Genomic DNA, 144,179 nt, shown 5'->3' with positions numbered 1-144,179 from the left:
CATGCAATCCTCTGTAATTACAAGTATTTCAGCATCAATGCCAAGCCGCTGAATTTGCCCCCAAGTAATTACCTATTTCTATTAATTTTGACACCACTGATACAAGAGCTAACTCTAAAGTTGCCACATATATCTTCACCTAATTTTGTAACACCCCAAGGGAGACCCAAATCACATCTGGACCTATCCTCCAAAAGCACTAGTCAATGGTGCAATTAGAATCCATTAGAATTATTATAAAGAAAAGAGCTTCTCCCTCCCAAGTAATGTTCTCATACACCACCTGCACTCATCACTCGGTATGGGATATTATAATCTCCTCTCCTTAAATTTCTGACGTCCTCGTTGGACCATTCCATCATAGTTGGTATGACTCAAGTCCCACACTACTTGATGGGATAAGCTGTAATCACGTTGCATATGAATTTTGTTCATGTGTAATATATTTAAGTACATAATATTAACTATAAAAAATCAAGTGCATAAAAGTAATATGGAATGGTTATGGCTCAGTATGGGGTATTTAATCTCCTTCCCTTAAATTTCCGACATCCTCTTCGGACCATTACATCATAGGTGGCATGACCCAAGTCCCACACTACTATATGGGATAGGATCTAATCATGTTGCATATGAATCTGTTCATGTGTAATATATTTAAGTACATAATGTTAAATAAATAAATAAGTGCATAATAGTAATATGAAATGATTATGGCTTTGTAGCTCTCATATATTAGAATTAAGAACAAAAAAGCATATTTCTTGTATGGATTTGATGAAATTATGCATGGTTTTAAAAGCTTCTTTTATAGATTGGTATATGATATCAGTTACTGATATTTTTATGTTGTGTATTTTGGTGGTTAATGTAACAGGTGGCACTATTCTATTGTTTGACCGTAAGGTGCTTAGGAACTTCCGGAAGGATGGTCATAATTGGAAGAAGAAAAAGGACGGGAAAACTGTCAAAGAAGCCCATGAACACTTAAAAGTGAGGTTCCCCAATTTCTGCTAGCTCAGTGGCATCAACTAATATACATGTAACTCATTGTACCTTAGTGAGTGCTTATGTTTTCACAATGTATACATATTGATACAAACAGACAAATACATAGATATTTAGAGATGTAAATAGAAAGAGATATGGCAGATATATCTCCTATCTAAATCTATTTACATATCCATCTATTATGAATTTATATACCCCCAGAAGTCCAGTTAATGTTTCTCCTTTCTGTGCTTTGCTTAATACCTGTTGTACTAGAGGATGTTTCTTGCTACATATCTTGGGCATATTATTTTCACTTGAGTATGAATATAATGATATTTTTACTTAATTTATTTTAGCACGCTCTACCAATATTTCAAGTGTCAATTTGGTTTCCAGAGTCTGATTTTGATGTGTATAATGTAGATTCATAGATACTTGGTTTGAGGAGAGGCAGCACCATCAAAAGAGACTAAAGTTTACTTTGCTCTCAACAGTCCTATCTAGTTTTCTTACCTGCCTTATTTCTTCATTCACTGTTGCTTATTCAATTGTAGATCAACTTTATAAGATTTTATAGAGATTTTTTTTTTTTTTTTTTTTTTGGGGGGGTGGGGTATTGATCATTATTTTAACGCTCATCTTGTAAATTAGAAGACAGTGCTCTCCATGTCAAGTTGGTTTGGGTCTTAGGAGTTTGTGCATATTTAAATAAGCTCCTTTAGGTAAATGGTTCTCACGGACACAAAGAGGAGAGGGGGTTGTTTTTGTTCACCAGAGTCAAGTTAATGCTTTTTGGTGATACATTTCATTTTGTTCAGTTTTGTTTTCTGTTCTTTTTTTTCTCTTTATTATCGTGGCATGGGATTTTTTCGTCAATTATATGTAGAACATAAAGTTTTTGAGTTATTGGCATGGGTGGGGGTTTCGGTAGTTCGAATTACCAAGAGGAGCAAGGGTGTTTCTTGTTCAGTTTCTCTTGGCGGACAAAGTGTTGGTTGGTTGTGGAACATTGTTGAGGGCCTGAAACAAGCAGAAGGGCTGAAGGAATATTTTATTTCGAGGGCAGGGAGCAGAGTTTTCATTGCTCAGCGGGTTCCAATTTCCATGGTTGATTGTGTCAGTGGAAGAATATGGTGGCGACATACAAAATGGATATATTGTGATTCTAGAAGGTGGTAGAGGCAATGGCTGGGCAGGTTTCACATGGGTGCTATGTAAGGTGGCAGATTCTTTTCCATACTTCCGTTGGCTGTGATAGCAGTGTCCTCCCATAAAATGTAAGACCCACAGTCAAAAGGAAAATGGGTTGACTCACTGTTAGAAGAGTATAGCACATCGTTGAAAAGCAGTTGTATGTGGAGGTTGTTGCGGTACGAAACAAACTCCAACAACCATTACCTCAACTAGGGGAAGTTTGGGTAAAATCATGAACAAAAAATGTGACATGCTAGTTAGAGAACTGTTGATGTAGTCCTATAGATTCTCAGCAGGAAGGATGTGTTTGGTGAGGATATCGCGTTGGAGAGAGTTGCAAAGAAAAAGTTTGTTGCGTGATTTAAGAGGACAACTGGAGAAGATTAGAGAAGTGAGACGGGTGTTCAATATTTTTTCACTGTGGCAAACTCTTTTGGAAGGACCAATTCTATTGAGTCATTGGATGTGAATGGTGCTGTTTTTTCTAATCCCTTTGAGATTGGCGATCATATCGTACAACATTATAATATGTTTTATATGAGCAGTATAGTTGCTGGCCTCGGGTGGATGGTCTCTCTTTTGAGTCTCTTGATGAGGAAGTGGCATCTTGGATGGTGAGAGCTTGAAAAAAAGTACGGTCATAAGGTGGTGAAAGCATTGAATAGTGATAAGGCCCCAAGCCCTGATGGTTTGTGAGAAGTCATGCAACTTTGCTTACTCTTATCCCCAAAACAATATGGACGGTGGAAATTATGGACTTTCAGCCAATTAATTTGGTCAGTGGAACTCATGAGATTATAGCCAAGGCTCTTGCAAATAGATTGAAGTTGATGTTGGAGAAGTTTATCTACAAGTCCTAGAATGCATTCATCAGGGGGACACAAATTTTGGATTTAGTATTAATTGCAAATGAATATCTGAATTCCAGAATTGTCACAGGAAAGCTGCAGGTGCTATGTAAGATGAATATATAAAAGGAACATGAGAATTTCCCTAATAACCATCATTCCAACATGCAAAACAAAATATTAACAAGGTCCATTATAGCTGTTTTTGGCTGAGTACTTAGTTATAACAAACAGAAACACCTATAATAAATATATATTTATATATATATATATATTTTTTTTTTTTATTGTTGTGTATCTTGTAAGATGTGGTTCAGGGGAAAATTGGTGCTGTTGAATTGAGCTTTGTATCTCCACGGTGCACTTTTTTATGCTGCTGAATGGCACCCAACGGTTTTGTTAGTACTACCAGAGGTCTTTGCTAGAGGGATCCTCTTTCTACTTTGGTATTTATATAGTTATGGAGGCTTTGAATAAAATGTTATCTACTTTAGTGGCTGAGGATTTTTATCAAGATTTTTTCTGCGGGGGTCAGAAGCGTCGATGGCATTTCCACATCTCACTTGTATGTGGATGGTACACTGATTTTTGTTAGGCAGTTCCTAACCACTTATGATACCTTTGTTGCTTTCTTTATTCTGTCCCTGTTCCCTCTTCCTATTTTGATTGCTAATCGGTTGGAGAAGTTGCAATGAAAGTTTTTGGCACAAGTTGGACAAGAAGTCTAATTTTCACTTAGTTAAGTGGACTAAGGTATGTTCTCTTGTTTTTGAATGAGAGCTTGGGGGGCCAACTTAAATATGTTCAATCAAGCCCTTTTTGGGAAAGGGTTCTGGAGGTATACCATTGAGAATGGGGAGTCTTTGGAGCATGAAATATGGTTGTCCATGGGTGGATGGTGTACTCATGAAGTTAATGGAACTTTTGGTGTGAGACTTCAAAAAAATATCCTAAGAGGTTGGGGGAAGTTCTCTTGTTTTATTAGATATGTGGTGAGTGGTGGTTCAAGGATAAAGTTTAGACTTGATGTATGGTGTCTTGATCAGATCCTTAAGGAAGTTTATCTGGAATTTTTTCGATTTGAATTTTTTCGATTTGCTCATTTACAGGTTCAAATGACTCTTATTAGTTGAATGTTGATTTTATCAGAGGAATGTAGGATCATAAGGCAGGTTCTCTTATTTCTTTGACATGCTGTAATTTACTTAATTGAGAAGGGGTGGGGAGGATAGAATTTTTCGGTCTTTTCGCAAGGTGTGTTTGAAGTCAAATCATATTATAAAGTTTTGGCATCATGTTAAATCATTATTCCCATGGAAGAAAATATGGCGTGACAAGGCTACTTCAGTGCTGCTTTTTTTGTTTGGACAACAATGTTAAGGAAGATTCTTGCTTTGGAGAATCTAAGAAAGCATCATGTTTTAGTGATTGATCGTCTTTTACTTCATTGTGAGATAGCTAGTGCTTTATGGGACTCTATTTTCGGTGTGTTTGGTTACAGTGGCCTCAATGGGAAAAGGCCCAATTGGTAATTTGCATAGTTCGACCTTATGGAAAATGATTCCATCATGTATGATGTGGTGCAGTTGGAGGAAAACAAATTATCGAAGTTTCGAGGATTGTGAGAGTACCATGGAGGATCTTTGGGTTTTCCTTAATTCTCTTTATTTTGGGTGAATTCTCACGTTTCTTTTGTTTCTAGTTTTTAGGATTTTCTTGCTCTGTTTCCTCTTTCTGTTTAAATGCGTCTCCTGTATACTCCCATGTACTTGGTTATCATCCATAGCTTTTTTAAGTAAATTATTAACTAATCAAAAAAGTGGTTTGAAATATATGAACAAAGGTTCTTTCTATTTGGAAAAGTATATTTTAGTGAGATTTGCTTTGCCTGTTGTTTCATCTTTCAGGTTGGTAATGAAGAAAGGATCCATGTATACTATGCGCATGGGCAAGATAACCCAACCTTTGTTCGCAGGTGTTACTGGCTTCTTGACAAGTATGTAATGGTTTCGGTTTATGTGCATCTTTAAACCCACCAATTTATTGGCTATATTTTTAAATAATACAGAAGAAAAGCCTTCTCTGTAAGTAATTTTGTGTATGATTTGGCTATTGTTTTCAGGAGCCTAGAACACATAGTCCTTGTTCATTACCGTGAAACTCAGGAAGTCAGTATTGTCATGCTTATCCCATTAAACCTTTTTCTTTTTTCCATTGACTTCGGTACCTAAAAATAACTAGGTATTCTAACCTTGTATTGACCTGTGGCTGACTTATGATACAGTTGCAAGGATCTCCAGCAACACCTGTCAATTCAAATTCTAGTGGTGTCTCTGAGCCATCTGCACCTTGGCTTTCATCAGAGGAGCATGAGACTGGTTCTAATCATGGATATAATGCTGGCAAGAAAGAAATTTTAGGTGGTATTGATTGAACTTTATGTATTTTGAATCCTATGATCTTTTCACAGTGAAGTGGCTTGTTTGGTTTTTTATCAATACATACTTGTTTTTTTGTGTTTTGGAGAAGGTTAGAACGGGATTGGTTCTTCATTGAGCATTATAGTTATTCTCATTGTGTTAGACGATTAGTACCTGGATTTACAAATATATTTCATCAACTGATGTCTTGATTGAATCTTATTGTCAGTAGAATTAAATCTGCCCTTTTGCAGTAAATGGATATACAATATTCTTACCTTGTTTTTCAAAGAATCGATAGGGCCTGGTGACAATTTGACTGTCCAGAATCATGAACTGACGATTCATGAGATTAATACTCTCGAGTGGGATGAGCTCCTACTGACAAATGATTCTAACATCTCAACTGCACCTACAGGAGGTAAATGATTAGATCCATCTGCAGCAGAGCTAGTGGCTACGCAGAAAACCATTCACACTTTTCCCCCCTTTTCTTTTTGGCAGATAAATTTTCAAGCTTTGATCAATCAAATCAAATTGCAGTAAATGGCTCTTTACATGATGTAAGTAGACCATTTACGGTTTACTATGGGTTCATATATTTTTTTTGTCGTTTTGAACTTAAAAAGAAAGTCGCATCCTCATCTTGAGTTATTGTTTTCATTTCCCGGCTACAGCTTATATGATGAATGCTATGCCTAGAGTCACGTCCTCCAGTGTAGAAAAAAGTTATTTTGTTGTTTTATCTGCTAGAATTTGGGATCATAAGAGTTTATGATGATTTTATGCTCATCGGGGAGCATGGTTATTTAATCAACCAACTTTGTTTCTCGTGCCATTACTATTTACTGCTAACATGTGATATGAGGAGTTTTAAACCATTTATTTTGCTCAACATAGTTGTTTAGACTATAGACGTTCACAGGGACAAGTTGTTGGCCATTGGGCTTCATGTCTTATGTTCCTTTCTTTTTGGTTTTTGCAGCCTATTGCGCAGCAGGGTTGTAGAGTGGCTTGAATTTTCATGTGCAAGTGCGAGTTTCTAATAGTTTTTGCCTGGATGCTTTCTTGTGTCATTCTTATGTTACTTTTCACTTAGCATCCATACATGTTCTGTAGTTTCTTATGCGTTCAGATTGACTTGACATGTACATCTATACTTCAGTGAGCAAACTAAGCTTTTGTGCTGTTATATTAGTTTTGGTTAAACTATGTAATCTACTTCTATTTTACTTTGTTACAGATAGCATTAGCACAAGATATAAATCTTGCTGTTTTTCATTTCAGGGAGCAAAGTTTTCAGCTGAAGTTTCTTCTTTCAGTAATTTGACAGAACTGGTTGCTAGGAATGATAACATTCACTTGAGTTTACGGGACAACATTCATATCCAGACACTGGAGAGTCAAGTGAACACAAACGGGGATTCTATTACCATGGGAAGCACTAATTCCTCAGACATTTTGGTCCATGATGGATTGCAAGGACAGGACAGTTTTGGAAGGTGGATGAACCACATCCTGGCTGACTCGCCAGGTTCATCAGAGAACACGGTGCTAGAATCCTCCATTTCTCCAGGTCATGAATCATTTGTCTCTTCTGTGATGGATCATCAGAAATCTTCAGCTCCAGAGCAAATATTTACCATAACAGACATCTCACCTGCATGGGCATTTTCTACTGAGAGAACAAAGGTTTTTATTTTGCCAGTACCTGCATTTCTATTTCGTGGTGTTCTTTTATCACCGAGGCTTTCTTGTTCACTTTTTATGCTTCAAATGCCTTCAACTGGTTTTTTATGAGTAAGTTCTTGAGACATCAAAGGTAAATAAAAATTGGAATGAAGACATGTCTAATCTTAGTTTATTAAACACAGTAACTGTTGAAACTTCTTGAAAGTGAAAATTCAAATTTTTGACCGAGTATGCATTCTCATTTGCTCTAACAGCATCATTCTCTGCCCCGTACATACGAGCAAAACAAATGGGAGAAGATACTGTGATGCTAGATTTATCATGTTAAGATTGGGATGTTATATTATTTTGCTTGAATAGAACTCTGAATGGCAAATTCAATTTTAGATTTTCTTAGAGCAACCATTTTAGTTTCCATCATCTAAACTGCTATGAACTCCTTGCATATATGTTTTGTACCAATTAAACTGTGATTCATTCCTTTTTTTTTTTTTTTTTTTTGGGGAGCAACAGTCAATATAAACTTTCCAAAAATCATCTTCGTTGCCACTGGTGCTGAAATGGATATAAGCTTGAAATATTGATACTGCCCAGATAGTTAGTTTTTCCACGTAATCGAGTTGATCAATGATCATGAATCGACTACGAATGGATCAGTCTGTATACGGTTTGCTTAACGTAGGAAAGTTAGGTTTAAAGAGAAATATTTTAGCCACAAATTAATTACACAAAAATAATCCCACAAACTGATATGCCTTAATGTGGTTCGTCAGATTGTAAAGTTATTTTTATTGTAAAGTAGATCTAACGGGTCACATAAATCCACGTTAGTTTGTATGATTACTTTTGTGTAATCTCTTTGTAGCTATAGCAGTTCTCTGGTTTAAATAGCTGTAAACTTTTTACCTATGTTTAAAATGTTGCAGATCCTAGTAACTGGGTTCTTTCATGAGGAGTGCCAACATCTTTGGAAGTCTAGTCTCTTTTGTGTCTGTGGTGATGCCTGTGTTCCTGCAGAAGCTGTACAGGGTGGGGTGTATCGATGCTTGGTATTACCACATTCTCCTGGATTAGTAAACCTTTTCATGAGTTTTGATGGTCACAAACCGATCAGCCAAGTCTTGAATTTTGAGTATCGTACTTCTTTATTAAGTGACCCAGTAGTTTCCTCAGAAGAGAATTACAAGTGGGAAGAGTTTCAAGTTCAGCTTCGTCTTGCTTCTCTGCTCTTCTCTACATCCAAGAGCCTTAATATTATGTCTAATAAAGTATCACCAAAATCCCTGAAGGAGGCTAAGAAGTTTGCTAACAAAAGCTCTATCATTTTGAATGGTTGGGCAGATTTTAGCAAGTCAATTGAAGACAACAAACCTCTCTTTCCACAAGCCAAAGATGGTCTGTTTGAACTCACTTTGAAAAACAAGGTAAGGGAGTGGCTGCTGGAAAGAGTTGTTGAAGGCTCCAAAACCAAAGAATATGATGCCCAAGGTCAAGGAGTAATACATTTATGTGCTATTCTGGAATATACCTGGGCCGTTTATTTATTTGCATGTTCAGGCTTATCATTGGATTTTCGTGATAAATGTGGATGGACAGCTCTTCATTGGGCAGCATATCATGGAAGGTAATTGTTTCATTTATCATAGATATTGTACAAGTTTATGGAGGGAAACTATTCTTCCTTCTTTCATTCATTGATGTACAATAACATATATACTACATACACTTGACAATTATACCCTCACAGATTACACTTATTACAACCATGTCATCTAACACTCCCCCTCAAGCTAGAGTATATATATCATATAAACCCAGTTTGAAAGAAATAAGTTTCAACTGACTCCAACACAAAGACTTAGTAAACATATATGCGAATTGATCGACAAACTTCACAAAAGGTGTAGAAATGTCACCACTTAGTATCTTATATCGAATGAAGTGACAATCAATCTCTATATGTTTAGTCCTCTCATGGTACACAGGATCAAAGGCAATATGCACTGCGGCTTGATTATCACAAAATAACTGGAGAGCGATAGGAGCTGGAAACTCAATCTCTTTAAGGAAGTGTTGCAACCATGTCAGCTCACTAGTAGTGTGAGCCATTGCCCTGTATTCAGCTTCTACGCTAGACCCAGCTACAACTGTTTGTTTCTTACTCTTCCATGTAACCAAGTTACCTCCCACAAAGGTACAATATCCAGTAGTAGATCTTCTATCTGAAGGAGATCCTGCCTAATCAGCATCTGAAAAGGCTTCAACCCTAAGATGTTCATTTGATCGATACAGTTATTCAAGGTCAGGGGCTCGCTTAAGATGACGAAGAATATGAATTACAACATCCCAATGTGAGACCATAGGCATTTGTAAAAATTGACTCAGTACACTCACTGCATAAGAGATGTCCGGTCTAGTGATAGTAAGATAATTTAATTTCCCAACAAGTCTTTGATACCTACCTGGGTCTCCAAACAACTCCCTTACTCTTTCAAGAATTTGATTTGGGTCCATAAGGGTGTGAATCAATGTTTTGAATACCGTACCGGACGTCGTACCGGTCAAGACACTGGAATGAAATATTTCGATACCGGTACAATTTTGTGTACCATTTCGTGATAACGTTTCGGAATAGTCGATATATAAATAAATTATATATATAAATATATATATATATAAATTATATTCCAAAATAATAGTTTATATAAAAATAAATTATATATAAATACATATATATAAATTATAAATAGTCTAGTCTGAATTGGGGGTTAAAAAATAAGCTTGTAGTTTGAAAAAAAAACAAAAAACAAAAAAAAAACAAAGGCCGAAATTGCAGCCGGTACCGGTCGGTATGAAACGGGTATGGTACCTATACCGGCCAAACGACCGGTACGAAAAATATCAGCCGTACCGGCTGGTACGGTACGGAATCCACAACAGTGGTGTGAATAGGTCGTGCACCCAACATGTAGGTTTCTTCCAGAAGGTCAAGTACATATTTCCTCTGAGATAGGTTGATACCCTCTTTAGATCGATTGACTTCAATTCCAAGGAAATATCTAAACTTGCCCAAGTCTTTTGTCTGAAATTGATCATGTAAACACTGTTTCAACCTAGAAATTCCAGCAGAGTCACTCCCAGTAATTAAAATGTCATCCACATATACAACCAACAAAATGTGACCTGCATCACTGTGTAGGTGAAATACCGAATGGTCTGTTTGGCATCTATGAAGACTAAATGCCAATACAACATTAGAAAACTTCCCAAACCATGCTCGAGGAGATTGTTTCAAACCATATAATGTCTTTTTTAACTTGCGTACAGTACCTCGATACTCCCCCTGAGCAACAAGCTCAGGTGGTTGCTCTATATAAACTTTTTCATGCAAGTCACCATGTAGAAATGTATTCTTAACATCCAGTTGAAATAAGGGCCAATCTAGATTAGCAGCAAGAGAGATCAACACTCGAACAAAAGAGATTTTGGCAACGGGGGAGAAAGTCACCTCGTAATCAATGCCATATGTTTGAGTGTAACACTTAGCAACCAAGCGGGCTTTCAAATGTTCCACTGAACCATCAAGATGAAATTCGATTGTATATACCCATTTACAGCCAACAGGTTGCTTACTAGGTGGTAGTGGAACAAAATCTCATGTCCCATTATGGTGAAGGGCATCCATTTCATTTTTTATAGTTGTCATTCATCCCGAATCAGATAAAGCATCCTGAACTATCTTAAGAACATAAAATTTTGAAAGCTGAGAAGTAAAACATGAGAATGAAGGAGATAAGGCATGATATGAGACAAATTGACTAATCGGATGTTGAGTAACACAAGATCGAGTACTTTTGCGGAGAGCAATAGGTGGAGAGTCTGAAATATTGAGTAACTCAGGATCTGAAGATGGAGACACGATTGGTGAAGGCATGGAAGTCAGTGGCCGCAAGCGACGCGAGTAAACCTGCAAAAGAACTAGGGGAGGCATGGAGGAGGGTTGGGTAAGGTTGGGTGAGTGTGAAGGATAAAGTGTAAGAATAGGTAATGGTAGAGGATCTAATTCATTACTCGAAGCTGCGTCCGAGAAATAGGATATGGACTCAAAGAATGTAACATCAGTACTCGTGAAGTAGCGTCTAAGAACATGACTATAACAACAATATCATTTTTGAGTCCGAGAATAACCAACAAAAAAACACTTGGTAGAACGTGAGTCAAGCTTATCAAAACTTGGGCCAAGGTTATGAACATAACAAACACACCCAAAGATTTTTGGAGGAAGAGTAAATGGTGGTAATGAAGGAAACAAGATTGAAAAAGGAGATGAACCATTGAGAACTGATGAAGGCATACGATTAATAAGGTGACAAGCAGTAAGAACACCATCACTCCAAAATCATTTAGGAACATGCATGTGCAGTAAAAGTGCTCTGGTTACATCTAACAAATGACGATTTTTGCATTCAGCCACCCCATTCTGTTGTAGTGTGTAAGAACATGAAATTTGATAAACAATTCCTTTGTTACTTAAGTAAGTAGCAAAATCACTAGATTGATATTCTCTAGCATTATCAGAACGCAAAACTTGAACCCTTTTGTTAAATTGGGTTTTAGTTTCTTTTCAAAACACTTTGAATATGGAAAGAAGTTTAGATCTTGCCTTCATAAAAAACACCCATGTCACACGAGAGTAGTCATCTATAAATGTGACAAAATACTGAAACCTATTTCATTTAATGTTGATTGGTCTCCATATATCGGAGTAAACTAATTCAAAATGACTCGATGCTCGTTTATCAACCCGAGGTGCAAAAGACACACGATGATGTTTACTAATTTGACATGCTTCACAAGGAAAGGGAGACATTTCCTAGATTCCTAACCTGACACTTTAAAAGGGAAAGAGAGGGGTGACCAAGACGACAGTGCCATTCATAAGCAGATGATGAAGAGGATGTAAGAGCTTGAGTGGGTGATTGTTTAACATCAAGATAATACAGACCACCAGCTTCATACCCTGTACCAATCTTGTTTCCCGTCTTGAGATCTTGAAAGACACATGAAGAGGGATAAAAGGTCACTGAACATTGAAGACTTTGAGTAATCTTACTAATAGATAGCAAACTAAAGGGACAACTAGGAATATATAGAACATATGACAAGGATATAGAGTCAGTGAACTTAGTGGATCTAATGTCTGTAACTTTAGGAAGAGAACCATTAGCAAGAGTAACACTTTTTGAAGATGTCACAGTATCCAACTCAGATAAGACAGAGGACAAACCAGTCAGATATTCATTAGCTCCTGAATCAATGATCCTTGGAACTTGAGTGGATGAGACAAGACATGCGGACGTTGTACTTGATTGGGCAAGAGTAGTTGTGAAAGATGAAACCCGTGTGCGACCCAAAAGCTTATCATACTCATCTTTTGATATACTAATTATATCTTGGCAAATGACTTATTAGCGGATCCAGATGGTCTACCATTTAGATCCCAACAATAGCTCACCGAGTGGTTAATGCGATCACAATGGGTGCACTTACGAGATTCTTGACCTCGAGTGCGATAACCTTTGGCATCACGTCCCCCCACGTGAGCCTCTACCACCTCGGCCTCCACTCCCACCAGGAGCAACATTTGAGGCAACTGCATCATGTAACTGTAACTCAAATTTAGTTGTCATTGATGCAGGAATAATATCACAACTGAACTTGGAGATTGAAACTCCACACAATATATGAGAAAAACCACAATTCAACTTGAGAATCCAAGAAACACACTCTAAAAATGTAGAAACTTAGCTCAAGTACCCGATAAAAACCCGAATAACAATATTTCGGTCATGTTTCGGTCAGAAATACACTGTATCGGCCTATATCGGTTTTGAATTGGACTATTTTGGCCGGAATCGGACCGTATCGGCTAGGAACCGGTTAATATCGATTATGTTTCGGCATGTATCAGACAAAACCGGGCCTATATCGGCCGGTATCGGTTTGTATCGAGTATCGGCCAAAACCGATTTCAACTTAAATCCAAAACTGGATTAGGTTATCCTAAACGAGAATAAGTGGTATGGGAATTACCTTATCCTCGTTACCAAACAGGCTTTATCCGCACTTGAGGATGGGATTGGTTATCCCTGCAACCAAACACTACTTTTCTTCGATGCTTGCCAGCGACAGGCGGCACTTCCGGCGGCCGTTGACGACGGGAAACACACCGATATGCACAGACAAAGACGAGACACCCACCCCTGGTGTCCAATACCGAAGAAGATACCAGAAACACTTCAAACACCTATGGGGCAACCGACGACGGAGGAGAAGCCACTTCAAACTAGTGTTTTTAATTTCGTACCATACCATACCGGCCAGTACGGCCGAAATTTTTTTTACCGGCCCAGTGGTCAATGCAGGTATCCTAAGTGTTTCGTACCGGCCCAAATACCGGCCGTACTGGCCTATATTTTGGCCTTTAATTTTTTTTCTTTCAAACTACAAGCTTATTTTTTGAACTCCAATTCAGATTAAACTATTTATAATTTATATATATGTATTTATATATAATTTATTCGTATATAGACAATTATTTTGGAATATAATTTATATATATAATTTATTCATATATCGACTATCCCGAAACGGTACCGGTACTGAAATATTTCGTTCCAGTACCTTGACTGGTATGCCATCCGGTACGGTATTCAAAACATTGCTTCAAACACCTATGGGGACAACATCGGCAAACTCGAATCCGGCAACTGCAAACACTGGTGCTTAGATCCGGCGACAAAAGTTAGATACGACACCGAAAAACACTCCAACAAGTTCAAATGACAATGAGCTCAATTTCGGCATGAACCGCTGTCCACCACTTACCACCATCCGACAACCGTGAGCTTTGATACCATGTACAAGTTTATGGAGGGAAAATATTCTTCCTTCTTTCATTCATTGTTGTACACACTTATTACAACCATGTGATCTAACAACTAATTAGATTTGCTATGTCCTATTTGACTCGGAGTTTTCGCGTTAAAACTTTCTACCACTATCTCATTTCCATCACCCAAGAGAGCTTGAGCTTGCTCTATTACTTTTATGTCTGGACTTTTCTATATTTGCTTATATTGACTTTTTGCATGCTATGTGACATAAATAACTCTCAAGTGCAAGTATAACATGGTTTGTGCATGAGATATCACAGATTTGTGAGCACATCTTATACTTTAGTAGTGATTTGAAAAAGAACTCTCAATCTTGGATTTTGCATTTCTGACATTTGCATTGTGCAGAGAGAAAATGGTTGCAGCCCTTTTATCTGCTGGTGCAAAGCCAAATTTGGTCACTGACCCAACCCCTGGAAACCCTGGTGGATGCACTTCTGCTGATCTTGCATCTTCAAAGGGGTATGATGGCTTAGCAGCTTATCTTTCAGAAAAGGCTTTGGTAGAACAGTTCAACGAAATGAGCATAGCTGGGAATGCCAGTGGTTCCCTTGATACTAGCTCAACCGATAATTTAAACACTGAGAACCTCAGTGAGGATCAGCTGTACTTAAAAGATACGTTGGCAGCTTATCAGACAACTGCCGAAGCTGCTGCACGTATACAGGCTGCATTCAGGGAGCGCTCTCTAAAACGACGGACCCAAGAAATTCAGTTTTCCATTTCGGAGGCTGAAGCACACAGTATAGTCGCAGCAATGAAGATTCAACATGCCTTTCGCAAGTATGAGTCACGAAAAAGGATAGCAGCTGCTGCACGTATCCAACATAGGTTCCGCACATGGAAAATCCGGAAAGAATTCCTTAATCTCCGTCGTCAGGCTATCAAAATTCAAGTAAGTCCTCTTTCCCTGTCTTCTTTGTCGCATGACTGACACTTGGATAGGACAAAACTTAACCACATGGTGAATGACAGAGGCCTCAAATGCTTGGCTTGATCAGTTCAAATTGTATTTTTTTAGTCAAAGTGTTGTTCATCAGCTGACCTAGAAACAATCTGACTCAGTTTCACGCAATTAACATGATTGACCAGATGTAACCTGTACCTACAGCCATGTAGCATATAATGTAGCATTGGCAAGTGAACCTCAATTACCCTCTTCTTTTTTCTATTAGCAAATTGCATACAATCAATTCACAAAGATACACGATTAAAGGGATGAGGGGCTGTATCCTTTGCACTATGGAACTGGGATGAATGGAGAATAGGAAAAAAAAAATTGATTCATAAGAGTAGAAAAAAAAAAAAGGGAATGCTTCTTGTCATAGGGGAGGATGCGGCCCCTTTTGTCCAATCGTGTGCATTAAAGTTTGCAGTGTGTGGAACAACCAAGATGCTCCAATTAGAGTTCTCTTTAAATCAAAGGGTGGATTTGGTGGATTATGGGGTATGTTCTCTAACTGAAAAGGAATTTCCAAGAGCTTTGTAAAATGACTTGGGAGTACCTTTCTGACAACCATGATTATAACTTAAATGTTAAAAATGTTTTTGGATTTATGTCACCCATCCAGACCTGTAAGTACAAGCATAAACAACACTAAATTTAGTGACATCAGAGATTCATGAGAAGTTGTTTGACTGCACCCAATGCAGGCTGTTTTTCGGGGTTACCAAATGCGGAAGCAGTACCATAAAATTCTTTGGTCAGTCGGTGTGCTTGAGAAAGCAGTTCTGCGCTGGCGTTTGAAGAGAAAAGGTTTTCGTGGTCTCAATGTTGATCCTATTGAAGCAGATCCGTCCCTGAAGCAGGAAGGTGATGCAGAGGAGGATTTCTATCGAACTAGCCGAAAGCAAGCTGAAGATCGTGTTGAGAGATCTGTTATACGGGTTCAGTCTATGTTTCGTTCAAAGAAAGCACAAGAAGAATATAGGAGAATGAAAATGTCCCATAATCAAGCAAGGGTAGGTGAATCGCATTATCATTCTTACAATTCAATTCCTGGAACACTAACCAATTTCGTATTGTTTTCCGCAGCTGGAATATGAAGGGCTTCTTCACCCCGATATTTACATGACATAGGTGAGAGACGGAGAAGTTCAGATACTGGGAGTCTAGCCCTTCATGGACAAGTGAAGGAAAAAAGATGGATTCCAGAAGAGTGTTCTATGCTCTTGTAGTTTGTACATGTAGTAAATGCCTAAATTAAGATCGCCTGCACTTTGGACCCTCTGCCAGTGTTTTTTAAGATTTGAGAGGGTCATGGGTTCAGTCGTCTTGTTGTGGGTTCTTTTTATTATTATTATTATCCCTCCTGGTAGTAATCTTGTACACAAGATCTAGGAATCACTTGTGTTTGTGAGCTTAATTTAGTTAAATATGGGTAGCAATAGCTTTACCATGGCCATTGGCATCAGGTTAACTTTCAAATCTACTAGCTACTTGCTTTTTCTTCTTTTTCTTCTTCTTCTTCTTGTTTTTCGTTTCTATTACTTGGAATGAATTATGTTGGTAAATGAACACTTACACTGCTTCTAAATTTGAAATTTGTGAATGAAATTTCACAAATTACAAAGGATCTAGTGCGTATACAAACTCCGCTCCTTCGGTTTTAACATCGATGAGCCCAAAATATTTTTAGGCCTCGTTTGTTTTCGCAGATAAGATAAGATGGGATGAAAGTTAAAAATTAAATAAAATATTGTTAGAATATATTTTTTAATATTATTTTTGTTTTAAGATTTGAAAAAGTTGAATTGTTTATTTTATTGTGTAGAAATTTAAGAAAGCTGTAATGATTAGATGAGATAATTTTAGAAGTTTTGGAAAAATAAACGAGACCAGTTCACAAGTGTTGAATAAAATACAGATTGAGAATGAGAAGTTTTTTATTCAGATGGATCCTGAAGATCAACGGCTTGGGGTTGGTGAAAAGAAGAAAGTGACACAAATGTTGCGTTTTAGTCGTTGCACTGAATTTCCCACCAAAGTTGTTTCTAGAAGTAGACTATACAACAATGGAAAAAAAGTGCTGGTCAAAGATATTGAAAAATGACAACCCATTCTTACTAGTTCAGTTTGCTGTTTCATAAAGGTTGCCAATGCCCTACAGCTATAACCAACCAGAGAGAGCGAGAGAGAGAGAGAGAGAGAGAGAGAGAGAGAGAGAGAGCATGGAAAGCAATTCAATTAACCAAACCACAGAATATTGATCCTATCTGAGAATGAAAACAGGGAAAACATCCCAAATGAATTGCATTGTGGAGTTTCAAGTTCGCCTTCGGTAAACAAATAAATTTCTCAACTGAACCTCAATCCGTTTATTAGTTATGCAATTTAGACACCGATCTATCCAGACCAAGAAAAGGTAGAAAATACAATCCAGCTAAAGATAGAGGCAACAACCATAGACAATATATATATTCTCTTTACACCAACGCCCATGCTTAATATTCCCAAGACCAACTTGAATGAAGGGGCTGCAGCAGTGGTAGAAAAATTGCCATCTGATTGTTTGCCTACTTGATGTACTGAGAGAGCCACTTGAAGCCTTCACCATATCCCATCTTGCGGACAATGCTGCACATGAACACCTCTAGGGGACGGACATTGGAGTCGATCAAATTAACCTTTCCCTTACCCGTGGTGAAGTTGGTCAGGCCCATATGGTACCGCAACTCATCCTCTGAGGCGGCATAAGGTATGTCTATCTTGTTTCCCAGAATAAGAAACGGGACATTTGCCAGCGACTCGTCAGAGAGTAGCGCATCAAGCTCTGTTTTTGACTCTGCAAACCTCTCTTTGTCGTAAGCATCAACCAGGTACACCACGGCATCAACCTACAGAATAAAAGGATCACAAATGATCAGTGAGGAATCAATCCCATCACAGAAGTATTTGTCTGGCCTTTTCACGTATCACCCCTATCAACAAGAATAATAATTGAAGAAATTATTGGAGTTTTGTGCCTTCTAAACCCAGAGTTCGTCAACAAGAATAATAATTGAAGAATACTCGGTTTGCCGTATAAAATATACACAAGGTACCCCAAAAAAAAAACTTAGTAGTGCAGCATGTTAGAAACCATAAGTAAATCCCCCGTTTATTTACTTCTCTGTAGTTTCCGTGCAGAATCAAAACAACCATGAAAATCTAAAGAAGAGATTTAAGTCTAATTAAAGTTGCGAGGCTCATGTAAGCGCACAACAGGTCTTTTCTAGAACCGTATACCTTGTCTCATAATCAGTAAACCTCTTGCTGAGATAGTATATGGCTCTTTTCTTCCTACTCGTTTCATTGTATCAAACAATTAATGCAAGTATCAACACAATAAAGAAACCTATTCACATGCCAATTTCAACATAATAAACTCCTCTATCCTTTTCCTTTCTATTGTAACCTCTAGCTAGGCTTTTTCATGTATAATTCCTGTGTACCTGGGCCTTGCCTAGTTCTATGAATACAATATCTTTGATTACTTATCAAAAAAAAAAAATAAACTCCTCTATCCTTTCAGCCATCTACCCAAGTAGCTGAACCACAAGTATGGAAGAATAATAGAAAATGAAAAGTTCTATTTAAGCTCGCATTAAAAATCAAATTTCTCAAAAAAACTGGTAGCCAGGCACCCATATCAATAAGGGTTTCTACAACCTAACAGCCACACCGTTCTCTTTATTACTCCTTTGCCAATGATAGCAATATCATTATGACCCAATAACCAACTTTCAAATCGACATATGTATATAAAACTATCGCTTCAAATCGATGTCTTGTATGTATGTGTACAGGGTGAGCTGCTGCTAAGATTGATCAACAATGCATATATAAATGAGGAATCGGAAGAAAAGTAAATATGCTGAGAAAAGACAACTGCACAAGAAATGCCCAGAAAATGAACCAAAAAAATATGTAAATAGATATCGAACTACAGTAGTCCCTGCTTGGTTGCCGAGAAAATGCAAAAAAAGAATACAAAAATGACGGAATTAAAATCAAAACCTTGGCGTAGTAGTCCTTCCAGACTCTGCGAGCGATCTGATGCCCACCCAAATCAAAAGCCTTGAACTTTATTTTCCCAATACTCAGCTCCTCGGACGTCGGATGCTGCGTCGGCTGATGCTGAACTAATCTCTGCAAAAAGACTCCAAACAAACCAACAGAAAACAAAGATCTCTTATTTGTTTCGTAAATGAAATTACCGTTCAGGCTCTGTTTGACGTTGAGAAAATGTGTAAAGAAAAAAAATTCGATTCAAAGAGGGAGAACCTCATCTTTGAGCATGTGAAGCAAGGTGGTCTTTCCAGCGTTATCGAGCCCGAGGAACAAGATCTTGGCCTCCTTTTGCCAGAGACCCAGCGACGCAAGAACTCCATAGAACCAATCAACAAGGAACATGTTTTCTCGAGGAGGTTTAACTCACCAGTTCACACTGAATCTCAAATCCCACGGGAAATAGGGGACGTAGAGAGAGAGCCGAGAGAAATCGAGCTGCGCTCGCTCGGTTAGATGAAAAATTGGATGTGAAAGGGAGAAAACTTAACGCCCCACGCCGCCACCTCAGCCTGTAATCGGGCCTGAATGCGAATAATTTATTATTTTATTATTATTTTTACCTAATCGTAATTTTTTTAAAAAAAATAATTAAATATAAAATTTTTATAAAAAATTAATTTTTTAATAATAAATATCACTCTTTTATAAATTAATTAAATAATATTTACCCACTTCATAATTTATATATAGAAATCTCCATCTATCTCTAATTAAAATATTAATAAGAGTTTTGTATTATTACGTGTAAATATTTGATTGACTGATATGTAGATTAGCCAATCAAAAATTAAAATGTGGATTCAATATTTCCAATATTAATGTAGCGAAAGCTTTTAAAATTGTGGTTTCTTTTTGTAAAAACTTGAAAATCTAGTTACTGATTTTGTATTTAACCTCACAAACAAACAAACAAACAAAATTCAATGATGGGATGCCAACTATTCCTTTACACCCTTTAATAAAAATATCAGACAGATTATTTCTTGACTTTTAAAGCTGAACACTTTCATCCTTGTACTTAGTCTCTGTTTGGGTATTAAAATATTTTGAGAATAGTTTACTATTATTTTTTATTTTTTTTATTATTATTTATTATTATTTAATATTTTATCAATATTTTTTTACTAATATTTATAAAATATCTTAAATCACTTCACTACCTATTTTGATAATTTCGTTACATATTCCATTAGATCCAATAACTAAATCTCATCACGTGGTTTGCAAGTCATTCAATAACAAATAGAAATATGCCACGTGTCACAAAAATAAAATTATAAAATAAAATAAAAATTATAAAATTATCCGACCACTTATGAGAATACCAAGTGGTTGTAATTTAATAATATTGAATAATTACTTTTTATTGGATGATCAGAAGGAAGTGGATGATGGATTTGGGGTGAGGTACTATGATCTAATAATGTCTTGTATTTTTCAAATTCTTTGACTTATATTATGCCAACTTGTTTATCAGGACTTAGCTTGTGACTTATAGCACCTTAAGTAATTAAATTATCAAAAATTTTATATGCAGTCATTTTACGTACTTCTAATGTACTTCACTAATGTGATTGGCTACGTCATTTTTTTTAAAATATAAATAATTGATTTGGTCAATCATATCAATGAAGTGTACAAAAAATACATAAAAGTAACTGTATATAACAAAACTCTTAAATTATAAGGTCATTCTTTTTAGAGAAATGATACTTGCAATCGTAAGTGTGCAAGCGTCATGCAGTCACTTTAAAAAAAGTGAATAAATATGGGATCCACTTGAAAAAAAATTAATTTTTTAATAGTAAATTCTACTCTTTTTAAAAGCGACTGTATGAAATTTGTGCATTTCACGATTATATGTAGCATTACTCTTCTTTTTAATGTATGCCAAATATTGGGCAATTCCAAATTTTTTTTTTTTAGACCAATTGGGTCACTGTATCTGGTCCACTAATATGGGCTCAGCTATCTCCTCCTATTGGGCTTATCAATGTTGGAGCAGGCCCAAAACCACAACACCAGAGATGGTATTTCCGTCATTTGATATACCTCGCCACCTAAGAATTAGGGTTTCAGAATCTCAGATAAAGCGCCCCAAATCTTCTCATTTGCTCCGTAGAAGGAACCCCCAGCAGAAGCACACATACGCATCCTCTTCCAGGTCTGTCTCTGTCTCTGTCTCTGTCCGTTGTGTGTGACTGCTTGTTTATTTGTATGTAACTGTGTGTATTGGGTTTTAGAGATGGCGAAGTCGAAGAACCACACAGCTCACAACCAATCTTACAAGGCTCACAAGAACGGCATCAAGAAGCCCCGCAAGCACCGCCATACCTCCACCAAAGGGGTACTATTTATTTTTTGTGTATTATTATGCCACATATTTCAATCATGTAATTGATTCTTTAAAAAATGTTTTTTTTATTATTATTATTATGGGTACAGATGGATCCAAAGTTCTTGAGGAACCAGAGGTACGCTAGAAAGCATAACAAGAAGGGTGCTGAGTCGGCCACCGAGGAAGAGTAGAAGAGTGGACAGGCAAACTTTTTGTTTGATATCTATGGTTTCGTTACTGTTTACTTTAATGTTCAGTAGTAGAGTGTTTTGGTGCTACTGTAATGGGTTTTGTTTCAATTCCTAGTAGGGGATAACACTTTGACAACACTTTCAAGCCTCTTTACCGATGTTTGTTAAGGACACATAAGTTCTGAATTATTTTTATTCTCATTATCTAATATTTGTTTGGAGCCTATGGTCTCTTGTGCTTCATTTGGTGTTTGTGCTCTCATTTATGTTGCTTTAGGTCTTCTTTTAAATAATGTTTAGGATTGCTAGTTGAGGAGTTCACTTATGTTGCGTTTGGATGAATAGATTTAGGTGGATGATTTGGATTTGGGGTTTCAAAATCCAAATTCCTTGTTTGGACCATATATTAAAATCTGGATTTGCATAAAAACAAACAAGTTTTTTTAGCTTTGCAAAATCTTGGATTTGAAATCATGGTTGATGTGAAATTCAAATCTAAATCCAAGTTCTTCTATCGCAACATTGTGGGATTTTTGTCTGAGAGGTCAAGGTCATGTTAAAATAGTTTCATTTTGGACAGTGGATTTTCTCAATGATGAGTGTTCTACGTAATTCGGCGGGTATCTTTGATTGGTTTGTGGTTGGTCTCGATTTTGGTTCCTGCATTTTTTAATTGACTGTGGTTAAGCTTGTTTCTGGTAATGGAGGCTGGATCAGAGTGTTGGTTGATGATATGTGACGAAATAGATTTCTTGTTGCCGTTGGTAGTAGTTAATTGCTAGCTACTCAGGAGGATTAGAGGGTGTTCCACTTTCTCTTTGCTAGGTAGATTTCACTTTCCTTTATCATGAAAGCCTAAGTTTTAGATCTTTAGGTGATGGAAAAAATTAAAAACAAAAATAGGACGGGAAACTTTGGATTCTAGGCACAATAGCTGTTCTCCGGACTGTGGGCTGATTGAACTGCTTAAATAGAAGTTCTTTGTGTTTCGGTTGGCCTTGAATCTGCTATTAGTTCTAGAGGCAAGAGGAACAAGAATTTGAGACTTGTACAGCCTTTTGAGATCCTTCCTAGTGCTATAATTTTTTACCGGATGCTAAGTGGATCTTTTAATATCCTCCCAAATGCAATCACCATGTACTTGGTTTCTTCTGCATAATTTACTACCAGGTTTGATGCGGGTCCATATGTGAACATGGATAGGGATCTGCAATTTGGGCAGTAAATTGGGCGAAAAAATAAGGCATGGAATTGAGATAGGGTCCTTTTGGCCTCGGCCCCCTTCTCTGGCATGCTGGTACATGTGATGTGGGTCCTGCCTGCTCTCAAATCCCCTGAATTCCCAATCCAGATCCTTCGATCACTACCCATCCACTTTTGTTAAATGACACCCCTGCACTCTGTAATTCCTGTCTGGCAACAATCATTTTTTCTTGCCATGTATGTTACTCCAACTCTAATTTGAACTTGTCCTCATTTCCTTGCATCTGTATACAAGAGTTCTTCTAGTCCCGACTCACCATATCTTATTATCTCAACTGCATGGCTGAAGCAACTCAGATTTCACCTTGAAAATGTCTCCACTCTCCAGTAGTGATATGGTGGTTTACCTGGTTTGGGATAGTTTTGTAGTGGTTACAGCATCTGAAAATAGGTGGTATGATAATTGGAAATCTCTAAAAGTCTCGACAATTGAATTTGATTGTCAGGATTGGTAGATTATTCTAAGAACTTTAGAGATTCTTGATTATTAATCAGGTTGACTCAACTTGAGAAGGCTAATTTAGCTTTATTATTATTTTGAAGGCTAATCTGGACTTGCTCCCATTTTTGTCTTTTTGATAAGTCGACTTCTCACATAGTCCGTATGGCTTCCCATTTGGAAAAGAAAATCTGATCGTTGGGAAAAAAAGTTATCGGATTAAATATGAATTTATGTTTTAGCAAGTCTGCTCATGCATGATTTAGTGTTTAATTGTTGATCAATATAATAATAGTTTGGGAAATGAGAAATGATAGTTGCTGTCATGAGTGCGAAAGTACTATGTAATCACTTTAAAAAATAAATAAATAAATACATGATTAACAAGAAAAAATAATAATTTTTTAATAGTAGACTTTATTATTTTTCAAAATAACTATATAGTATTTGTGCATTTCACAATTGTATGTAGCATTATTCTTGGAGAATATACAATTTATATTCGGGAGTTGACACGCATGTTTTATAATGCGCACTATAAACTACTAAAATAAACACTTTCCAGTTTCCAGGTGCATTATTTAGGCCTAATTTGGATATTTAGATATTTTGAGAATACATCACTATTATTTATCTATTATTTAATATTTTATTATTATTATTCACAAAATACTTAAAAATACATAACTAAAATAATAGCATACTTTTTTGTCATCTTGACAGTCTGATTTGATGTGTTTGAAGCTGCTATTGTACTTTTCCCGAAAAGCATTTTAGTATAGGAAGAAGAAAGTTGGTCTAAACGCCCCCACCAAAGCTTTTTAAACGGGCCTCGAGGGTTTTTGCATGAAAACTCGGAAAGACAATGCGAAATTGTTTGGAAATCAGCCAAAAACCCTCACTATCGGAAGGCCTCTTATAATGTTATTCAAATATGGAAAGAAAATAAGTTCCCAAATCGAAGCATATGGATACAAGTAATGTAACAATATATTGAATACTAGGGATTTTTATGGCTGCTAGTCATTTTCAACTGAATTGTGCTGAGTGCATATGTTTAGATCACACTTCTTGTGCTTTCCACTCATTAAAGTTATATGACGTGCATTTTATTTCAGTAAAGCTTTTCAGCCACTACATATATACCAATTACCAAGTGAGAAAAGCCTTTTACAAGTCGTGTTGAAGACACACACCTTCCATGCCATTAACATGACATAATTTGAGTTAAAATTTAAATTTTGTCAATCAAATCTTGTCATATATGCGGTGTGGATGGGATTCATCAAGCGACTGATATCCTACGGTCTTATCTCTCGGGATGGAAAAGAAAAATACTTGTGCAGTATGCTCAGCATGATGTTTAGAGCGCCGAGTATAGGTGCGACTCACTTCTGCTGATTTAAACTGTTCATCGTACACTTTGGACACGGTTGGATGTTACATGATCCGCAGATCTGATGCCCTTCATGGTACGAACAAAAAGTGCTAAACATCATCCATGAAATTGTTTCACTCTCAGCTATAGGATGAGTGAAGAATGATTAGAGTTGCTTACTAAAGGAGCAGAAGACTCATCACCAAGGTCACAGTAAAAGCAGTAGTCAGGTGCGTGCATAAACGTTGTAGTTGTGGCACAGAAAACTTACCTGTATTCGTCTCCCCAATCAATAGGGCAATAGCACAGATGTATAACCTTAGCAAGTCCCTCCCCTTCATTTTCTACGAGGCCTTTGCATTAGCCTTTAAACTTGTCTTGTGATGCTTATTTCAAATCCCTCTTTTTCAACTTTCTCCCTTGCTTGAGGCAGCAAATTGTAGATATTTAGGCAAAATCTCAGATATCGAAAGGGCGCATTGATAAGAGCTCTTATTTTTACGACGAAAATAAACTAGGTAAAGTGCAACATATCATATATGTGTGCATGCATTATATTTAGGAATGTTTTCATATAACTGAATGTGCTTAGAATATTCAACTTCATCTCTGTTAATCCAACCATAACGGTTTCAGGATGGGTGAAAGAAAATGTTTTAGACCCAAAGTAGTAGACAATTAATCAGATAGTAAACTAGTGACCTAAAACAATTCTGATACAAGTACCCGCCGTTGGGTACCTTTTGGGGAATCGGCTGACGTGAGTCACGTCAGACGATATTATTATAAAAAAAAAAAAAACCAAACCAAAATCGATTTCAGAAGCAGAAATCAAACCCACTCAGCTAGTGCCAAAATCGATTGTGTGACAATAACCCATCCCAGAAGAATATGCGTTGTCATGCCATCGAACCCCCATCGCAGAAGATCGTTGAGGACCATTCCTCATATTTTACATCTACCCAGCGTTGGGTGCCGTCGAAGAAATAAGCCCCATCGTGCCGTCAAACCTCCATCTGCGCCGGTGGTCAATTTTTGAAAGAGAGAGTGTCGTCGTGGGCATGAGCATTCTTTGTTCCTCTGTTTTATGCAGTTTTTGTTTCTATTTTTCTATATCTTTGGCTTCTTGTAATGACATGATATTCCTTTTTGTAAGTAAAAAGGAAGGAATCCAAGCTTTTGGCCACCACTTATGCATAGGAAAGGAAAAGAAGAGATAGAGAGAAGGAGAGTTCATGCGCATTGTAATATAAATTAGGGTATTTTAGTTTTTATGATGAATAAAGGGTACACCAAGGCTGAGAGTAGTGACTTGCACTGACAATAATGATCATTTTTCATGGCAAAGAAGAATTTGATAAGTATACCATAAAAATTTGGGTATTCAAATTTTTTTAATGGGATTCAAATTTGTCTGTATTTTTCTCGTTGTGCATTATATATGGAATAAGTTCTTTCATTCAATGTTGTTTGGAATCATGGTATTTCAAAGCTAGAGTTAGAGGAATAAATGTGCTTCTTTAAGCTAATTGCAACGAGATCCTGAGTTACTATATACAATAGCTAAAAACTATGTGGAAAATAACAATGAACCAGAGCTGTGTTCACCTGACAATGTTTCTAGGTGTACAAGATTTCAAAATCAAGCACAATTTCGATTCGATGATTTTGGAAATTTCGAAATCATGGGTTGAATAAACACTACCAATGGAAGATTTTGAATCGATTTAAAAATGCGAAGAAGAAGTTGAAAAGAACCTGTACCTCCCTTCGTGTTTCATCTTCTTGGTCGTCGGTGGGGCAACTTGTTTGAGTAGAACAAGATGAGAAGCACTTGTACCTCCCTTCGTGTTTCGTCTTCGTAGTTGTCGGTGGGGCGGCTTGCTTGGGAAGCTTGCTGTGTTTCATGCTCTATTTCATCTTCATGGTCGTTGGGGGTGTTCTGTGGGGTTCCATCGAATTTCAGAAATCAAAAATCAAATGCACCGTTTCACTATTGTACACGTGGACGCTCGGGTACGCGGGGGTTCCCCAACCCCGGGTGCAAATAGACTTTTTGGACATAAAATTCCTTGTGCACTGGTTGTAGGGCTGTAAAAATAAATTAGAGAATCTGAAAACCAGACCGAACAGGCCCGGACATGTTGGTTCGGTCTGGTTTTGGGCCGGTTCGGTCCCGGACCCGTTCCTCCATTATAAAAATCGGTCATAACTGGTCGGGTCTCAATTTTATATTTTCTAGAACTGGACCATATTGGACCAATTCGCATATTTATATATTTTTAATTAATTTTTTTTATATTATATATAATTATATAAATTATAATTATATATAAAATAATGTTATATTATAATTTATAACATAAAATTTTAATCTTAAACATGAACATTTATTTGATCATATGTTTTAAATATAAAATATATATTAATTACATTTTATGGCTTAATAAATTCTCAACATATTCTTTTTTATAAATATTTTAGTAATACTAATAAATATTAGTATATTAATTACTATATTATCGCTAACATATATTAATAGTACTATACCAATAGTATTACTATATACTATATACTAATAGTATTAGTGTATTACTAATATTTATATATATTAATATATATATATATATAAATATAAGAGATTAGAGATTTAACATATATTAAAAATTGAAAAATCGAACCGAACTGGACTGGAACCAGTAAAATTGAAAGTACCGGTTTAGGAGTGTAACCAGTACGGTATTGGTTATTGAAAGTGTAAAACCGGTGCATACCAGTTCGGTTCTAAAATTTGTCAAAAAATGGACCAAACTGGACCGGTTACACTCCTAATTGGCTGCATGTGCAAGCATTAGCTTCCAATTAGCATCTCTAATGCAATACAAGTGAGCAGGGGTATAACCAGTCCGATTTTGAACAAAATTTAGGACTGAATCAGTATGTATCGGTTTTGCATTTCTGAAAAACTGATTACGCACCGGTTATATTCCGAAACCGATACCTCCGATTTTACCGGTTCGGTCTCGTTTTATGGTTTTAATAGTATTAGTATTAAGGCATAAAATGTAATTAATATACTAATATACATTAATATACTAATTAATTAAAACGAAATATAATTAATATACTAATGTATATTAGTATTACTAATATATTATGTATTTATTAAAAGGAATATGTTGAGAATTTATTAAGCCAGAAAATGTTATTAATATATATATATTATGTTTAAAACATATGATCAAATAAATTTTCATGTTTAAAATTAAAGTTTTATGTTATAAATTATAATAATATTATCTTATATATAATTATAATTTCTTATGTCTATGTTGGCAGATCTTTCTCTACTCGTCTAAACAACGGTCTAAATAAATGTTTCACATGTTGATAAAAATATGAAATATAGTTGAGACTTCCTAAGAGTTCTGCAATTGATTTTTATCTTTTATTTCAGTTTAGAATTTTTTAGCAAATCGAATTGCATTTTCTATAGGTGTTATTACTCATTCAAAAATATTATATTTTCTAACTATTGGTATCAGAGCCAGTCTTATTATGTCCATGGCTGCAATCTTTTTGTGTTGAGTGGAGGGATTTTTTTTTTTCCTTATTTTGATTCATTTCTTTCACCATTTGTAACGAACGGGTCCAATATTATAAGGATAATTTTATTGGATCTAAATTTTGTTGATGGGTTATGTTGAAAAGTCCAATTGCAAATTATTAGATAATTACCAACCTAAAATTTATTTTTGACGATTAATAATTTTGTGAAATTCAATAATTATTTAACCAGCTCAAAAATATTATTGTATGAGCTAGGCTCAGTTTCAAATTTAGTATATCGGATCACTAAGGTTACTAAGGCTACTCAACCCATTAAATTGGAAGTCCATGCTTATATGCATAAAGAGCAAGACTCAAGGCCATAGAAAAATCCCAAGCCGATTACCCAACATCCAGACGCCTATTTTAAGCCCATTCACGTATTCTCTTCCTCCTTTCTATAGTATATATTTATATATTTATATAGATCTATTTTTATTGTGATTTTATTCGCTAATGTTCAGATTCAGAAATTTATAGTAATTTATATCAGTATGTATATCATGCATCTCACGTCGCATAAGACATGTAAGCTATCTTAAGTTCAAGTGCAATATAAGATAATATCAGTTAATCAGTAAATAAGATGGTCATTCAGATGCATAGTACTAATGTAGTTCAGATAAGGGTGGGCGTGCAAGTCATGGACTCGAGCGTGGTCCACCGTAGTATGCCAGAGTACTACACAGTCGGCTGTCTTTGTTGTAGTAGGAAAAGTTAGTGCACAACCTTACACACATAGTTAAGTGTGTTAGCTAGCCAAATAAGTCAGATCAGTAAGATAAATTAGATCAGTAAGTTAATTCAAATAAATCAAGACAAGTCATGCATAGCATAAGTATCAGTATGATCAGTCATGATTTTAAACTCTCAATATGAAAACTCTTTATAAAAATCCTTATGTTTATTATGTTTACATTGTGATGGATTTTTTATTGAGTTTTTGACTCATTTTAATTTTATTTCATTTTTTTAAACTACCCTGGTCAGGATGATAATCAGTGCGAGCAAGCAAACCAAGTTTAGAATGAGCAGACTATGAACTTAGTGACTTTATTGTATGATTTCCATTTTAGTCAGTTTGAGAATTTTGGTTATGATTGGTTAAGACATGATTTAGTTTATCAACTATTTTATATGATAAAAAATGTTTTATTAAATAATGAAATATCTTGTCTGACTATATGTACGTAAGCACATGACATCTCTAACTCTAGGGAAGGGGGTTGAGATGAGTTGGTACATAAACTCATCTCAACTCATCTTTATAATTTTTTTAAATTTCAACACAAAATATAATAAACAATTCAACTTTTTCAAATTTTAAAATAATAATAATATTAAAAAATAATATTCTAACAATATTTTATCATTTCAACTCAACTCAACTCAATTCAATTTAGTTCAACATCCAAACATAACCTTAGAAATTGCGATTTCGGATGCATGACAAGATGGAGGTAATTTGCATTAGCGGAAAATTTAAGTAGGACAAACTCATGGAGCTAAATAAAAACACCCATAATAATATACTATCGCCTAAAATTTTAGGTAATAAAAACTTAATCAAATTTTGAGCCAAATGATTATATTATTAGTCACTGTTACAGTTGAAAGGGCGAATCATTAGAGTCATTTTATAAAGGGCTTGAATTTCTCCCTTTTAGAATTAAAGTGACAAGATTCGAGACATTACATGAACACACGTATGGAGTTGCAAGATTACTATGTGACTTAAAACAATTTCATGAAACCTGTTGATGAAAAGACTCAAAACTCAAATGTAATGTAGATATTGAGTATCATATTGCATAAGTAGTGAAAACCCATTTGACCCGTGTGAATAAGATTTTTCAGGCAACTAAATTTTTTTAATTTTGACAAGAAACCAAATAGAATAGAGTTAATATCATGGTAATTAATTCTCTTAATTGAAATGCTAATCTAATCTACCTTTCCATGAAATGTTAATTTTTTTATTAAATAAATTTTAAATTTATCATTTAAAGACGTCGATCGAATGCTAGATGAAAGAAAAAAAAAAGAAGAAGATACCAATTGATGATATGATTGATAAATTTATAAGTCTAATTGAGTGTTGAATAACATGCAATCATTATGTTTTGATTTATAACAACTTATTTATTAGAAAGTAAAAAATTTGAGCAATTCAATTTTTTATTTTTTATTTTGCAGCGGGATTCTATTCAAATGTGAGAGATATCAACTTATTTTATTTTTAAGCCAGTGTGTAGAATATTCTATTTATGAAATATATAATAATATAATAAAAATTACAATTAAATTAAAATTAAAACAAAGTCAGTTTAGACTAAGACATGAAAATATCGCTCTTTTAAATTAACCGATGCAGCAAAACTTTTCTTGACTTAGCTCCTCTAGAATACAACAGCCTAACTTATCATCATATAGCCCGAATCAACTCTGTAAAAGTAGTTGAATTCAAAACTCTACTCAGACAACACATTTCTTTTATCTAGAAATACTCTCAAAAAATATCTATGTACACTTTAACTAATTTTTTCCCTAACGTTGTATAGAGAAAAACAACACCACATTGGAATGAAAAGGTCGACCCTTAACGGACGCCAACCTCCATCAATATTTAAACAAATCAAAATACATCTGGTAACTATTGTGCAATGAATAAAAGAACACATGCATGAAAGTTGACTCTTTTATTTTCAGGAAACGGCACAATGAACAAACAACCACTATCAAATTAAAAAGAAAAAATCAACGGTAGAAACTTATGGACCATTAACTAAGAGCCAGTAAGAAATTAATTGATAAAATTAAAGTTCAAATGGCCGATAATGAGCAATTAAAAAACAATTGAGCAACTGAAACATTAAATTCAACCAATTTAAAGAGATAAAGGTTAGAGTCCTGCTTCTAAGCGGATGGGTTGCTTTTCTCAGTATAACAGCCTTCCACACATCTGCTGCCACGTCACAAATTATACCTAACTTACAATATACTCACGCACATGGTAAAACATTGAAATCAAAAGAGGAATAAACCCAGGCTGAGAGGAGATTTTCTACTTTCTTAGCAATTCTGCTTAGAAACCAGAGTTTCACCGCCACCAGTCCGACACAGATGGTTTTGGGCGTGAAAAAAGAAAGGAAAGAATAAAATATCACAGACCCAAACATGCATTAAATATCACAAATCCAATCCAGATCACAAAACCAGAGCATCAAAAAATTCTGTATTCCTGATTTATAAATTCAATTCATAAGAAATAACATCACCATTTGCTTAGAAAAAAAAAAATTACCATTGGCCTTCATGACTAGTGGCCGTTCAGTAGATGAGAGCCCATTCAAAACACAAAGAACACCAGTCCGTCGAGTAAGAGAAAATTGACTCTTTAATAAAAAATACAGAACTTGAGAGAGAGAGAGCGGAAAAAATTGTTGAGTCAAGGGAGAAAGAGAGATTTGAGATGGTGTGGGTATGGTTGGAAGCAGCGTTACCTCTGGGAATCATAGTCGGAATGCTCTGTTCTATTCTATGGGTAATGCTTAGTATTACATTCACAAAGCCGTTTATGGCAAGCCGAAGCACATCGACAATGACATGGGGGATGTGGCTATGGAACGTCAGGACAAGAAGTTCATCGAGAAGGTCTCTGCCGCTGCTCATAATTAAGAGGTGGGTGAGGTGCGAGATGGTGGGGGGAGGGCTCAATGCCAATGCGAGGTGGTTGCGAAAGAGGGGAGGGTGGAGATAAAGGATTTCTAGTGGATGGGTTCGCCTCAGGGGGAGGGGGGGTCAACATGGTGGAGTTGAGTTTGTCGATGGAGCTCTAGGTTTGCTTAGGGTCCTTTGGTTGAAGGCGAAGAGGGCACGACAGAAGATTGGAGAGTTTTTTATTTTTTTATTAGCTGTAGGCAGGCGCACGAGATGTAAATTAAACGACTTATGCGGCTTGTAGGTATAAGGTTATTGATTAATATTTATTAAAAAATATCGACACATACTATTCATATAACTTAAATTTAATTTATAAGATTTAAATTTTATTTTTTATTTTTTAGATCAAATTATGCTGCTATATAAGCCCTTTAATAGATGTATTATCCACATCAATTTATGAATAAATTTTTTTGATAGAATATATCCGAATTTGTCTCTAAATGAGATTGGTTATCACAAGAATTCTGAGTTGACATGTAAACATATTATTTATTGCAATATTTATAAAAATAACAAATATTTTAATATTAATTGATGTCATAACTTTTATCATAATAACATATTTAGATTATATAGTAAGGTGATATAAGATAATTTTAAATGAAATTTAAAAGTTGAATAAAATATTATTTTTTAATATTATTATTATTTTAAAATTTAAAAAAATTTAATTATTTATTATATTTTATGTAAAAATTTTAAAAAATTATAATAATAAAATAAAATAAGATGATATAAAATCGTTTATATATTCACCATATTATGTTAATAAACAAAATTATAAACATATTTTTTCATATCTTATTTAATTGCTGTACAATACACATTTGTTCTTGGCAGCAGGTCGGAGTAAGTCTGTAACCTGTGCATCGATCTGATTTGTCCAGTGTACCTTATTCTCTTGTACTTAAATTGATTTCTATATTTAAAGTGGCAGAGAATCTTCAAAGGATTCCTTTTACAAGTCAATGAAAACCGTTGCTGAAAGTACCAAAAAAACTTCATCCCAAGTATTATTTATATATCTTATCATGCTTATTATAAGAATATAATTTCTTAACTCCTAGATATGTCATATGGTTTAGATTTGTTTGTATAGTGAGTTGAGATAAGATGAGTTAATATTAAAATTAATTATAATATTATTTTTTAATATTATTATTACTTTAAAATTTAAGAAAATTAAATTATTTATTATATTTTATGTGTAAATTTGATAAAGTTATAATAATTAGATGAGATGAGATGAAATAAGTTGAAAGTATTTTTCAATCAAAACTAAGCGTCTTTGACTATTTTGGTAACAACATATTCTTCGTAACAATCATATACAAAAACATAAGGTGTCATATTATTTCAGACCACCCATATCCTCATTTGTTCATAAAATTGTCAACATTTTGTAAATCACCGTATGCAAATTTGTTTGCCAGATTTTTATATCATTACTATTTATTTTTAATCATATTGATTGATGTGTTATATTTAAAGAATTATTATTCATATTCTTTAACGTGGTATTGAACGATTGGTATATGAATTAATGAAAGATAAAGTGTTAGGACTACACGCAAATCTTATACAATAAAATTTAAACACTGATATGATTTATTGTAATATATTAGATCTATTTTATAATAAAAGAGTTTAAAAATTTATGGATCACATTAAACTATGCCAGTATATAGATTTTCTAAAGTAAAATTTATGTATAGACAAAACATTTCTCAATAATAAATAATATTATTAAGTTTCAAATGAATTAGTAAATCGATTATTTAAATAAAAATAAAGATAACAATATTAATTCGAAAAAACAATATTTTCTAACCACTTTATTAAATTACTATCAACAGCATCTATGTGTTAAGGTCTCTAAATAAATAAAATACTATTCGAGATCGATTTGGTGAAATTTGAGTTCGGTCTAATTCTATTATTAAATGAGATGTTCGTGAACACGAAATTATGATTGATTATTAAACAATATAACTCGGTACAAAACTTGGTTCGACTCATAAGTTCATATAAATTCAAATAATTTTGTAGTTACTATTTTTAATAGTATTATCTCTATATTTAAAATGATAATATTTCAAATATTCAAGGAGATTAGAGCAAATCCAAATTTTGTAAAAATGTTAGTGGAACTAGAAAGTCCAAACTTGCTTGTCAAAAATACATTACAAATAATCTATTTTATTTAAATGAAATAACTCACGAATAAACATGAACTTGCTCAAATATTATACGAGCTGTTCATAATCATAAAATCGAATAAAATGAAAAGTTTGAGCTCAACTTATATTCAAATAAAAATTAAGGCCTCGTTTGTTTTCAGAAAACATCTCGTCTCATCATTACAATTTTCTTAAATCTCCACACAAAATAAAATAAACAATTTAACTTTTTCAAATCATAAAATAAATATAATATTAAAAAATATATTCTAACAATATTTTATTCAATTTTTTAATTTTAATCACAACTTTTTAACATATACTAGACCTGACCACCAACTACTATGAATCTACACCCTACATTCGTCACTTCCATCACATCCAAGTCACGACTACACAAAGATTGCATTGGAAAATGAACTTCTATATTGAAAGGAACTAAAGACATAAGGAAAAATTTAATTGTGAACGATTATACACATTAATATGCATATTTGTTCAATATATTTAATCAAAAATTATATTTTATTAAAAATAGTATTAATTTAAATTTAGAATATGAATGCGATAACATTAATACGCAGATTGGTATATAAACTTGTTTATACATAACAAAACTCCATATTTGGACACTTTCAAGTATCTTAAGAATTTTTGGAATAGTTGTTAAATTATTGAGTGAATATGTTTTACTAAGTTTTATAAAAAGAGAATAAAAAAGTTAAATAAAAATATTATGAAGTTAACAAATTGTTTGAATATAATTTTTTAATATAATTTTTGTTCTGAAGTTTGTAAAAATTGTATTTTTTATTTTGAAATTTATAAAAGTTATATTAATTTTTATTTTTGAATAATAATTTAGTTAATGATTAAATAAAAAAATTTATCTTACTAGGCGCTTTTGGGCGTTTTACACCCTCAATGAGAGGGTGACACATCATCAATCCATTGTACTTACTGTGAGTATGCTTATACGTTACAATTGCTCTTTTGCCTTCTTGTGAGCTCGTTCCTCCCTCTCTATGCCTTCGAGTTCACTCTTTCAATTAGCCCCTTGCCCCTTCTGCTCCTCCGTTTTGTCCTCACCTTTAGTTGCCTCTCAAGTTGTGTCGCTTTACTTGATTGCTCGGAAAGTTATTTTTATTTTTTTATTTTTTACTTAACGAGTGAAGAGGTGATTTTAAATGTATTAAAATATATATTTTTATTTTTAAAAATATTAAAAAAATATGAATAAAAAAATAAAAAAACTATAAAAATAACTAACAATCAAAAAGAATGAGCTACTCTGAGCTGAACATGTGTTACCCTTCTATTAGAGGGTGTAAATTCTATAATAACACCGCGTTTGATTTGGAGGGCTTTCTAGATAAAAAAAATTTGAAAAGTTAAAAATTATTTAAATTTAAAAATTCTGTAACATATAAACATTTATTTTTGGCGTGGTGTAAAATGACAAGCAAATTTTTTCTTAAATATTCCATGCTATCTGCAGCCATATCACCAATGACAGGTTGCCACGTTTCACCTCGGTATCCTGACGACAACCCGTTGTTATTCTACTTGCTAACGTCACGAGATCGGTTGTACTACTTTTGGTGCTACGCCGTGTTAGTAGGATGCCTGTGGCCCTGATTGGACGGTTTTTCTTGGTCCCGTCACGGGCCGGTGTCTAAAAGATATACACGTGTTGATATTGTTCAAGGGCCAATGAGTGGAATCCGCGTGCGTCTTTCGGGCACAATCGGGTTGAGGGGGACCACCTTCGGACCCCGCGCACTTACTTCCTCGTGATTGGATCGCGAAAAACCGAGGTCAATGGCACATCTCCTACTGTAATTCTCCACGAAAAGCTAGGGCATTACCGATATTACACGGTCACTAACATGCGTGCAATTGTTTTCTCTACTTCTCTATTATCGAAGGTCCTGGGCACAGGCACTTGGAACAGAAAAGAATAAAAAGGAGAGAGAGAGACAGAGAGACAGAGAGAGAGGTTCACACTGCTACTTTAATGGCGGTTAGGGTTTTTCATTGATCCCCCCTCCAAAAGTTAGAATAAACTTTAATCTCCTTCCTACGCTTTCCGTCTCTTCTCTCCTCAAAAGCCCTAATTTGTCCTTTTTGAAGCCTTTCCGTCCCGGTTTCGATTCGGACGATTCAATCCCTCTAATTTTATCTTCAAATTTGAATCGCTGATATAGGAGCTGGTATGGGCGCGCCGGAGAAGTCACAGGTCAATGCCAATTCGATGCAGGTGAGTCTTGCTTTAGTGTAATCGAAAGCTCATTACTTTGCCCTAGAATTGAACTCAGCACAGATGTAATTTCTCATTCCAGTTGTTTTTTTTTTTTTTAAAATTTTGATTGCATATTTTGGTCTTTCGTAGTCTGTAAATTATAAATTTTGGTATGATTATTGTTTAATTTTATGGTGATGAGGTCAGAGGAAGTCATAGATTGAGTGCAAATATATATAATTGGATTGGATTGGATTAGTTTTTATGCTATTAGTTCCGGTCATTGTGCCAAGTATTATTATTTGTGTCTCGAGAGGTTTTTGTGCTGGTCCGTTAAGGCGTATTAACCATTTGTAGTCCATTAGCTTCTATAAAGTTGCGGTGCAGTCTGTCTAGTCCATTAGCTTCTATGTATTTAGGTGTTCTTTTATATACTCCTTGTATACACTGGCTATGCCTATTTCATTTGTATCAATGAAATTTATCTCTTATAAAAAAAAAATAAAGCTGCAGTGCAGTCTGTCTGAAAATGCCAAAATGCATGGCCTGGGGGCGGGGGGAATGTTTCAAAGTAATTTCTTATTGAAGTGTCTGACAAAGTTACAACAGTTGGTTGCTGGGCTTGGGATCAGACATCAACTCGTTTTGTAGTTGAAAAGGATTGGTAGTCATCGTCTTGAGATTAAATGTATTTTTTTTCATTACTTGGTTGGAGGGCGTTTTTTTTTCATAAGTACAGTCTGGTGGCAAGTTTGATCCACAAGATGCTCTCAATGAAACTGAAAGAAAAACAAAAACCCAATGCGTTTTTGTATATGTAAAGTGGTAAATGAGTGAATTCTCTAGTCTGGTAGCCTTGTGTTGGACTATTTGAGCTCAAAGTTGGGAAGTATATGGTGGTTATTCTTTATAGAAATTTCTAATTCATTTGATACCTGCTGTTTAAGCTTAATTAAAATTTCTAAAGCCATTTCTGGTTAATTTGTTATAAATGAGGATTTTGAAACAAATCTGATTTGATTTGGGAGTTTTTTTAGCTTTTCTATAGTGTTTGTCGCTATCTAGGCAAGTAAGGGATTTACAAGATTGCTGTTGTGATTTTGTTCGTGCAAAATTTATTGATCCTATCTAGGCAAGGGATTTACAGCCTTTTTTTTTTTATATTGCCTTTAATTTATTTTCTTTACTCTGTCAATTTTTGCAATGCCCAGCTCATCATGCTACATGACTAGCTGCTTTATTCGTTGACTTTGACAGTTTTATGAAATGGCCACATTTAAGTAGACATGATTTTTTCAACACCGCATTAAAGCAGTGGCATATATCTATATCATCCCAACCCTATCTATTGATTTTGTCATTGTTAGTGAAGACTTTTAGTTAAGATGCAATATCTATACTTTTTAAAACTGAACTATGTTAATTATTTTAATTTATCTTCTTTCTCTAGTTCTACCTTATATGCACTTTTAGTCATGTATGTGTCAGTTTTATAATGCTAGGTATACCCTAGTAAAATAACCTTGACATTTATGGTTCTTCCCTGTTTAGGATATTCTTAGAATCTTACTCATCAAAAGATAAAGAGGTTAACATGTGTGCTTGTTTATGCATGACCAAGATTTACAATTTTTGTTCTATCCTAACATTCCCTTTTATATTACTGCTTTTAATGGTTCCCTATTGGATAATCGACATCTTGAGGTTAGATGGTTGTTTATGCCCTACCCACCTGGGGACGACATTTTTTTTATACGTAAAAGAAGACTTATTAAAAAAAATGTAAATAGGCGTAGCCCAAGTACATAGGATATATACAAGAGAAAAGACCTCGCAGAAATAGATACAAGAAAATCATGGAGCCTGAGTTTGTTGAAATCTATAGCAGGTGCCCATGACATTAGTGTATCAAAGAAGAAATGTCTAAGTTCATCCGAGCGTTTCTTATCTTCAAAGTTTCAATCGTTCATTTCCTTCCAAATGCACCATAGTAGACATATGGGGGTCAATTTCTATAGTGCAACAATTTGTAGGAGGCTGTATAGACCTTTATAGCTGGCAAGGAGATCAACCACCCTACCAGACATAACCCATGCTACATTCTACTAAATATATCATCCCATAGGGCCCTAGCCACCTCACAATGAAGAAGCAAATGATCCAATGTCTCTCCACTTCTTCTAAACAGACAATACTAGTCAATTACTATGATGCATCTTTTTCTTAAGTTAGCCATGGTTAGAATCTTCCCTAAAGAAGTTGTCGAGACGAAGAAACTGGCCTTAATAAGTGCCTTACTTCTCCAAATACTCGAAGGAAAAGGATTATGGTGCTAACTAGTAGTGTTAACCTCATAGAAAGAGTAGACATAGAGTTTCCCTTTTCGAGATGGGATCCAAAACATCTTATCGCTTCCTCCATCCTTAACTTCCATAGAATATTATTAATTAAAAAAAAGTCATAGAACATACAAATTTCCCAATTTTGGGCTGTCTTGCGAAAATTGGCCTTCCACTGCATAGAGGCTCTCAAAACTCCAAACAATTCAGCCACCGAGGCTTCCTGCTCTTGTGGTAACCTATACACTGCTGGAAAGGGTCCTATCTCTACACCATATATAGTGATAAAAAAAATCTCCACACCATATATATTGTCAAAATCTAGTCCTAGAGCCATCACCCACCATGAATTTGATATGTCGATAGATGACCTCCATCCCCTCTGATACTCTTCCACAACCTGAGGCCATACGCCCCATTTACCATATTAGAGCACCACCACCCCCATGCTCCACATGCTGGAATCAATCATTACTCTCCACATTGCATCCCTCTTTTGATGGTAACACCACAACCATTTCCGATGAAGTGCTCGGTCGAACATCTTCAAATAACGAACCCCCAACCTGCCACCAAATATTGGAGAGCATACCTTCTGCCAATTGATTGGGTGGAATTTGAATTCCTTGCCTAGTCCACTCTGTAGAAAATCATTGTAAACTTTCTCAATATGCTTCGCCACACTTGCCGGTGAAGGAAAAAGAGAAAGGAAATAAGTGAGCAAATTGGAGAGAGTGCTCTTGATAAGAGTGATCAAACCACCTTTCGATAGGTACATTCTCTTCCACTCTGCCAACCTACACTTTTAAGCTTCTGAATCACTTCATCCCATATAATTTTTGGATTTGAAATGTGCTTCTAGGGGCAAATTAAGGTACTTCATAGGTAGAGAAGATACCTTGCATCCCAATACACTAGCTAGGCTCCTTATATTGTGGACATTGCCACTCAAAACCAGCTCTGACTTTGCATAGTTTACTTTCAAGCCAAAGACAGCCTAAAAACGTAGAGGTGCCCTTAAATCAGCTCCCATGAATCTAGGGACAACTCGCAGTGGAAATCGTAGGGATTTAGCTTCATGGTTGTAAGTCATTAACACCATCAAAAGATCTTCACTAGAATAGAGAAGTTTGTGGGGTGCCATTTGTAGCGAGGGCCCGCATTTCTTATTGGAACTACCTTTATTCAGAAGAAGCATATGGTTGTGTGAGCTCTTTATAGTCTTAGGTTTTAAACAAGGGGTTGGGGTAGTTACAGTTGCTTTGCTGTGGGGAGGAGCGTTTTGTCCCAATTGGGCTTGGTGTATATTGGATGGACTTACTAGTCATTCGGGGTACTCTATTATGGGCTAGGTGTTCTCTCTTGTGTACACCCAGTGTAATTGGTTACGCCTATTGATATTAATAAATTTTTACTTATAAAAAAAAGGGTTTTAAACTTCAGTACATATGATGAAATTTTCTTTCCTAGTCTTGGGGTTTCAATTTGAATATTGATTTTGAGATTCCTTAACACATTTTCCTTAAAAGCACTAGGGGTGTAATTCAAGTACCTTGGGGGTATACAAAGGACCTCCTATCTTAAGTAATGGTTGGGTAGCATGAATTAGTAAAATCTACAAAAGATGCAAAGCATGTAATGTTGTCGCCCGTAGTACATTCATATAAGGAGAGAAAATTAAGAAATTCTTGGAAACTAACTCTAGAAAGACATAAGTGGGTTGCCATCCATGGTATAGGGAATAGAAAAAAGCTCGAGTTCTTTCTTTACACTTACGTTATCTTCAAAGTTTTTGTCATTGCTTTCCCTCCATATGCACCATAGCAAGAAAATTATTATCATTTTCAATAGGGTCTTGTTATGATAACTTGCAAACTGCCTTTTCCTGTTCCTAATTGATCCATCATTAGTCTAAGCACCACCAGAGTAGCCCTAATAGTCGAAGCACCACTTGCCACAAGGAGCTAGCTCCCTAGTGAAGTAAGAGATGGTCCACCGATTTCCCATTATGCTTGCACATACAACACCATTCTACCATTAGTACGTGTCTCTTACTCAAATTATCTATGGAGAAATCTTAACTAATGCAACTTTCCAAACAAATAAAGCCACTCTTGAGGGGTGAATTACTCCAATTGGTCTTTCATGGAGAGGAAATGTTGTTGTATGTGAGTAATTTGACTTAATCTTGAACACCCCTCCCATGGATATGCTCCAACAAAACTTGTTTGCTCCACCATGTCTCAGTTTGAAAACATGCAACCGACATAAAAGGATTAAATAATCCGACTTCTAATTTTATGTTGTGCATCTAAACTTCACTTCCCATTGAGGTGGAGATTGTCTGCCACTGATGCTTCATGGCCCTAGAAAGGTTGAATAAATCCAAGAATACTGTGTTGAGGGGTTGATCTCCTCATTTTACATCATACCATAACGTTATCTTGGGCCCCATCACTTACCTCAAATATGATATATCGAGAAAACGCCATCCAATACCCATAAGATGTTCTTCCATTATCACCCCATATTTCTAAATCACATCATTAGATCTCCATACACTCCACGTACTGTCATAATTCATGTCTATCACCGTTCTTAAGAGGCTATCTCTTTTATTGGCATAGCACCAAAGCCATTTTCCCAATAGGGCCCTATAAAAAGTATTCATTCTTCTAATATCTAGACCACCTTTCGATATCAGGGAACACACGTCAATCCACTATACTATGTTAAATTTCAGCTCATCTCCCTTACCTCCCCATTAGAAGCTACCAACTTTTCAATTTGATTAGCGACACTAATAGGGAGTGGAATGGACACAAAATGAGTTGACAAGTTTGATGGAGTGCTCCTGATCAAGATTATTGGGCCTCCCTTAGACAAATTCGACCTCTTTCATTGAGCCAATCATTGCTCCAACTTTTCCAAAAGTACCCTCCCAAATCGGTTTGGATTTAAAATGAACTCACAATGAAAGGCCTAGGTATGTCAAAGGTAATGAAGACACTACATCACAAGTTATGAACCAAGTTTCCTACGTTGTCCACCCTACCAATCGGTACTATCTTAGGCTTAGGTAAATTGATTTTCAAGCTTAATATCGTTTCAAAAGAAAGGAACATGCAGCAAAAGAATGCTAGTGTTTAGGGTGTGTCTCACCATAAATTAGTGTAAAATTTTCTTTTACCTATAGATAAAAAAAACAAATTAGCGTCATATGCAAACAAGTGTGAGACAATAAGTCCTTTCTCACTTTGGGTCCCCTCTAAGGAGTTTGCTAGGAGACTCCTATCCACCAAGATTGAGATCATCTTACTAAGAGTTTCCATGACACTAACTTTTATTTTACAGGTAATAAGGGTCCCCATGACAATAAAAAACATCAAAGGAGACAAAGGATCCCTTTGTTGCAATCCATGAGAGCTATAAGAAAAGCCCGTGGGGACACCATTCACCAATAATGAAAAAATGCACTATGTGAATGCATTGAGCGAGCTAGCGCACCACTTCTCCCCAAAACTGTACCTCCTCAACTTGTACAACTGGAACTCCTAGTTCATGTGATTGTATGCCAACTGGAATTTCCTATTGTGAATCTGAAAATGTGGATTTGAGGGGACTTGGAGCAAGTGAATTGCTAATTGTATTCTTTAGTGTGCTTCTTGGTATGGGTGAATGATGCTCCTTTAGGATTTTTACTAGCTCTGGACTCCCATGACCCAAGAGGCCACAAGGAGATCCTTGATCCGTACTACCTTTTTCAATACTCATGGAGGCTCTAATGTAAAATGATTTTTGCTACAATGAGTTTGCGCTTCTTGTTAGGTTTTTTTTGAGGTCCAGGCTTGGAGGACTTACCATTTTTCACCTTTTGTTTGAGGATGATACTATGTTATTTGTGATGTTGACTCAGCTCACCTTCATTGCTTATGTTTCAAAGCCATCTTAGGTTTTAGAATTAATGTGACAAATTATTATTATTATTTTCTATAATAGGTAGTGATTCAAAAAAGTCTAAACTGATCCATATGGGTACTATTGAGGATGTTGATATATGGTGCACATTTTGTGTGTATTTTTTCCTCCTTGCCTGTACATGTCTCGATCTTCCTCTAGGAGCTTCCTTCAACCTTGATTCTATTTAGGATGGAATACTTTTTTTTTTATAATAAATAAAAATGTATTCATATCAATAGGTGTAACCAAATACACTGGGTGTATACAAGAGAAAACACCTAGCCCATAATAGAGAGCCCCTAATGAACATCGCCCAAGAGGGAGAAATTAGAAATCTATCCAATATACATCAAGCCCGATTGGGACAAAATGCGCCTCCCCAAAGCAAAGCAAATCACTGTAACTACCCCAACCCCTTGTTTCCCACAAGACTAATACTCCACCCGAATGATCCTACGAGAGGACGGAGGAATGCTTCATACTCCAGCCCTCCCTCTAGTCCTCCCTTGACTTGTACTACCTTCCTTTGCATCGTAGTTGATCACCCAAGTGAGGGGCTTTAACTCCCTGCTCTTCTTAAATCTTGATTTTATTTCAAGCGAGTGACCCGCCTCTATTGTAGTGAGTAGTGCTGTGAATTAGTCCTCCACATGTAATCCCCACACACGACTGTATCTTGTTAATCTTTTGCAAAATCCAATTCGATGATGAACCGGCTATATTGTTTATTAGAAGAAGAAATACCCCGGGGGGGGGGGGGGGGGGGGGGGGGGGGGGGGGGGACATCTTCCCCAGACATAGCTCCCAACTGTACACCAGCCCCTAAACATTCCTCCTCGCAAGGCACCAACGACAAACCCATATTTTCCCCCCACCATCTCCTGCATTTAAATCCCATACCTCCTCAACAGCTCCATTGTTGTTGTCACAAGATGTCTAAATAGATATTGACAAATTGGTATCTTGAGGTATTGGAGGTTGTGGGTTGGCGGCAAGTCTCGACAGTACGTCAAGTTCCTTCACCTCCAGCATGGGTGACGTTGTTTCGTCAGCAAGAACATTGACTGGAGGCGTGCCACCCCTCGATGTTCCTTTCTATACAACTTCGACGGACCCTACATCTCCCTCAGACCTTAGCGTTACACCATTTTCCTTCAACTCCGGTGTGGGTGCCATAGTTTCTTCAGGTAGAACACTAACCAAGAGTGTAACACTGACTATCGGCCTTTTCTATGCCTCCTGCGGTGGAGGGCATTCCATTTCGGTCGTCTCTATGCCGATACTCGGCATAGAACCCACTTCGAATGACCTGGTTTTTGTTTTGGCCCGCCACACTTTCTTGGATCTGGTTATAGGGACTGAGTCAAAACCGATTTTCTGTTTTCCTTTATTTAATTTTAAAGGATTCGGGCCTATCTTGGGCTCGTTTCTTATATCACTGTTGCCTCTAGCTGAAAGCAAGTCTATTTTCATAGACAAAAAAGGGATCATTGCCTTCACTCGACAAACTGGGTTTCCATCTCCTTTAGTGTATTGTGTATTTCTTTTTTGGCCATACTGCTGTACTCATCTTTTTCAAAGGAGTTAGACTCCTACTGGTTCTGAGCTTGCATGATTTGCAGACCACTTTCACAATTCTCCTTCTTGCCCTTGGCGTCAAGCTAAGTCACCGCAACATGACCCGTCTTCAGAGCTGTCGCATATCATCGCCTTGCCACCGTGGTTGTGCTTGGGTCTTTTTGTTTCAACTCCAAGTTGATGTTCTCTTTTGGCTTTCCTTCCTTGACCCATCAACATGGATGGAGAAAAACAGAGCAGTGGCTTTGCATAATTTGACAACAAATTTCTCCCAACTCAGACCTTCATACCCTTTTGGAATGACTACATCACTCCGTCAGCCTCCTCCACCATATTCGGTAACAGTTAGATATCTACCATGCACGTTGGTGCATCGTTGAGCCACAAAGGCTCTATACCATGCACAAGTGTTTTGTGAATTCCAAATTTCTCTCCGCTTGTAACACTGCTTCCACTGTAGCCACCAGCCACCCTATACCACTACAACCCATAGCTACAGACCTCCAAACCCTTTTGCTCTTCTCCACAATTTTTATTGAGGACCTCCATGCTTCTGGTGATATCTCAAAAGCCTTCAATTCCACCTAAAAGTGCATCAACTGACCCTTATTAATCTCAATCAAACCGCCGATTTCAGATGTAGAGGCTTCCCAAGCTCCATTCCTCTTGAATGTTTATGCAAAATATACGAGCACAAGCCTTTGATGTAGATCTAAGGCAGATCTAATAGATAGTTGTGAAAAACCGAGAGGTACACGGCTGAAGAAGAAGAATGATACAACGTTGGGCGATGTCACTTTGAACCTAGAGTGGTTTATCGGCAAAAACGGAGCCCAACTGCAACTTGGTGGCTTAAGAGTGGCTGATTGGCAATTCTTGTGTGAGATGGCGACGGAGCTGGATTGATTTTTTGGCGACACGTAGAGATGAGAACCTTCTCTCTTCCATCAATGGAGAAGATCTTGCCAGAGTACGCTCAGAAGAGTCGCCGGCCACTGTCGACTTTATTTGTGTTGACAACATGGCCAAAGGAGCCGTTGGTTGTTTGGGCTGCGCCACCACACACTTAGGGCTCACGAGATAGACACTCTCTCTCTCTCAAAAAAAGAAAACTACCTTGCTTGTTTGTCATTTTGGGATGGAATACTTGAAAAGAATGTGTCCCTTGGCGGGTTGGAAGCACTTATATTTGTTGAGATGATTAAACCACCCTAATCAGAAGTTCATTTTCAAACTTTCCTACATATTTCGTGCCTCTTTTCTCCCTCCTTGTTGGTGTAGGCAATCGCCTAAAGATGTCATAATGGGAATTTTTGTGGAGTGGGATGGGTGAAGAGGCCAATTTTCATTTAATAAATTGGTCTTAAGGTTTTTTCTTCGATTTCTGAGGGCATTGTGGGGCTTCAGAATATAATTTTTGGATTTAGCTCTCCTAGGAAGTGATCATGGAATTATGCTTACAAGAGACTTTGGAGGTGGGTAGTGGACTTTTTAAGTATGATATCTTGTGGGTGGGTAGCATTCAAATGAGGTTAATGGGTCATTTGGTGTTAATCTCTAGAAAAATATCAAGAGGAGTTGGGGGAATTTCTCTTTCTAGACTAGATGCGGTGGGTGATGGCTTGAGGGTTAGATTTGGCATGATGTGTGGTGTAAGGATCAATCTCTTTTGATCGGTAATGTAAGGATCAATCTCTTAAGGTAGCCTTCTTGGAATTATTTAAAATGTTTTTCAAAGGTAGCCTTTTTGGAATTATTTACAAAAGTCATGTAATTTTTTCAGGGTTAGCTTGTGATTAGGTGTCTCACTATGTACACTTCCTGTGTATTAGGGCTCTATTAATAAATTTCTTACTTATAAAAAAAAAATTATTTAGTATGTCATGTTCTAAGGATGCATCAGTGCCGGAATATCTACAAATCTTCAACGCAGTGTTGGTGAAAGCGTTAGGCACATTTGAACGCAAATGTTGTCTAGAGCTGAGGCGCAAAGCATAAGTGCGCACCTGATTGAACTAAAACAAACCAGATGATGCATATTAACAAAAACTCCTTACAATATAATAACAAAAGGTTTAAAAAGCAAGTTGGCACCTATTGAAAAAAAAACAAGTTGGTAATATATTAGCCTGTTAACTCAATTTATAAGAGTATTATGCAACACGAAAATCAAGTAATCTACTAATTATGTATAAATTTTATATAACTAACTCTTATAAAATTTGTTTTTATATAACTAACTACACAGGTGCACATTAAGTTAGGCATTCAATCACTTGGGGTAACTGTGGAAGTAGGATGCACAAAGGACAATAATTCACAACACAGGTGCACATTAACCACTATGAACTCATTCTAATAACTTTTCAGTTAAAACACTCAAAAGTGCATGCTTATGGAAGGAAAGGTGATTAATGTGACTGCTTAACACTGGAAGCATTGATGACTGATAGAAGTGGCTTTTCATTATTTTTTTTTTGTTTCAGCGTGTTAAGGTCTACCGTTTGAATGGTGATGGTAAATGGGATGACCAAGGAACCGGGCATGTCACTGTTGACTATTTGGAGGTACGTTTACATTTTAATCTCTTTGATGTTTGGCTGACATTGACGAGATTTTGGAGTAAAAAAATTAGTCTCAAGAAAACTTTTAAAATCTTATTGGTTATCTAAAGATATTAAACCTCTCATGCATTTTGATTGAATGCACATATTCTGTCACAGCGATCAGAAGAGCTGGGTCTGTTTGTCATTGATGAAGAAGACAATGAGACATTACTTTTGCATCGTATTAGCTCAGATGATATCTACAGAAAGCAAGAAGGTATTATGAATTCTATTTTCCTTTTTTTTTTTTTTTCCAGTTGTAGCTAATGCAGCCAATTGGTTTAAATGTCAGGTTGTAATCTGACTTTTATATTTTTCAGATACGATTATCTCGTGGAGAGATCCGGAATATTCTACAGAATTAGCACTTAGCTTTCAAGAGACCACGGGCTGTTCTTACATATGGTAATGATTAATATTTACTCTTCATATTTCCCTTTTTTTTTTTTTTCAAAAGCTTTCTGCTTCAGCCATCATTCAATGCCTACTCAATATCATGCTTGTTTTTTTTAGGGACCATATCTGTACTGCGCAAAGAAGCCTGCATTTCAGTGCTCTTAGCAGTAAGTATTTACAATATTATACTTATCAAAAAAATTATTTGCAATATTTTCAATCTTGTACCAATTTGGAATGTATTAATTGCATCCTGATTCCTGAGTTCTTGACCTTCATGTGTGTTAAGGTGATTATTGCCAGTTGATTGAGTGGTTAGGTGCGTTAGGGGTATTCCATGGCAAGCAATTTAAGTTGACTTCTCCATGCGCTATAGAGTCTCTGATCTTTCTTTCCCCAATTTCCCTGTGATCTTATGTTTTTGATTTATAGTTAAGTGGTCTATCTTGTTATGCAAGTGTAACTTGTGGAATGTGGAAATAATTAGTGGGAAAATTTATGGATGGTACAATACATAGCACTTAACAGCCAGCCGATTGAGCTTAAACTTGGGGCTCATTTAGAAACTTGTGGGATGGGGTATTCTTAGTGGAGTTATGAAACTAAATATGACATCCTCAGATTAGTCATTAGGGTCAAAAGTCTGGTTTGAGTTTGAATTTGTAACGGAGTGTATTGATGAAAGTTCTGAACCCAAGCAATAGAGTTTTGGCTGAATCTGTCAGCTTAGAAGCTGGTGAAGGAGGGTGTGAGGTGCATGCTTATGATTTATGAAGCAGGTGGGGGTCTGTGTTGCATTTTAGTGAGGTTTTCCTTTGATTTCAAATAGTGAGTGGTTATGGGGGAAGTGTTTAGTAAGGAAAAATAAGTTTGGTTGAGGGGGCTAAAAAAATTAAGCTGAAGGTGAAAAAGAGACGTCCATCATCCAACAATAATCTGACATGGTCAACAATATTTTAGTAGTTCCTTGTATGTTATGTATGTAGGGACACGCCAACAACTAATTCTCACATGAAAACGTATCTTGGAGCTGTGAAAATACTTTCATTTTTTTCTTCTGGATAGACAGCAGCCCTAGAAAGGATAGAAGCTACACGTGATACTATATCAAGTTTGTAACTCCAGGCTCCTCCATCCATGAGGTCTAGTGTGAAGTTGGTTGTGGAAGAAGTAAATAGGACTGGATAACTTGGTGGTTCAAATTTAATTTGCAAATATATGGCTTGTGGTAATCATCTGATTTGTCATATGCATGGATAGTAATTTTGTCCACAGATGTGTTACAAAGAAATAATCAAGTCTCTTAGGTAATTGAAGATTTATGCCAAAGACCCACGCGCGCGTGCAGGGGGGTCGAGAACAAGTCCAAATATTAGGGAAAATATCATCAGTCACTTTTTAACATTTATATACTAGACTACATATTTAGGGTTCTATTTGGCATGTGCGATTATTTACGCTCTCTTTCGTGGTGTATGCAGATGAGACATTTCACAGTGTGAACAGCGAGTTGAGGGAGTTGCCTGCACTTGAGCTATCCACACTTCCTTTAATACTTAAGGTACAAAAGGATGCTCTAGTTCTATCTGATTTTATAGTCTGTCTTAAGTTTCATATTGTTTGCTTAATTCATTTTTGGCCATTGAGCATGATGTAACTTTCAATAGCTTGCTTGTGGCTCCATCTTGATATTGGTGGCATCTAATTGTGATCTCGGTCTCTCTCTCTCTCTCTCTCTCCCCTCCAAAATATTTTTTTTTTCATATTACTTCTTCCTGATATCTTAATTAGTTGGATGCAAGTGTATAAAATTTAATGATTAACAATATAAAGCAAGTTGGTCAATAAGGAAAATTATTCATTGCTGTGGGCTGTGACATGCTTTCCATTCTTTTCTGTAGTTTGTCACCGGGTAGCTTGATAGCATATTGGAATTGATATTCCACTGCTGTAATAGCTGGGAAACTCATATTCCAGCCAAAATGGCTTTTGTAGCCCAAAAAAAAAAAAAAAGTTGCTGCAAAAAGTTCCCCAGCCTCTTTGGCTGTGTAGCTAGATTGTTTCTTGTCATATATGCCCCAAATTATAGGCAGCTAGCCGTCAAGGATCTGAGTTCATATATTTTCTTTTTTTTTTTTATAAGTAGAGTTCACATCTTTTCACTTGTGCAATAAGAATTCCTTTATATATATGTATATATATTTTCCCTTTCATCTTTTTCTGATGAGAAATCATTGAGCAACAGACTTTAACTCATAAACTTGGTAATTTGAATTTGAATTCTCAACTGCATGTTCTACTCTTTGGCTGTGTTGTAGATTTTAATCTTTCCCCCCTAGTTAAATAGCTCAGTCTCAACTCAATTGAATGAAACCAATTTTATCCTTATCTAGATGTTTTGTCTTGATACCATCATTGTATTAACTCTCTTTACTAGCATTACTTTATATGAGATGTCTAGTCTAATATTTTTGTGCATAATATATATATATATATATATATATATTTATAAGTATGCCAATTTTATTAATGAGTGCTCAAGGGCACCTGCAACTTAAGTACATTAGGAGTATATAAACAAGAGCATCAAATTATGGAGAAGGTGAACAAGAATTCATAAAATCTTTGAAAGAAGAAACGGGTATTATTGTGTGCAGGCGCAGCTGTCCAATCGTAGAGAAATTTAAGCATGGAGGTTTTTAGCACTAGGAAGATTGTGGGCATTTTTTTTTGTGTGCGCAAGAAGTATTTATATATATTTTGGTAGGTCTAGTGATGGGTAACTTAATGTGAGCATGGGCACCTAGAAAGTGTTTGTATTTTAAGTTGTATCCTCTTCCTTTCGTTCTAATGTCAAATTTCTTGGCCCAAACCTACTTCCTCAATCATAAATAAATGGACGAAGTGGAGTCTCGGGCATGCTTGAGTGTGGAGGCAATAGTTGGTTTAGAGATGGGCTTCACTCCTTGGCTCCTCAAGGTGTCATATCACCTGAGCTAATGATGCTGCCTGTGGGGCCTGGCATTGACATTGCCAACAACCGTAGGGGTAGGTGACAACGGAATTTTTTTTTTTTGATGAGTAAGGTGACAATGGAAAAATGGGTCCTTTAGAAGGGAAAGGAGAAGGTTGTGACTGATAAAGACAATGCAGCCTCCATCCAGAACATGAATATGCTAAGAGACTATGCCTAAGGTGCTGATAGTCCTGGTAGTACACAACGATGGACTTTGAAAGGGTTTGATGGCTAGGCGACTTACACAAAGTATACCTGCAAGGGTGCAGATTCTTGAAAAGGAACCAATGAGGTGTACTAACTCTCAAGATGTGCCCAAAACCCACTGAAGGATCTAGTCCCAGAATCTTAATTCCACACTTAGGGTGAGTTTGGGATCCAAACTCATCTCAACTTATCATTACAACTTTTTCAAATCCCAATACAAAATATAATAAACAATTCAACTTTTTCAAATCCCAAAATAATAATAATATTAAAAAATAATATTCTAACAATATTTTATCATCTCAACTCAACTCAACTCAACTCACTTCAACATCCAAACACACCCTAGTCTTGGGAGCACTCACATGGTTTGCACTTGGGAGGGAGCAAGTGGAAGGTGATGTAGTCCTTGTGGGCTCTTCAGAGGCATTGGAAAAGGTGGTACTAGATGAGAAAGTAGGGAAGAATGGTTCCTACGTGTGTGTAGGACCCTCAAAAGACCCAGTTTGGAGTTGATGCTCTTTGAAGGGGATGGACCCATTTAGTGCGAACCTTTGAGTGTCGAACCCCATCTCACCTTATTTTAGACTCCCCGGACTTGGTGTTGCAAAAGGTAGGGAATTTTCACTAGTTTGTGGGGCTGTCATGCAATGGGTTTGAGGATGATCTGATTGATGGCTCTGTTCATGGCCTTTGAAGGAAGCCATTCTTGAGCAATGGATTTATGCCAAATGTTGGTGATTGTGACCTTTTTATTGTGGTTTGTTTTTTTATAAGTAAGAAATTTTTTAAACCACGTAATTAGGCATAGCTCAAGTACACAAGAAGTATACAAGAGAAAAACACCTAATTACAAGCTACAGCTGAAAAACAGCACAAAAGTCATTAAGACTAATCCCATCAATTACAATAACCGAAGCCCAAAGCAACAAAGTATGAAAAAAGAAGGCTCTTATCCCTTCCGCCGAGCGTTTTCTATTGTTGAAACAGCGCCCATTCCTCTCATTCCAAATACACCACATAAGACATAGAGGTACCATCTTCCAAATGACCGCTATATGATGATTTCCTTAAATTCCTGTCCAACAGGCCAAAAGATTCACTACCCTCTTGGGCATCACCCATGCAATGCCAAGCTTAGCAAAAACCTCATCCCACAAAGCCTTTGACACATCGCAATGGAGAAGAAGGTGATCCGCTTATTCTCCACACTTTTTGCACATAAAGCACCGGTCCATTGCAACGATACCGTGCTTTCTCAGCTTATCAATAATAAGAATTTTCCCATGAGAAGCCACCCACCCGAAGAAGGCCACCTTGAGAGGCACTTTGCATCTCCAAATATTTTTCCGAGAAAAAAAATCAGTAGAAGAATGTGACGCCAAGACCTTGTACAAAGATCTAACCAAGAAATTCTTATTACCAAGCTGATTCCAGATTAATCTATCCGCCCCTCCGGGTTTTATATTTAAAGCATAGAGCAAGCTGTAAAAATCAGTGATGTCCCCCACCTCCAATCCTGGATGTCTCTAATAAAGCTTACTGACCACTGAATAAAACCAGCAGTGTTGTCCATATAATCAGCTGCGGAAGTGCCTTTATCCAAAGCAATTCTAAAGAGAGAAGGGAAAACATTCTTCAAGGCCTCATCCCCACACCATAAGTCATGCCAAAAACTGATCCAGTCCCTTACCCACCTCAAATCTGAAATTTCTGGAGAACTCCCTCCATCCATTACGAATGAATTTCCACACTCACACACTATATGCCCCTCTTACTTCGTTTGAGCACCAACCTCACCAAATACTCCCATATTTGGCATCAATAACAATCCTCCAAAGAACATCCCCTTCTTGATGGTATCTCCACAACCATTTCCCTAAGAGTGCCTTATTGAAAATTTTCAGCTTTCTAATCCCCAAACCTCCCAAAGATAAATGAGTACAAATCTTGTTCCACTTAAGCAAGTGGAATTTCTTCTCATCCTCCAATCCACCCACAAGAAAGCATGAAATATCCTTTCCATTCTATTAGCCACTCCTGCAGGCAAAGGAAATAGAGATAGGAAATAGATTGGGATATTAGGATACTCTTGATTAAGGTGATTCTACCACCTTTGGACAAATAGATCGTTTTCCAACCAGCCAATCTTCTTTCAATCTTCTCTATAACCCCGTCCCAAATTGCCTTGGATTTATAAGGTGCTCCCAAAGGATGACCAAGATACTTCATAGGCAAAGTAGAAACCTTGCAACCCAAAATCTCAGCCAAATCCCCTAAATTATTGACCCAACCTACATGGACCATTTCAGACTTTGACAAGTTCGCCTTTAAACCGGATACAACTTCAAAACATTACAAAAGTGCCCATAATGAACGAATATAATAAGGATTTGGCTCACAAAGGACCAAAGTGTCATCCGCAAAGAGTAAATGAGAAATAGTAATACTGCCATGCGAAGAACTGTCCGCCGAGAAGCCCGAGATGAATCCCCTATCCACCGTCGCCTTCAACATTCTGCTCAACACATACATAACTAAAACAAAGAGGTAAGGGGACAAAGGATCCCCTTGTCTCAGTCCTCGAGAGCTGTTAAAAAAAACAATTGGAGTGCCATTAACCAAGATTGAAAATCTAGCTGTATATATGCAATGCTTCATCCACTTACACCACCTCTCCCCAAGACCATACCTACCAAGGATATATACCAAAAAATCCCAATTGACGTGGTCAAAAGCCTTATCCATATCCAATTTGCAAAGGTTGCCTGGAACATTGCCTCTGATTCTACTCTCCAAGCATTCATTATTAATGAGAATGGAATCAAGTGCACTTGTCTTCCCTTGACAAAGGCATTTTGGGACTTTGTGATGATGTTCCCCATAACCACACTCAAATGGTTGGTAAGCACCTTTGAGATGATCTCGGACACACCACTAACAAGACTAATGGGAAGACAATCCTTCACCTCCATGGACCCAACTTTTTTAGGTATAAGCTCAATGAACATATCATTAAGGCTTTTCTCGAATTTCCTAAATGAGTGAAATTCAAGAAAAACCTTCATGACGTCTTCCCTAATAATGTTCCAACATGCCTGAAAAAATGCCATTTGGTTCAGGAGCTTTAGCTTTGTCCATTCCTCTTATCATGTTGAGTAGGGCTGAGCAAAAATCTGACAATCCGACTCTGAATCCGTGTCGGAGTTTTTTCCCTATTGGAAATCGGAGTCGGAGTCGGAGTCATTGAAGAACTGACTCCGACTCTGCTCCGATCCGCCTCCGACTCCACCTCCGATTTTATACATATTTTATAAAATGTGTTTTTCTATATATTAATCATTTAAATTTTATACAACTATATCTTATATAATTAGTTAAACTCAATAATATACTAGTTAAATAATATATTTGTACTATAATATATAGACTAAATTGACTAATAAATAATAATAGTTTAGTATATGACTATATGTAAATATCATACTATTACAAATTTACAATATTACTACCATGTTACATGTAAGTTGTAATACTAAATTACTAATGTATAAATATAACATGTAATACTAATATATATATAATATACTATAAACACTAAGATGCATAATAACATCAACATGTAATACTAATTGATAAACACCAATCTATAAATTTAGAATAACATATAAATGTATAATAACAAAGTATTATTTATATAAATTTTATATAACAATATCTTGTATTAATTATATTTTTTGACTTAATAAATTCTCAACAAATTCATTTTGATAAATATATTAATAATACTAATATACATTAGTATATTAATTAGATTTATGGTCTAATGCTAATACTATTAGTAATCCACTTTAAGTCTATATATAAATTACTATATAAATCACTATAGTATTAATTACTAATACTATATTACTATATGATACTATTAACTATAATGATATACTAATATTAGTATACTAATACTATCAGTGATATAGTTAGTATAGTGATTTATACTAATAGTATTATATAGTTATACTAAATTAAAATCACTATAGCAAATACTAATATATAGTTATGCTAATCACTATAACTAATACTAATACTAATATAGACTATAATTATAACTTATAGTATTATACCTATACTAAATCACTATAACTTATACTAATATAGTTATACTAAATCACTATAACTAATACTAATATTTATACTAATACTATTATAGACTATAGTTATAACTTATAGTATTATACATATACTAAATCACTATAACTTATACTAATATAGTTATGCTAAATCACTATAACTAATACTAATGTAGTTATACTAATCACTATAACTATATATAGTATTAATATCACTATTAGTATAATATATAGTATTAATAATAACTAATACTAATATAACTATTAGTATAACTAATATCACTACTAGTATAACTAATACTAATACTAATATACTAATACTATTAGTGTATTACTAATATTTATATATATTAATATATATCAAGTATAAGAGATTAGAGATTTAATATATATATAATATTAAATCACTAACATACTAATAGTATGATACTATAGTATTAGTAATTATACTATAAGATATAGTAATAGACTAATAGTATATTATAGTAATAGTATATTATATATAAAATAGTAATACAATTTTTTGAATCTTCATTTCATATACGGTGCTTTTTTTTTTTAATATTCATAGATAATAATATATATATCATATATTTTTTTATGAATCTTCATATATATATATATATAATATAATTAAAAATGGATTCATAGTAATTATAATAGTATACTATAGTAACTATACGGTGCCTTTTTTTTTTTTAATCTTCGTTTCGTATACGGTGCCATTGTTTATTGTAGTGATTAGTTGGATGTGGATATGAAATCATGGATGATGGGAGTACATGTAAAAATAGGACTTTCTTTTTATTTTTAATTTTTGAATATATGTTAGTATGTTACTTGTTTTATTTAGTTGTATTTTTTATTATAATCAAAAGTTTAATAAGTTTGGATTGTAATTTTGAGAAAATTGAAATTTGAAAGCCCACAATTTTAGTTTATTTTTTTAAAAAAGTGGGTCAAATATGAAGTTAAAAAAAATTAAAAAAAAAAGTCCAAAAATCCGACTCCTCTCCGACAAGTCGGAGTTGGAGGCGGAGCAGATTCTCTCAATCTAGGAGTCGGAGGTCGGATTCGACCTCCGACAAAGTCAGAGTCGGAGGGCCCAACCTCCGACTCTGAAACGGTCGGTGCTCAGCCCTAATGTTGAGCACCTCGTCTTTGAACATTCTCTCCAACCAAACTGCACGAGGCTGATCAATCGAATCAAACACCAGCCCATCAATCTTAGGTCGCCAAGAATAATGCTCCTTAAGGAGCTTTTCATAGAAATGAACAATGTGATCCTTAACTACCTTCCGAGTGGAGCACCTCAGTGGCATCATTCCTTCGATGAGAATTGGCAAATCTATGCAAGAATTTGGTGCACTTGTCCCCTTCCCTCAACCAAAGAGCCCCAGACTTTTGTCGCCAAGAAATCTCCTCGATAAGAGTGATTTTTTCAGTTCAGTAGCAACACCGAGTTTCCTTTCCTTCTCATCAATCGAGAGAACCCCTACAACCCCTTTTTCATCAAAGCAATGTTGCTCCTCGAAAAGAGACTTTCTCTAATCCACAATGTTCCCAAGAACTTCCTCATTCCATTTGTTCAAGTCATCTTTTCAAAGCTTCGAGTTTTTCAGCTAAAACAAAGTTGGGTGTACCTGACAACTGATAAGAGGACTACCACGCTCTCTCACCTTATCTACAAACCCATTTGACTTTTAACGTGTTCTCAAATTTAAAATATTTCTGCCCCTCATGACTACCCCCACAATCCAATAGGATGTGGAAATGATCAGAGCTCAATCTTGGAAGACAATTTTGACACAAGTCAAGGAAGTGTGCCTCCCAAGAAGGGGAAACAAGAAATCTATCCAACCTAGACCATGCCCTCCCGTTCGACCAAGTGAAATCGCCCTCTGCCAAAGGTAAGTAAATCAACCAAACCTAGGTCAAAGATTAAATCAGAAAAATGAACCATGGCTAGACCAATACGAGAATCTCCCGACCTTTCACTTGGAAATTGAGGCCTGGTTTGCTTTCAAGACTAAAATTCAAAACTTTGAAAACCTCCCATCTCATCATTATAACTTTCCCAAATTCCCACACAAAATAAAATAAACAATTCAACTTTTTCAAATCTCAAAATAAAAATAATATTAAAAAATATATTTTAACAACATTTTATTCAACTTTTTAACTTTAATTTCAACTCATTTCATCTTATCTCTGAAAACAAACGAGGCCTGAGTGATGTTAAAATCACCACCAATACACCATGGGCCTGCCCACCAACTGCACAAACCAGCATGCAGCAATCTCATTCCAAAGAAATCTTCTATCACTATCAACATTGGGCCTGTACACACCAGTAAAACCCCACCCGAAACCATCATTCACATTTGTAAAAGAACAAGCCACCAGAAATTCCCCAACATACTCTTCCACCAGATTTACCATCTTATCCCACATCAAAATAATACCCCCAGAAGCCCCTTGAGAAGCAAGCGAGTCCCATCCCCACATAAGACCAACGCCACATAAGACCAGTTTAAAGCTCTAATCATTGCGATTGAGGCGAGCCACTCGCGTGATACCAAATCAAGATTTAAGAAAAGCAGGGAGTTGAAGCGTCTTTTTTGTGCAATCAACTATGACGCTAAGGGTGGAAGCTCAAGTCGAGAGCATAGAGGTTGATGTATGTTGGGTAGTCTTTTGGAAAGAGGGTATTTTGGATGGAGGTTGGGCTATAGGAAACATTGGGTTGGGGAGGTGTGATTTAGTCTAACTCGGGCTTGATGTATGTTGGGTAGTTTTTCGCGGGCTTTTGGGGCAATAGGAGCTCTCTAGTATGGGTTAGAGATTTTCTTGTATACATCCAGCATACTTGGTTACTCCTATTGATATATATATATATATAATACTTAAAATAATAATAAAAAAAAAGAACAACGCCACAAACTTCTTATAATATTTCCATCAATGAACTTCAATTTGGTTTCTTGCATACAAATGACCCCTACTTTCTATTCCCGAATCAGATTTCTTATGTGAAGATGCTTGCATGGGTCATTCAACCCCTGTACATTCCAACAGAGGATCTTCGGCTTCATATATCATTGTTGTTCGCCCTGTCTTTGTGCCTTCCTCTACTTGCTCTACCTTCCCTTGCATCGTAATTGATAGAGCATGATAGTCTCTTGAGCTCTCTTTCTTTTTTTGAGAAAGATCTTGCCAAAAGAGGCTGTCCTGCCTCGATAGCAATAAGATCTTTAAATTGTTCTTTGAGGCCCTTGTCCCTACGCAGTCATGGATTTCATCCACCTTCTGTAGAACCCAATCGGAATGAAAACCAGCCCAAGAGTGAGCTGGAGGCAAAGAGCAGATGGGACTAGGCTCATCCCCCGAATCTTCCAATCCATTAATAGAAGCAGCCACCCCAATCCCCCTACATACCAACTGTAAATCATGCTCTTCAGCAAACCCATCATTTGAAATCACCAAGTCATTGTCCTCAACAATGCACAAGACCCTGGAAAATTCCCCCCCGTCGTTCATTTGGCGAGACACCCACTCATATTCATAAAAATTGACATCACCAGAAGCAGAGGGGGGCAACTGTGGACAATAGGAATGAATAGGAAGGCCAGCAATACCTTGGGTACCGAAAGAAACCTCATTTCGCGTGGCTGTAGAAGTTTCTACAACCTCTCCACCACTGTTCACCCTATGCGAGACGGAAATTGGTGCTAACTTAGGAGCTAGAGGGTTGCCGGCGACCGGTGACCTATTCTATGACGGTGGAGTGATGCCTAAGCAACCGCCTGAGGTGTTTGAGTTCTGTTCACGCTCGTGCCTGAGCAAGACGACCCGAAAAGGGATTTGACCCACCACATTTGAGAAATGGGCCTCATGATTGATCCTCCAGCCTTTTTGTTCAAGCCCATCGCCTCGTCCATTTGCTATCTTAGGCTCATTGAGGGGGAACTTAAATGACATGGGCTGTTCATCCCGCTCCCAGGCCCATAACCAAACCCAAGCCCGTGTCTATTTTGGTCATCAAACCACTAATCTTCTCCAAGACACCCGACAACTCAACTTTGGCAGCCCACAACACCCCTTTGACTTCTCCCACCGTAGGGATACTCACAGAATGCGAACCGCCACTCCCACATGCCTCCTTATGATGCCATTCCTCCGACCATCACCCTCCCCACCATTTGAGCTATTTCTTGCTGGAGGACCTGCTGGTTTCTTCAAGACTGACACGTATGAGGCATTGTTTGGGAGGAAGGCACTCCTTGGAGGCAACATGCCACCGAACCCCTCCCTATGCCGGTCCTTAGCTTGTATGACCTGAGCGTTTTGAGCTCTGTTTACGTCTTCCAAAACAAGGGCTTTAGAACCACCCACCAAACGAATGTTGAACGTGAAGTCTTCCCAGGAATGCAAATGAAATTTCCACCCTCCTTCAAAAAGACAAAGGTCTTTGATTCCACCTTCAAACGCCTAGAGCTCGACATCAATCCCGCCATTTGCACTAACTTATTGTGGTTTGTTTCCCGACGAAGAGTTAATTCTCCAATTTTAGCTTCCAAATGTTCAAGGGAAGGGGATAGAGAGTTAAAGCAACTGATTTGTTGTATAAACGATGATACCGTGTGGTCAAGCAAGTGAAGACCAATATTGTCATGGAAATGGAAAGAGCTGGATGAGAGGGATAAAAGGATGAGGATAAGGAATTTGTTTGGGTAGTGGAAGACTGATATTGTTAGTCTGCAAGAAGCCAAAATGTGGTCTCTGTCGATTTCATTGTGGGGTTTCTAGGTTTCTCAACATGTGGGTTGGCGTTATCTCACATCAACAAAATTCCTCCACAAGCCCTTACCAATCTGTCATATCAAAAAAAAAAAAAAAAGGAAAAAAAAAAAGAAAAAGGAAAAAAGACGGGTTTTCTACAGAGTCCTCTCATTCCTAGGAAGGTGGGGTGGGGGTTGTGAAGATCAATGATTCCATGCTATTAGCCTTGTGGAGGGGTTTATAAAATTATCTTCAAGTCCTACCTTATAAAATGAAAACAATATTGTAGAAGATTATTTCGGGGTCCCAGAATGCCTTCATCAAGGGTGACAGATTTTAGATTCGGTTCTTATTGCCAAATAATACCGCAATTGCAGAATTTGACCAGGGGTACCTGATTTAGTATGCAAATGGGATCTAGAGAAGGCTTATGATCAATATTTGTGATCTCATATTGTATATTTTACGGAGATGTGGATTTAGGGAGAAGTGGTGCAAGTGGATTGCAGACTGTATTTCTATAGTGAATCTCTCTATGTTGGGAAATGGCACACTAACTGGCTTTCTTAATGGGTCTTGAGACTTGCAACAAAGAGATCCTTTTTCCCACTCTCTTTGTAGTTGTCATGGAGACTTTGAGTAAAATGATTCCACTGTAGGGAGGGGGCTATTATCAAGTTTCTAGCTTGGGCATAGAAATTTTGAGGAGTTACTTGTGTCGTACTACTTTTTGCGAACGATACACTTATTTTCTGAAAGGTTCATGTGTATCATTGCTGGCATATACATTTCCTTTTCTTATTTTTCAATAGGTTTGCTTTAGCTTGGATTGTGTCTAGAAGAATTGTAGAATTTTATTTAACTCTTGGACAGGGTTAGGTGGCAGCCTACAATTTGCAACAGTATGGAAGATGGTTCCTGCTTGCCTCATATGGTGTGCTTGGAGGGAAATGAATTATAGAGTTTTTAGGACCATGAATGGACACCAGAGGAACTCATAAATTTCTCTTTCAATACTCATCTCCTTTGGACACCTTCGATAGATTTGGGCTTAACTTTCATGAATTTTCTTTTAGCTTTTTTTCCAAGATGATTTGTCTACCTTGTATACTTATGTGCTTGGGTTGTTCCTTCTACACTTTTTAATGAAATTTTATCACTTATAAAAAATAATACTGTTGGGCTTGTGGAAGACACAGGAGGCTTAGCTCGTATCCTTGGATGTGGGGTGCCCTCTCTACCAATAAAGTACCTAGATTTTCTGTTGGAGCAACATTTTAGGAAAAATAATATATGATGGCTTTCTAGAGAAGATGGAACATCGTTAAGCTAGGTGGAAGCAAACTTATCTCTCTAAAGGAGCGCAACTTAATCTAATCAAAGTACTATCTTGAACTTGCCTACCTGTTTCATGTCCCTTTTCCCCATCCAGGTTGGAGTGGCAAATATAATTGCAAAGCTGCATAGGGATTTCTTGTGGGGCAGACTTGGTGATGAATTTAAGTTCTGCCTTGTCAATTGTTATAAATTTTGTACTCCATTATCTTGAACTGATTAGGGATGAGTCATTTGATATGCTTAGCCAAGCCCTCTTGGGAAATTGACTATGGCGTTACGTCATGAAAAGAAAGGCTTTTTGATTGGTTGTGGAGGTTAATTAGAGTAGCCCGTCGGGAGGGTGGAGTCCCAACATAGTTAGTAGTTAGCGGACTGCTGGGGCGAGGGTGTGGAAGAACATGAGATGGGGGAGGGGGATTTCTCTAGATTCATTGGCTTTGAGGTGTGTGATGGGAGTGATAAATTTTAGCATGATCTGTGGTGTGGAGAGCAACCTTTGAAGGTGGCTTTCCTTGAGTTGTTTTGCATCTCTTGCGAGGAGGCTTCGGTGATTGATAATTTTCAATTTAACAATGAAAAACGATGGTGGAATATCACCTTTATTCAACTAGCTCGTGATTGGCAAGTGGATTTGTTTTCTTTGTTCTTCAATAGTTTGTATACCACTAGGTTGAGCAAAGGTGTATAGGAGAAAATCCCATGCATCCCCTCCAAGAAGTGGACATTTGAGGTTCACATATTCTACCACGGTATCCACTCCCATAATGGTGGGGTTTTTTCCCCCTAAGAAAGTCTATAGCGTAACACAATCTACCATGGTCACTGCCCACACGAATGACATTTTTTATTTAGATAACTCAAGGAAATAACCTTGGACAATTTAAGGAAAAAGCAAGTTCCAGTGATGGGTTGGTGTACAAGAAGAGTGGGGAATCACTAGACCTTCTATGACTAGGGATTGTGGTTCTTGATATTTTCTCACCTTGGGATAGCGTGTGTTGTGCCTCAGGGGGTGGTGGAACTCGTGGCTTGCTCGGAATGGAAGAAGGGTAGTCCATGTTGATAAGAAGTTTTGCACGTGATGACATTTTGTTTAATGCAGTGTGTTTGGGAGGAAAATAAAACTCAATAGTTTTGAAGACTAGGTGTGGGTGTTAGAGCTCCAATCCTTTATGTGTTCAAAGGGAAATGCCAAAGACATGGGATAAGTGCACAAAATAAAAGCATGGAGGGAAAAAAGCACCGTTCACATGAACAGTGCATGAAAATTGGCTTGTTTTTGCCTCCGTGCTTTTATTCTGTGTAACTATCGCTGTTCATGTTCAGATCTCTCTGTCTGGATGAGCATCACCCGAACTGGTGTAATCCCTTTTTAGATTTTATGCACTCTTGTTTCCTCATCTATCCTAAATGGGCGATTTCTCTTGTATATTTGTATGTACACTGATTGCGACTCTTTGCACTTCTGAATAAAATTGCATTTACTAATAAAAAAAGTTTCTAGTTTGCATTTTTTTTGGAATAATTATTTGTGCACCTACTCACCAGAGCATTGAATAGAACTGATCAATCTTTGTTTTACAGACTGTGGTTGAGAGTGGCATCGCTGATCAGATGCGACTGACAGAGCTCATTTTGAGTGATGTGAGTTTCTATCTTATTTTTCCATAACAATACTACATTCTATATTTTATACACTTTATGCCCCATGTATCCCTCCATGTTTTCCTATCATTTCAAAGTTTTATCCTTTGTCAGTTAGTGGAAGATCCACTTTTCTGATATCCTTTGATTCATTTTTAATTTCTTACTTGCATATGTATTTTTTTGACGCAGCAAGAGTTTTTTCGAAAGCTGATGGATCTGTTTAAAATCTGTGAAGACTTAGAAAATCTTGATGGTCTTCACATGATATACAAAATAGTCAAAGGGATTAGTAAGTAATCCTTTTCATTTCACCATTATGTCCTTCTGATGTGCTATTTGTATGCACATCCTTCATTGATATTGACTGGTTGGTCTGGTTACTTGTAGTTTTGCTCAATAGTCCTCAGGTCTTCGAGAAGATATTTGGTGATGAATTGATTATGGATATCATTGGTTCACTGGAGTGTAAGTTTCATTGTTGGCTTAAAATATTTATGGTGATATTTCATGTTAGCACGAAGTTTCAATATTTGAGTTTTATAGTTTAGTTGGTACTGTTGTTTAATTGATAGCTCTTTTATACACCCCGCACGCAGAGTGTGAGTTTATTTTATACATCCATCAATGTTTCATCTTGTCTGTCAAGCACTCCCAATGGATTCTTTATCCTATCCTTTAAAATACATCATCAAAATCTATTTTCTATTTTACATACTGACTTCTATAATATACCATATATCAGTTTATCTATTTTTTCTTTATATCATTTAAATATTATACTTTTTAATATATTTTATTCATTTCAAATAAAGTAAAAAGTAGAAAGTAGATAAAGAAATGAATAAAGATTAAAAAGTAGTGAGAGAAATGAATTAAATATTTATACAAGTGTGAATAGTGTTCTATAGATGTAGAGATGGTACTGTAGCAAACTGGATATTAGTTATAAAATATGTAATCCATTGGATGGGCTATATTAAGCTATTTCCTTCAAATTTTACAAAAACATGGGTTTTACATAACCCATTGGGAATTCTTTTGTTTTTCACTAATATTCAGACTGTGTTTTTGTTTTTCACTAATATTCAGACACCTCCCTTGTGCCACCCAGTATCCTTGAATCTTGATGCGTACATCTGTAATGGCTGAGATTTGTTTTTTCATTTTTGTATAATCTATTTTGGTGATTACATGCCGAACCCTTATGATTTGTTTTTACAAGTAGACCAACCGTTATGCCTTGAGTTTGAAGTTTGTACCTGGATTGAAATATTCTTTATCGATGAGTACTGCATCAGTGTTGGAACAATACTTCTTTATTTTGTATCCCGATATTTAATATTTGTTAGCCTCCATTATACTAGGATGAACAGAAACAAATTTGGTGTGTACATGGCCCTTTTTAATTTGTCACGGTTCTACATTTTTGGTGCATATCTGCACAAAATGGATGGTATCTGAGCTGATGGCTTAGTCCTTAGTTTTTATAATTCTTTGATCTTTTTTGTTTATTTTTGTTATGATCATTATAAATGTAATTTTCAGATGATCCAGAGGTCCATCATGACCAACATCATCGTAATTTTTTAAAGGAGCATGTTGTCTTCAAGGAGGTAATGTCTTGGTAGCTGTTTATTCTCTTTTATTAGAGGAGGATCAAGGATGTGATGGTTAGATGTTGCTGCTGCTTGCTAATTTGTGGGCATTTATTCAATTTTGTAGGCCATACCAATTAAAGATCCTTTAGTTCTGTCTAAGATACACCAGACATACAGAGTTGGTTATATGAAGGTGTGAATTGTTAATTATAAACCCTGGTTACTGGCTTGCCTGTTTGTAGTGCAACTTTTACTTACTACGTTACTCTTACATTTACCACTTTTAGGATGTTGTTTTGGCTCGAGTAGCGGATGAGGCGACTATTGCAAATCTTAATTCTATAATTCATGCTAACAATGCTATTGTAAGTTTTAAAATCACTTGTTTAGAAAGATAGAGTATCATGCTATTTTGCCTCTAATTCTGTTGTTCTGTGGTAGGTTGTTTCTTTGTTAAAGGATGATAGTACCTTTATTCAGGAATTGTTTGCCAGGTTGAGATCACCCTCCATCTCTGCAGAATCTAAGAAAAATCTGGTAATATTTTTAGCCTGGAATACATACATCCATTTGCCTTTCTGTTAGCACAGTCCTCTTAATGCTATAATCACTCTCATCGTTCTTAATGCTTACTTTTATTATTTTGTTTTCTCTTTATGCATCCTGTGTACTTGGACAATGTCTATTCTTCTTTTAATATTAATAAGATTTTTGCCTATGAACTTTTTTCTTATTTTTTTATCCTGTTAATGTTCTGTTTCGAATTGCAGTCTTTTCACATTCTTTTTGTTTTGTTTTTTTTTTAATGTGAATGGTCCTCTTAATACTGCCTTTTTAGGGGCTGTTCGAACATTAGTGTCATCATTCATTGTGGTCATCTTATTTTATTGTTTACCCAATATCAGGATGTTGAGGAAGTTGATAGTCCATGTCTAGATCCTAGACTAGGTGTTCATTCTTTGGTGTGAACCACCTTTTTCCTCTGATGTCAGCTAGTTGTTTCCTCTAAAAATATGCGATTACTGGTGTTTTTGATGAATGGTTTTATATTTGAATGATTTATTTGATCTTGACTACCATAAGGATCAAGCAACTTGATTAGGAGTGTAGTGTGTTAGAGATGGTCGGTCATTGTATGGAGTTCCTCTTGGTAATTATAGTGAATCATGTTGGTCTGGTAACCCTCCATACCAACCGTGTTTTGTTTTCAATTATAGGTATATTTCTTGCACGAGTTTTGTAGTTTAAGCAAGAGTCTGCAGATGGTCCAACAGCTCCGGCTATTTAGGTATGCTATTTATGCCATTTCTGGAATGATTCATGTTTCTTTTTTTTTTGTTTAAAAAAAAAAAGACGGTACCCTGTATCATTAAGACCTTTGTGGCAGAGGAAAACCATGGTTACAATCTCTCACCTTGGGTTGCATCCTAAATCAATAAATCCCAAAATAATGTGTAACAGAAACACTGAAACAAAAATTTATTCCTATACAATTCATAGTCATGAATATGTGGAGTTCCTGCCCTATCCAATACCAAAGCTCCAAACACATCACATGGTAATTCAATCCAATTATCATAGATCTGAGCCTCTCCTTGCACTTCTAGGTTGGCCAAAGTATCTGCTACTTGATTAACCTCCCGAAACACATGATGGAACAAATGGGTACATAATTTCTGAATATCTTCAATCTGCTCCAACAAATCTCTGAGATACCAAGGACAATAGCCATGCCCTTCCAGCCATTCAACCACCACTTTTGAATCTAACTCCACCGTAACAACTAAAAAATCCTGCTGTACACAGAACTTCAATCCATCTAAAATGGCTTGCACCTCAGCCCCTGTATTTTAGGTTGTCACAATATTTCATGAAATAAACTACAATATTTCTTGCACTGAGTTTTGTAGTTTATTTCATGAAATATTGTGACAACCTAAAATACAGGGGCTGAGGTGCAAGCCATTTTAGATGGATATTGTCACCACCTTAACTAGTGTATTCTTTTGTATACCCACTAAAAATTGTCCTCATTCATTTCTCACCACCCTACCACCACCACTAAGACCCGGATTTCCAAATCAACACCCGTCGTATTGAGCTTGACTCTCTCATCAACTGGTTTATACCAGTACAGAACTTTTATGCTCAGTTTTCTTACATCTACTATCGGTATTACAAGTTGCTAAATAACAAAGCTCTGAAATGGAGAAACTGATACTTTGTTCACCTTGGAAACAAAATCAGCCAGCAGCATCTTTAACTTTTTAACAGTAGGTCTCCATGCTGTCTAAGCTTCCTTCCTTTCTCATGTTACACCTTCTCACCCAAAGGCTCGAATTTATGATAGGAGGAGGATCCCGAGCATTACATAATAATTCATGTTGATGTAGACCTTGCATTCCCTGTCGCTAACCCTTTTTTTTTGAAAGTGATTGCTGTGAAAATGTTATCTTTGGGATCATCAGTTAGGTACTTGTTTCTAAGAGTCAAAAGTTTAAAATTCTTGCAGGGATCTTATGAATGAAGGAATTTTTGACATCATCACTGATGCTTTGCAGAGTGAAGACAAAAAGCTCGTATTAACTGGGTAGTAATGAACACCTAGTGCCTGCCTGTGGCCTTTTTTATGCTTTATATCTAAAATTTGATCGTTTTGTATGATATAGTCCAAAGAATAATCATACTAACAATAGGTTATTCTAATGAATGCAGGACAGATATCCTCATCCTTTTCTTGAATCAGGATCCAAACCTTCTTCGTTCTTATGTTGTTCGGCAGGAAGGAGTTCTACTTCTGGGACTCTTGGTATGCTTTTCATCGGGATTTTTGTCTTTTATAACTTTTACATAAGATCACGTGTCACGTAAATCAAACAGCTCCGAGTGGTATGGCATGTGCTGCACCCCATCTCCCTCCCAGGGACTCATAGTCTTCCCACTTTATGCCAACCCATCAAATTCTGAACATAAGTTAACATAGACATGACAAGCTGTTTGGTGTCGGTTCTAATTGATGATATATTAATATATGTACCTAAACAAATAAATACACACAGGTATTTATGACTGCCGATATAAAGCCTAAAACAGGTAAATATGATACTGAAGAAGGATGTCTCTCTGATTCTGGAAGAAGTAAAACTGAATTGAAAAGCAAAACTGTGCCATTCTTTCCAAAGATGGTCATTCTAAACCACAGATTGCAATTCAATATGGTAGTTGGGTTCAGACAGGTTTATTGATTAATGGTTGTCTTGAAAGGTTGTCTACCTACAATTTTTTTTGGATAAGTAAGAAGATATTTTCTTGATATTGAAGTAGGCATAGCCCAAGTACACAGGAAGTATACAAAAGATTACACCTAGTTAGGAACTGGAAACGGATACAAGGAAATCATGAAAGTTGAGACCATTAAAGTCTACCTGCAGTTGTCTACTTCCAGGAAATCATGAAAGTTGTCTACCTACAGTTGCCGACAGTGATTTCACCTGTACTTTGTGCATCTTCCTGCGCAGGGCATTAGAGTTTTTTGAAATTGTGAAAAGTTACCTGGAAGTAAACCCTCCCCTGGAATGACGCATATTTGCTAACCAATGTTGACTTACTGTTGCTTGTTGATGTAGGTTAAAGGAATGATAACAGACTTTGGGGAGGACATGAACTGTCAGTTTCTTGAAATTCTTCGCAGTTTACTGGATTCATACACATTGTCTGGAGCACAGGTGCTTGCCTTGACCATTCATTTGTATTTGTTTCTTTTAATTAGCTTTTTTCTGTATGAGGCTTTTGTTCCATTCTGAAATAAATCTTCAATTGCATTTATGCTTTTTCCTATATTCTAACTCTATATCATATTGTATGTATCATGTCAGCTTGACTTTTATGCATTTTGAACTTATCTCTCCTTGTAACTAAGCTTGAGCTCCATCATTAAAGCTGAGCGGAATTTGAACTTGTTCACCATGAGGAGCCTGCTCAAGCATTTGAAACATGAATCGTAGTAGTTAATATGTATAGCTTAAATAAAATTAATCATTGGCAAATAAAATTTATACTCAGCTTAAGCAATATGACTGCTTCTCCAAAAAATAAAAAAATAAAAAAACTCACCTTTAGTCTCTGACTATGAAATTGAAGACTTGGACCTCCTTTGATGTACCAATTTTTCATCTCTCTCTCTCTCTCTCTCATGTAATTATATTCACATTTATTTTGTAATAGCCTTGCATTTGGAGTCTGCAACTGTTTAGTCTATGGAGGCAGGTGTAACATTTTGAATGTTGGTTTGTATTTTATTATCTTTCTGCTGAATTCTTGGAAAAACTTATTAGTAAAACTGTCATGTAAGATGGATTTTCTTTTCCATTCTTTAGTTCAAGTAGATTTAGATGCCTTTATTCATGTTATTGAGTTTCTAATGTTACTGTTTTGTTGCAGAGAGATAACATTATTGAGATTTTCTATGAGAAGTATTTGGGTCAACTAATAGATGTCATAACAGCATCTTGTCCCTCGGAAGGTGTGGCTCAATCAAGCGGCAAATCCGTGGGATCTAGTGGACGAATTGGAAATCAAAATGGCACAAAGCCTGAAATACTGTTCAACATATGTGAATTGCTATGCTTTTGTGTTCTGCACCATCCATATAGAATAAAGTAATATTTAGTTTTTCTCATGGAATCATTAAGAATTGAATTCTTGCGGAAGGAATTTAACATGCAAGTGTGCTGGCTTCTTCTGTTTGCAGGTGTAATTTTCTCCTTAACAACGTGATAGATAAAGTTTTGTTGGTGACACAAAGAAGGGAAAAATACCTAGTTGTTGCTGCTGTTCGATTTTTTCGCACTATTCTTTTGCGCCATGTAAGTAAACCTGATTAGTGAATAATGTGATGGAACATTTTTATGCTTGATAGAACATTAACAGCCAAAAATTTGTTCGAGGCAATATGTTAGTGAATAATTTGCTACATGTGTAAGATGATTTGCTACGTGGGCCCTGCTGGGTTAGTGCTGGTTGTGTTATTTGATATCACTTTATTGATGACCATCATGCATGTCTACCGTTAGTAGCCAACTAGTTACTCTGAAATTGTACTCGATTGTGACTGGATGGACGTCTCTCATATACCATGTCAAAATGGACTTCTCTTGTATATTCTTCTCAATACTTGTGCATACTAAATTATCAGTCTATTCATGGACTATAATAGTTGTATAATGCTAATTGTTGTTCTTCTGCATTGAACTAGCCTTAACTCTGCTGATTTTGTTTGCGACTTTCCAGTAGACTAGCATTTATTTTGGCTAGTGTATAACAACACGGATTATGTGCTTATATGCAGGATGAACATCTGATAAATCATGTTGTTAAGAATAACCTTCTCAAACCAATTGTGGATGCCTTTGTTGGTAATGGTAGTCGTTACAATCTACTCAACTCGGCAGTTTTAGAGCTTTTCGAGTACATTATAAAGGTGCTCATTTTTTAAGGCGTCTTTGCATTTAGATTTTAGATATATGAAAAGGTAATTAATTCTCTGCTGATGATCTTGTGTCTTTCAGGAAAACTTGAAATCATTGCTTAGATATATAGTTGATACATTTTGGAACCAGTTGGTCAATTTTGAGTATTTGGCTTCCATTCATGCGCTGAAAGTTAAATATGAGCAGGTATTCTTCATTCTTGCTTAATTTTTCCGACATTTGTTTCCAAATTTTCTGGGTCTCACCACTGTCTTTTGCAGTCCCTGGAGAATTGTGGAACAAAAGGCACGGGTAGTGTGTCAGACCCCAGAAAACGAATTGATGAACGTGCTCTGGAGAAAGAAGAGGAAGACTATTTCAATGAAGACAGGTACACATAGGGAAAATGTGTTTGGATAATTTTTTGCAACAATTTTCTAGCCATAGCCTCTCAATTTGGACACTTGAATCAGTGATGAAGAAGATACAGCATCTGCATCAATGTCGAATACCCAAAAAGTAGAGTCTCAACCTATTTTATCCAATGGAGTTACACCAAGCCCCCCGCCATCAAGGTGAAGGAATCTTTTCACCCTAGGAAAGTGACGAAGGCATGTCATAGTATATTTTCTATCAACTCTATGCATTTGTCTTGATTTACTTCTCCACTTTTGTAGTCCAAGAGCTGGTGGACTGGTTGACTATGATGATGATGAGGATGATGAAGACTACAGGCCACCCCCCAGGAAGCAGCCAGAAACTTCTGATGAAGATGAAGGAACAATGGAGTCTCTTAGGTTGAAGCGGAAACCGGCATCCGCAGATATCAAGCCTGAGGTGTCAAAGATGCAGCGGATTGGAAAAAACTCCAAGTCAAAAGATAGTGTATTTGCTGCTTTGTGTTCTACACTAAGCCAGGCGGTGCTACCTAAGAAAACTGCTTGCACCATTGACACAACTCCTCATACAGCTGATGGGAACCAAATTTCTGTTGAAGAAAATCTTGAGAACAAACCTGACTCTGACAGAAACAATTCTGACAGCAGCACCACTTCAGATGAGAACCACGGAGAGGAGGAACCTGCTGCTCCTAAAATATGTTCTGATCGCTTGCATAGCACTTCAGACAATGGACAGTTGGGTGGAGAGGACGCTCCATTAATACCACCAAAATCCTCACCAGAAATGGCTGTAAATGGATCCTAATTTCTCCAGGCTCATATTGAGCAGGGTTGACATTTTGTTCTGTTTTCTTCTACTCGTGGATGATCTTGGCGGTGGAGTGGCTGTGCGATACCGAAGTAACAATGCACTTCAACAGAGAAGAAGTTAACAAGGGGGGATGAATTTGCTCGATGGCTTTACGTTGATTGGAAGGGGATACTGTATAGAGCTACTGATAGACAAGAAGAAATCTCTACAACAATATGGGTCAGATCTCCCTCTTCAGTTGGTGTTTCATGCTTTGAGCTTAGTAGTTGTCTCATCTGTATAACATTTATCAGGATTAAATTTTTTTTTTTCCCCAATTTTCTCACAAGCTTTCATTTCCTCTTTCCTTTTATTTTTTTCTCCCCTTTCCAATTACCCTTTATTTATTTAGTTTACTTTTAGCCATGTGAACAATATGATAAAGAGGGCACCAATGTCTGCCCCTTCATAGTTTTTTTTTCTTTTTTCCTTCAGTTTTGTGGTGGGTGTGGGTTGTAATAGAGGTGGTCTAGTGAGTTGGATAGAGGGCAAAGTTCTACAATGAGTTCCACTGTAAATTAGACTTTGAACACTTCTGAAGGGTCTTGAAAATGTTCGTGCAATAGCTTCTCATTCTTGTAGTTGTCATTTCGCTTCTAATTTTCTTGCTGCTGAAATGACTCAAGAACAGAGCTTTCTACGTAAGATTGGACCATTAATTTAAACCACTCTTGGGTGATACTTTTGTGTGAGCATAACAATTTACAAGGCTCAAATGATATGTATCATGGTTTCTTCATAAAACCAACTTTCCTCTCAAAGACGTGATTTCATGTGGAGCTGTCTTTTTTTCTTGGGGGACTTGTTCTTCTAGAGCGGAATTACCATTTTTTTTTTCATTATGGTGTTTTTTTCTTTTTTATTTTCATGGGCAATCTGTATGTCATTATAATTATTTTCTAAGTTTATCATGACATTAACAACGACTAACTACTTAGAAGTTTTAGATACGATTACAATGCTTTCATGAAATTGATATAAAATTCTGCTTCGAAATTTATACTGTAAAAATATATATAGTTGTTAGTAATAGTATAATTAAATATTGATCACAAGACGCTCGAAATTGTTCGAGCGTCTAGATTATAATTGATTATAATCTAGACGAAATTGTTCGAAATTGTCGTCGAATACAAAATTATAATTGATTATTACATTTTATATAAACTTATATAAAAACATTATTTTTATAGTGTTATCTCTATATATAATTATATTGAGAATATTTTTAACATTTAAATAAGTTAGATGAAATTATATTCTGAAGACTAAACATGTTATTTGAAAAGTATTAATATATTTATATCTATGTGTGTGTGTGTATGTGAGGTTTATAAAGATGCTAGTAAAAAGTTAAAATGTGTTCATGATCAATAATTATGGATAAAATTATAAAATATAATACAAATAATCTATTCTGCTAGCTATAGCATGAAACAGCTGACGAACAAGATTAATGTGTAGTTTGAATGGTGAGTTGATAAGAAAATTGAAAGTTAAATAAAATATTATTATAATATTATTTTTTTAATATTATTATTATTTTATAATTTGAAAAATTTGAATTGTTTAATTTGTATAAATTTAAAAAAATTATAACGATATTAAATAAGATGAGATGAAATAAAATATTTTTATATTTAAATCGGACCTAAATTAGAATTGAATGGTAAATTTATATATATTTTAAAATAATAATAAATAAATAAATGTTGGAGAAGCAGGAAAGAGGAACGTGGCAAAGGTAGTACTGATCCCAAAAGGTCGCCACGAAGTCGGATATTCAAGTTACCGAAGCAAGACACGTACTGTGGAAAGCAGACACGTTTGCACTCTAAAGTGAAGCTAGCTAACTACCACCTCCTATGATATATTATATAATTAAATATATATAGATGAATATATGTATAGTCATGATCTTGTTTCTTCTTCGACGACTACTACTACTACTGCATGTATAGGGAGTACTGGTACTGTTTGGTGGGTGGTGGCTGTGAGTACTGTAATCTAATCGATCGCACTTCGAATTTTTTATACTACTTTTGGTTGGTTTTGGTGGTTTAATTTAAGCATTAATTGAAGAAATCTTTCTATATATATATATATAATATACACATAATTGGGAAAAGATGAGCAATAGCCGTAAGACGGAGACAAGTAGTAGTACAAGGTCCTTGAATTTGCTCGACAACAGTGGCTTCTTCGACCTCGGTCACCCTCTCCTTAACCGCATCGCCGACAGCTTCTTCTAAGCCTCCAGGGTCCCTATTCTTCTCTCTCTCTCTCTCTCTCTCTGCATATATCATGATTAATGTACATTATTATAAATTACTAACTTATAATTAAAAGGCTCTGCTGTTGCTTGGTACGTTTCTATATATGTAGATAGGAGCTATTCAGGCTGTATCGCGCCAGGCTTATTTTACAGCCATTGAAGGTACTGCATGCTAGCTGCTTTAATCTTTCTCTTCCTTTCGGTATCATGAGATATATAATAGGCAATATTTAAGTTCGCTAGCTTAATTTTACTAAAAATTGATTTTAGATTGAATTTGTGGAATACTATTAAAAAATATATAGGGGCAGGAGTACTTGATTCGGGTGGTGGTATCCCGCCGGAGATCTCAGGTGCCAAGAAGCATCGATTCCGGGACCTCAAAGCTGGTACTCATGAGAGTACGTACAACATCATGCACATTAATTGTACGTAGAAATCTATTCAGTTAATAATATATCTTCATCATATGGTGTTCCTTTGGAGGATTATAGGGTCCATGACAAAATAGTTTTAGGTTGATGATTATGATCATGACCAAGTCATTTTCCCAGCTTGATGATCATGATGAACTCATGTATGTCTTCGTGGTGAGGGAAATGTACGTCATATAATATTATATATTGACCGTGTCTTACGCTCGGTTTTTTGTGTGGCTTGCATGCATGCAGGAGAAACCAACAGAAAATCTCTCGAAGCCATGGTGGGTTTTGAACTTTCATCTTATTAATGTTGCTTGGACACGATTGCTCCCATATGTAACGCAGCAAAGCAATTATATTATTGTGGATCGAGTACATGAGACAGAAACCATATTTTTGCTTTCTCATGATTTTTGCAGTGACATTGTCTATCAATCATTATTTTGGAATAATACGCATGCATGTTATATTCGAGGTTGATGGATAATGGGATGACCAGAGTGATAACATGAGCTGATCATCTTGGGACTAATTTATAACAGCTCTCCATCCTCTGTCCATGAGAAATAATAGTTGCAGTCGTGAGTATGCAAGTGCCGCGCAATCACTTTAAAAAAAGTGAATAAATATGGAACCCACATGAAAAGAAAATTAATTTTTTAATAATAGATTCCATTCTTTTTCAAAACAACTGCATGTCGCTTGCACACTCTATGATTCTGCCCATAGAAGAACTAACCCGATTCCTCTTGTACGTGCAATTGATTCAATGGAAATTTATTGCCCACCCTAGCTAGGATATTTTAGTGTCTTGTAATCAATGCATGCTTTGATTTTAATTGATTTGTTACATTAACGTTGATCTTCAGGTGGTGAACGCCGGAAAAGAGTCCTTACAATGGGGGTAAGCGCACATGCTTGATCATACATATAACTTCTTACTTATTTGGATGAGTTCGCTACATTGGAAAAGTGACTGTATTGCATACTAATTAACATATGAGCAATGCTACATAATCTCTCATCCTCCACACACCACACTTTTTTAAAATTTTAAAATTTTTTAATATTTAAAAAAAATTTTTTTTTTTGAATTTATTCTTTTTGAACTAATTCAATTTTTCTATTCATTATTCATATATTAAATATTTAATAAAAGAAAAAAATAATAAAAATTAAAAAAAGTGTGGTGTGTGGAGGTTGTGTGAATAGTAAGACTTAGGAGGTTGTGTAGATTTTTTGTTAACATATATTGATCACTTTAGTTTTAAGCTTAATCATATATGTTTATAATTTACTAGTTTCAAGTCTTGGCTAGATCAAATTAAGAAACCATCTTAATAATTGTAACGGCCTGCTGGTTAATTATTCTGATCTTTTGCACATGCAGTTCGGTTTCTTATCTTCAGTTTCTTTTTGTATATATTTCAGCTTAATTAATATTGTTAATTTGATTCAGGAAAATAGTGCAGTAGCAGGAGCAATTACTGGGGTGACGTTGGCACTTACATGATGCGAGGACGACTCTTCCCATGAGCCAGATTGTGTACAATGTGCCATCACTGAAGCTGCCATTTCCACTGCTACTAATCTCCTCAAAGGGATATTTTAAGTAATATTATAATATTGTACGTGGTAGCCAGCCCTGATCATCATCTGCATCCATGCAGGCCTGTTAATTAGTTTTATATTTGCCATTTTTGGTATTAATTATATATATATAAGTCTTAACAAACATGCATATATGTTTCGAGTACGGCTACGCATCAGTCGCACTCTCTGCACACTGTAATTGTTTTTTTTTTTTTTTTTTTTTAACTCAACAACACTAGTGTGTTGAAGATTACATCAACAATAGGCTGATGTAAGTAATTTCTCATATGTTTCTTCTGGATCGATCCTGGTTGTCTTTAATTAATTATGACGACGGCCTAATCCTTGGTGTTTAATCAACCAAGAAGATCAGTACTAATACTCGATCGTTGATTTTGAATGAGTATTATTGTCATGTGAAAGCTTTATGCATGTCATACGATATCGTAGCATGATTTGATTTATAATATTTCAATTTTAAAATTTATTTTTTAAATTAAAAATTTTAAAATTTATCTTTAAAATTAAATTATGTTAGGTACATATATGATGTGTAGTGTGAAGATTTTCAAAATATTAAAAGAGTTATTCTACACATATGCCTGTTTTCAACATACGGCACACAAAGTCTGACGTGGCTTTTACTTTTTTTGTTTGTTTGTAAATTCTTGTTAAACGACAGATATATTCAAAACTACCTAGGATATTTTCGCAACAGCAAATAACTCTATCAACAAAGAACTCCATCAATAGATTTGTCAAAAGAAAGTGGTCATACACACGGAAGTAGACCCCATGCAAAATTCATTAGGCCAACAACATTACCAAAAAATACCTTCTACATAAGATACTTCAAGGGTACCAAATTGAGGGGCACCGTGAGTATTGGGGCTAAATGTTTTCTTTGAGTTGTTTTTTACAAACACTTGTTATTCATTTCTCAAAGTGGCGTTATCAATCTATATCCCTACATATTTCCATAGCCCAGATTACATTCATCATAGCAATGAGATTACATTACACGGCATTTGAAACAAAATCAAAAGATTGTTTTTTAATCGACGCCCCCTTTTGGTTATGCAGGGTACTAAGACTCCTATCACTACCAACCAGTAGACATCATCTGGCTGGGTCTTGCCGGTATCAACAACAAGAAAAAATACAGCATCCAAATGGAAACAACTTTACGTAGGTGTAGGAGTACAAACAATGGAAACAACATCAACTATGGCTCTTGGCCTAGACAATGTCCTAGGTGTAAGAGAAAAATTACACAAATCGCCTTTGTGAAGAACACCGGCAAGAAAATCTCTCTCTCAAGGTCGAGATCTGTCTCTTTTCTGGAGGTCGAACTCAGTCTTACACCTGGCTTGAGGGGTCAATTTGCCATCGTGTTAATGGTTGTCAAGAGTCTGAATTTATTTCTAAAGAGAGGCCGTCGAGATTCAAGGAGGGAGAGGCTTAAGAGAGGGAGTGGTTCATTTCTGTGTTCAGGGAGGGAGAGGCCTGAGAGAGAGTCAGTCATTTGATTTCTGTTTTTGGGGAGGAAGAGTTGAGATGGACCGAAGGAAGAAAAGTGGACCCAGTTTGCCATTTGATTTTGTGTGCTGTGTGACCATAGACCGGACTATGAGTAGATTTTTCCATATTAAATAATATTCATTAATTAAAGATAAAAACAGACACGAGATATAATATTGTCATGAGAAAAACTTGGGGCCGGATTGGATTAAAAGAAGTTTTTGCACCCGCCAATGGTAGTGTGCAATGTAGGCACTTCAGGAAAAAAAATTTATGGAGCCGCGTCCACCAGATTCACTCTTCCTCCCGTCTCAGTTCATCTGCACGTAAGCCTCCTTTCTAAAAAAACCCTCTTTCTCTCAATCTCCATCTCCCTCTTGCCCGATCCTGCTCCCAATACAACGACGAACAAAACGAAAGGGACAGCACCCACCACCACTCACGCTGGCCACCGAAAAGCTTAGGTATTTTCCGGTCTCCATTTTCTTCTCTGCATCTTCTCTGAACTTCATCTTCTTTGAACTTCAACACTCACATATATAACGTCTGAAATTAATGATTTTTTAGTGATAAAAATTGGGTAATGAGCTAGAATCACCATGTGCATGGTAATAATCTTCTGAAAGAGCATTAAAGAGTACATGGAAAATTTTCCGTCCAAAACAAGTGGTATCTATTGCCTTCAGGATGTATGCAGAAAACTAGAAGACCGGGTTCCATTTTCCACTTTTGAAGAACGTATATCAGTTCTCAGGAACTTCGTGGGCTAAAGACAAATACTCCGACTAACAATAGAGTAACCGCACATCAAATGATTCAAGTGTATTTGTGAAATAATTTTCATAATTCCATGCCTTATTTGTGAATTACTTATCATCCCATGGTGCAAGCAAGAAACTGAACAAGGCGTTAGTTTGTTTACTTTTATCATCAGTTTTCTTCTTTGCATCCTTTCAGAAATGAGGCTTGCGTGCAGATGAAGGGGAGGGAGAGAGATTCGGATGGACCAGGCTCCACAATTTTTTTTTCCTGAAGTGCCTACATGGCACACTACCATTAGTTGGTGCAAAAACCTCTTTTAAACCCATCTGGTCACAAAGTTTTCTTTATTGTCATTAATTAAAGGCAGAATGTTCGCGAATTGTTAATTTTTTTTTTTAGGTAGAATTGTTAAATTAATTAATTCAATAAAATAGTTACTTAAAATGTGATTAATTAATTGCCATTATCATATCATTAAAAATAAGAGTCCCTCTTCTCAACGGGTAAGCCGTTCTTAGGCTCTCAATGGCAAAAAATGAAATTTCTATATGTAAGCAATCCTCATATAAATTCCACGAGCCACATTACATGATAGTAAGATCAAATACATTATAAATTTCTTTTTTCCCTCTGCACTCCCTCCCGAGTCCTCACTACCCACATCGCCGCATCCCCCCTACACTCCACACTGCCGCACCTCCACAGCCCGACGAACCTTTCCAGCCTGTCGCAGCCCGACGAACCTCTCTAGCCCGTCGCAACCCATTGCACCCTTCAGCTAGTTCCAGCCCTTCAATTGTCGCAGCCTGAAGAACCCACGAAAATCAGTTCTAGCGTGAGTTTTTGGATTTTCTTGAAAATTTTATCTGCAGAGAAAGAAGGAGGGAAGGAGGGAAGGAGGGGTGGGGCTAGGGCTAGGGCTTGACGGGAGGGAAGGAGGGGGTGGGGTACTGGCTCGAGGGAGGGGTTTGCAATTCTTGAGGGAGAGGAGAGAGAGTGGGAGGAAGGAAAAATGGGATTCGGGAGAAATGGAAGATTGTTTACTCAATTCGTTACTGTGCGACCACATTGTTGGTAAATGGAATGCCGACATATCACAATTTTATTTGATGCCCTTTTTTAGAGGAGAGCAGTAGCGCCTGTGAGAAGATATTTTCTAAAAATAATATTTCTCTGGATCAAATTATTGTTATTTTATCATGTTAATTTAAAATTATGCACTAATTATGTAGAAATTTTATTCCTAAAAAAAAGTAAAATTTATTATTTATTATTAAAAAATTAATTTCATAAATTTTATATTTATTTATTTATTTAAATAGAATGGCCGGTGCTTGGACACTTTATTACTGTTCCATTTTTCTTATTTTGATCAGCGGACAAGCACTGCAAGTCGTTTGATAAGCACTGTCGTATTACTGAATACTGCAAGTCGTTAGACGAGAAAGTGCCCTCGTCTCTGTATGATATGATATTACCAAGTACGCCCCCCTTGGCTTTAATTTACATTCCAAGAGTCCAAACAATCCTCTGTTCCTTTCAGATCTCGCTCCAAAGATAACGCCTTGGGTAAAGTCTCTCTTCTCACCCTTTGTGTGCGGTCCTGCGATTTCCTCTTCACTCTCTAGGGTTTTCTCGTCTGTGTTATTGTTCTAGTACTTTTGTTTCTTCGGAATCGAATTTTTATTGTTATTTTGTTGGATTTTGAAGAAACTGTATCTCTACAGGGTGTTTGTGGGTATGGACTCGTAATCTAGGCTTGATTTTTTTGTTTTTGTGGTTTTTCATCTTGGTTCCATAAACGTTAACTTTCTATCACATCGAATTACTTTTTTCGTTGGATTTGATACTTAAGAGCTTTTGAAATGTACTTCTGATGAGTATGACTTGTCGAGGAAATTGGGAAGGGGGGAAAATTGCAGTGATGTATTCTTTTCTTTGTTTCTCGTTTTGGTTTTAAAATTAATTTGGGAATTGTTCTGCAAGTTAAGCCATACATTTTTTTTTTATAAGTACAGCTATATAATTGAATTTGTGTTGTTCTTTGGATTTTTAATTACACGAACGTTGTTATGTTTAGTGGGTTGCTAACTAGGTCTTTGTGAACTTTTCCGAATAATCTGGCTTGTTTCTTTAAGATTTGTTCAGCTCTTGGACGAACAAAATTTTGTTTTTTATTTTTTTTGTTTTCAATTTGTGGTTTTGCATTGCATTCATCAATTCAGGAACAGTTTTGCAAATGTTTCTGTGCTCAGAGCCTTTGTGGGTGTTTGCTTTGTCTTCCTTTTTAGCATCGAGTTTTTGGTTTTCTTATGTTGCTTATTCTGAAATGCAATAAGTTGAATGGGGGGAATTACTAATGTGAGTTTCAAATGCAGGTTGCAGGAGGATTTGGGTGGTACTGATATTGAATTAGAGCTTCAGGTTATTTTATTTATTTGTTAGATTTGGATTTGGAACATGTCTAGTAAGAAGGAAGAGAAAGCCCAGGTTGCAGCGGAAAGAATCAAGGCAGCAACCTTGAGTGCTGCCAAGGGTCTTAGCCGTGCTCAGGCTGAAAGGGCAGCAACGGCTGCAGCCCGAAATGTTAATGCATACGGGCAGAAGGAAGAAGGACCAAGCAGATGGCAGGAGAAAAGGGAAGCTAAGAGACAGATGTACCTGAATAGTACTGAGAAGGCTGTGAGATTGGGTGAAAGAAAGGATCTTAAGGCCTCTATGTCTACCGTTGCTGGTGTGGCTTCACAATGCCAGAAGTGTTTCCAGAGTGGGCATTGGACATATGAATGCAAAAATGAACGAGTTTACATCTCGCGACCCTCTCGGACTCAGCAGCTCAAGAACCCCAAATTGAGGATGAAGGTGTCAATCTCTTATGATTTAGATAATCCAGATGTTAAGGAAGAGAAGGCTGAAAAGAGTTCAAAGAAAAGCAAAAGGAAGCATCGATCATATTCTGATTCCAGTAGTGGTAGTGAGGCTTCAGTTTTTGAGACTGATAGTGGGGCTTCATCAGTTACGGGATCAGATTATTCTTCAGATGAGAGTAGCTCTAGTTACAGTTCCTCATCTGATTCAGAAGAGGAGAGGAGGCAGCGGAGGAAGAAAAAGAAGCAGAAGAGGGGAAGGCGCAGGAGGGACAGCTCATCTTCCGAGTCTTCTGATTCAGACTTGGCTTCAGAGTCAGACTCTGATGATAGGAGCAGTCACAGGAAGAACAGGAGGCATGGTCGAAGGCGATAGAGGCAGTCCAACATTGTCGAGCAGGATTGAGATTGCTATAATTTTATGACCCGAACACTTTCAACAATTCAGAGAGAGAGAGAGACAGCATGTGCTCCCCCCCCATATGGAGTAAATTTTGCTGTGTTACACTTGTTTGTCATCAAACTGGGATCTCTTCCAGCTCCTAATACGATCTCATCTGTTAAAATATGGAAGCTTAGTTAAGGTTTTGTGCTGTTGCAGGCTGGGCCAGTTAAAATAAGCTTAGTGAGTGTTTTCTTTTGAGTATTGCATTGGATGAAATATTTTGGGAATTTGGTTTAGTTGCTTTGTGCTATTGCACATCTTCTTGCTACATTTCCCATTCTGATAATAGTTTGGTCAAACAAGAAAGCAGGGGGTTGCCATTAGTCTAATGATGCAAGTAAAATTAGTCCTTCTCAAAATCTTCCGGTGCTTGTATGTAGGGGTGTAAATTTAAACCGAGAAACCGGAAAACCGGACCGGACCGGACCGAACCGGACCGGTTGGTCCGGTTTTGAACCGGTCCGGTCCGGAACCGGTTCCTATTTTATGAAAACCGGCCGGTTCCGGTCCGGTTCCGGTTCCGTAGTTTTTGGGACCGGACCGGACCGAACCGGACCGGTTGGAAAAAAAATATATAAAAATTAATTTATATATTATACAAAATATTTATATATATAATATATAATTATATGTTAAATTTTTATATATAATATATATAATTATATATCATATATGAAAAAATTTTATATTATAATTTATAAATAATAACATAAAATGTTAATCTTAAATATGAACATTTGTAATTTATTTGATCATATGTTATTAATATAATTATATATAAGATAATGTTGTTATAATTTATAAAATAAAAGTTTAATCTTAAAGATAAAAATTTAATTGATCATATGCTTTAAGCATAATATATATATTAAATTTTTAATAATATTTTATAATAAGAATGAACACTTTATTATATGTTTTTTACATTTAAAAAAAACCGGAAAACCGGACCGGACCGGACCGGAAACCGGTAAAACCGGAAGTACCGGTTTAGGAGGGTAATCGGAGCGTAATCGGTTTTGAAAAATACAAAACCGGTACATACCGGTTCGGTCCTAGATTTTGTCCAAAATCGGACCGGACCGGACCGGTTACACCCCTACTTGTATGTATATAGTTTTGTTCCCCAAGTAAGGTTCATGGCTGTGTTTCTTACGTTTTTTTATAGGTCCTTTTCAAGACAGTATTTAATGCATGCTCAACTGATATAACGTAGATGTTTTAAACTAGACCGTGGAAAAAAAAAAAAAAAATCACCCAGACTTTGATGAAATCTATACAATTCTAACTACAGATTAAACTGAAATTAAAATATAAATTTACCAATGTAAAACGCCATTGTCATCTTCACTCAAAAAGCTCAGAAATGCAGATCTCCAACTTTGGATCTCTCGCAAAGTATGCAAGGAATACGGACGAAATCCAGCTCTAGAAGAGTACTCGAGGTTCCTCGTTTTTGCGCAATGCTAATACAAGGAGGATAGATAATACACGGTTACTTCATAACCCAAGCTTTCTCATTGCAAGTAGCAGTTGAGCACTATGTCTCTTGGCACTATGACTTTTGCAAAATTGTCATGGGTGTTAACCATGGTTAGATATTTATATTTAGATGAAGGTTTTCCTTAAATTGAGTTTTTTTTTTTTTAAAAAAAATAATTTTCTCTAATCCAGTCTATCAAATTGTCGTGTATCATTTGAACACTTTCTAATTTAATTTAACTTATGGTATTAGTCCATGGTCAACTCCTATAGACTATAACAACGATTAAGTTTTAGAAGGAATGCACAAAAAGTCATGTGACATAATTTTTTATTTTTTATAGATAAGATGTAAATTTTATTAATACCAATGAAATAAGCGAAGCCCGTGTATACATAAAGTATACAAAAGAACACCTAAACACATTCTAGGATTTAGAAATTAAAAGCAGAAAATCAGAAACATTATTTCCATTAAGCACAATGGCTGAGAACCAAAGCCATAAAGTGTGTACAAAAAAGTTCTGAAGCTCTGTCATTGTACGCTCCCTATCTTCAAAGCACCGCACATTCTTTTTCGACCAAATACACCACATAATGCACAATAAAATCATCTTCCACATTGCTGCCACTTGGGGATAGCCTTGAATCTCCTTCCAACAAGCAAGTCCACCACCCTCAAGGGCATTACCCAAGCCACACCAACTCTTCTAAATTTCTCATCCCATAACACTTATGTCACCTCACAATGCAATAATAAGTAATCCACTGATTCTTCATGCTTTTTGCAAAAATAACACCATTTCATCACAATGAGCCACTTCTTCCTCAAATTGTCTGTGGTTCAAATATTTCCAAGAGAAGCAGTCCATACGAAAAAGCTATTTTGGAAGGCACAGGAGACCTCCAAATTCTCTTCCATGGGGAGGTAACATTTCCTTGTGATACCAATGTTTTTTAATATGACCTCACTGTAAACTTCTTACTACCGTTGGGCTTCTACTGCATCCTATTCCTCTATGTTGTTAGAACTCCCTAGGAGTATATCAAACTGAAAAATTATGAAACAATATGCATTTTCCAATCATGAATATCCCTATTAAATGGGACATTCCACTGGTGAGAACAATGAGAAAATGCAACTAGATCTGCCACCGAAGCATCCCTATTAATTGTAATGCAATAGAAAGTTGGAAAACCCTATCAAGAGCACGATTGCCGCACCAAATGTCATGCCAAAACCTGATACTGGAACCCTCACCAACCACAAAACAGATTTGAGTTTCAAAACTCTACCAACCCCTCCTAATAAATTTCCATAAGTCTATGCCATACCCCCCCACCCCCTCCCCTCACTTCATTGGAACACTAACACCCCTAAGCACTTCCATGTCTAAGGTCAATAACTCTTTCGAAAGCGAATTCCCCTCCAAGTGGTATCTCCATACCCATTTCCCGAATATGGCTTTATTGAATGTCCTCAAATTTCGCAACTCCAACCCTCCATACGAGATTTGAGAGCAAACTTTATTCCAATTAACAAGATAGAATTTTGTTTCCTCCCCCACTCCACCCTACAAAAAAGTCTGAAATAACTTCTCAATCCTATTAGTCATCCTTGCAGACAAAGGAAATAGAGATTAAAAAAAAATGTGGGAAGGTTAGATAAAGTAATCTTAATTAATTTGAGTCTACCCCTTTTTGATAAATACATCTGTTTCCAGCCAGCCAACATTTTCTCGACTTTCTCAATAACCTCATCCCGAATGGCTCTATCCTTAAACAATGCTCCAAACGGATGACCCAAATATCTCATAGGCAAATAATACACTTTAAAACCTAGGAGACTCACCAGGCTATTGATACTAGGCACCACACCCACCGGAACCATATCGGACTTACTAAGGTTCACTGATTGAGCCATAATATTGTATTTTTTTTGCACTTTAATTCACATCAATCACATTTTTCTCAATAGTAATTGATGAAATTAGGCCGTGGAAAACTGACTTGAACTGAACTGCATCGAGGCAAAAAGCATGTTTAAATATTGCATCTTACGAGATTACTGTGTTTTCTCTTAATTTTCTATTTTGTTAGAGTTTGAACTAGTTGTAAAATGATTAACACTTTTGTGATATTGAAAACTCATATTTGTTTTTTCTTCACTTTTTGGAGGCAGAAAATTTCCTCCAAGCCCAAAAATAGCTACTAAGTCCAACTAGTAGCAACCCATTACTCCTCAACGAAATGTCGTATACCCTTTTACACTCCAGGTCCTAAAACTTCCTCCAACAAATTGCATGATGCAGTTCCAACAAAATCTCAAGAAAATTGGGAATCAATCGATCAAGTGCCCGAGCTCAAGCATGAGTAGAAGTCGAGAATCCAGGCGAGGCAGCAAATACAGAGAAGCCACATGTCCCAAATGATTGGAAGGAATCCTGGCAAGTGGGAGAAAAGAAGATCAGAAAGGAAAAATTCGGTCGGCTTCGCTTGGTTCGCAGACTGCTCCCAGCCAAGTTCTCAAACGCCCAAAATTATAAACCATTTTAGTTTCTATAGTTTGGGTTCGAATCCAAAGACTTGTTGGCTAGATTCGAGACCCATTCTTATGTGTTGAGCAATTTATCCTTTCTAATTCAACAGTTTTGAATTTCTGTGTTATTTTTCATTTACGTTGGCTTTATAGTTGTGATTCTGTTGAGACTTGTTTTAAGATTCATTGGTTTCATTCTTCTGTGCTTATTATTGGTTGTAATTCCTGATTAGAGTAATGTTGTTGGGCAGTTTTGAATCCTCATGGAATGAAAAACTAGTTGGTTTACACACTACAGACAAGGTGTTTGATAAAATGCCCCTTAGAGCGTAGCCATTATAACTTTCGGTTCATTGTCTGAATTGTTGGATTAGATGACATTGATGGTAGTGGTTTAGCTTCTTAAGCAAGGATAACCACAATTTATTCAATGCACGTCAATAAAGTCAGTCAATTTATGGAAAAGAGTGATGTTGGTGCCAAGGTGCATTGGAGTGATAATTTCTTGATTGTTAACTAGTTGTTTTCCATCTCTGAATTAAGTTCAACTTCATATTTTCATTTAGACTTTCTTTAATGTTCATTTCAATATTTCATACAAAATAAAAAGAGAGAGAGAGAAGAATACATTTCCAGATTATGTCAAAGAAAAAATCAATTTTCATTGTGAATGTCATTGTAAATAGTTATAGGATATAACCTTTTATTTTTTATAGTAGTCAAATTTGAGATTTAAGCTAATTGTTCCTTGTGGAAATGACTAAAGGACTTCCCTAATATTACTTGATGTAACTCTTATACTTGGAAGTGATTTTCTAAACGTTTCTAATATTACCAAGGTTCACCTTGAGACCCAACCCTGCCTCAAGCATAACAAAAGTGAACTTAAAGCTTGAATCTGGCCACGATCCACCTCACAAAAAAGAAGAGTATCATCTGCATAAAGGAGATATGAGATTATGATTGAGCCATTGATGCCATTTCCCATTGAAAATCCGGATAAAAAAATCTCTCCCAATAGCAGCCTTCACCATTTGACCAAGTTCTTCCATTACAATTACAAAGAGAAAAGGAGACAACGGATCCCCTTGCTTCAATCTACGAGAACTGTTAAAAAACCCAACAGGGGTGCCATTAACTAGCACTGAGAAGTGAGCGGTAGTAATACAATGCCGAATCCATGAAATCCACCTATCACCAAAGCCACACCTCCTTAGCAAGTAAAAATTCTCAATTCTCAATTCACATGATCATATGTCTTTTTCATGTCAAATTTGCACATAATACCTAGAACTCCCTCCCTCAACCTACTATCCAAGCACTCATTGGCGATGAGAACCGAATCAAGGATTTGTCTCCCTCGAACAAACGCATTTTGAGGCTTAGAAATAATTTTTTCCATAACCAGGCTTAATCGATTAGCAAGAACTTACGAAATAATCTGTATACCCGCTCACAAGACTTATTAGGCGGAAATCCTTCACTTCCGTAACCCCATGTTTCTTTGGTATGAGAGCAATGAATGTTGCATTGAGGCATTTCTCAAACTTCTTAAAGGAGTGGAATTCAAAGAAAACCTGAATGACATCATATTTCAAAATGTCTCGACAAGTTTTGAAACATCCCATCGAAAAGCCATTGGGGCCTGATGCTTTGTCTTTGGCCAAATCGCCAATCACTTTATAAATCTCATCTTCTTCAAAAGGTCTTTCCAACTAGCTCGCACTCTACAGATCAATAGACACAAACGACAAACTTTCAAGATTCGACCTCCAATTAGCCAGTTCCGTGCGGAGATTCTCATAATAATGCATAATATAGTTCTCAATCTCAGAGGAGGGAGAGAGCACTTGATTACTTGAATGAAGTATCTCAATAGCATTACTGTGCCAATGTGAATTAGCCACTTTATGGAAGAACTTTGTGCATTTATTGTCTTCTTTTAACCAAAGGGTCCTAGATTTTTGTCACCGCAAAGTCTCCTCCATCAGCAACACCCTCTCCAGTTCAATCACGCCGAACTCTTTCTCAGCAATAACTCCTCCGAGATATCTCCTCCCATCAACTCCCTCCTCTCTAAAACCTATAGCTCTTTCATAAGGAAAGTCTTCTGATTGTCAACATTTCCAAAGACTTACAAGTTCCACTTCTTTAAATCTTACTTCAAAGTCTTAAGTTTACTTGCAAGAATGAAACTAGGAGTGTCTGTGAAATGATAAGAAGATCACCAAAACCTTACCTTCTGTACAAAGCCATCAGCAGCTAACTAAATATTTTCAAACTTGAAATACCTGTGTCCCCCATGAATGGCTCCGCAGTCTAACAAAATAGGAAAGTGATCTGAACAAACTGGGGCAAATGTTTCTGGCACAACTCCGGAAAGTGGGCCTCCTATGAAGTAGAGACAAGAAACCTATCCAATTTCGACCAACCCTGACTATTGGACAGCATGAACTTGACCCAACAAGAGGGAGATCCATGAGATCCAAATCAAATATTGGACAGCATACATAAACATTTGCTAATCGTGACAATGCTTTCATGCATAAACAGTTTAAGGGATAAGCCATACTTTCATGCATATACATTTTAAGAAATAAGCAATAACTATGATTTCATGCATAAACATTTTAAGAAATAATTATACTTTCATGTTTCACTTTCTTTGGCCTGTACACACTATTACGCCTCTTGTGTTAGGGTTAGCGGTCTTCCTTTGGACCTGGATTCCACCCGTGCCCACAGGTTGAGAATCCCTTTCAGTTAGGAGGCAACACTTGGTGCACTACCAGTATTACTTACCCGACATTGCCATCTGCCCATTCCTTTAGTACCTTTCAGTTAGGAGGCAACACTTGGTGCACTACCAGTATTACTTACCCGACATTGCCATCTTACCCGTCGCTCACTAGGAGAGTGGGTAATATTAAAATCCCCACTCATAACCATGGCACGTCCCATAACTAATATAAACCCGCCAACTCCTCCCATAACCTTCTTCGAATCTCCTATCTCTATCCATATTTGGCCCATAGATACTTGCATAAGCCCACTCCCACCCATCTTCAACATTTGTAAATAAACTAGCGATTGAGAAATTTCCAATACATTCCTTAATCGCCTCTACCACCCTTTTATCCCACATTAAAATAATGCCACTTGAAGCTCCCAGAGAAGCCAAGTAGAACCAACCCACAAAAGAACACCCTTACAGACTACGAATAATTCTTCTACTGATGACACGTAATTTTGTTTCTTGAAAACACACAACATCAATCTTTCACGTCCGTAATAAAGATTTTATGCGAAGGCGCTTATTTCAATCATTAAGCCCCCACAAGTTCCAAGAAAGGATTTTAGGCTTCATGAGCTAAAAGAGCACCCCCTCCCTTTCAATCTATCCCTTCCGCCACTCCCCTCCTTTGCTTCATAATTAATAGTACATTCGAGTCTTTTAAGTTCCCTATTTCTCTTTTTGGCTAATTTCAATCAACCATCTTTAATGGATACAAAAAGGACCCTAAATTGCTCTTCAAAGCCTACACAAGAAATCCCAATGCAAGCTTGTATTTCCTCTACCTTCTTAAACACCCACTCCGAAATTAACCTCTTTGAGTTTGGACTGGGTGGGAGCATGCATATTGGGGTTGGTTTAGCAACCCCTATAAAAACACTTTCCATCGCTGAGAGCCAATTGCATGTTCAATCCATCCGACACCCCCATAGGGAACTCCTCTATCCTCATATCCTTGAAAACAAGAGAAGCAGGACTATGAGTGGAAACCATGGTCTAGCCAGCACTGTCGTCCTTGCTAGAACACCATTGGTAGGGTCAGTGGCCAACGGCGAAACAATCTATGATTGTCCACCTGTCGGTCACGCCACTTCAACCAAAGAGATGGAGAATCTCCAATTCTCTTTACAACATAATACGTTTTAATACCACCTATTATGTTACCTTCAAACAAACCACAGCCCAGGCCCACCCATTTTTTCTCTTCAATGCACCGTATAAACCAGTTGATTTTTTCTTGCATGTTACCCAACTGATTCTTCATCTCTGTTAGAACATGATATACCATTTCCTCATTCAAGCTGATAACACCCTTGCCACCACCCTTAGGTCCCTGGGCACCAATTAAAACGGCAGCACTACCTGACCTTTTCGGGCCTACAGCTCCTCTCAGGCAGGCTGATGTGTCAGAGCTTGCTTCCAACCTGACATGTTCATGGGACTGCTCCAAAACCCGCGGTTGTTGGAAGACCTCCTTGTACAACTGAGTATGAGGTTGATTCAGAGCCATCATCACTGGTGATGACATACGATCTGGTCCACCTTTTCTTCCAGCCTCCCTCACCACCTCCACCAACTTCCTTCATCCCATGCCATCCATATCCTCTGGTATAAAAATAAAATTCCAATGACCACCCTTTTCATATTCTACCAGTGCCATGTAAAAGCCTCAGGAGTTAGAACACTGCTGTGCAATAAAGCCTCTGTCTCCTTACTGATGAGTGGTATAAAACTCCTTTCTCCTAGCCTTCAGATAGTCCTCCTGAGCTTTAGTGAACCAGCGTGCCGTGGCTAACCCCAAGCTTAGATCTTTCACAACTTTCCAGCCACTCTTAGTTAAAAGCAAATATCTACCCTCCCTTATCACCTCAAACGCCTTTGATTCGATTACAACTAGCTTCAAAGGACCCATATTCCTTCCTACTCAAGAAAAATTTGCCATCAAACGCCCACAACCACCATTGAAATGTTAAATGTACGGAGATAAAAATGTTAAGTGTCGCAACTAACCAATACATACCACGTGACATAATTTGAACATATCGAATCTTAACGGAATGTGTGCATTAAAGTTTATCTGTAGTTCAAGGTGCACACCATAATTTTTTTCATAATTTATTTAGGAAGTACATCATATATATATATAAAGATGATAATTAAAGACCAAAATGTATTTATATATATTTTTTAATAAAAGTAAGTAAGTCCAACTTAGATGGAATGGGTAACCTAGTGACATAAATAACAAAATGTGATGCTACATTAGGTGTTTGACATCTCATCAACTTGAACCAAGATGTAATGAAATCTTACTAATTAACCTTGTTTGGATTAAGTTGAACTAATAATGTAAAAATGTCATAATATAAAAAATATATATATAAAGAACTCAAGATAGCTTGTTTGTTCTTTGTTATTATGAATTGAGGAAATTATATTGCCTAGAAAGAAGCATAAAACAATACTAATCGTAATTACTAACATAACATCAGCTTTAAAAAAAGAACACATAAGATCATTGATGTGTCAGGCGTGTATTAATAATAAAAAAATTGAAATTAAAACATAAAAATTATAAAAAAAATTGAAAATAAAACATAAAAATTAAACATTTAATATCTGAAAAAAAAAATCTATAATAAACAGCTAGTGTAAAAATCAGGTCTTTTGCACTCTCCAATTGAAAGCTGATCTATTGGAGCTTACAATAAGTTCACTCACACTAGATTAAGAATCTTAAAATTTAGAATAATTAAAACTAAAAAAGGACATTGCAGTGCCCAACAACCATATCTAACATGAGAAATAATGTCATAAAGATATTACACAAAAATAAACTTATAAATCGATGTGATACGTCAAATTGTAAAATTATTTTTATTATAAAATAGATTTAATAGATCACATGAAATCACGTCAATTTATAAATTTATTTTTATAAAATCCATTTGTGCTGTGGCACTTCTCCTCTAGGACTTCTCCTTTTGTGTAAGCCACACCTTCCTAGCTAGCAACACATTCCAAATTTGATTCCTTCCCGACCTCATAATTGATTTATTAGTTTGATGCCTTCCTAGTGTCAAATCTACATCCGACGCTTGGCATTGGTGACAACACCTAGTTGGTGATTCTTTCGGCTGCCATTCATAGTGAAAGTTGTCATCCAGAGCAACGACTTGAAATTGTATTTTGGGACGACTATTTCTTAGATTGGTAGACACCAATCCAAGTAACGGTTGAAATGATGGTTAAAAGTTGTCTTTAAAATAATTAGCATTAAGGTTTTTATAAATTTTTAGGGTTTATTTCTTAGAGTGTTAGATTTTATTTTAATAAATTTTAATCTGGTTTGATTTTGCTCTTAATAAAAAGAGTAATGTTAGTTATAAGTCCTATACAGGTCTTCTATAAAGAAGTAGGTCACATAAAAAAGAAAATTATATATAATTTTTTTTATGGTAGAGTCTATTTCTTTATAAAGTGACTGCACAAGACTTGTCTATACGAGACTCGTATAAATTATTACATGTCTTCTATTTAAATTCTTTTACACCACATGTTATCCACGCGATATAATTTTATTTATAAGATTCAAATTTTAAAATTTATCTTACAAGTTAAATTATATCTCATGTATATAACAAACCAATAAAGTGGCATCTTATCATCTGTTTCCTCTCCCACATCTGTCCCCTCTCCCACATCTTATAACAGACCAATAAAGTGGTATATAATAGGCATGCCTCAACAGGATTGCCTTTACAAACAAGCCAACCTACCATTTGTCCCCTCTCCCACATCTCCAACCTGCAAACATGTTCTTATCCCAACCTTAGGCAGGCCTGAACTTTCACCAGACAATTATGTCAATTACCTTCCCTCTCCCTACCAAACTAACCATCCCTCTCCTCTCCATGTTATGACGACTAACAAAGAGAAGATCTTTCCTGATACTAATGAAGTTTTTGTTGAAGCTTCGGCCATGTCCTTCACAAAATGGAAACGACAACTTAGGAAGGTGGCTAATGCTAGAGCCTTATCTTTCTCAATTGTCTCAACTAATTCCCGAAAGAGAAAGTCCCCAAGGGTGTGTGCCCCCTTAGATCCTCTTTGAGGTTGACTAGAAGACACAAACTTGCTAACTTGAAGCACCTATCGGTGGAGGCTGGACCACATCCCCGCCAAGAGTCAAGAAGCTCTTAAGTTGAAACTGCTGAGGGCTTGGCAACCCTCGGATAGTTCAAGATATTTACCTATTGGTTAAGACAAAGCAATCTAGTATTTTGTTTATAATGGAAACTAAAATACAAAAAACCAGAATGGAAAAACTGAAACATTTGGTTCAGTTTTCACAGCCTTTTTACTGTTGAGGGTATTGGCTATGGGGGTGGGCTAGCTTTATTATGGAAAGATCATGTGGCATTGGACATTCATAGTTACTCACAAAGGCACATTAACTCTTAGATCAAGGATTGTCAATCAAATGTTTCTTAGATGTTCACTTATTTCTATAACATCCAGAAATTGGAAAAATAATTGAGGGGTATCGGATTCTCAAGCATTTATCCACTCTTCAACCACACAAGTGGTTGTGTATAGGTGACTTCAATGAAATATTGTTTCAAGCAGAAAAGTTCTCTGGTGCTTGAAGATTTGATAAACAAATGACTTTGTTTGCTGATACCTTGATTGAATGTGGGCTTTATGATCTAAGAAGCACTAACAGTCAATATACATGGTCAAACAATAGATTAGATGACCTTTTCACCAAAGAAAAACTGTATAGAGCAGTTGCCTCAACTGCTTGGTGTGATACTTTTGGTAATGGGGATATCCAGGTGCTGTCTCCAATCACATTTGATCATTGCCCCCTTTTACACATTGTGGATACTAGCCATCATTTCCACTCTTTTCCTCATGGCTTGCATCGATATGAGGCTAGTTGGAACACTTATGCTAATTTTGCTAAGATTGTGGCATACTCTTGGATGGAAGTAGACCCTTCTCATGGTGATTTACCATCTTTAAGCAAAAAACTGGAATGTTGTATGAGATCTTTTAAAAGGTGGAGCAAGAATCAAACTCCACTTTCTGACCATAAGTTACAATCCAAGATCCATAGGTTGGACACTATCCAATCTAATCTGCAAGCCACCACAGTTGAAGAAGCATCACAGTTGAAGAAAGAGATTAGTGCTATGCAGCATAGTCTTCATCTAAAATGGAAGCAAAGAGCAAAGATCCATTGGTTACAAAAAGGGGACTGAAAATTTTTATCATATGTGTGCCAACCAAAGGAAGAGGAGGAACCAGATAAACCAAGTCATTGATCCCTCTGGTGCTGCTATTACTAACCAAAGAGCAATTGGAAGGGCTTTCACTTAGTTTTATCAATCCCTATTTAAATCCACTAATCCTTCACGCTTTGATAGTTGTTTGCAGGCATTAACTCTAAAAGTCTCTTCAAATGTGAATGATAAGCTGTTGCAACCACTAAGGAGGAAGTCACCACTGCTATCTTCCAAATGGGACCACTGAAAGCCCCTGGTTCAGATAGCTTTAGTCTTGGTTTCTATAAAAAAAATTGGTCTAGGTAAGAGGTCAATGAGGCTGTCTTATCTTTCCTTAACTCAAGTGCTGATATAGCCTCTATCAATTTCACCTACCTGGTAATGATTCCCAAAGTAAGCCATCCCAAGCATGTCAATGACTATCGCCCCATCAGTCTTTGCAATATTCTTTACAAAATAATCACTAAGATGATCACCAATAGACTTAATCAGATATTACCTTCCGTCATTTCACCTAACCAATGTGCTTTTGTCTCAGGAAGATTAATTACAGACAATATTCTAGCCGCTTATGAGAGACCCTCCATACTATGCACACTCAGTTGTCTGGTCACAAAGGTTATATGGATGTGAAGTTAGATATGAGCAAAGCTTATGTAGAGTGGAGTGTGACTTTCTCAAAGCTGTGCTACTAAAACTTGGTTTCACACCCAGATGGACATAATTGATTTTAAAATGCATCACTACCTCCTCTTTTGCTTTCTTAGTGAATGAGGTCCCTCATGAAAGGTTAACGAGGCTTAAGACAAGGCTACCCCTTGTCACCATATCTTTTTATCCTTTGTGTAAAGGTGTTAAGTTCTCAACTCAATGATGCAGTACAACATGGTGTCCTTACTGGTGTGCCAATTGCCAGAGGTCAAATTCACATGAGTCATGTTTTTTGGCATATGACAATCTTTTATTTTTTAGGGCTACAATGAGAGAATGTGTTGCTTTACATTAGATATTGGAAGTCTATGAAAAAGCTTCTGGACAACAACTCAATCGAGACAAGACCTCACTGTTTTTCAGTAGGAACACAAAGCCAGCTACAAAAGCCTATTTAATGGAGGTGGCAAGGTTACCAACTACTATGAAAATGGAAAAGTACCTAGGTCTCCCTTCTCTCATTGGACGATCTAGGGTGGCTACCTTTAAGGGTACTGTTGATAGGGTTGGTCAGAAACTTGGTAACTGGAAAAATCAATTTCTTTCACAAGCTGCGAAGAAGATACTTATTAAGGCTGTTCTTCAGGCCATTCCCACTTACTACATGAGTGTGTTTTTACTCCCTCTTTCCCTATGCAGGAAGCTAAATTCTTTATTTGCTAACTTTTGGTGGGACCACCAAGACTCTCAACACAAAATCCATTGGAAAAGCTATCACTTATTGAGCTATGGCAAAATGGAATGAGGCATGGGGTTCAGGGATTTGCATTGTTTCAATCTAGCTTTATTGGCAAAACAAGCATGGAGACTGTTTCAGTTTCCTACATCCTTACCAAGCAGGATCATTCAGGCCAAATATTTTCCAAACTCCTCACTTTTACATTCCCAGTTGGGCTCTAGACCTTATATTTGGGGAAGTGTATATCACTCTCTTTTCTTGCTTAAGGAAGGCATTATTTGGAAGGTGGGTGATGGACATCAGATTAGTATTTGGTATGACAAATGGCTACCTCGGGATTGTTCTTGCAAGGTGCAATCCCCTTTCTCTATTTTAAATAGCCATGCAAAAGTTACTGAACTTATTGATCAAGAGAAGGCTGGTGGAATTTGGAACTTCTTCACTCAATTTTCAATGAGGCAGAATTTTAGGCTATTGTTGCCTTGTGAGATTGATGGCACAGTCAAATGAGCTGAAATGGAGAGGTATTTTCATAGGTATGTTCTCAGTCAGAAGTGCCTATCACTTCCAAAAGCAGCTTCTAGTTTGGTCCAATGGAGGCACATCATGGCAGGGGCAGCATGAGGCTATATGGAAAACTCTTTGGTCTTTACAAACAACAAATGCAGTTAAGGTTTTTCTATGGCGAGCCTGCACTGATGCATTATCTACAAAGTTGAACCTATTTCATAGAAGAATTGTGGATGATCCCTTATGCCCAATTTGCAAACTTGAATTGGAAATCCCAAGTCATATACTATGTTCATGCCCCTCTGCCAATGATGTCTAGTTGTTGGGAGATAGACCTTTTCAAAAAGCCTCCATTATCTGTAATGATTTTACTAGAGTCTTTGAATACATGTGCAGCAGATTGGGGCCATAGGACTTGGTTTTGTTTGCCATCCTCTCGAGGATGCTTTGGTTTTGAAGGAATTATTTTCATCATAAGGAGAGTTTTTTGTCACCATATTTTGTCTATCAGCAAGCAGTGCAAGCTCAGGCAGATTTTCTGGAAGCCATGATGCCCTCTCCCATCCTCCCCCACCACCCTTCTCCTCATTCCTTACAATGGCAAGCTCCTGTTGGCAATTGGCTCAAAGTCAATTGGGATGTGGCTGTTCAATCTGGATTGAATAAGATTGGTGTATGGGTTGTTATTAGAGATTCTGGTGGTAATGTAATAGCTAGTCTGATGAAACCATTGCACTACTGTGTAGATCCCTCCATAGCAGAAGCATGTGATTTTTTTTTGTAAGGAACTTGATCTACATTCATTGATTTTTTAAGGTGATTTCAAAGTGGTGGTTCAAACTGCTTCCTCACAGGTGATCCATGAAGGTAAACTAAGTGGCATCATCAATGATTTTCGGTGCTTAATGGTGACATCCAAGTGGCAGATTCAACATGTCAAAAGAGAGCTCAACTGTGTTGCACATACAATAGCAAAGCAGGCTGTGTTACGTGACAATGAATTAATTGATTTAGATTGCATTGCTACATGTATTACTTCTTACTGATAGCCATAACTTTTCTTAATGAATGCATCTGCTATCTTTTTACTTCAGGGAAAAGAAAAATAAAGTGACATCTTATAGTTGGTTTGTTTTTATGGATAAAATGAGATGAGTTGAATTAAAATTAAAAATTGAATAAAATATTATTAGAATAAATTTTGATATTTAAAAAGGTTGAATTATTTATTAAAAAATATTAAATTTATTTAAGAAAAATTTATAAAAAATTTATTTTTCCATATATTAATTATTGATATATTAAAAATTATAAAATTTGAAATTTGAAATTTGAATTTTAAAAGAAAACTAGTAAAATGAATCTTGTAAATAAAACTGTAAGTATATGTAATACTATTCTTATTTATTTTATATTTATGTATAAATTTTAAAAAAATTGTAATGATAAAATGAAAAAGAAAAAATATATTTGAACCGTGAATTGTATAATCGTAACGTAATTATTTTGATAAAAATAAATAAAATATGAGATCCACTTAAAAAAAAATTAATTTTTTAATAATAAATATTATTATTTTTAAATAATTATACAATATTTACGTAATTATATTTTATAATTGTACGTAGAATTACACTTTTTCAAAACATTTACCGACTCTCGAGAAGATAGGGCAGCCGGTCTCTCTGATATTTATCACCTGCGTAACGTCGCAAGTCAATGTTGTTTTGAAGTTGGAGTTGAGAAGAGCCCGCCAAAGCACACCCCCAAGCACAGCGCTGAAATCCCCTATTCTACCGACTCTCGCTCTCTCCGTCTGTCTCGCCCATCTCTTCCTTTTACGTTTCAAGATGAGTACCATGAAGTTTTGCCGGGAATGGTCAGTACCCCATCTCCGTTACCTTTACCATCTTCATCATCATCACATCATCATCATCATCATCATCATCATCCTCACCACCTATCGGCTTACTTTCACATTCATTTGCAGCATTTGTTTATCATGCCTCTGTTATACCATAAAAAATTATTTTTTGTAACTTCATTTTGGGTTTTTTTTTTTTTTTTTTTGAAATTTCAGCAACAACATTCTCTACCCTAAGGAGGATAAAGAGCAGAAGATCCTCCTCTACGCGTGCCGGAACTGCGATCATCAGGTCCTATCTCACTCTCGCTTTTGTTTCTTTCTTAAGAAAATAATATTCAAACTCTGAATATATGAACTGAGTTGGGGTTCATTGTTCTTATCTTATTCATGTTGTATTCAATACAGTTTCTTCATTTGTTGCTGGATAGACCCATTACACTACCCCAATTTTACTTCTTTGATTGCCTTCTTTTTCTTGGATATAGAGTGACAAAGGTTACACACCCTATTCCTAGATTTTTGGGCCAAAAAAGGTGTTTTTATCACGCTAATTGTCCTTTTGCAAGGATTTTGGAGTCCTTGATGCTTTGATTCTTTCATTCTCTATTCCATGCACCCAAAAAGTGAGTTCAGTCCGTCTTGAAGCCCGAATTCCCATATCTCCCACACCTAAATCTAAAGATTAACATGTTGATTCTAATTTTTTTATTTTATTTTGGAGTTCTTGTTGCTTTGATTCTTTCATGCTCTATTCCATGCACCCAAAAGTGTGTACAGTCCGTCTTGAAACCTGAATTCCCATATCTCACACACACAAATCTAAAGATTAACATGCTGTAGTAGCATGTTGATTCTAATTTTTGTTTATTTTGGAGTCCTTGTTGCTTTGATTCTTTCATGCTCTATTCCAGGCACCCAAAAGTGAGTTCAGTCCATCTTGAAACCTGAATTCCCACATCTCACACACGCAAATCTAAAGATTAACATGCTGTAGTAGCATGTTGATTCTAATTTTGTTTAATAAGTTTACGAATTTAATTGGTCCTTCTCGTCTTATATTCTATTATTAATTATAGACATTTTTGCTGGCTTCTGAACCCTCTCTAAGCCTATTTCCCCCCCCTCTAGTTCTTAGCCTTGCTTTTATTCTGTATGCTGACCTCTTCACTTCCACTTCACTAAATTAAAATTTCTCTCTGCAGTGAAAATGTTAAGTGATTGCATTTTATTTTGAAAATTCATTTGTTTTGGTTCAGTAAAACTGGAACTTTTGCTAGAGTGCCAATTCAGCTCATAATGCTACAGGGTTGGGTTTGCATAGATTGATTTCGTCCTTTTAATGGAGTCTATGATTTCTGGTTGGGTATTTTTTGTTCTCCTATGTGTTTATTGTTTATCCAACACCATGCAGGAGGCTGCTGACAACAACTGTGTCTATAGAAATGAGATACATCACTCTGTTGGAGAGCGCACTCAAGTATTACAGGATGTTGCTGCAGATCCAACTCTTCCCCGCACTAAATCTGTTCGCTGTGCCGAATGCAACCATGGAGAAGCTGTCTTCTTCCAGGTGAAGTTTCTAACCTATTTAAACTGCTATGGTATTTATTGTAGTTACAACATAATTATTTAATTGACCTTTTAACCTGTTCTAAAATATAATAACTTTTATGACTATATTGGTTATAAAACTAAAAGAGCATCAGTTGATAACCTCAAAATGATACGCGTTGAGAAAGCCAAAGGACTACTAATTCTAAATTAAAGTTACTAACTTAATCATATATTATTTTCATATAATCACTTTAATTAATGACAGTATTTTAAATTTTGTTTTCATGTAATCATATAATCAGGGGGTGAGTAGATGTCGTGGCTTCATAGGAGTAAAGTTTACAAAATTATATATTATATAATAGATAGAAAATATAATGCTTGGGAAAATAATGATGATGACGATGATTAGGGCTGCAAACAAGCTGAGTTGAGTGAATTCGAACAAGGGTACTCGAGCTCGATTAGCATGTTTACTACTCATTCGAACTCAGCTCGAACTTGAATAAGACTTGAATATCTTTTGTTAACCATTAATGTTGTTCAAATTCGGTTCGAGCTCGACTAAAAATAAACAAACGACTCAAACTCTTCCTTTTTTTTTTTTAATTCTAATTCTTATCTTTTGATTAATGTATTTTTTTTAAAAAACATTTTACAAAAAATTCTAACCATATAAGTATTCAACCAAGTAGTTTTGATTAAAAAATTCTTATGATATAACTTTTTATAAAATAAAATAACTTATAGTTGTAAATTAAAAAAATAATACATAAGATAAATGTATTAAACTAATACATTTAATTTATAGATAACATAATAAATCAAAAGTTCTAGTTGTGTAATATATTATTATTAAATATAAGTTATGAAGCTTACATTATTAATTATTATATTTATTAGTGTATTACTAGCATATGATATAAGTATATAATTATAACATATAAGTTCATGTACATATATTACACTATAAAAATATAATAATATGCAACTAAAAATAAGAAGTAGTAGTTATAACTTACAATATGTGTTATCATTTATCTAGTATAATGAAAACCATGTTGTGTATAAGGTTAATGATATGATTCCTTAATTAAAAGGAAATACCATCAACTTATGTTATGAGGTGCATTATATATACAAATTATAGTTATTCAATTATAGTTAATTTGGTAATTGTTTCAAGTAAATGTGTATTCAGCTATTCATTTATTACCATATCAATAGGCTATAATCTATATAACAATTAGAAGATTAATATATAACATTAATACTTATAAAAAAGTTAATATAATATTAATTTTATATTACATAATACATAATTAACTAAATTTAGAAAATAAATTGTATTACAAACATAAAATAGCTTGATATATCATATAACTTGTAATAAAATACACAGCTAAACATTCACAACTAATTACATAAAATATTTTCTATAAGAAAAAGAATAATACAAATTATCCTAAACACACTTTGGGCACATAATAAATATATTAAATAAGGTAAACTATATATATATATTAATAATATATAATTAAGTATATAAAATACAACTAACATGTAATAAATATAACACACATATAGAACACATTACGAGCTTCAAAACAAGTTAATTCGAGCTTATACGAGATTTGTTCACGAACTAGGAATGTTTTCCGACTTTCCCTCACTGTCAAGCGTAGGATCTCCGACACAACATGGATAGACAACGCCGAGGGTGGGTTTTCAGGTGGCACCATGCCGATGAAGGATTTTCAACAGGAGGTGGGGTCCCGAGAGCTGTGTACAGAGGTTGGAAGTGATGGGGGTATTGATATAGGGCCCTCAAGAGGATTGCAGGTCCTTAGTGCTGACGCAAAGCTTCCTTTAGGAGGACTATAGGTCCCTCTTTACTGAAGGGGAGATGGGAGAGTCGGTGGAGTTGCAGTGGTCAAGTAGGGACGAGATTGACATGGTAGGGGAGCCCACACCTCTAAACTATCTGTTACCAGGTCAACTTTGAGCTTCTAATTGGGTTTTACATAAGGTGTTAGAATCCAACACTGTGTGGGGCTTGAATGTTCGGGTTTTGAGGAGCAGTTCATGGCTTTGCTTATTGCCATTGAAGCTGGATGTGATCAGATTAAGAGTTCTATATAAAAAAAAAACAGAGGGAGCTAAAGAGGTTAACATGGTCTATTAACTACAAGGGAAGCTCAAGTAGAGAAAGATCCAAAGGAAAGGGACCAACACTCTCTTTATGAAGCCCAAAATCATATCCTGGAATGTCTGAGGGCTTAACGAGGCCAATAAGCGATTTTGGATAAAAAACTTGCTCCGTGGGTGGATGGTGGACAATGTGTGCCTACAAGAAATTAAATTGAAAGTCATTTCAAGAAGTATTGTTCGTAGCTTATGGAGTTATCTATATGTGGGTTGGACTTACCTTGCATTAGTGGGGGCCTTAGGAGGAGTATTAGTTATGTGGGACAGAAAGGTGGTAGAGAAAATGTAGGAGTACATTGGGGAATACATAGTGGCATGCTCCTTTAAGAGTGTAGAAGATAATTTTAGGTGGGCCTTTGCTGGTATCTATAGGCTGAACTTGGACAGCGAAACAAGACTGTTATGGGATGAATTAGCTAGCGGGACCTGCCATGGTGCATTGGCAAAGACTTCAATGTTATACGATTCCCAAGTGAACGTTCGGGAGAAAGTAGATTGCGGCCAGCAATGACGGAATTCTCGGAGTGTATCTTCGAGCTGGGCCTGGTGGACATTCCTCTTATGGGAGGAACATACATGTGGTCTAACAATCAAACGTGGTCTTGACTGGATTGTGGTGGTATTCCAGGAAGGACTCAGTATTTTAAATTTGAAAATATGTGGCTAAAAACAAAAGGTATTGTCGAGAGGATTAGACAATGGTGGTCCTCATACCAGAGCCATGGCACCCCTAGTTTCATTTTTGCGGGCAAACAAAAAATTTTGAAAAAAGATTCAAAGTTTTGGAATGCTCAATCCTTTGGTGATATAGTTGAATGTAAGAAGTCCATGTTGGCAGAGCTATAGGAGATAGAGCGGGTACAGGAGGGTCGGTTCTCTCTATGGAAGAATTCTCTTGGAAGATTGAGTTAATTTTAGAATTAGAGAGGGTTACCTTATTGGAGGAGATCTCTTGGCGCTAAAAATCATGAGCATTGTGGTTGAAAGAAGGAGATCGAAACAAAGTTTTTTCATTGAGTGGCCAATTCTCATAGGAGAACTAATACCATAAAGATGCTAAACATAGATGGTGCTGTTCGCACAAAGGCCCCTGTGATTCAAGAATATATTGCTGGTTTTTTTGAGCATTTACTTACCAAACAAGTGGGGTGGAGGCCTAAGCTTGATGGACTAGCCTTTGAATCTATCAACCGGCAGTATGTTTCTTGGCTTGAGAGGCCTTTCGAGGAGACAAAGGTTCATGGTGGTGGTGAGGAGAATGGTCAAAGACAAAGCACTTGGTCCCGATGGCTTTTCTATGAGATTTTTTCAATCATGTTGGGATGTGGTGAAGGAGGACCTAATGCAAGTGTTCCAGTAATTTTATTCGGTTGGAAAATTTGATAAAAGTCTCAATGCCACTTTTATTGTGCGTATTCCGAAGAAGATTGGGGAATTGGGGGTGAAGGACTATCAGCCCATTAGTCTTGTGAATGGGGGTGTACAAGATTCTTTCCAAGGTGTTTGCAATTCGTCTTGGGGAGGTTTTGGGGCTGGTCATCACGAAACCCCAAAACTGATGACCAACCCCAAAACGCATTTGTAAAGGTCAGACAAATTCTGGACCCAGTTCTCATTGCCAACGAATGCCTAGATAGTAGACTCAAATCTGGCAACTCCGGTATCTTATGTAAGCTGGATATGGAGAAGGCATATGACCATGTTAATTGGGAGTTTCTACTTCACTTACTTGAGAGGTGTGGCTTTGGAGAGAGATGGAGCTCTTGGATCAAATGGTGCATATCAACAAGGGAAGTTCTCAATTTTAGTAAATGGCAGTTTGGTGGGATTCTTCCATAGCTCCTGTGGGTTAAGACAGGGGGTTCCTTTGTCCCCACTCATGTTTGTCATTGTCATGGAGGTGCTCAACAAAATGATCTCAGCCTTGGTTAACAGAGGCTGTGGCTGGTTTTTCAGTCGGTGATTCTCTCAACATTTCTCACTTGTTCGCAAATGATACTTTAATATTTTGTGAGGCAGAACAAAGTCAGATTTGGGCACTTCTACTCTGTTTTGAGGTTTTATCCGGTTTGAAAGTAAACTTAGCCAAATCAGAATTAGTTCTAGTTGGTAATGTTCGCAACATCCGGTAGCTGGCCAACACTTTTGGATGTAAGGTTTCTTATCTTCCCATGAATTACCTTGGTCTTCATTTGGGGGCCGCCTCAAGGGCTATACCTATTTGGGATGCAATAATTGAGAAGATTGAACATGGATTGATAGGTTGGAAGAGACTGTACTTGTCAAAAGGCGGCAGGATCACATTAATCAAGAGCACTGCCAAATTTACCAACCTACTTTTTATCGTTATTCCCAATTCCAACGAGCGTGGCGACTTGTATTGAGAAACTTCATCGCGATTTCCTTTGGGGTGGTTTAGGGGATGAATTCAAATTCCATTTGGTTAAGTGGGATAAGGTATGCTCCCCAATTTCTTCTAGTGGGTTGGGTATTAGAAATCTGAGGGTCTTCAATCGGGCCCTTCTTGGGAAATGGTTGTGGCGATACAATCAAGAACCAGAAGCTATATGGAAGTCGGTGATTGACTGTAAGTATGGAGGTATGTGGGGGAGGTGGAGCACTAGGGAGGTATATTAGACGAGGATAGGGGTGTTTGCCCGTCATACTAGACTTGTGTTGGGGGATGACTCAAGAATAAATTCTGGTACGACTTATGGTGTGGCGATAAAGCCTTCAAGGACTCATTTCCTTCAGTCTTCAAGATTGTAGGTGAGAAAGAAGGTTCAATGGCGGAACAAATGGATATATCTGGGAACTTAGTCCAGTGGAATGTGAGCTTTACTAGGGCAGCCCAAGATTGGGTAGTTGGCAGATTTGAGGACTTCTTTAGACTCCTGTCCTCCATAAAACTGAGCCCTCAAAGATCAGACACGTTGTGGTGGATACCTGCAAGTAAATGTATATTCTTGGTTCGCTCTTTCTATAAGTCACACAATTGCTGAACAATCACTTTCCATGGAGAACAAATCCGATTTGGAGAAATAGAAGTGGCGTTTTTTGCTTGGACAACTTCCTTGGGCAAGATCTTGACGATGGATAACTTACGGAAACGCAGGGTGATTATAGTGGACTGGTGCTGTATGTGTAAAACAGTGGTGAGATTGTGGATCATCTTCTATTGCATTGTCAGGTTGCCAAAGCGTTATGAGACAAATATTCAAACGGTTAGAGCTAGCCTGAGTTATGCCCACTATAAGGGTTCAATTTTTGGCTAGTTGGACAAATCTAGGCGGTATTCCACGAATTACAGCTATATGGAAGATGGTACCTATTTGTATTCTGTGGTGCATATGGCAGGAGCGTAATGACCGGATGTTTGAGGACAAGGAGCGCACATTAGAGGAGCTTAGATTAGTTTTTGTCAGAATTTTGCTTTTCTTGGCCAAAGCTGATGATTTTAATGGCCTTGATCTTCATGATTTTCTTGTTTCCATTTCCTCCTCCTAGATAGGTGTTACTTCTTGTATACCATCTTGTGTACTTGCGCTATGCCTATTCTTATTAATACAATCGTTTAATTATAAAAAAAAAAAACTAGATAAACCACAGCATCAGAAATCGAGATGTGGCGCATGATGCTATATCAAGGTTGCATACCTGCAGGCTCATACATCCATTAGGTCTACTGGGCATGAACCAGTATAACACATCCACGCAAGATTTTGTTCCTTGTGGAAGTAATAAGTAGGAACTGCCAAGTGCCCCACGAGTAAGTTGCCATGTGCACCCTTGGAGGGCAGTCTAAGTTACTTCTACTATCCATGGTACAATTAAAAAATCAAGCTTTTGGAGGGAATTGAAGATGTATGTCAATGACAGGGAATCAATAATTTTAACCATCGAGAGAGGCCCATAAGTTCATATTAGTTTTTGGCTTAGATCATAATTTAATTTATCTTAGCGGCAAAACAAGTTCATATTAGTTTTTGGTGTCATATCCTTCTTTGCCAATGGCTCGCATGCGGGAATTCATTACAATTTTAAATCAATTGCTTGTTCCTCTAGATAAGCCAATGTTATAGTGCTGCTTTGAAGTTAAAAATTTTGCTTCTCAGGAAATCCAGATCTGCTGGATTTGGTTCAACTTAGATTTTTCTAGAGTTAATATCATGTTATTCTAGAGATTGTTTTTTTTTTTTGGTTTTTGGTGAGCACACACAGCACACTTATAAGCAAGCTGCCTTTCACCATTGCAAGACAAGAAGAAATGATATCAATAGTTACCCTCTTCCCTGAGCTTCTGAACTCTAGATATGCTACTTTTATGCCACCAAGCCATACCTGCTTGAATATCATTGTGCAAGCCAGCTCAAAGTTCAGGCAGGAGGCAAAGTGCTCTCGTCTCGTTTTCTGCAGTTAATTTATGCTGGACAATCATATGCGCCTCTATTAGAAAACTGATGGCAATCCCTTGATTAAATTCATGATGAGCGAGTAATTTTTCAACTGCTTCCAATTTATGTGCAGGCAACTGCTAGAGGGGAGGAGGGTATGACACTGTTTTTTGTCTGCTGCAACCCAAACTGCGGCCATCGATGGAGAGATTAAGAATGAAACCAGGCTCAACTGCTTCCAATTTATGTGAAATTGTCGAAGACTTGTGACGATAGTATGTCGTAATGGAGTTTGGAAGACTTCCATTAACAAATGAAAACCTGTATCATCACACCCTTTTGGATTGTGGGTAAATAATCCAATTTTTATACGATATTGAGTGGGTAAAATAATCATGTTCAGCCCTTAGGCCAATATCTTTATTGTTTTGCATAGTTTGATTCCAATGTGGATAATTTTCATAAAAATTGGGGGGGCGTCTTGACACTTGATTATCGTGGCTGCCCCCATTTTCACACTTCAGCACGGGTTGCAATCCGTAGAATTTATTACAATCTGGAAAAAAGAAATATATAACTAGACTAGTGAATTCTAGTGTGTTCTGTACAAAAATACTGTTCTGATGAAGAAAGAGAGAGAGATAACAGTGATTAGTTAGTTTTCATATTAGATGAGATGAAAGTTAAATAAAATATTGTTATAATATAATCTTTGTTTTAAAATTTAAAAAAATTTAATTGTTTATTATATTTTGTATTAGAATTTAAAAAAATTATAATGATTATATAATAAGATGAGATGATAGTTTCATCTGGAGACAAAGACAGTAGTTAGTTAAGTCAATATTACTAGTATTCTAATGAGTTCATTTTTTTTTTTTTTCAAAAGATTTTCGATTTCACATAACACAACTTTTCCTTTATTTATTTATTTATTCTTATTATTTTTAATCAGTAAACAGCTTCAAGGCAGGAGGAGAAAGCATTGCACAAAAACAGCTACAATCATCTCCTAAGTATGTACAAACAACCAGACTTATCCAAAGCAAGAATCCCTACTAAAATGTTGGGAAAAGAATAAAATTATAGTTATGTTTATACGTGCAAGCCTCGAATGGATACAAGTCACACAAGAGAGAGAGAGATGCTGTCAGTCAAGAATGCTAGACCTTTTTTGCCATCATTGTTATTAATGAAAATATCGAGCGTCTGTTTGTCTGTCTATACAAGAATGAATTTTTCTGTCAGGAAAAACTTACACGGAAACTGGCTAATTCCTGGGTTCCCAAAAGACTAACCAATTCCCAAAATTGAAACTAAAGGGTGTAAAAAAAAAAAAAAAAAAACCTCTATATAAATAAGAATCAATAGTACAATACTATATCTACAAAAAAATAGAGGAAAAATCCCAGATGGGAGTCGAACCCCATCAATGATCATGGACCTACTTCTCTACAGAACTCTATGTAGGAGCTACAAAGATGACAATGTCCGTGTGAACCAGTCTGATAGGCGCTCTATTTTTCCTGACATTTCTGCATTTTTTCCAAAGTAAGATTCGGCATTTGACAGCATGACTGAGATGTCATGCTTCAATGCCTCCAAACTTCGATAGTAGTTGTTCTCTAATCTTGCCTGGATCACTTCAAGAGACAACGGAACAGGAAACCTGTGCAAGGCTCATAAATTCAGACTCCATTTCAAATTCCCCACTATAACTAGAGAGAATATAGATTATCTTTGGATGAGTAAAGCAAGACAAAAGTACATACAAAACAAGTTCCACAAAAATAGACAAAGCCGAACCTGTTTGTAAAATATGACTTATCTGAAACATTTTTCAATTTTTGAACCCCATAACGATCCTGAAATGTACACTACAAATTAAAATGTGGAAAGCGATGGTGAATCTGTAAAATTCAGGGGCTTAAAAGAGGTTTTCTGCCTATATTACCTGGGATTTGTTGCCTGACTGCTCTAACTTCACAAAAGCAGACAGCAGCTTAATTCTGATCTCATCATCAACATGAGGCTGCTCCCATTGAGTATCAGCATCAAAGAGCTCCCAAGGACTATGATTATGCCTTTCTCTGGGATCACTCTTGTATTGAATAGTGTACCTCTCCCATGGACTGTCAGGAAAATCATCTGATTTGGCCTTTACAGACACGATACGACCATCCCACCAACTACCATCTTCTTCACCTTCAGTTTTCCACCAGACTCTGCATTTATCCCTCAATGTCCAATTTTTCTTCATAGCAGCATCAAACCTAGTTCTTTCAACAAGGAAGTCTGGGAAGCCAGTCACTTCAGTCAGAGTTAATTTAAAAGATTTATGGAAAACACTGGAATCCGGATCTACAAATTGAAGTGTCATTTTACAGCAGCTATCCCCAGACCCAGCAAGTGAGGAATATTCGAGGTTTTCAACTTTACAAAATTCCACAGCTCCTCTGTTACCCTTCAATGATGTCCAAGTTTCCACTTCTCTTAAATTAAAATAATTATTATACTCCTGATGGCCCTGAAAAGTAGAGGTTCCAAAGGTAAATAACTGAGATTAAGACCGAAAAGAACTAACAACACCCCCCCCAAAAAAAAAAAAGAATAAAAAGTGAATAAAAATCAGCAATAGAAATCATTTCTACCTCTTACAACTAACCTGTCTTAAATAGACGACCCCATCCCCTTGCTGGGGGACATATCGGGAGCCCTCCTCATGTGTCGTCAACAGTAACCAAGATCCTGTTCTAGCTGACCGATGTGACTTCCTTCTACCAATTGGATCCCACTCACGGACATAATTACTACTCCTCCTGTTTCGAGTAGACCTCAGTCCAACAGTCATCCTAGAACTTGATCCCCAATTTTCACAGGGGAGTTGATATCTGTTTGTGGATCTATAATCGGTACTTCTAAATGTATGCCCCAATTCATGACCTTGCGTCGTCATGAGACTATCACTGATCACATCTGACTCATGTGTAGATGCCTTCAGTCCCATGGACCTTGTCCTACGAGCCCAAGCAAAAGAGCCTTCTTGAGACTCCAGTCCTCCAGTTAGACTCTGGTTGCTTGCATTTGAAATGCTTTCTCCCATCCCACCACCATCCACTTCTAAAATTGCCTTACTACTGTTTGATTTCAACCTTTTGTAAACAGCAGTATAGACTTTGTTTGTATTCGAATGCAACTCATGTGTAATGGAGAAGGAATCATTATCCATCTGAGTGTGCAATTCTTGTGCTTCATCGCCATGATCTGTACTAATTCTACTGTCTCCATCATCCTCAGGTACAGCTAGATCCTGTTCCTTGTCCAAAGGACTTTCATGCCAACCATTGTCACCATTTTCTACTGAAAATTTCATTTCCTGTTTATGAGATGCAGAATCCCTTAAAACCCTACTTGCCATTATTGTGAACTTTGTGGAGATTGGTGTAATTCTCTCGCTTTGTTCCGGATGCTGATCATTCTCATTCTTGTACTGCAAAGAAAGGGTGGCATCCTGAGCAGCCCAGTGAATAGATTTTGTTGTATCACGATTAATACCCTCAGGGGTAATACCAACAATATTTGAACCGTTTGTTAGTGGCAACCCATCCATATTATTCCCATAAATGTGAATTTCTGAAAAGGGGGATATCGTATCACAATCCATTTGAGATTTTACGTGTCCAACAGTATTATTGTCTTTTTCATCATGACTACCCAGACTTGCACGAGACCTGGCCTGAGTGTCTGATGACATGCCTTCCCCAAATCTCAGACGCTTGGATGTTCGAGCCTTGGCCCCTACCCATTTAATTTGATGAGTATCATAGCTTTCAGACAGGTTTAAATGATCTTCAACCTTATCTAATTTTTCTATAATGCTGCAGATTGCATCACCAGAATGGTACCTTGAATCCCTAGAGCTTTTCTGATCCCCATTTTCTTCGATGGCCGCCTGAGAAGCCTTAGATGACGATCCCACCAAATCAGCCTGGTAGTTGCTTTTATGTAATGTGCTCCCTGGAAGCACAAGCTTACTTGAATCCTGAATTGGCAATTTGAGGACCAATCTCCTCCGGTTTCCACCATCTTTATGGTACTCAGGTAGTTCATAACATTCAACAGCATCCTTGGACTGATCCAAAGATACTTCTTTACCTTTTAAATGCTTAGTTTGCTCATTTGATAAAGATCTATCGGATTCATCACTCCCAATGATTGAATCTTGCAATGCAGATTTGCTTTCTGACAAATTTTCCAAGCCATCTTCATCTTCACACTCTGTAGATGTTCCTGTGATTTTTGAAAACAAAGTAAGAGCATTTCGCGCAGCAGCTCTTTGGGGTCTAAAAGACTTTAATGTGGAAGATTTCCTCTTTGAAGATTTTCGGCCATTTCTTGATTTCCTAGTTTGGCTACCTCTGGCTGAGTTGTCATCACACTCTTCCAGATTCCTCCTTTTAACAAGCCTCCCAGAAGACGTCATAATCTCAACCTGAAAAAGGAGAAAATCAATTCAAGCAATCCAAAAAATAAAAAAAAGAAACCCGTTTCTGCCTTCCAAATAAGTCATTTGCGTCCACTCTCCCCAACTTTTTACCCCGGTAAAAGAAAAGCTTGCTTTTCATCAGAATCTTAAAAAAGCCACTTGTGACAAAGACCTCTAAACGGAAAGAAAACGTTATCTTAAGCAATAAATAAGATGCACCATTTAGACCCTTTTTGGAGTATGTTTGGGTAAGAGCTTTTGAGTTTTTTTAGATGCATTGTTTATTGAATTTATGAAAGTGGATAGGAATAGTTGAAAAGTTGTTTAAATATAATTTTTTTATGTTAGTTTTAGTTTTGATTTTTGTAGAAGTAGGGCTGTAAATGAACCAGTCTATTCGATAGCATGCTTGGTACTCGCTTGGTTAAACTGGAATCGAACTTGATTTGTGAAAAGAAAAGCTCGTTGTGAAAGCAGATACCCGCTCGAATTGTAAATGACACATGCCCGACAAAACTCAACTCGACTCGGCTAAGGCTTGTTAAGACTCGCTCGTTTATGCTCGAGTCGACTCGTTAGCTCGACTCAATTAAAACTCATTCATATATTGATAAATATATACATACATCTATGTATATATACACATATATATGTAGTAACTAATAATATAAGCATACCACTTTTATAATTAAATGTATAATATGTAATCTAATTACTTATGTTTATATAGTGAATATATTTTATAATTTGTATAATAATTAGTCGATAAAATTTAATAATTTCATATACTAATATGTGGGAACCATATATGAAATAGATATATGCTATCATATTAAGTGTATGTATTAATAATATATGTAGGCATATAATATATTGTTATTTTGGATAAATATCAACTAGTTAGATATTAATTATTTTTAAATTTTTAAAAATTCTATAATTCAATAGAGGTTCTACTTGTTAGTTGTATAAATTCAATATTAGATTATTTATTTAATTTATTAATTATTAAATCTTATTCAAAAAATAAAAAAATAAACAATTCGAGCTCGAGCTCGAGCTCGGCTTGACTCGAACTCCTTTGTGGGATGAGCTTGAGTTGAAAGTTTAGCTTATCGAGTTGAACTCGAATAAAGAATAAAAAAAAAATCTTGAGCTCGGGCTCGAGCTAGAGTATTTTGAGTCAAGCCGAGCTCGGCAAGCCAAAGATCAGCTCGGCTTGGCTCGATTACAGTCCTATGTACAAGTTTTTTTGGTTTTTGCGTCTTTACATTTCACTAAAACTTAAGAAAATGATTGGATGAAAAGTTGGAAATTTGAAATAGAAGTTCTTTTTGAGATTGAATGATGTATGGATCAAGTTGAAAAAAAAAAAGGTGAAAAAATTTTGAAAATTTTGATTAGCCAGAGATAACCATAAACTTACTTCTGCCTTTTTCCTCCTTGATCTTCGAAGGCTGTCCATTCGTGTGTCAGCCTCACTGTCTTCTGCACTACACTCTGGATCACCAGAGGAAATCAAACTAAAAGTTCCTGGCTCTCCTCCAGTAATATAATCTTCAGTAACATTGTACTCTGAATCAGTATCATTACTTTGCACTTCATTTTCTGGTCCCCAATCCATTGCATCTACAAATTCTGGCAATGGATCAGGAAAAAATTCCAAGTCTGCCAAAGGCAGCATTTGGTAGTCTGGATCTACGCTGAAATCAGGCCCCATGGCTAGTCTCAAAGTAGAAGGATGCCATTCTTTACCCAGAGCTACTAACCGTCTTTGCTGGTATGCAGTCTGATAGGGTTCAGGGTATGGCACCATGTCTGGCATTCCAACCAGATAACAAGTACTTGAGATAAGGGGATTGTTACAAAAACTACTTGCATAAAGAAAAATGATATTAAGGTTAGTGCATCCAGTTAACCTGAGCCACAAAGGAGATCTTCCAGATTCCGTCTATACGGTGGAAGCTGAGTTTCCTGAATCAATGTCGTCATGCTTCAGCATTCAAGGGGGATGATAAGAACATAATATATCAAAATCTAACAGCAAGCCAGCAGTTTATTTATTGTCATAAGTCTTTCTTACATTTGACCATCACCCTTAGACACACATATACCTAGCACCTACCTAGCAGATGCATGGTAAATGGATCAGCAGGAGGAAGAACAAAGTATTTTTCCAAGCGCATGTAAAACCAAAATTTTCATTACATTAAAGCAGTCCATTGTGGTGGGAGAACTGCTTACAATCTATATACATTAACCATTACCGGAGTCATTTCCTACAGCATTGTAGCACCGTCCTGAGCATGTAACTTTGTTTTGCTTGTGCTATAAAACTTTGCAAGTATTATTGTAACACAAGGAAAGCACAAGCTACATCTGAACTTAATACTCCAAAAGAACAAATCAAAATTACGATTAAAACTTGTGGAAATCATTATAAACCATAAGAACTTCTCCCTCCTATGCAATGTGGGATCCTATTTACCATCCTTCCTTTACAAAATTTGACAGTCTCCCCTACTCAAATCCTTGACATCCTCATCAAGCCATTCCTGAGGTTGCACAACTCAAGTACATAAGCTGGAAGTGGACTGTAATACTATTTGTACTGACCAAGAAAACTCCAAACTGCATCTGGGCTAATTCTCCAAAAGAATTAGTCAAGATTACAATTAAAGGTCCCACAAAATCATTATAAGCCGCAATAATTTCTCCTTTGAGCCAATGTGTGATTTCATTCCCCACTTTTCCTATACTCAATCCAAATGCTACAATAGTGCCAAAAATTTAAGCAAACATGAAAAAAACTAAGTAAAAGGTCACAAATGACAAAAGTTGCCAATAATCAACTAACCTGGTCGAGTGCATTACCATGGGTATCATAAATAAGGGGGAGATAATCACCAAGAAAGAACTGTCAATCAAGTGCATACATGATAAGCACCACAAAGAGGCAAGAACCTTTTTCTTAATGAGTTATTCGATTCTCAAGCCGGTGTGTAGAGCACACCATCCACATCACTTAAAAGGAAAAAATCAATTTGTAAGATTCAAATTTTAAAATTTATCTTCCAAATCAAATTATGTCATGTAAGCATATGTGCTCTACAATGCTCTACACACTGGCTTGATAATAGAATTTTTCTTTCTTAATTTTTTAAGTAGGGTTGGGAAAGGAAGGGGAAAAGAAGGGGGCAACAAAATGTATTCGTACCTGATCATATTTGGCATCCATTTGGGACTCGCCTTGGCCTGTATTTAATATATACAGTTGACCAACATCATCCGAAAGAATAATCGATGTCCCATCCCTTATAAATGAGTAAAAGAAAATTGCATATCATATGTAACAATATAATTCTCCAGAAAATAAGCATCGCAACAGATTCTATCTCAAAAAAGATGCAGGAATTAATATGAAAATTGTTTAACTGCATAGAAGCACAAAACATCAGAATGCATTCAATAAAGGTCTGTAATGAAACAAAAGTCAAAAAGCTTATTTTTGGGACAAACTCTTTTGAGTTGCAAGCACTGCATCAACTCATGGAAATCAATTTGCCCAACTAATTAGACTGGCAAGAAGATTTGCTGTCATTTCGCCCTCTCTAGGGCTGTATTTGCTATCAGATCACACAATTTTTTTTTTAATAAGTAGATCACACACAATTACAAGAACAAATTTTCAAAATTCATATTAAAAGAAATTTTTGGAGTTGAGTAGTGTTTAGTCTACCAAACTTAAACTTGGTAGGGATTAGGGCTAAGTTTAGTTTAGTTCATGCTTTTTTTTCGATAAGTAGTTAATTTCATGTTAAACAAATGTAATTGGGCTGGCAAGAAGATTTGTTGTCGTTTTGCCCTCTATAGGGCTGTATTTGCTATCAGATCACAGCAATTCCAAGAACAGTTTTTCAAAATTCATATTAAAAGAAATTATGGGAGTTGAGTAGAGTTTAGTCTACCAAACTTAAACTTGGTAGGGATTAGGGCTAAGTTTAGTTTAGTTCATGCTTTTTTTGGATAAGTAGTTAAGTGCATGTTAAACAAATGTACACAGTTATCAAGTATCTAAAGAAGAGATCTCCATAGATTTTATGAGAAAATAAATCTTCATTCAACCAAAAAAAAAAAAAACGGAAGAGTAATTTCTTGCGAGCAACAAGAAGCTCAGAAAAAGTGAAGCTTAAAGCCTGGTTTGGTTTCACAAACCTTTCAAACCATTTCATCTCAACATCCAAACACCATTCAAACACAAACATGTTTCAATTTCAAATTTTCAACTTTTTCATTTAATCATTACCTAATCATTACCACTTTTCCAAACTTCCAAACAAAACACAAAAAACAATTCAACTTTTTCAAATCCCAAAACAACAATTATATTAAAAAATTATATTCTAGCCCTCTTTTAACTTTATAATTTTTTTATTCAATTTTTTCTCTCTCATTTCCCAAAATCCCAAAAATCATAACTCAAACCATTTCACTACCATTCACAAATTATCTCACTATTATTCACATATTTCTCATCTCATTTCATATGTGTAACCAAACGAGGCCTAAGACTTATTTTTAGTTTCATCCTATCTTAACTTATAAAAAAAAAAAAAAAATTATCCTATCTTTGACACCAATTTTCTTCTAACAGCTCTACTTCTTTCTCTATCTTTTTTTACAATTTTTTTAATAGGTCTCTCTATTTTCTTTTTTCAATTAACATTACCCTAATTTAATTCCAGCACTTGTAATCTTTTTAAATTCCAGCTTGTATAATTGCAATACCCATACTAATTGATGAATGTAGATGATGTACGAGACCCCACATTGCTAATGAGAGGGAAGTTCTTGCTCTTTATAATGATTCCAACGTGGCTCTAATTGTACCATTGACAAGTTCTTTTATAGTATAGACCCAGATATGGCTTGGGCATCTTTTGGGGCATTACAAATAGTATAAGAGCCTATTCCAACTAGAAATAGGAGACTTGAACAGTGCCACCTATGATGGAATGGCCCAACGAAGACATTGGGAATTTAAGGGAAAGAGATTGTGATACCCACATATTGTCTGATGAGTGTAGGTAGTTTATGGGATTTCACATTGCTTGAGAGGAAGAAATTCTTGCTCTTTATAATAATTTCAATGGGGCTCCAATTGTACCATTGACTAGTCTTTTTGTGAGCATAAGCTCATATGTGGCTTGAATCTCTCTCAAGGTGTAACAATAACTCCAATACCTTCCTCTGACGAGATTCAACCTCAGCCATGGGCTTCTTCTGTTCACAGAATCACAGTGCCTAGAGCAACCCCACATCTTTGGTTTTCTTGCCTTTATGCCAAACCCCACTTCTTCTCATAGCTAGGACTTGCTTAAAATTAGAAAAAAAGAAACATACCATAATATTTCAGAAAAAATTTCCAGCTTTACAACCAATAGACCATCAATACTTCGACAAAAAGTACGGATATTATAGTTCAAAACAAATAAGTAGGGAGAGATGAGCCAAATACAGGTTCAGAAACCATCATAGGAAACCTTAAGAGCACATTTGCTTAGCAGAAAACCTCACTAGAAGGGAGATGATATTTATTAGTAGGCGGTATGTATGTCAAAGCTTTAGATTTATAAGAAACGCCAATTGATAATTGATCCTAATGCAAACGAGAATCAATATTTGTTAGTCCATATCAGAGAAGAATCTAGAGCAAGAGTAAAGACTGGACCCATTCAACTACAAATGTCAGAAAATAATACAAAGTATGAGCACTTTTGCAGAGGGAAAGTGCATGGTAAAATGAATTGAATCCCTAAAAAAATGATTTGAAGAGGGCCTAAACTGAATGGAAGTGTGTAACAGGAGTAGATCGACTTCTAGTAGTTCTTTTTATCATTACTTACTGTGAAAACTTCCCATCTACCAGCTTGAAACGTGAAATATCATATATCCATATAGGCGTGCCTTCCCATATCTGAACAAGATAAAAGGATCAATCAGCAAACATAAAAAGGTGTAAAAACCTCAAGGAGATTTGTTTTATAAGCAAGAATTTTAGTGATAAGAATCTAGGCAAAGCTCAAGTACACAAGACGCATACAAGAGGAGTAAAAACCTCAAGGAGAATAGAGAAAATGGAAACCTTTATTTTATAAGCGATCAAAGAAAATAAAAACTTACATCCCACACAATGGTTTTTCCATCATAACCAGCGCTCATAGCTATCCGTGGATTGAAGGGATGAACATCCAAAACATATGTCTATCAAAAGCAAAGTTGTCACAATCAGAATTTATAACTTGATGCATCCTCAGAGTGGACGGCAGCGGCGCAAGCCATCAAAACATGTTGGGGACCAGTGACAGCAATACGAAGTTTGTTGGTTTGAAAGAGCATCAGATTATAATATGCCCCCACTTTGGAAGGCTATGCAAATTGTGCCAGGCACAAGTGGAATTGTGCCAGGCACAAGTGGACCTTATCAGGTTGGCAAACATGTCTATAGCATACCAATCAGCCAGTTACTCTAAAGAGATTAGGCTAACAGAGAGTGCTGTATCTCAATTGTATGTTCTTACACTTCCCGTCACATTGGTATTATTAAACATGATGCAAAAGGAGAATCTAATAAACATTTGTGAGTATTAAAAACTAGGCAAAGGGGCAGCACACAAGGCACTCAATCCTCATATATACAACAATATCAAGTAAATGAGTATTCAACATGTTAAGTCCTCTTGACTTGCGGACAAGGAAAAAAGGCATAAAAATGATCACTTCCTCTATCTGTATGCAAGATACAATAACAAGAAATATGGGAACAGCTTCACTACCAAAAGATTAACCCACTTACAGATTCAGTATGACCCGTCAAAGAATGTACTAAGCTGCCATCAGCAGCATTCCAAACACATATTCTGCAATCTGCATCACAAAATAAATATTATGTGGTTAAAAATCACAACCTATGCCTCCACAAAAAAGCAACCGAGAGTATATTGCTGCTTACTCCTATTTTATTTTACAAGGTAATCAAACAAAAAGGCTTGAGAATTTTACATTTGCAGACATGCATATGAGACTAAAAATGTAATACAAAAAATGCTTCATCTCAAGCTACAAAGAAGAAAAAAAGAGTTACAATTAAATATTGGAAATAATCTGAGTTGAAAATGGTGACTTCCAATTATTTCAGAAGCAAAGAAGCCAGACCAATAAGGCCTCACATTTATGATAAAAGGAATCCAAACAGAGAATAAGAAAAAAGCTATTCGGCATCTATCACCCACCATCTGACTCCTCCAATACCAAGAATGTCAGGTTCATCAGCTAAGAATCTAATCCTCAAGGTGGTGCTCAGAGAAAACAAGCCACGAACTAGACTACCCCCTTTTGAAAGGAAATTGAAAATCCTTCAACATTTTGTGCTAATTCCCACATCATATTCTGAACTAAGAATTTTCTAAAATAAGACTGCAATAGCCATCACTTCACAGGTCAAGCAGGTAAACCTGCTAACCCTGTGAATGGATATGATACATAAATCTAGTCCTGTATGACTATTATCATGAACTCAATGACCAGTGTACATTATATTCCCATTCTCCTTAAAGTTCATGATCATGTTAATAATGACATCCCTCTAGCTTTGTAGCCCAAAAAGTCTAGAACTGAAGGTCACAACTAACACTATCATGCACCCTTTTCCTGAAATATATAACTCATTAAGAAATCTATTTTCAATTCACTCATTGTTAGTTAATGCTAACAGCAGTCACCCATTGAAGCAAGTCAATTTCACTTAAAACTGCAAAGGGGCACAACACAAGTACACAGGAAGTCTACATGAGAGTACCCAACTAGGGAGAAGACAAAGGAATTTATAGATTTAGGAAAGTAACAAAGCAAGGAGTCGGGGACTATTGTAAGCAACCATCCAATTGTAAAAGGTCTTAAGCATGGTGGCTTCTAAATCTTTTTTTTATCGCTAAATAAGATTTTATTGATCATAAGGATAGGCAAAAGCCCAACTACACAGGTCATATACAAGAGCAATGCCTAGGAGTGGTGCTCTAGTGATACAAGAAATTCATGAATGTTCATGCCATTTAAATCAGTTGCAATTGACCAATGGAACAAAGTATTAAAAAAGTTCTAAGTTCATCCATTGACTACTCATGATCTTCAAAACTTCTCTCGTACCTCTTCCTCCAAAGACACCAATCACACCACCATAGGCAGATCGGAACCATCTTCCAAATTGTGGCAATCTGAGAAGTGCTTTGGAGGCCTCTCTATGAAGCTAAGTGGTCGACCACCCTTCTTGGCATCACTCAAACTACACCCATTGTGATACCTTATATGATAAGGATAAAAGTAGGTGGTGAATGAGATTTCATATTGCTTGGAAAGGAAAAGTTCTTGCTCTTTGCCTTTATAAGGTTCCAATGGAGCTCCAATTTTATCATTAACTAGTTATTTTGGAGTATAGGTCATGTGGTTTGAGCCTTCTATTTGAGCGTTACAAATGGTATCAGAGTCTATCCCAACCAGAAATGTGGGACTTGAGTCATGCCACCTACAACAGACAGGCCTGATGAGGACATCAGGAATTTAAGAGAGGGACATTATGATACCCCATATGATAAGGATAAGGCTAAGTAGTGAATGAAATCTCACATTGCTTGAGAAGGAAAAGTTCTTGCTCTTTACTCTTTATAAGGTTCCAATGGGGCTCTAGTTGTATCATTGACTAGTCCTTTTGGAGTATAGGTCATGTGGTTTAGGCCTTCCATTGGGGCGTTACACCCACCCTAGCAAAAATGTCATTCCATAATGTTGTGGCAATTTCACAATGTATTAGTAGATAATCAACAGATTCCCCACTCATTTTACACAAATACCAATCCAAGACTATGATCTATTGCTTCATTAGGTTGTCAATAGTGAGAATCTTCCTCAAGGAAGCTGTCCGTACAAACAAGGTTGCCTTTAAGAGAGCCTTTGTCTTACAAATACTCTTCCATGGGAGTGGATTTGCATTTTGCTTATAGATGGATTGATAGAAGGAACGGACTATGAACTTCCCATTTGCCAAGGGGCACCAAAAAAGCTTGTCTTCACCTCCCCCCCTTATAGGAACAGAATAGACTAGATTATAAAATTCAGAGATTGCATAGACTTGCCAATCTTGAGCAGCTCTAAAAAAGTTGACATTCCATTGGGGAGTGCCATTAGGTTGGTGTAGGAGGTCCGCAATTGAGGCTTCCATCATTCTCTCTTCTATACCATATAAGTCTAGACAAGCTTCCTTGAGTGCCCTTTCACCACACCATATGACATGCCAGAATTTGATTCGAGACCCATCACCCACCTCAAAACGGGTATAACTAAAAAATGTAGTCTATCCTCTTCTAATTCTTCTAATGTGCTTCCAAAGCCCCCCCCCCCCCAAACCCAATATGGTCCACTCACCTCGTTCAAGCACCAACCTCCCCATGCTCTACCAATACTTTGAGTGTTCTCCACAAGGCTCCCTGCTTTTTGGGATATCTCCATAGCCATTTTGCCCAACTAAGCCTTATTAAAAAGCTGCAAATTTCGGATACCCAGACCTCTTGAAATTAGGGAACAAACGGTGGCCACCAGATGAAATTCCCCCCGGCCCCCCGAAATCTTACTGAATTTTCTCCATATGGTAAGCCACCTTTGATGGAAATGAAAATAATAAGAGGAAATAGGTGTAAGTTCGAGAGCATACTTTTAATACGTGTGACTACCACTTTTGGATAAGTACATCCGCTTTCAACTAGCAACTTTCCGCTCCATTTTTCTAGGGCATCATCCCAAATAAAGATCGATTTGTATTGAGCCAATGGAAGGCCATGATATTTCATTGGTAAATGAGATATCTTACATTCCAAGATGGAAGCCATACTATTCACATTATGCACTTGCCCCACTGGAACTACGTTTGATTTTCCCAAGTTCACCCTTAATCCAAAAACGACTTTGAAGCACAAAAGAAGAGCCTACAATGCAAGGATGTGTTCATGGCTGGCCTTCAAATATCAAGGTATCATTAGCGAATAAGAGATGAGATATATTAAGAGAGTCAATATTTGCCTCCCCCACTGAGAAGCCGAAAAAAAACCACCCTCCACAACGCCGGAGATCATTTTGCTAAATGCTTCCATTATGAAAACAAATAATGGAGATAGGGGATCACCTTGTCTCAATCCCCATGAGCTTTGAGAGAAACCTCATGGTGTGCTATTAATCAAGATAGAGAAGCTTGCTTCAGAGATGCAATGTTAGATCCATGAGCACCATTTCACCCCCAAAGCCGTATCTCTCAAGCATATAGAGTAAGAAGCTCCAACTGACTCGATCATAGGCATTTTCCATATCTAGTTTGCAAAGAAGCCCCAAGTCTCCCGACTTGAGTATACTATCCAAGCATTCATTGACAATAAGCACCGCATCGAGTATTACCCTCCCCTTTACTAAGGCATTTTGGGGCTTTGATATTACTTTCTCCACCACCATGCTTAACCTATCCGTCAAAACTTTTGAGATGATTTTGTACATCTCACTGACCAAGCTAATAGGGCAATAATCTTTAACCTCAACCACACACAATTTTTTGGAATGAGAGCAATAAAGGTTGCATTGAAGCTTTTTTTGAACCTTCCATTTTCATGGAATTTTTGAAAGACCCCATGATATCACCCTTGATCACTTCCCAACAAGCATGAAAGAACGCCATGGTAAAGCCATCCTTCTTTCTTTCTTTCTTTTGCTAGGTAAACGATTATATTATATTAATAAGAATAGGGCTTAGCCTAGGTACATAGGGGGTATACAAGAGATAACACCTATTTAAGAAGAAGAAATAAAATTAAGAAAATCTAGGCCATTGAAATCTATAGCTTTAGCCCAAAGAAACAGAGTTCTAACAAACAGTCATCTAATCTCCTCCAATCAACGCCGTCTTCGAACACCCTGTCATTTCACTCCTACCAAATGCACCATAGAATACAAATAGAAATCATCTTTCACACAGCTGAGATTTGTGGAACACTGCCTATATTTGACCAACATGCCAGAAGTTCGACCACTGTTGCAGGCATAACCCAGGCTAGCTCTACCCGTTTGAATACATCGACCCATAACGCTCTAAGGTAAGTCCATCTAATCTCAGTCGCCAAGAAAATTGTTCCGATATAGTCACCCCATCTACCAACAATGTCTCTATGGCTTTGTTCCTCCTATGTAGTTAGCCACCCGATGAAAGAACTTGGTACATTCATTCCCCTCCTTCAACCATAGGGCTCTCAATTTTTATCTAAGATATCTCTTCTAAGAGAGAAACCTGCTCAAGTTCTACAGACACTTAAGTTTTGCAAACCCTTTCCAATTCTATCAATTCCCTTTCCTCCACTATATTCTCCAATCCCTTAAGCTCCTCCAAGAGTGAATTCTTCTGGCCTTCCACATTGCCAAACACCTGTTCATTCCAGCTCTCCAAATCTTTTTCCAGTGCCTTCAATTTGCATGCCAAAATATAACTTGGATTTCCTTGGAATTGATAGGAAGTCCACAACTAGTTGACTCAGTCAATAAAGCCTATGATTTCAGTCACATGTTCTCAAATTTGAAGTACCTTGGACCACTGTGTATTCCTCCACAGTCAAGAAGGATGGGAAAGTGGTCTAAACATAGTTGGGAAAGAGGCTTGTGAATAAGATTAGGAAAATGGGTTTCCCAATCAGAAGAGACCAAGAATCTATCAACCCACAACCAAGAAGGATGTTCACGGTTGCTTGACCAAGTGAAGGAACCACCTGCAAAAGGAATATCTAATAGATCTTGGTCAGAAATGAAGTTAGAAAAGTCTACCATTGCTGAATTGTAGTTGGAACCACCCAATCTTTCAATCGGGAAACGAGTGACATTGAAGTCGCCACCAATACACCAAGGCATATCCCAGATACTATAAAACCCGGCCAACTCATCCCATAATAGTCTACTTGCATGATCTATGTTAGGACCATAAACACCTACAACAGCCCATTGGAAACCACCCTCAATATTCTTAAACAAGCAAGCCCACCGTGAAATCTTCCATGCCATCCTCTACTTTGTCCACCACCTGTTTGTCCCACATCACTAGAATGCCCCCTGAGGCTCTATTGGAGGGTAAATAGTGCCAACCCACCTGATTACATGCCCATAAACTCCTAATTATGCTTAAAGGGATAAACTCCAATTTTGTTTCTTGTAAACATATAATATCGCCTCGCCACTTGTGGAGTTGATTTCTGATTGAGAGGCACTTCTCATTCAGCCCCATTACATTCCATGAAATGATTTTTGGCTTCATGGTACAACCTCCATTGCCCTGCCCATCACTCTCCCACGGTTCGTACTCCGCCTCTTGCCCCATCATTAATTGTCCAGTTAAGCCATTTTAAATCCCTAGCTTTTTTCTTAGCTTCGTTGAGCTCACCATCTAGGCTAGCATGTCTTTGTCCAGCCTCTACAGATGCAAGTAAAGCAATTGGTCTTCGAAACCATTACATACAAGCCCAACACAAAGTTGAATCTCCTTAACTTGTGGAGGACCCATTCCGAAGCTTGGGTATCATTCGGGTGTAAAGAGTTCAAAAGGGTAGGTGTCTCCCAGAATTCTCCATTGCTACCCATGGATCTCGACTGGAGTAATAATGGAACATCTTCCTTCACCAGCTCAGAACTTGAAACTTGCCAGTGCTCCCTCCCAGCCCCATCAGAATCGTACAAAGCACCCATGGAAGTCTCAATCCCTACAGTGACCATTTCGCAGTCCCCGGCTTCATTAGAAGCCTTCTTGGAGCTGAAGCCCACCTTTAATAGACGTTTTGACCCACTCTAAGGAGTCACAAGTGAGGTCGCATCATTTGTGTCGATTTCGTCTACATTTTCTCGCTCCAAGACAGGTACAATTTCCTTGGTTATCACTATTGCCATCACCACCACAATGTTGGCAAGGATGTCACCCACCGGATCGCCCTCCTCCGTTTTGTGTCATCACCGTCCTCTCACAATCTTAAAATTATGGGCATTACACTCCATCCAGATATTAATATACCACATTTAAGCAGAAGGGGGACATTTAGGAGATGGATGTCTTCAGTGAATTCTTTAATTTGTTATATTCCACTAGATTGAGAAAAGGAGGTGAAGACAAGATTTGTTGGGCCCATCCAAGAGAGGGGTGTTCAAGCTTCGTTCTTTCTATAATGAAATATATCATGTAAGAGCATTTGGCGAAACAAAGGTTTTATTGAAAGCAGCGTGTTTTGCCTAGATATCATTTAAGGAAGAGATGTATAGTCATTATCAACTGGTGTTTCACGTGTGAGAGAAGCAAGGAGTCTATTGATCATTTTCTACTTCATTGTGATATTGCAAGCGCATTATGGAGTAAGTTTTTTTTAGTTGGGTTGGATTGGCTTGGGTCAAGCCTAAAAGAATCACATACATTTTTTTATTCTTGGAGACGACTGGGTGGCAACCTACAAATTGCAGCAATGTGAAAGATGGTCCCTATTTCCCTCATTTATCCTATTTGGAATGAAATAAATGATAGAACCTTTGAGGATTGTGAGCAGACAATGAAGGAGCTCAAGAATTTATTTATCCACACTCTTTTCCTTTGGACCACATCTATAGACTTTAACGGATTGAGCATACATGAATTTTTAGCATCCATGTATGCTTCTTGTGTAATTAGGTCACCATCTATGCGCTCATAAAAAAGAACTTATAGCCTATTTGAAAAAAACAAAAACAGAAGGGAGCCCATTTGCCAATATAGTGGAAAGGATAAAGCCAGAACATTAAAAGAAATACATTAGAAAAATCAGTGAGCAAGTTACCCATGATAGCAGCAAGGACAAATCGATTGTCTAGGCTCCAAACAATCATATTAACACCACGAGGAGTTGGAAGCATTATTTGACGAGGACCCCCTCGTGGAGGTTGAGGTGGCACTGGCGGAGGTGGAACTTTGAGATGGTAAGCTTTTGTCCATCGACCAGCTTTGCCCTGCAACAAAATAATAGAAATACAATTTTCTATCTAACAAAAACATGAGGTAATCTTTTACCCAAAATGAAAAGGCCAAATTTAACTTCATAGTTGAGAAATCAATTATGGCACTGGTTACCTTAGAACAAAAGTTCTTCAGGAGCAAAAAATGAGAGAAAGGCTACAAGACCTATAAAGTCAGAAGCCATAATTGACCAGAGCTTACATGTGATCTATGCGATCTGGGAATCCAAATAATTGCACTGCCATCACGAGAACAGGTAACTATGTTGTCGTGAGTGAACCTGGAAACAATACAGATAAGGTAAGTATCTTTTAGATATCCCTAACATGAAATGTTTAAAAAGGCAGCTGAAGGGAGAGAATAAGAAAGAAGTATAGGCCAGATAACATGCTACTTTTAACTCCCTGCCCCCATCCCTAATGAGCAAAGAAAACAGAGAAACAAAGAAACACACCAGAAGTTCCTAAATTTTGGAATATCATCTTCCTTTGAGGTCTCAGACATAGATAACCTGGATGCTACAGCACATCCACTGCAAAGATATGGAGTAACATATTATCAATATGCCGAAGTTGGTCAATAATACTGGCAACATACCAGGCCAAACTAACCTAAATTGTATGTAATTGACGTCATTCTCATGGCCTGATAACACATCTATCTCATGATTTGGTTGGTCTGAATCATCCACATTGGGTTTACAAGCATTCCACACCTGCAAGCATATCATTCTTTAAATAGAAACTTTTATATCTTTAGCTGGACTTCACTCTGTGAACTAATGCAGTGGAAAACTAAAAGTTGGGCTGAACATTGACTAAAGAAAGAGGAAAAGGGACAAATAATACAGGGTAACTCAGAAAAGATAAATTTGACCTACCCTCGCAAGTGTGTCAGAGCTACCAGTGACAAAGACAGTTCCATTAGCATTAAATGCACAACAAAAAATTTGATGTCTCTGTCGAACAATACTTGAGGATGGACCATTGTTTTTTCCTGCAGCCAATCAGAAGTTCAGATTTACCTATTTAGCTCGATGAATCAGTCAATCAATCAGAAGGGCGGTAAAAAACCAACTAACCAGCTGCAGAATCTGAAGGCCTTGGAACATATATCCTTGGACTCAACTGGGAATACCTAGCATCCCATATCCTACATGTTCCATCATCAGACGACCTGCAGATGAAAATGATACACAATCTTGTTGAATTACATTAAAAAAAAAAAATTAAAACAGAAAAAATACAAAGCAAAAATTCTTTCCTTCATAACAAATGAATGGTTAACAGTAAAACTCTCCATAACTAATTAAATTTATAATTGAATCTCTTTAAAATCAAAGTTACAAAGCTTAGTTCCACCTATATAAATAAAAAACAAATGTAGGACTTGGCACTCTTCTTTAACACTTTATGTAAATGGTTGTTTGTAATAGATTTTAATAGAACAAGTATTCATGATTTTCTTGTATTGGTTGTTAATCATGCTTAGGCATCTCTATACCAATGATCAAGAAAAGTATTTATTACTTATCAAATAAAAAAAATCCAACCTAGGTGGGATTCGGGACATACAATCTCCCCACCACCCAAAATTTTAAATCCTTGACACACTAGTTTCCCATGATTCATGAATACCTAGTATTACTAGGTTGACTCTGATATCATTTGTAATTACCAACATTTATTATAGCGTGCTTAAGCGCAAAGTGCCAATGTTGAAGTGTTTTGCTTACCAAAAGCTAAGTACATTTACAAAAGTGCTTTTTTGCTATTTTTTTAACTTAAAGCACAAAAAGAAATTTTAAAAAATTATATAAAAATCACTTCAAGACCCAAAAAATGATGAAAACAAATATTATTAAGTATTTAGTTAATATTAAAGATCATTTACGTACCATGGCGCCACATATTGACATATGTGATGCATATGCTTTGAAACCAACATAATTGTCCAAGTTGGCTTTCTAGATGGAATAGTATTTGATTGCTTATGTTAGCAACTTAGCATAGAAGTCAATACCAACATGTTGAGAGCTTTTTCCGCCATGGCCTTTTCAGAATATTTTGATTCAACCATGTACTTTGATTTGAATCTTGATAATGGCTATCAAATATCATCATAGATGTGTATATTTTACCAAGTCGAAGAGAATTATAGAATAATCTATGTTGACATGATATGTAATTAGATGATTACTTGATAGTCACATTGTATACTACTCTAATAAATTGAGCTAATAAGTTAAACATATATTACCATCTTGCTTTTCAAGCCACCACTATGGATGGTGGCTCAATGGTTCATGGGTTACTCCCAAGTGGTTTGGCATGTACTAGATCCTGGATTCGCAATCCATCAGTTATAACTATTAGTAGTGGCCGTCGAAAGATTCATTGAATTCCCTAGTGGGGTTAGGCCCTAGGGTTTAAGCTATGACTCTAATCTAAGTTAAGGGAGCACCTGCTTCCCGCCATCTAGGCCCCTCCTATCTGGTTTCCAACGGGTAGGATGCTATTATGGTTACACCCAAGTAGATAAACCACCTCCGATTGGCCCTTCTTAACCTTTTTATTCAGCAAAAAAAAAATAATAATAAAAAACTTGTTTTTCAAACCTTTTGTTATTGTATTTTGGGGATGCTTTTGTAAATGCACCGAACTTTTAAAAATGTGTACTTTACTTCAATCAGACGCGCGATTGCACTTTGCACCTAAGGTGTAGGTAACATTTGGGTTTTAAGTACACCTAATGCTTTCACCAACACTGGAAATGACCAATGAAGTGCTAGCCACATATGCACTTATACTCTAAAAGGATTAGAGAAAGTTATGATTGAAGCTCCTTGGAATTGATGTGGGATTTTTCTCATATAATTCAATTATAATTGACCCATCCAATGTGGGGCCCGGGCATTACATCTACCCTTCAGCACTTTACTATTGCACCAAACAATAGCCCCTTTTTAAAAATAAAAATAACTGGAAAATGGTGGGAGTGATCCAGGAAAATTATACAAAGATAGCTAATAGGATTTAGCTGATTCTGTATTGTGCAAGGGATTGAAAACCACTTTTAGGGCTTCTATATCAACTCCAAAAAAAGGGAATCGGTTTATAGCACCCAATAACAACAGCTATAACATTTCACATTGTAACTGCTATGCTTTAGCGTGTGCTGAAGAAGAGTCCAAGAAGCCATCCAAAACCAAGCTAACAGATTAGATCTAAGTCATTTTTACTCCTTCAGTAGCGGATTGGATTATGCCTAAAGTTAACGAGATTCAGCAGTTCGTGAGAATTTCACATGGAGGATGTGAAGAATAATTTAAAGAACTAATTACTGCGATCGAAGCAAGCCGCGCACTTGAAACCAAATCAAGTTTCAAGAAAAACAGGGAGTTACAATGTCTTTTTTCGGCAATCAACTACGACGCTAAGGGTGGTAGCTCAACTAGAGGGAAGTCTAAAGGGAGGGCATTGTGAAAACGGGAAACAAGGGGTTGGGGTGGGGTTTTTTGGGTAGAGTTTTAGTTTTACGGGAAGCAAAGGGTTGGGGTCAGGCTTGGTGTATTTTGGGTTGTTTTTTACGGGCTTTTTGGGTTATTAGGGGTTTTCTATTATGGGCAAGGTGTCCTCTTGTATACATTCAGTGTATTTGGTTATTCCTTTTGATATATATATAATATTTTTACTTCATCAAAAAAAAAAAATTTACTCCTTCAGTGTGAATCCCCTACTGGTCTAAATTGTCAATGTAGTCAATAATCAAATTTGCAAAACAAAAATGAAGATCTACAACAATATATAATCAAGATTTTAAAACAAAGAGAACTGTTGTGAACAAAGTCATACATGAGACCACAAAAAACTAACAGTGGCACACACACAAATGAAATCTGCCTTACGATAGAAGGTGATAAACTGAGCTAGGCTTCGGGCTAAATGCAATAGCAGTAACAGCTCCAGAATGTCCCTTCAGAACCGAGATGGGAAACCCATCTGGCAAACGCCACTGTAAAAAAATAAAAAAAATAAAAATAAAAAACAGAGCAGGCAAATAGCGAAATAATCATTAAGCATCCAAAAGCAAGAGGGGGAAGAGGGAAAAGAACCAGTTTATCTACAAATGAGAAAAACTTACAACTCGAATGGTACAATCATTTGAAGAGGATGCCACCAAAGCATTGTTGGAACTCATGGCCAAGTCCGTGATGTCACCCTTATGGGCACAAAAGAATACGTTACATATCGCAAGGCATTACAAAATCATATTAAAAACTTAGGTGAGTACTTTATGTAACAAATAAACCCCTTTGTTCTATTTTGGTTTTGCATATAAAAAAATCAATCGATGCAAAAGAGTCTGTTGTCTTATTGACCATCCATACTCACTTCATGCCCACGGCAGCTGGCCAAACAATAAGCTGTTTCCATCGACCAGATTTTTACAAGGCGATCATCTGAGCCAGTAACAACATATCTCCCAGAGCGATCAAAAATTGCTGCAGGAATCATGTAAAGGTAAACATCACCAAAAGAAATACATGCATGCGTTCCCTTATAAAAAAGGTATTAAAAATTCATTGACCTATACATAGTGGTGATCATTCAACAGAAAGTAGAAATAAGCCTAGGCCAATAAAAAGTAAGTTTACTTGATTAATGTTATCCTTTCTTTAAAAGTAGACAGAAGACTTGGGGTAGCTGGATATCTAATGAAGTGTGTGGTTCATTTGGTGTGGGTGTCTGGAAATTTATTAGGAAGGGCTGGGAGGATTTCTTTTGCAATTTCAGATTTATGGTGAGTCGAGGCACTAGGGTCAGATTTTGGTGTGATTTCTGGGCGGTCAGATTGCTCTCAAGGAGGCTTTTCCTTCTCTTTTCAAATAGCATTGTATAAGGAAGCTTCAGTTGCTGATCATACGGACATTTCAAATAGCCTGCTGCAGTGGAATGTGCCATTTATCAGAGCAGTTCAAGATTGGGAACTGGGAGATATTTCTGACTTATACAGCACCCTGTACGCATTGACTTTGGAGCATGGTGTAGAGGACAAACTGTTGTGGATTCATCCCAGAAAAAAGAACTTCTCAGCAAGGTCCTTTTATAATGCTTTGACCTCTCAATCTTCTGTTGTTTTCCCTTGGAGCATATTTGGAAAAGCAGAGTGCCTCTAAAAGTTGCTTTTTTTCGTTGGTTGGCCTCTCATGGAAAAATTCTGACCATAGACAAGCTAAGGAAGCGCGGTATTTTCATAATGGATTGGTGATTTATGTGCAAAAGGAATGGGGAATCAACAGACCATCTTCTTCTACATTGTGACGTGGCGAAGGCTCTTTGGGATGATATATTTGTAAGGCTGGATATTGTGTAGGTGATGCCGAAGAGGCTGGTGGATCTCTTGGCTCGTTGGAGTGGAGTACAGGGAAATCGTCAAGTAGCAGAGGTTTGGAAGATGGTGCCTTTATGTCTCATGTGGTGTATATGGAACGAGAGGAATGGACGTTGCTTTGAAAATAGAGAACATTCTTTTGGGGTACTTTGGGCTAAGGCCATTGTATTAGAGGGGGCTAATCTTAATGACTTGTATGCTTCTTTCTTTGCTAGTACGCTGTAATTAGGTATATTTCTCTTGTATACTACTATCTGTATACTTGGGCTTTGCCTAGTTATAATAAATTTCTTCTTTTTTTTGGATAAATTTCTTCTTACTTATAAAAAAAAAAAAAAAAGTTCTTTTTTCTTTTTTTGCAAGTAGTTATCCTTCCTCTTAAAGTGTGAGGAGAATGGAGCTTATGTTTCCACAATTCATCTTGGCAGGACCCAAGCCAAAACCAACCCGACTGAAGAAGTCACACCACCGTCAATGTCTCCACAATCTAGAAGAAGGGGGAAGTGATCAGAGCAAATTCAGTGCAACCTCTTTCGACTCATATCTGAATAATTTTATTGATAATGCGCCCCCCATTATTCCACAATGGGAAAACAGGAATAATGCCCCTCATTTTGGGAAAATAAGGAATCCATCAATTCCAGACCAAGATGGATATCTTGACTGTCAGACCATGTAAAAGATCCACTAACAAAGGAATGTCAAGAAGTCCTTGCTCAAAAATAAAATAAGAGAGAGTCTCCATCATGGAACATAGATGAGCATCACTTGATCTTTCACTAAAAAACTAAGGCTCGTTTGTTTTCGCAGATGAGATAAGACGAGTTGAGATAAGTTGAGATTAAAGTTAAAAAGTTAAATAAAGTATTATTAGAATATATTTTTTAATATTATTTTTGTTTTGGGATTTGAAAAAGTTGAATTGTTTATTTTATTTTGTATTGAAAGTTGAAAAAATTGTAATGATTAGATGAGATGAGATGTTTTCTGAAAACAAACATGGCCTTAATCTCCAATACACCACGACATATACCACCAACTACTCAAACCAGCCAGCTCCTTCCTCCCATGGAAATATACTTTTGCGATCATAGTTGGGCCCCTAGACTCTTGCAAATGCCCAATGAAAATGATATTCAACATTCCTCAAAGAACAAGCCACCGTATCTTCCTCCACACATGCACTTTCTCCACCACCCTTTGATCCCACATGAGCATGACTCCACCAAAGGCCCCTCTAGAGGACAAGTAACACCAATCAACTTGTTGGCATCCCCATAAACTTCGAACACATCTTTTTAAATATAGTTCCAGCTTAGTCTCTAGCAAGTAATGATATCTACCTTCAATTATCGTAAAAAAACTTTAAGTCTAAGCTGCCTGTCAGCATTGTTCAGGCCGCTGACATTCCAAAATAGTAATTTTGGCTTCATAAAGAAACTGTCTTCGCCCTCCCCTCATCTCTACTTTGACTATAATTACCAACTCTGGAATCATAATTATGATTATGCTTCCCTCTTGATACACTGTTCAGTTTCTCTAAATACTTTCGGTTGTTAATCAGTCTATAATATACAAGGATCATCTTCCAAATCGATCTAAATTTTGAATTTAAGTCTAAAATAAGATTGTCAATTTGGTTTGAATACCTCTTCCATTAGGTTTCTTTCATTATTTATAGAAAAGAGTTACAACGTTTGCTAGATATTTCAGCGTAATTTTAGCCCCTAGTTTCTGCCGATTTCTCTATAACATGTTACGTGTCTATACACGTTAAGTCTATTTATATTTAGCCTAATTCTCTGCTATACAATCTGAATTTCTAAAGACACTTAACGTGTATAGACACGTAACGTGTTACAGAGAAATCGGCAGAAATTAAGGGCTAAAATTACGCTGAAATGCAACCTCAGAGAAGCAACCAAAATGCAACCTAGAGAGCAACGCAGAAACAACTCAGAATTTCAGCGTAGAAAGTGCCAAGAATGAGAAAACAACTCAGAATGAGAAAACAACTCAGAATGAGAAAACACTTTTCTGAGAAAGCAACTCAGAAAGTGCCAAGAATCTCCACAAGCAACTCAGAAAGTGCCGATCGGCACCAATCAATTCAGAAAGTGGCGAAATCACCACACAAGGCCACAAGAAGAAGCCATTGCCGTAAGAAAATTTGCCAGAAATTGAAGTGCCCAACTCACAAATAGCAATGGAAATCGCACACCAAAGATTAAGAATACAGAGACTGAAATCTGAGTAGGGGGCTTTGATACCATGTCAAGTTGGTCTGAATACCTCTTCCATTAGGTTTCTTTCATTATTTATAGAAAAGAGTTACAACGTTTGCTAGATATTTCAGCGTAATTTTAGCCCTAGTTTCTGCCGATTTCTCTGTAACACGTTAAGTGTCTGTCTATACACATTAAGTCTATTTATAGTTAGCCTAATTCTCTGTTATACAATCTAAATATAGAAAGACCTAAATTATAACAAAGATGATATACCACAATATACGGAATTCCGGTGTCCCCTTAGCCTCTTGATATTTTGCATCTTTTGTACCATTGTAGATGGTTTTGCTATGGCATAACTTGCCGCACGAATAGATGGTGCACGACAATGTCTGGTGAAACCACCCCCTATTTCCCTCAAACTTAGCCCACGAACCTGATCCGCTTTCATATGAGGCCAACGCATGTAACCAGCAGGGCACTTGATATCATTATTTTTGTCATTCCTATCATCTGAAACAGGATAAGTTCAGAATAAAATATAATGGACAAACTACCATTAACAAAAAAAACGGGTGCAGATGTGGCGGCAGAATTTCTTCCAAAAACAAAAGACAACAGAACAGCCGAAATTTTGGGTCACATTAATAACTCGTAGAAATCTAAAATAAGATAGTGACTTCTAAATTTCTAATTGAAACCATAAAATACTTGCATATTTCACTGGTCAATAAATAAATAAATCCCAACTTCAATTGTTATAAGTATGATACACCACTTTATAAAGTGCATTAAGCTTAAATGAAAGTCACCTACAGCTTAGAAGTGAAAATGAACCCATCCCAAGAAGAGTAGGTACATCAGCTGCATTTGGAGCATTTCTACCACTGATGTCACATGATGTAGGAGCTGCAGTTAATAACAAGTGCTTCAAAAGCTTTACCAAGTGATCCTTTCCAATGTGAGGATACCTAAACAAGTATAAATTACAACATGAATTTAATCAGAATATTTATAGGAAAGATATAACAAAAAAGTGATCTGGTTGATCTTTGTCCTCTAATTATTACATAAGCAGGATTATTAATGTTGTAATAGGATATACATGGAAACCTGAATGTCATAATATTGAACACAACTAACAATTACACATTATGCATAACAATGAATATATTAATAGCTACTCCATAACTTAGCTAATACTGATAAGACTTGGCAAAAGTATACTGATTGTACAGGAGAGTAATAAGCACAATGCATACCTCTCCTCTAACATGGTGTAATTTAATGGAAATGACAAGCCATCATCATTCTCATCCCCACTATGTGTCCCATTCCTTGAATACCAAGCATGATATCTTCTAGGTAAGAGTTGATGTTCAAGAAGTTCATTCCAAAACTGTCCATAAGTTCTATGACATGGCCCAGCTGAAAGAAAATGCATAATAAGAAAATAAACTTCTCTGAGATCAATATCCACATCATCCTCCATTGTATGACTTGTTTCCAGATCCGCTGGTTGAGTATTCTCATGTGCTTTTCTGGAAAATCTCAATGGTTTCAGATCCTTCTGGGAATCACCAGAAGGAACATACTTCCTAAGAGCCATATTCCCTGTAAAACCTCTAAGGAATTAATTAAGAATTCACTTTTTAACCATGGAATGCAGTCACAAGTCACAACATATAGAGTAATAAACTGAGTTGAGATGAGTTGAGATGGTTTTAGATGAGTTGAATAAAATATTGTTAGAATATTATTTTTAATATTATTATTATTTTGGGATTTGAAAAAGTTGAATTGTTTATTATATTTTGTGTGGGAATTTGGAAAAATTGTAATGATGAGATGAGGTGAGTTGAAATGAGTTAAGGTGAGTTTCGAATCCAAACGGGACCTTAATATCTGCCTTCCTCACTCCTCTCTCTCCCCACTCCCCTTGAGACTTATATTTTTCAGAACATATTATGTCCAGAAATTTGTGATTATTTTAGATTTGGTCAAATTTTTTTGGTTATTCTTTGAATGAGTATTTTCGTTTTTAAACATTTTCTTGGGATTACTGAAAATTTTGATACTACATTGGTGATTAAATGCTCACCCCTTTTGAAGAGTACTCGAAGGTTTTATAAACAAAGTTTAGAAGAAATGACAGAATCTTGTACCAATAGACAAATGTCTGAAGGATATAAAATTCATAAACATTAATCATTTTTTTACTAAATTCAATTGAATTAATGCAAATATCACTATAAAAGAAGTAACATATTTTACATATAAATTGTTTTATGTGAAAATGCTTTAGCATCGCTAGACACCATACATTAGACAAATCAAGCATAAACAAGCACAATGAATTATTATTAAAGACAACTCTAATATGACACCCCCCCCCAACAAAACAGGCTAAAATGACCACTTCAAGATCATTGGTAAGATTCAAAAATCTTTAGATATATTACAAAAATCCCTCAAAAACATTTACTATAGTCTTGTATCGTAAAACCTTAGTCCCACATTGGGAATACAAATAACCCACATAGAGTGGGTGTTGTGAGGTAGTAGTGAGTGCTAAGTTCTAGATTGACTACTTACTACAAAAAAATTGGGCATTACATGTGTGCTATCTGCCAAGATTTAGGGAAGTTTTAAATTGACCAATATTTATGCGGTTCTATCATATGTGGCTAGTGTTTTCCTTGGCTCATTACATATGCATTTGTAATTCTCCAAAAAAAAAACCCAAGCCACATCTAGACTTGTAATACAAAAGGACTAGTCAATAATACAATTACAACTCCTCGGAATCATTATAAAGGACAAGAATATATCCTTCCTAGGCAATGTAAAACCCCATTTACCACCCTTCTATACTCAATATGGGTTATCAAAATCTCCCCACTTAAATGGCAATTTCATTATTGATGTGGCTCAAGTCTCACACTTCTGATTATGATTAGTTCTTATAAAAATTGCAACGACCCAAGAAAAGTCCAAGTCACATCTAGACTTATACTCCAAAAGTTTGGTCATGTTACAGTTTGAGACCCTTTGAATTATTATAAAGGTAAAGAACTTCTCTCCCTCTTAGTCAACGTAAAATCCCATTCACCACCTTTTATATTCAATGCGAGGTATTACACAATACACCATCAAACTATGACTCGTAACAACTCACAACTAACCCTAGAATTGAACTTCTTGTACCGAGTTGCCCCCAAGGCTAAAATTGGGATTAAATGGAAGGTAAAAGAAAACCTTAGACAAAAAAATAAAAAATAAAAAGAAAGATAGAAATTAGTGGCACACCATGAGAGCTGGCCATGAGCTTCCATGGTGGCCCTGAGAGCCATGATTACCAATTTTTTTAAAGTTTTTTTTAGTGAAGGACAGTTATTTTGTTTTTATTATAAATATGGGGATGATAAAATAATTTAACTTCCCATTCAATGTCCAGATTTGACTTTGGAGACAACTGAGCAAAAGAAAAATGACTTAGGCCTTGTTTGGTTATACAAATAGGGTGAGATGAGATGCCAAAATCTGTGAATAGTAGTGAACTGGTTTATGTTACGATTTTTATAGAGTTTTGGGAAAGGAGAGAGAAAAAGTTGAATAAAAAAATTATAAAGTTAAAAGAGGGTTAGAATATAATTTTTTTAATATTATTTTTGTTTGGGATTTGAAAAAGTTAAACTGTTTTTTGAGTTTTGTTTGAAAGTTTAAAAAAGTTGTAATGATTAGGTAATGAGTAAATGAAAAAATTGAAAATTTGAAAATTTGAAATTGAAAAATATTTGTATTTGAATGGTGTTTGGATGTTGAGATGAGATGGTTTGAAAGGTTTGTGAAACCAAACCAAGCCTTAGGGTCAGGTTAGAGTGTTTTTTGTAATTCAACCTTCTAAATTTTACACAAACTTCAGTTATATATACCCAATTTGAGCTACATGAGGACTTTCTCTCCGTACACTTTATCTCATCTCTTCTGCTACTCATTTCCAATGAGTATTTCTAGTGATCTTCACCACTTTTAGCATTTTTTCCAAACATTATTAGGAGGTGTAACTCTTTAAGGATGGAATGTTCAAAGGCAATCCTCATTGAGACAAAGTTATTTGAAATTTCATTTCAAGGTAGTCATTCAATACACATCATAGAGAGAGGAAGGAAGGTGACTAAAGAGCTATTACTAGGTATTCCAACAGTGACTTGGGTTGAGTAGACTCCAGAAAAATGCTCTCGATTAGACGGAAACAAGGAATTTATCAAAACACACAGCCTAGGCAGTAGTGCTTTTATTGCACAAAGGTCCTCTACTGTATATGGTAGATATCATACCATAGTTGAGTACAAAGGCGGTGGAAGGACCGGTCTCACCATCATCCCTAAAGAAGTGGAAGGTAAAGGTTGGAGAAAGATGGCTATGGAGCTTCATGAGATGTGTGGCAGTGTGAGTAAAACTGGAGGGAAGAAATATTGGGGGTTTGAAACTCTCAAACAGCAACTATGCAAAAAAGTCACAGTTACCTCTAAGACATACGCAGAGGTAGTCTCATGCCTTGCTCCAGCCATTAAAGGCGACATTGGGAGAATAGAGAAGATACCAAGAAGAGTAGGGTTTCCAAACCAGGGAATGGAGGGCAGTATTGGTATTTTGAAGGAGAAAGAAGTTACTGTTAGGGAAAAGTGCAGAGAGACGAGGTCCAATGCGCCGCAAGCCAGAAGAGTTTACGCAAGAAGGCCAGGAGGACAGAGGAGATACCGAGAAGAGTAGGGTTGCCGACCCAAGGAATGGAGGGCAATATTGGCATTTCGAAGAAGAAAGAAGTTACCATTAGGGAGAAGTGCAAAGAGAAGAGGTCTGATGTGCCACAAGCCAAAAGAGTTTACGCAAGAAGGGATGGTGGCTCTCTATTCAAGGGGTGTGGGGCATAGAAGACTTATATACAAAGCATCAAAGATGAACTGATAGACTTAAGGGAGAGGGTCTTCGGTTTAATACATAGGATAAACCAAGAAATGGGCCTGGGTTTGGGTCAGGAAAGACAAGTGGCCTGTTATGAGTCTGGTTGGACCATGGGCTCAAATGTGGGCTCAGGAGAAACAAGAAAAACATGAGCCGAGAAAGGGAAGATGAAAGCACATGACCCAACAGGCCATCCAACCCGGTGATGGCGGGTCAAACACTTAGGTCACTCTATCTTTGAAATCGGGTCCTCCTTTGGAGTTGCAAAAGAAACCATTGGAGCAAACGTTACACCGGATAGGGACAACACAGATGCAACTGACTGAGGAAGGCGAGTTGATGGTAGGTATCCAGGCCGATGAGGTGGCAATGACAGCACTGACAACAAGAACAATAGACACTGGGCTGGTTTTTTACACAGAAATCATCACTCAGGCTGTCGAAATCAACGAGAACATGCTGGCTTCTCCCTAAAAAGTGTCGTCCCTAGAAGTAGAAGGTATACTAAGCATGGGCAAGGTTCAAACATAGGATGGGATTTGTGAAGAGTATATTAAGGGGGGAAAAGGAAATCTCAAACACTGCGATGGTAGTGTTTGACTTGGTTGGGGCTGAGGGAGAGTATTGGCAGGTGTTGTGTCCTATCTATGACAAGTTGGGTGCAGTGCAAACAAGTCCCTTGGTCAGTGAAGAGATATACTGGGAAGAATCCACTCCAAAGTTTTCTCTACACCCAAGCAACAACAGCAACATCCAGGTCTCAGATTGTGTCTTACACAATGCAAAGGAGATCTAACATTGTGTGGGGATCTTGTGTGACGGCTTTGAGGACCAATTCATAGCTCTCCTTACAGCTATAGAGGCTGGACAGACTCATTCTAGGTCACTAAACTAGCACGTGTAGGCGTTGCTCTTGTATATGCCTATACACTTGGGCTCTTGCCTATCCTTATGATCAAGAAAATCTTATCTACTGGTAAAAAAAAAAAAATTACACTATATTAACAAGCTAAAGAAAATCCAAAATCTCTAAGACTTACCATCAATAAGAAAGTATATCTTGAGCTTATTGTTCAAAGTCCTAAATCTCAGCAGCATCCAAAACCAATTAGAAAATAGTGTGGGGGCGATAAATGTCAATAAGCCCAAGCAGCAATCAAAAATTTGCAGACCAGTTTATCTCTCCTAATTCAAATGAACTACAGCTCATTTTATATTTCAATAGTGAAAGACTTTTGATTTCCAACTCCATGAATTTATACAATTTATTGCTGCAAAATCTCTTAAAGTTTTATGTGATACAATCTTCGGCATGCACTACATATGCGTACATTCAAAGAAGTAAAAAGTTTAAGAAAATCATTGCTATCTATACAATTTACAAATTAAAAGAAGAAAAGAGAATCAGGAAGAATGACCTTTCGAATGTGGCACACAACTTAACCAATTGGGCAATCCCGGAAAACCCAAAACTTTCTGTTACTCTTTTGCAACTCTGACCTCCAAGAACTCATAATGCATTATCTGTGGCACTGGAAGAGAAACCCTAAAGTCAGTTTTATGTATGCATCTTGGCCTAATACGATATTATTGGACAAATAAATTCAACATAAATCAAACACATGCAGCACAAACGTTATTGAAATATCCCAAAACTTATAAAAACGTTAATGGATTTAACAAACGCTACTACGGAAACAGGTTACCTTCAATGGAGATGGTTTCGGGGGGACGGACGAAACGAAGAGCTTGGTTTCTGGGGGGAGGCTTATACTCTGGTTTCTTTTGCGCCCCCCCGGCGGGGTGGGGGGATGGATAATGGTGAATTGGTTGGGGAGGGGTGGTCGAGAGGTGTTGCAGAGTTGCGAGAATGGTGAATGCAGGATCGAAGAAGAGAACGAAGAGTGAAAAGCACGCGCGTAGATAAGGAATTTGTGTTTTTTTTTTTAGATTCTGGGAGGGAGCGCTGTGTGTCAGGCTTTGTTCTTCGGACTTTCTGGTCTCTCCACAGAGAAGCAGAGAGAGAACGAACAGAGACGACGCGGAAACGAAGCGTTTTGAACCTTCACTGCGACCCTTCCTGTGAAGATGCTTGAGGACGAAAAAAAAAAGTTAAATAAATAAATAAAAATAAATGACCCTACGAAAAAAGTTTCGATAATCTGCCGGCGGTGCGCACGCCGCACGCAGCTTAACGTCACGTGCGTAGACTGCACGAAGTAAAACGACGACGTGCATTAGCCCCAGGCCACCACCACCATATCAAGAAGTGGCCAATGACTCAATTTTGTAGTAGTTCTTATTTTTAAGTTTTAATAATATTTGTATCGTGGATGTATGTTTGGTATTTTTGTGAGTTTATAGTAAAAATAATAGAAAAAATCTATTTAGAAGTCTTTATTTTTAACACATCTAACACACTGCTAATGTGAAAGTTTTCTACGTCAACAATGTTAAAAAATTATTGGTATTTTTTATTTTTTATTTTTAAATTGTAATGGGTCTCATTATTAAGGGGTGTGCTAATGCACTAATTTGTAGCAAAATTCAAAATAATAATGTGCCAAAATTTTAGTAGAAGAACCTGGTTTGACACCAAGTTTTGATTGATATTTTCCAAGTTATTTATATATAACTGGAAAAGATGGGCTGGATTCTAACAAAAACTTCATAGCAATTGCTACTGTAGCGTAAGTTTTGTCTTTTAAAGAAAAATGTGAAGCCAAAATGCTTTGTATTCAATGCCTTATGTATATTATGTTGGTTTTTAAATTTAGAAATGATTAAAATATTTTATGTAAAGTAAAATTAATGTGAACTATTATTATTGTTCAATGTATCAATTCAGTTATCTAGATTTAAATAAAAATGTGTCTTGGTAATTTGAACCAATGTACATCTCTTGGGGATATGAGTCTTAACCGCTTGCCAACCAAACAAATAGTTGTATTCTTTGGTGAATTAGAAACATTTTCAATGTATTCTCTAATATTTATGACTTCTCAAAAGTACTCCTTCATTTTAATTGTAACTTTTCACAAATACTCTTTCATTTATATAAGTTGTGACTTTTCATAAATATAATTTCATTCTAGTTGTGAATTTTCACAATGCCCTTTCATTCTCTATAAGTAGGGAAACTCACTCACAAATTCATTCATTTCAAATTCTCTACAAAAATTAGAGAAACACTTCCTCATTATTTTTGTTTTTCTTTCTTTGGGCTTTGGTTATTTTATATCGGATTCGAAAATCTCTTTTTGTGTGCACCAACGAGAAGATTAATGGGAATTGACGTTGTTGTATCTTAGAAGTATACTGACAAAAAGCCTAGTGCATGTTTAAATTTGGAGGCAGTAGAATCTACTCTAAAGAAAGCGTCTATCACAACGTGCCTCAACACCGGATTCTCTCTTTCTAATTTGTTCTTATTATTTTACATATTCTCTAATTTACAAAACATTTCAAAATATTTAGCAACAATCTTAGAGTAGAATATCTTTGTTAAACTAGATGTGTGCTTTAATTGATTGGTTGTCACCATGACTTCAAACGAACCTATTGCACCGAAGAAATTTAGAGGAGTCAGTTTTAAGCGTTGACTAGAAAAAATGAAAATCTTTCTTACAATACTTGGATTATATTTTGTTTTTGAAAATGATCATCATTCTGATGATTTTGAGCCCACATGTACTATTGAATTGCAAACATATGCAGAAAAAGATAATTTGTGTAGATATATAATTATAAATCATTTAAGTGATACACTTTTTTATGTTTACGTACACATTAAATCTGCCAAAGATATTCTTGATAAGAAATATAGTGTACAAGATGCAGGAATTGATAAGTACACTACAAGCCAATTTCTTAGCTTTAAGATGGATGATTCCAAATATGTGGTAAAGCAAGCCCATGAATTAACTATCATTTACCATGAATTGGGCCAACAGGGAATGGGTATTACCGAGCATCTTCAAGTTGCTTGTACAATAGACAAGTTGCCTCCTTCATAAAAGAATTTTGGCTTATCTCTTAAACATAAGACTGAATATATGTCATAGAAACCTTGATCTCTGCCATTAGAATCCAAAAACAACACTTGGAAAATGATCATATCCCACCATTGGTTTCTGATTTTCAGTTTAAAGTAAATATTGTAGAAGGCCATAAAACACATAAGAATCCATTACATTTGACCTCCAGAGAGTTGCCCGCCTGTTGGGCGTCTGGGAGGTCGGGCGGTCATTAACCTTTCTTGCATGTTGGCTTCTCACGAGAGAGGTCAAATAGTCTAATGACTTGTCTCAACTGTTAACTCTTGGCGAGGTGTGAGTGGGGTTGGGTGATCCCTAACCTTTCCATTTTTTGTGGGCACCGTAAGTCTTTGCACTCGTCATTGGTGTTTAAGGGTTGCGTGGTCTGTTGATCTCTATGCCCTTTTCCCTGGGCACCGCAAGTCTTTGGACTCGTCATTGGTGTTTAAGGGTTGCATGGTCTCTTGACCTCCGAAACTGTTTTCTTGGGCACCGCAATTCTTTGGACTCGTCATTGGTATTTAAGGGTCATGTGATTTGTTGACAATTGCGTCCTTTTTTGTGGGTACTATGAGTCTTTAGACTCGTCATTAGTGTTTAAGGGCTACTTGGTCTCTTGACCTCTGCGGTCGTTTTCCAAGGCAACGCGAGTTTTTGGACTCGTTATTGGTGTATGAGGGATGCTCAACCGCACTGTTGTGGTGGGAGGCTGAATTCGACCGCCCTGAGAGGTTTTCACAAAAAACCAAATAGGTTAGTATAATACAAATTATAAATTTGATATTTGTAAACCTGAGTTATTCCGCTTGACTTTGGTGAAGGCTGGTGATACACAAGCGATGCATGTGGGCATACATGCTTTAGCATTGGTGAATGCCTGGGATGCCCGCAATCCATACCGAGCGGTCTATTCTGATGCAAACAGATTAAGAAGACTAGGTGGCACCTAAGAATGGCTTTTGTAGCCGATGTTCCGTGTCACGCGGGTGATTTACTGCGAAATATATTTTTCAAGCATGTAGCCATTCAGATTCTCATGTAACCTCGAGGAGTTTTAGTGGGGAAAATCTCCAAAAAATCAAATTTTTTAGTAGAAAAATGAAATTCAAATAGCAAGTTTGAGAGAGACAACCCAGAGCAAATTTTGCCCCAGCTTTCCATTTTTCCCAACTGGAATTGTTTGCTGCTAATCAATTTTTGTGTAGTGGAAGTTGTTCATTTCTTACTCGCCAGGAGTCCATGGCGGCAAGAAGCACTGATAGTCCGGATAATTGGCACTGGTGACTTCACTTAGTTGTGGGAGAGGATTAATGTTAGAGACCTCGGTCAAGTCCCTAAACACTATGATCTGCTAGCTTGCTTTGCCTTGTGATGACCGAATGTCTCTTGTCTACTTATTTGGTCTTGAATGAATTATGGCAATGAAAGGTCCCTATGTTAATGGAGTTATGGTGTTTAATGGTGGAATCGATGTTTAAATTGATGATATTGTAAATGGGTGATCTAAATTGATGAACTTGTGCATGTAGGGCAATGGTGTTCGATTTGATACTCTTCCTGTGATGTTGGCACCACTTAGGATAAATTAGGGTTTTTGGTGCAAGTGAAGCTAGGGTTGGACGTGTAGGATGAGTGAGGCTAGGGTTGGATGTGTAGGATGAGATCTTAAATTGTAGGAGACAATTTAGGGATGATAGGAACTTCAGCTAAGGCAAGAAAATGAAGGTCTTTTTGATGTTTGAGTGATTCTAGAATTGTTCATAGAATTTAGAGATTTGGATATGCAAGATGAGATTAGAATTCTTAAAATTTAGGAATTCTTTGTGGGACTATAGGGATTTTGGTTAGGGCTAATATGATGGAGGGAGGCTATCTTTTAAGAATGTGAAAAATATGGGAGATATGAAATTAGAATGATGGAGGCTTAATATGTGTTTGTTGGGAGAGAAAGTGCAAGAAAATATATTAACAAACAATGGATAATTGGATATTTGGATAGTAAATGGAAAATATTCATAAGATAGATAAATGGAATCAACACTTATTCACGAATTGCAAGGTGATGAAAAAGATAGATAAATAGAACAATACATATTCATGAATTGCAAGGTGATGATCCTCTCTCATTGGGATTCACGAATTGCACACAAGTAGCCCAAGTGCAAAGGCACCGAAAATGATCTCAAGAATAATCAAACCGTCCACAAAGGAATTTGTCAAAATATCTAAATGAAATGTCTAAAGGTCCTATTTAAAGTAATAACATAAGTGGGAAATCTTAAAAGGCCCCTTGTAAAATGGGTCTTGGATGGGCTCCATGATGGCCCATGGCATACGTTAGCCCTTGGTTGGCCTAGGCTGGCCCATGGGCATGGTCGGCATGGCTGACATGCGTGTGGCTAGCATGGCCCAAGCATGGGCCTGGGCGCTGGGCCGTCTGCTGGCGCTTCATGCAGTGCCTGGCTGGCATGACCAGGCAAAGGGCCTGGGTGCTGGAGCTGCTGCTGCTGTTGGGTGTGCTGCACGCTGCTAGTACGTTGGGCCGTTAGGGACCTCGGTCTAGTCCCTAAACATTATATTGTCCTCACCTTGGTTCTTTTTATGGTTATCGAATGCCTTAGTCTTCTTGCTTGGTCTTTGATCAATAATGGCATATATGATAGCAATAATGGGTTCCTAGGTTGATGAAAATATGGTATTTAGTAATGGAAACGATGATGATGATGAGTTCAAGTGATCTAAGTGATGAATATGCGTGTTTGATGCAATGTGGAATGGCTTGAAGGTTGCCCTTAATGTTAGAGCCACTTGGATGATGATTAGGGTTGGTATAGTGAAGTGGCTTGGGTTTTGTGTGGTGGCTAAGGAAGATTACAAAATTGGGAAGTGATGGACTAGGATTGGAGTCTAGGATGGGTTGCTAAGGTTTGGAAGGTATTTGAATGAGTCCAGGGTTGTTCCTAGAGTTTAGAGAATAGGAGATGGATGATAAGATTTGAATATGGCAAGATGATGGAAGTCTTTGATTGACTTTGAGTGATTCTAGAGAATGAGAGATTTGAGGGATTTAATAATTCTAGGGAAGTTCCTAAAATTAAGGAATTGGCTAGGGTAAGATAAGGAAGATTGGATTTGAATATGGCAAGAGGATGGAAGTCTTTAGTTGACTTGAAAAATTCTAGAAATGGAGAGATTTTAGAGATTGGGTGCTTTGAGTGATTTTAGAGATTTGATTTAAAAGATGAAATGAAGAATCCTAAAAGATAGAAATTACCTTGTTGGACTCTAGGGTTTCGGCTAGGGCCAATGTGAATGAGGGAAGACTAATTTTGATAAGTGGAGCTTATGGAAAATCTGGCCTTGAAAAGATGGTAGGCGTGATATGTGTTTGTGAAATAAGAAAATACATGACAATGTATGACAATGAGAATATTTATGAACACATAGGAATTTGTATTAACAAAGGATGAAGGGACTTAACAAAGGAATATGAAGACTCTCTTTTTGGTTTATATAGATATTTTGAAGAAGTAAATAATACTTAGAATAAGGCTTTGTATGTGTTTGATTGCAAGAAAGTATAGATGAATAAGATGGAAAAAGTATGAACACTCAAAAATTATGAATGAACAAAAAGATAACAAATCAATTTTGATTCACGAATTTCACAAAGTTGAAAATGAATAAGATAGATTGAATCACACATATTCACGAATTTTAAGGTGATGATCCTCTACTAGGGATTCACGAATTTCACCAAAGTAGCCTAAGTGTCAAGCATAAAAAAGATGATCTGAAGAACAAATAATTCGTCCACTTAGGAAATTTACCAAAAGACGTAAATTAAGATGCTAAGAGTCTTATTTATAGGAATTACAAGGTGGAAACCTAATAGGTCACTTGATAAATAAAATAAATAAATAAATAAGTGATAGTGGTGTAGAGCCAATGGGGCCCCACGACATTGGCCCTTGGTGGCCTAAGCTAGCCCAGGGCATGGGCCATGGGCATGCTGTGCGTGTGGCTGGCATGGCCCAGGCATGGGGCTGCCTGTTGGTGCTGCCCACTAATGCATGGCTGACGTGGTTGCCTAGCTGTGCGCAGGGCTTGTTGATGGCATGGTTGGCATGGTGCGTGGCTGCTGGGCGACCTGGGCTAGGTGCATGGGGCTGCTGCCCTGCTGGCATGGTTGCACGCGTTGGGTTGCTGCACACTG

The 144,179-nt window shown here is 36.7% G+C and overlaps 8 protein-coding genes and 2 pseudogenes across 18 annotated transcripts in view; 8 read left to right on the top strand and 2 right to left on the bottom strand.

The window, feature by feature from the left end:
- LOC108994781 (calmodulin-binding transcription activator 6) overlaps nt 1–16,561 on the top strand; it is an 18,186-nt gene extending 1,625 nt beyond the window's left edge. For 5 of the 8 annotated variants that reach the window (XM_018970124.2, XM_035683352.1, XM_035683351.1 and 2 more), the window contains 12 exons: nt 1–64; nt 878–993; nt 4,943–5,031; nt 5,158–5,203; nt 5,320–5,458; nt 5,748–5,876; nt 5,960–6,018; nt 6,743–7,147; nt 8,074–8,771; nt 14,452–14,998; nt 15,757–16,065; nt 16,139–16,561. The exon at nt 1–64 is cut by the window's left edge and continues 62 nt beyond it. In XM_018970124.2, the coding sequence (XP_018825669.1) occupies nt 1–64; nt 878–993; nt 4,943–5,031; nt 5,158–5,203; nt 5,320–5,458; nt 5,748–5,876; nt 5,960–6,018; nt 6,743–7,147; nt 8,074–8,771; nt 14,452–14,998; nt 15,757–16,065; nt 16,139–16,183 (2,646 nt within the window). In that variant the 3' untranslated portion in view covers nt 16,184–16,561. The remainder of the gene's footprint in view (nt 65–877; nt 994–4,942; nt 5,032–5,157; nt 5,204–5,319; nt 5,459–5,747; nt 5,877–5,959; nt 6,019–6,742; nt 7,148–8,073; nt 8,772–14,451; nt 14,999–15,756; nt 16,066–16,138) is intronic. The other 3 variants (XM_035683354.1, XM_018970118.2, XM_018970117.2) reach the window with 2 other exon arrangements.
- Nucleotides 16,562–17,290: 729 nt separating this feature from the next.
- Nucleotides 17,291–19,672, bottom strand: LOC108994770 (GTP-binding protein SAR1A). Its single transcript, XM_018970100.2, has 3 exons — nt 19,370–19,672; nt 19,103–19,234; nt 17,291–17,940 (listed from the first exon to the last, which is right to left on the bottom strand). Exons 1-3 carry the CDS (start codon nt 19,496–19,498, stop codon nt 17,620–17,622), a joined length of 582 nt encoding a protein of 193 aa, XP_018825645.1. The 5' UTR covers nt 19,499–19,672; the 3' UTR covers nt 17,291–17,619.
- Nucleotides 19,673–21,203: 1,531 nt separating this feature from the next.
- Nucleotides 21,204–21,926, top strand: LOC108994772 (60S ribosomal protein L29-1-like). Its single transcript, XM_018970101.1, has 3 exons — nt 21,204–21,320; nt 21,400–21,503; nt 21,602–21,926. The coding sequence occupies exons 2-3, from the start codon at nt 21,402–21,404 to the stop codon at nt 21,683–21,685; spliced, it is 186 nt and encodes a 61-aa protein (XP_018825646.1). The 5' UTR covers nt 21,204–21,320; nt 21,400–21,401; the 3' UTR covers nt 21,686–21,926.
- Nucleotides 21,927–31,846: 9,920 nt separating this feature from the next.
- On the top strand, nt 31,847–32,052 carry LOC108994771 (annotated as a pseudogene).
- A 4,170-nt stretch (nt 32,053–36,222) lies between these two features.
- On the top strand, nt 36,223–71,514 carry LOC108994769 (serine/threonine-protein phosphatase 4 regulatory subunit 3-like). The gene is made up of 24 exons (XM_018970099.2): nt 36,223–36,540; nt 46,886–46,966; nt 47,123–47,222; nt 47,326–47,410; nt 47,519–47,568; nt 48,883–48,962; nt 62,456–62,515; nt 62,708–62,807; nt 62,906–62,983; nt 64,064–64,131; nt 64,241–64,309; nt 64,404–64,481; nt 64,558–64,653; nt 65,334–65,404; nt 66,629–66,706; nt 66,832–66,925; nt 67,743–67,841; nt 68,557–68,774; nt 68,867–68,981; nt 69,464–69,595; nt 69,684–69,791; nt 69,866–69,975; nt 70,058–70,159; nt 70,262–71,514. The coding sequence occupies exons 1-24, from the start codon at nt 36,496–36,498 to the stop codon at nt 70,788–70,790; spliced, it is 2,646 nt and encodes an 881-aa protein (XP_018825644.2). The 5' UTR covers nt 36,223–36,495; the 3' UTR covers nt 70,791–71,514.
- A 1,417-nt stretch (nt 71,515–72,931) lies between these two features.
- LOC108994765 lies at nt 72,932–75,161 on the top strand (annotated as a pseudogene).
- Nucleotides 75,162–78,895: 3,734 nt separating this feature from the next.
- Nucleotides 78,896–81,043, top strand: LOC108994821 (zinc finger CCHC domain-containing protein 10). Of its 2 annotated transcripts, none has more exons than XM_018970202.2 (2): nt 78,896–78,977; nt 79,787–81,043. In XM_018970202.2, exon 2 carries the CDS (start codon nt 79,869–79,871, stop codon nt 80,649–80,651), a length of 783 nt encoding a protein of 260 aa, XP_018825747.1. In that variant the 5' UTR covers nt 78,896–78,977; nt 79,787–79,868; the 3' UTR covers nt 80,652–81,043. The 2 variants fall into 2 exon arrangements, with proteins under 2 accessions (XP_018825747.1, XP_018825748.1); XM_018970203.2 differs by lacking the exon at nt 78,896–78,977 and adding an exon at nt 79,000–79,146.
- An 11,156-nt stretch (nt 81,044–92,199) lies between these two features.
- On the top strand, nt 92,200–92,802 carry LOC108994733. Its single transcript, XM_018970060.1, has one exon. The coding sequence runs from the start codon at nt 92,200–92,202 to the stop codon at nt 92,800–92,802; it is 603 nt and encodes a 200-aa protein (XP_018825605.1).
- Nucleotides 92,803–96,385: 3,583 nt separating this feature from the next.
- LOC108994698 (DNA-directed RNA polymerases II, IV and V subunit 9B) lies at nt 96,386–105,164 on the top strand. Its single transcript, XM_018970013.2, has 4 exons — nt 96,386–96,605; nt 96,807–96,882; nt 98,005–98,163; nt 104,883–105,164. The coding sequence occupies exons 1-4, from the start codon at nt 96,577–96,579 to the stop codon at nt 104,961–104,963; spliced, it is 345 nt and encodes a 114-aa protein (XP_018825558.1). The 5' UTR covers nt 96,386–96,576; the 3' UTR covers nt 104,964–105,164.
- A 733-nt stretch (nt 105,165–105,897) lies between these two features.
- LOC108994787 (bromodomain and WD repeat-containing protein 1-like) lies at nt 105,898–138,002 on the bottom strand. 3 transcript variants are annotated; one of them, XM_018970138.2, is made up of 25 exons: nt 137,633–138,002; nt 137,345–137,458; nt 132,221–132,572; nt 131,775–131,929; nt 131,232–131,471; nt 127,731–127,840; nt 127,480–127,557; nt 127,244–127,350; nt 124,418–124,512; nt 124,217–124,332; nt 123,948–124,051; nt 123,791–123,868; nt 123,538–123,616; nt 123,161–123,329; nt 116,092–116,162; nt 115,419–115,499; nt 115,142–115,212; nt 112,453–112,549; nt 112,093–112,152; nt 111,155–111,209; nt 110,662–111,053; nt 107,415–109,241; nt 106,704–107,276; nt 106,556–106,614; nt 105,898–106,418 (listed from the first exon to the last, which is right to left on the bottom strand). In XM_018970138.2, exons 3-25 carry the CDS (start codon nt 132,565–132,567, stop codon nt 106,223–106,225), a joined length of 5,160 nt encoding a protein of 1,719 aa, XP_018825683.1. In that variant the 5' UTR covers nt 132,568–132,572; nt 137,345–137,458; nt 137,633–138,002; the 3' UTR covers nt 105,898–106,222. The 3 variants fall into 3 exon arrangements, with proteins under 3 accessions (XP_018825683.1, XP_018825687.1, XP_018825685.1); XM_018970140.2 differs by lacking the exon at nt 106,556–106,614 and having other exon boundaries at nt 106,281–106,418; XM_018970142.2 differs by lacking the exons at nt 132,221–132,572; nt 137,633–138,002 and having other exon boundaries at nt 137,345–137,435.
- Between the last annotated feature and the right edge of the window lie 6,177 nt (nt 138,003–144,179).

Source organism: Juglans regia, chromosome 12, assembly GCF_001411555.2.
Source record: "Juglans regia cultivar Chandler chromosome 12, Walnut 2.0, whole genome shotgun sequence".
Taxonomy (NCBI): Eukaryota; Viridiplantae; Streptophyta; class Magnoliopsida; order Fagales; family Juglandaceae; genus Juglans; species Juglans regia.
The sequence above is the reverse complement of the archived record's forward strand: the minus strand, read 5'-3'. Positions and strand labels throughout refer to the sequence as shown.

Coding starts and splice junctions, on each gene's coding strand:
- LOC108994770 (XM_018970100.2), bottom strand. CDS start 19,498: ATGTTCCTTGTTGATTGGTTCTATGGAGTTCTTGCGTCGCTGGGTCTC. Junction 19,235..19,369: donor TTCACATGCTCAAAGATGAG/GTTCTCCCTCTT, acceptor GTCTTTTTGCAG/AGATTAGTTCAGCATCAGCC. Junction 17,941..19,102: donor GGAAGGACTACTACGCCAAG/GTTTTGATTTTA, acceptor TTTATTCTGTAG/GTTGATGCCGTGGTGTACCT.
- LOC108994772 (XM_018970101.1), top strand. CDS start 21,402: ATGGCGAAGTCGAAGAACCACACAGCTCACAACCAATCTTACAAGGCT. Junction 21,504..21,601: donor GCCATACCTCCACCAAAGGG/GTACTATTTATT, acceptor TTATGGGTACAG/ATGGATCCAAAGTTCTTGAG.
- LOC108994769 (XM_018970099.2), top strand. CDS start 36,496: ATGGGCGCGCCGGAGAAGTCACAGGTCAATGCCAATTCGATGCAG. Junction 47,411..47,518: donor ACGGGCTGTTCTTACATATG/GTAATGATTAAT, acceptor TGTTTTTTTTAG/GGACCATATCTGTACTGCGC. Junction 65,405..66,628: donor CAACAGCTCCGGCTATTTAG/GTATGCTATTTA, acceptor AAATTCTTGCAG/GGATCTTATGAATGAAGGAA.
- LOC108994821 (XM_018970202.2), top strand. CDS start 79,869: ATGTCTAGTAAGAAGGAAGAGAAAGCCCAGGTTGCAGCGGAAAGAATC.
- LOC108994733 (XM_018970060.1), top strand. CDS start 92,200: ATGACTTTGTTTGCTGATACCTTGATTGAATGTGGGCTTTATGATCTA.
- LOC108994698 (XM_018970013.2), top strand. CDS start 96,577: ATGAGTACCATGAAGTTTTGCCGGGAATG. Junction 96,883..98,004: donor GCCGGAACTGCGATCATCAG/GTCCTATCTCAC, acceptor AACACCATGCAG/GAGGCTGCTGACAACAACTG. Junction 98,164..104,882: donor GAGAAGCTGTCTTCTTCCAG/GTGAAGTTTCTA, acceptor ATTTATGTGCAG/GCAACTGCTAGAGGGGAGGA.
- LOC108994787 (XM_018970138.2), bottom strand. CDS start 132,567: ATGGCTCTTAGGAAGTATGTTCCTTCTGGTGATTCCCAGAAGGATCTG. Junction 127,351..127,479: donor ATGATTGTACCATTCGAGTT/GTAAGTTTTTCT, acceptor ATTTTTTTACAG/TGGCGTTTGCCAGATGGGTT. Junction 124,052..124,216: donor GCTCTGACACACTTGCGAGG/GTAGGTCAAATT, acceptor ATATGCTTGCAG/GTGTGGAATGCTTGTAAACC.